Below are 144,179 nucleotides of genomic sequence, written 5' to 3' on the forward strand. Positions count from 1 at the left end.
TTTCAAGATGCCCAAATTAGGTTAGATATATATGGGTTAACTGGCCCAATGGTTGAACCTACCGTCGGCTCAGAGACAATAAAAATTGAATTGTGGGGTACAAAAAACAAACTTGTTACCTGAAAAGCACTTTTGGGCAGATCTAAAAGTCAGAGAATTCTGAAATGACAAGGGTCACAAAAAATCATGGCTTATGTTGACTTCATCAAGGCTCTACAACCAATCAACTGTGACTTCAATATCCAACTGCTGTGAGAAATCTGGGAACTTTTAATGCGTAGTTGGATCATTAAATTTGATTACATGTCAAGGAAAGTTAATTAATGTGCAGATTAGCTAATTCGTTAGGGACACCATCTTCTTCATAAAGCCGAACAGGCCTCCTAGAGAGTATAGGTCTTTATAAATTTCTGGTATTTGTAATGAGCTACATGAAATAAGCTAGACTTTTCCCTCACATGAGTTAATTGTGGCTTTTGTATTGACAAAATAAAAGGAAAGGGAAAAATAGAAAAGAAATGCATAAGCACACTAATTCAATGCTTGCGACTGGTGTAGACTAACATTAGTATGACTCATCAATTGTTTAATTTCCTTTTGTCTTTATTCCGTTATTCCAAGTTTTTGATCCAAACTAGTTTGATTGCGGCTTACAAGCACTTCTTCGAAGAACATATATCCTATCAAAAATTTAATCGCTACTATATATAAAGGTTTCAATCTCGAAACCTTTGATTAAACTACTCTTAACCAATTTATTCAAACAATCCATAGGAATTGTTTAACTTCCGTTGAACCCTCTAATCAGCCACCAGCCAGCCCACCCACACAAAAAAAAAAAAACAAAAACAAAAAAAGAAGAGAGAGAGAGAGAGAAGCAAAACGAAAAAACACACCCATTTCACAGGACAAACCTTGGCCCATTAAATAAGAGCCAATCAAAAACAAAACGTAAATTGAAGTAAAACTGATATCAATGCCGCTTGGCACTCCAATTTTCTTTTTCGCTTTTGGTCATTGCCTGGTCAAACAGGAGTTTTCTTGTGATAGCCAAATTTCCACTGATTTGATCCAAAAAGTGGTGTTTTCCAGTATATGATGCACGCCAAAAAGAAAAACAAAAGAAACTTGCTGGTTCTTATTGCATTCACTCAACGACCATTGCCTTTTTAGATGAACTACCAATTTATACTATTTAATTATTGGATTTTTATTACAAACATAAATCCTGTAATGTTATATTAGGTGAGGAAGATCACCTCCCAGCAATAGTATATTATTCATAATCAAATGATGAAATAAGTGGACGCTGAATAAAGTAGCACTCATTCATGATCATATATACCAATAGTTTGACACAAGAGAACTCATTCATGGCTCCTCATCGGAAGATAATCCTCCCAGTAGCTGCGGTGGATACAGAAGTGCCGCCACCACGGCCGCCACCAAAAACACCTCTTATACCTCCAAGTTTCCCAAGATCAGAAAAGGGTAGTCATGTGCAGAATCATCATCCTCCTCTATTAGCACCACCAAAAAGAGGAACAAGCTGCTTCTGCAAGTGCATTTGTTGGGCCCTAAGCTTAGTTTTTCTTCTCCTCATTGTCTTGGGAGCAACTTTAGGAGCCCTTTACCTAATTTTCAAACCAAAGCTACCCAATTACTCGGTAGAAAGTCTAAGAATAAATGATCTGAGGCTGAACTTGGACATGACACTGTATGCAAAGTTTGATGTGAAGATCATAGCAAATAACCCCAACAAGAAGATTGGAATTTACTATGAGAAAGGAGGAAGGTTGAGTGTATGGTTCACAAAATCTCAGCTGTGTGAAGGGTCATTGCCCATATTCTACCAAGGCCATCAGAACAGAACAGTGCTTGATATGTCCTTAAGTGGACAAGCTGAATCAGGAAGCACATTGATGAGTGCACTGCAAGAGCAACAACAGAGAGGAATAGTTCCATTGGAGCTTATAGTGCATGCACCAGTAGCTATCAAACTTGGGAGTTTGAAGCTGAGGAAGGTCAGAATCTTGGGGAAATGCATGCTGGTGGTAGATAGCTTGTCTGCTAATAGTCTGATAAGCATCAAGGCTAGTAACTGTAAATTCGGACTGAAACTTTGATTTGTCATAATCTTGGTTCTGTCTCATTCTTTACGTAGATTTTTGCAGTTTTTCAGAATATCGCTTGTTTTTATAGTGAAAAATATTCTTTTCGGAATAATAAGTCTTCATTCTCTTTTATTTGGTACAACGCTATTGGCCTTCATTGGATTTGCCCTCTAGTTTCCCCTTTCAGTGGATACAGACTTTAGCTTAGATCTCAAATTATAATAGATGCACTAGAACTTCTTTGATGCCAATAATTTTCTTCTCATTTGAATGGCGCAAGACACATTTGATACTTTTGAGAGTTGAAGTAAAAAAAAAAAAAAACAAAGAAAGAAAGAAAGAAAGAAAGAAAATAAGCGTACAAGATTTATTATGCTTCTATTATCATCATTCGGTAATATTCACTAAGGTTGAGAATGAAAGTAAATTTATGATCATGCTATCAGTTTTAGCTACAGAACAAACTTTCCATTGTTCAATGTGAAAGAAAAAAGGAGCGAGACAGTTGAATCGAGAGAATCAAAGCAAAACAGCAAGATGAAAAGGGAATAAGACATGAGATGATAGCATATGCGGGAAATTGGAGAGGCATGATAAGGGAAGGGGAAGGGAAATCTTCAGTTTTGGGAATCTGCAAATGAAATCATTCCTTCCTGCTCATGTCAACTTCATCTTCATTTCCACACAATCACATACAAACTTTGATTTACCAAATTGAGCATTTGACTGGCTTTACTTTGAAATAAATAACAATAATATTATTTGGGCATCGGCAAGGAACCATCTTTTCCCTGAACCAGAGCAATAACATTATAGACACCACTCAAAGCTCTATTTTTTGGGCATTTTTCATATATTAAGGAGAGAAGAAAAAGGCCCAGGGAAAAGAGAAGCCAAGAAGAAACTAATTTTTCTATTGACAACGACTGAAAAATCACGCTTTTACCCTTTGAGTTGGAAACCTCTGTCATATCTTCAAAATCTGCAAATTTCCGAGGTTTTATCTACTGTCACCCTTGAGATTGTTGGGGCCAGTTTGTCCTGCTTTTATGTTCTCCCCTTTCCAGGAGGGATCCACCTGAGGAAGTTGAAATTCATCTGGTTTCAAGGCCAATGCAAAATCGGGCAATGTCGGTGCTGTCTCCATGATTCTGTAATACAAATTAACAGATATTATTATGACTTGGTCATCATACTTCCATTCATCAAGCCCAAGCATGATAATCAAGAAGCATTAAGCAACAATTTATTAATGCAATCCAGAAAAGCTTACCTCTCATGAGAGTACAGATCTCGGTTTATTCGAACCTTGCTCGAAGTATCCTTGGGAATTTTCTCTGAGAGATACTTCATGGTCCCCCAAACTGGTGGATTTCTGCAACAAGACTTCTAGTTAGGTGGGCTGTACAATAAGTGCATGAACTGCTAATCTAGAGTACTATGCTCTTCACGAGATGCCAACTAATCAAAAGCATGGTTATCAGAGAACCTAGATTAACTAAGCACATAAAGAGAACGATGGCCAATGTGAATGATGCTCACGTGATGCTTTTTTAAAATCTTCAATGATGCATGTCGAGGAATTGAGGTCGATAACCCCAATTATCCACCAATTTCTCCTAAACTAAGGAGGAAAATGAAGTGGGAATACACCTGGAAATGATATATTATAACAACAAATTCTGCAATCACCAGGCTTTCCAGCATTACTCATTGGAGGTTTAAAGGTGCTTAATTATATGAAAATGGATAACTTCTTTAAGACAAATGCTAACACTGGATCCACCCTAATGACAACTGAACCCACAAACAAAGAGACATTATGTGAATTCCTTTTTAATTATAAGATTCTTTTATTGCGCATTTTTTTACCCTGGGTGTGGCTGCAATGTGCATTCACTTGTGGCCACCAAGCATAAATGCTCTAGAGTTAACAGGAAAATAGCACATTCATTATTTCTTCTCAGAACCGATGCCATACGTAAGACTAATAATTTTAACTGTTGGTTTGGGAAGTGTAGACTATGGAGGAGAATAATGTATCAGCGCAGATAATAAACATTTGAACAGAAGAGACCTTGATAACGGAGGTGCTGCATTGAACGTCTCACACAGCCTCTTGCTTTCTTTGAAATACTCATCAGCCGCTTGTAAAGCAGCTACAGCCATCCCATGAGACTTCTCTGTATTTCCCTCATCAAGAATCAAGCCATGATAATAATATGCTGCAGCCTGGTGAAGAGATAAACCAAATATAAACAATTTAAAATCACTTATTTCTGTTGAATGCATCTTACATACTCATTCTCAAATAATTTACGGGTAGCAGTTCAGCTAATCATGCCACCTCTCTACATATAAAGCTCTAGTAAATAGACATTTGATCATTAGACGATCTGTTCATGTGAAAAAATATAGCTAGTTCCCCCCCCCCCCCCCTAAAAACACTGGTTTCTAAGTATGAATTTTTATTTTTCACCAAGAAAATAACGGCTGAATAGATTGTTCAAAAATAGTTTTCTTGGCCAGATAGCGGTTTAAAAATTGAAGGTTCAGTGTGGTAATGTGACAGTGAAGGTAACATGGACAAACTAAAAAGGCAAAAAGCTGACATTGAAATGATTTTCAAAGTTGAAGGGTTAATTCACAAAATTGAAAGTTGATGGCAATGATAAGCATTTTCCCATAAACAATCATAAAAACAAATTGTCTTTCACAATGCATCACTGCTATTATGGAAATAACTTGCCTCAGGTCCAAATTATCTTGAGTCTTGTCACAAGGAGAGAACGCAGTTAAAAAAACAATGGACCAAAATATGGTTAGTGTAATCAAGAAATAAAAAATAGTTAGTCTCTTAGTTGTACACATTAACAAGAAAGTTTCTGCCTAGTTAATGAAAGCGAAAAGTTGATATCAGCACCAGGGGGAAAAAAAAAAAAAACCCTAATCCTCAATGGATAAAAAGTAGACGACAACTATTTGATCCAATTTGTAACTTCAGCTGCACTTTTTTATTATTTACACTAGAATATCAATCAACTAGCAAATGTCTCCCTCTTTGTCTTATTTCTCTGATCTCTGAAGTTAGCTGCCTCTCACATATTACCATACAATAAGCCATAGTATTAAACGACAAGAAATAACCCTAAAATCAAATCAGTTTGACAGACAATAGTTCCAGTTCACCCCAAAAAATGGCCAGATTGAAAATAACCCAAAAGTAAAATAACAATCATATACCTTTGCTTCAACATACTTCCATTTGACAAATAGACGATGCTTTTCACCCCAACCATTAGCTAATGGAATATTCATAATGTTGTCTTGAGCCTGTACAATAAACAGGGCAAACAAGATAATGCATCCTGATTAAATGCACTCATTTTATAATACCAAAGAACAAACATGTACAGCAATGTATAATAAACAAATATTGTCTCAGAAAAAGAATGTTAAACAAGCAGAATCAAGGGGAAAAAGTGGATAATCCCATAAAAAATAAGGGATATTCATTAATTAAAGTATCAATTTACTAAGCAATTTGAAATATACTTATTCCAGTCCTATTTATAAATTATTTCTATTATATTTACTGAAATCAAAGGAAACTTTAAATCTTATTAACTCTATATAAAAATTCAACAAGTTTCCAACTCTACCTCTATTAAATATACATACTTTAAAAATAATACTCCAACATTTAATAACCTTCTCAGTGTTTAATAGGGGCAAAAGGGTAAAGATGGACACAAAAATCATTGAGGTTCCCTATAAATAGGACCAAAATACCAAATAAATATTTTCTTTGCGTTACAAAATAGGACCAGAAAAGTAGTAAACGGCAATATGAGAAAATTGGATATTTATCACATAAAGGATCACTTCCCCTGTGACTTAAAATACTAGAAAGTAGGGAGAGACTACTTTCAGGAAAACAGAAAATGCACCTATAGAACAGAGACCGGGTAAAAGAACCTGTGCAATGCAAAGCCAGGACAAATTGATTTAGAAGACCTAATGAAACTCCTGGCCTTTGAAGTATTAAATAATCAAGATACTTTCAAACAAAGTTATACAGGATCATAGAACTTGAAAGTTTGCATGCAAATAAAATTGAACAACCAATCCAGAAATGAAAGCAAACATAGGGATGCATAAGAAGCAGTAGAATGACAGTTCATATTAGATACCTAATAGATTAAAGCACTACTTTGAAAATTTCAGCCACGCATAGAAGTCAAAATCCAAAAGGCAAAATGATTAATACGTGCCTCAGATTGGGTATAGCTATATAGTAAGGGCTGTATGACAATGAAAAACTTGACATTTTTACCTGCTGCCAATACTTCACCATCTCACATGCAAGTCTGCGCTTCACAGCAAGAGTGGCTTTGGTACTATCAATTGCCATTCCAAGTTGGATATCAACGCCCTAAACAGATTGGGGAAGAAATAAACAAGTGTACACCCAACATAGATAGAAGATAAAGGAGGAGGAGGAAGGGAGAGGGGATTCTATATACTCAACATTCCGCCTTCTCCAGTGTTAAATTGAATATTGATACCATTTACAGAGGAAGAGTTTCCCACTGATGGGTGAGCTACCAATGTACAAAATCTTCTAATTTGAATAAACAAATTTTAAAAGGGAGACACTGCTCCTTTGATCAGATACTTTTGATCAGATCTGGCAACAGCATTAATCCGCTGAACAGTTTTCACTTTTCACTTCCAATTTCATTGTGAAATCACAAATATATCAGACTCTCATGATGAAGAAAAAATTGTATTCCAATTAACATGTCTTTGCATAACCATGATTCACGAGCATCATTACATAGTGATCCAGTACTCCAGGACTTCAGCATCAAACAAAATAAACAGTGATAAGAGGACAAGAATATTAGATTCACATGATTTTCATTCAACAAATGAGAGGGGGCGTTTGGTTCTTAATGTTCTAAATTTCAGAAAAATATATTCCAATTTGAGCATCTAGATGAATTTCATGAGATAATAATAATTGATTCAGTCATTCTAAAAGCATATGTTAATACCTGTCCTAATGCTTGTAGACAGAGTGCTCGAAGAACTCCTTCTGCAAGGTCTACTGGTAAGTTTCTCCTAAGATAAAAACCAACAGTTAGAATATTAATAAATATCACAATAGTAAATATGGTTGTTGAGATTATCAAAGTGTCACATAGTCAATTCATCACGATAGATCAGTACCAACCTGAACTCTGCAGGCAATTGGGGAAGAACATGTCTGACAGCACAATCCAGATATCCAGCTGCCTTTAAGAAAATATCAACAGAAGCTCGTCTGCTTTCTGCCAGTAAGAACCAAGAGTTAAATTTTCATTCTCAGACCAAGCGTTATGTATACTTGTAATAGATAAAATGCATTATTAAGAGATTATTTAATTGTTAGCCGTATGCTACTTTCAGATAGAGAAGTAACTTTTTTTTTCGCCAAGGAGAGAGAAGTAACTGAATCTCCATGTGCACTATAAATATGAAAGAGAGTTTAGGAAGAGTTGTTGAACTTGAATCATTTTCTAATAGAATTTTGTTTGAGCCAATCACCTGGAGTCTTGGTACCAAAATTTGTTTAGTTGGTTTGGTATCATAAAAAGCAATAAAGCAACAGAGAATTGTGTTGACTTGTACTGAAAATGTTACTGTATTTCCTTCCTTCTGATACTTTTGGTGGATCACCATCAGATGTTCTTGGAACAAGTAATAAATTAGCCCTTGATAGCAAAGTGGGAGATGGATGGTGAGGGAAGAAAGGGATTAGCTACTGGGGCCCAGAAAAGCATACTGAAGATCACAAATACACTCAACTCTTCAATATTTTAGTACAAGATGGTGAAAGTCAAGAACAGGTTCTAGAACGTCAAGTTAAGCAAGAAATGTGGCCAATAGCATATTTAAATGCAATGAATGGAAGAGCAGATTATTCCATTATGAAGATGAAAGGTTTAGTAGAGGGGCAACCGGTATTTTTACTTTCGGACCAAGGAAGTATGCACAGTTTCCTAAACTTTTCGCTAGTGAAGAAGGTGAAGTTAAAAATTCAGTAAACTCAGGGTATCTAGGGAGCAGCGGCTAATGATGAGAGAAATACAGTGACTGCTATATGTGTCTAGCTACCATGGAAGATGCAAGAAGATATATTCTTTGCCATGAAATCGAGAGAATAAGTTTTAGTCTGCATATCCAATGGTGAGCTACGCTCTGAAGTTCATAATAAATTTGCATGATCAGATGATAAATTTTTAATCTGAAAGGAAAGAAAGATGAGATTTATGGGGATAAGCAGTGGCATGATCAACTCACAGTCCCTTGTTATCAAAAGGTGTTTAGGTTGTTTGGTATCAATGAAAGCCATAAAAAGATAGTAGGATGAACTAACATATACTGGAAATTTTGATGTATTTCCCACCTTCTGATACTTTTGGCTGATAACCATCAGAAGATGTTCTCGGAAGAAGCAATAAATTAGCCTGTGATAATAACAGTGTTGCCATCAAGTGCAAAACCGACAACACTTCATACCAAGCATTAGACATGGCTGTTTCCTGCAAAGTATCAATCACACAAATCAGGGAAGGGAGAATTAAAAAGAATAGAAAAGAATCAGCAATCTTCAACTGAAAATCTTAACTCCCAAAACAAACTATATACTTCGTTCATTTATCTATTTGTTGAGAGTTACCTCTGATTCATCCTCCTGATTAATCCAAACATATTGTACTCTATATTGTAGGTGATTTCCTGCGAATAAACATCAGCAATAATGATAAGGACTTGTCTAAGAAAGAGCATACATCGAATACAAAAGGACTAACTTAAGTTTTACCATCTTTAACCAACCCCAAAAGAACAGGCAGATAGTCCTCAAGAGCCCGCTGAAGGTCCGACAACGTTGAACCTCCTGAAGATAAAATCTAGTGATGCGTCAATAAATTTGAGCAACGTATTTATCATGGAATGATTTCATTTCTTTTGCTAAAACTAACCATGTTGGGTGGCACTTTTTCTTTTTGTCCTCGTAATTGTAGGACCTTCTTGACCAGCCATTACAACTATACGAGTTCTAAGGGCTGATAGACGCTCAACTATATTCTTGGACAAATAATCACCAAGTGACTGGGCAAAATCAACAGGTTTAGGAATTCTTAGACCAGGAACATAAACTGAAACCTCCCCAATACTCCCAGGCCTTCTTCTATTTCCACCAGAATCCTTTGGAGTCGACACAAGGCAACCCATGTCTGAATGCTCACTATACCTGAAGCTACAATTGAAATAAACTGAATGACCACCAATAATCTTCTGTTCCAGTGTAAGCAATGAATACTTTTATGGGTTAGTTTCCAGAATCTAAAAGCACAACCTTGTGAGCAAAGTACAGGGGAAAACGCTCTTATGAATATATTCCAGTGACAAAGATGATGCTTAATCTTATTAAAGTTCAAAGAGTGTAGGGAATTGTTGCAAGAAAGCTGAGTGGTCAACAATAAGAAAGCCATAAACAAACTTAATGTCAACCAGAAAAGATGTGGTAGTAGTTTACTCACAAGCAGCATTACAGATAATTGGTACTAGAACTCTCCATACTATTATAATAGACACGCATATTTTAATCAGCAATTTGAATTAATAATTCTTTCTTCTTCGTCCACTTTTTCTGTAAGTGGAAAAGTTTCATAAGACTAACCCTTGATTGGAGATAAGCATTAAGCACCAAAGAATAATCAAGCTAACCTTGTCTTGCCCTGATGGCCGACTGATCTGGTCAAAGTTCTAGTAAGCTCTGCGCAAAAAAATCACAAGTAGAGACTTGAGCTTGAGAAGGAAATATATCTAAAAGCAACTATATCACAAGAAAGGCGTGAGACATGACAGGTGTTGTCTGTGTCAGAGCTTTATTGTGATTGCAAGAGAAAAGGTCTAAAAAGTTTCCATCAAGCTCAGAAAATCAAAAGGCTCGTGAAAGAATTCCCCGTGCACCCCATTACACTTGGAAACAAAAACCCCACTATCAATGGCGAGAAACCAGATTTCAACGTAACCCAGAACGAGAACATCCTCAAGGCAAAGTAGCTTCAAGTTAAAGTTATTAGATCATAAATTTCAAGAAGAAAGAAGCCTCAGCATAGACCAAGAATTGTGAGTAAAGGATCGCCAAATAGATGTCAACAAGCAACAATTGCAGAAACGCTAAGAAATATTTGCATTCTTTTATATATTTTTCTCACGTTCATAGATGAAGCGATCCGTAACTTTACAGCGTTAAACCACTCCAATTAATAAACGCACAATAAATCGGAAACAGGAATGGAGCAGCAAAGCAAACCAACTCTAAGAAAAGAGAAAAAGCTCCATTAAAGTGAAAAGAAAATATATATAATACTTTGAATTTTCAAAACTGGGATTAAAAGCCACAAATAGAAAAGAAAATCCCCTTTCCCCAGAACTCGTACTATTACATAGCTTGAACTGGGTTGAGCTAATTTTATAGCGTAATCCAAAAACGGACCCTCAAATAAACATGACTTTCAAAGAACTTTCTACACTTAAATCATTCTGTCCCGTTTCTCTTCTCAGCCTCTAATTTCTCACTTCCCAAACAGAAAAAGAAAACGGGTTAAAAACCCAAGCGAAGAAATTCATTCTTATGAGTCTTACCATCAACTTCAACAGCACAGTGGTAAGAATTCAGCAAGGTCAAGTGAGTCAATTGGAAAGCACAAAACTCCACACAAATTCGGTTCAAAATCAAAGAAAGATGAGAATTTGAGAGCAACCCAGAAGCACAGTCGCCCTGTTGCTGAAGATTGAAAAGGCAAAGTTCAAAAATGTGATTCTAATGCATTCCTTCGCACGAACAGGGAGATAGAGGAAGGCACAACACAAGAGTCTTCCGTAGAAACAAAAATGGAATTATATTTAATTATTAGAGAACATTAAGATATTGCTTTGTCCTTATATACAACACTAGCCTCCAACACATCTGCTAGAAATGGTCTTAGCCTTGTGTCGCTTTACATTAATATGATAGTAGCAATTGCGTTTAAATGGCGCCCAGTTCAACTCCTATCTCCACCCTTTTTTTTTATTTTTTTTTTGAACCTCCATTAAATATGATTTATTTTCTTTATCTTCTTTTACTTTAATTTTTATCTGATTAAACTAGTAAACTGTTAAATTAATATCTTAATTATTTTAATAAAATATTTTATACATAATCTTTTTATCATAATTTAATTATGATTTTAACATTTAACTTTTAAATTAATACTTTAATCAATTTAATAATCAATTCAATTTCAATAATGTCGTACTTTGCCAAGAATATTATTTCGCCACGCCCCTGAGTGCTTTATGACTACATTGCCTTGTAGTGAGCTTTGAAAAAAAAATAATAAGCCTCGAATTAATTAAAAAAAAACTATTGCAAGTGGGTGTTAGCAAGATATATTATTTATATTAAATCTGCAGAAATTGTAATTCTATGAGTTGAAGCCAAAATAGTTGTTCGTGAATCCTAGGGCTGATCCACAGAAGATCGTACAAACTTGTATGTAGTGTAGCTGGAATGTGAAAAGTGAGTGTGTGTGTGTGTGTGTGTTTTTTTTTTTTTTTTTTGTGGCATAAGTGTGTGTGAATATTTTGCTGGTGGAGAAAAATAAGAACATGAGATATTCATGAAGATTTGCGTAACAAGCACACATTCATTGAACCTATTCATATGAGATTGTTGAGATGTCGTGAATTGTGAAATCATAAGCAACACTTTAATTTTATTTCTTTTTCTTTTTTTTTTGTCTCCCAAAAATCATGTTTCCTTGATGAGGGGTAATCATAAAAATGATTGCCCTTTTGCTCTATATTTTGAATTTGAATCTGAACATATCAAATTAAAATATCGAGTTCTCAATCATTGGATGAGCCTATTTTTATTTATTTATCAAATTTATAATCTATTATTGATTATTGACACCAAAAGAAAAGCATATAATTAATATGAACATAAGTTTAATTGAAAAGTAGTCATTGATATACATAGATGGAGAGATTTAGAAGTTATATTAATAATTAACTTTGTTGTGCCTAAAATTGAAATAATTTATTACAAGTGGAGAAAAATAAATATTGTTTAATAAAATTTATAGTTGTTTATTGGCATTGATTAATAATGTAATTGATAATCATAATATTATAGAATTGCTAAATATAATATTTTACAAGGAAAAACTTGGTTCTAAGTTCCAACATTATTAGAGGGTCACGCTAAGTCGCTAACACGTGTCAAGTCTTCTTCCAAAAAAGCCATGTACGTATTATACATGTCTATATTACACAAAAAAAATCGGATAGTAATGATATAGTAGCAATTAGTGATCTTAATTAAACCCTTTCCTCTAGAGCTTTAGTATTTTTATTGATATAGCATTTTTCTTTTGGCCGGAAAAAAAAAAATAAACCCAAATCATCATTAATTATCAATAACAATAAAACTATAGCGTGTTTTTATGAGAATAGATTAACCAATAATAGTTAATTAATTCACATGGTTCATCTTTGTAAATTTTTAAGTGCTCATTCCATTCAAAAATATAAGATATTTTTATTTTTTAATGTATACTTAATAAGTTTTTTAAAAAAAAATCCTTATTGAATAAAACATACAACTCTTTACCATGAGATATGATATAAAAGCAGGCATAAAAAGATTATAATAATTTAAATACAATTAACTAAATCAATATTGAGGGTATAATCTGGTTAAAAATATTTTATATTTTTCTAATAGAATATTCCTATACTTCCTCCCTGTGATCTAATTTATAGATTACTTTTGATATGTCTCATTGAAACTAATGAATACTTTAAACTCATTAGCTCTTTCTAAAAATTTGACAATATTACAAATTTGTCTCAATTAAAATATACTCTATTTGTTTAAAAATATAAGGTATTTTAACCGAATCTCACCTTTTAATAAAATAGTTATTTATTTTTAAACTAACCCTATCTTTTCATATTTATCCCTATTAAATACCTTACAATAAATATAAAATCATTATCAATAAAAATATTTTTTAAAAAAAATAATAATTACACTTCAAAAAATTAAAAATGCCTCATATTTTTTAGCATCTAACTTCTAAAAAAATTATATTTTTAAATGGAGGGAGTACTATATTTGAATAATATATCTTCTTTTACCAATATTTAATTGGATAAAAGAAAACATTTGTGATAAAAAGTTGATAATTTGTCTTATAAATAGTTAGAAAAAACTTCCTTTCTACCTTATAAACAGGACTAGAATCAACGCAATTGCAATTATAATTGGTGTCTAACGTATTAATTATATTCCTAAAAATAAGTGGGCATATATGACGAAAACAAAAGCAAATGAATCGAATACTTCGAGCCTTGAAGATATATGGAGGAAATATAAATGCATCGTGTTGACGACGTATTGGACTAAAATTAGCTAGGAGGTAATCAGAAGAAAACGAACAATAAAGACGACAAAATGATATGAATTGAGTTTGAACAAGTTTGAACTTGGGATACTCGTGAGGTGGCTTTCAGCACTTATATGAAGGATTATGACGAGACCCACTAACGAAATGATGTGCGACGTATACATATATATATATATATATATATATAGAGAGAGAGAGAGAGAGAGAGAGAGTTTTATTTCATTGCATTAATTTCTCTACATTATTATGAACAGTGTATACATGGATATATATGGGTTTAGTTTTATAACGTGCCTTGATCAAATTGATATCTTACTAGCTATGTAGCTTATCCTTTCCTCAGCAAACCCTACCATGCATGCACTTTGTGTCCACTTAATTAATTTTTTTTTAAAAAATATAAGACATTTTTAATTAAATTTTACCTCTTAATAAAATATTTACTTGTCTTTAAACTAACATCATATTTTCATACTTATCCTTATTTAATAAGGTGTTTTGCTCTAAAATAAATATAAAATAATTTATTCATTAAAAACACTTTTAAAAAAATAAACATAATAATTATACCTTAAAATATAAAAAAATATTTTAATTTTTAAATATTCAACCTTTCAAAATGGAAGAGTAGCTAGCACTCCCTCCGTTTATTTAACGAAAATTTTCATACTTTTTATTATGCTTACATGATGCTATTTTACTTTTTGGATATTTGCTTTTCTCTTCCTCTACATGAATAGATACTTAAAAATACAAACAATAAATTAGAGAGCACCATAACTCAGAAAAACCCCCAGGAAAAAAAAAAAACTTTTTTGTTCAAGTTTGTTGGGATATATAGAAAGCCATGTGCATTTCTCTTTCACTCGGATGATCCTATGGGATACGATAAAAGAGAAATTTTTTAATCCTTTTTATAGGACGTCTACCATATATAGCATATTTATTACATCTTTCTTATATATATTGTCTTTCTTCATATTAATAATGTTGGTCAATTCGTTCCTCCAAAATCACACCATATGGGTTTAAATGAGGGAAAAATAGAAACTTATTTAATTTCTAAATATAACTAATACTCCCTCCGGTCCTATTTATAAGTCATTTCTACCAACCTTATCAATATCAATACAATAAAAGTACAAGGAATAAAAGTAAGTAAAATTCCAAACATGCCCATATATAATAAATTTAAAAAGTAATGTCCTGTTACTTTTTCTCTTTCATAGAAGGTAATTTTAGAAATACCTCTCAAATATTACCTAAAAAGACGCACCGTGACTTATAAATGGGACCAAATACATCTTCTAAAATTGAACTTATAAATGAGACCGGAAGGAGTAAGTTTTAAGTTTTTCTTTCATGACAATGTTAGAAATATCTTATAAAAAAAATAAGATGAAATAACGCAAAAGAATTGATAAAATATATGCGCGCCATCCTTACGTAATGATCATGTTAATCTCTTTTGTATCGTTCTAATTTTATTGAAGGTTTTTGAAGGGACCTTTTTTTTAATTTTTTAAAATTTTTAGACTATAGTATCTTCCATATATAAAAAATCTGGGGGAAACAAAATCAATTACTCGTGCCGTATTTGTCAAAGCGATGAATTGACGGTTTGATCGCAGACCACTGACAGGAATATGGAAACATGACACTTGTAAGTCCTGCCCATTCTAGCTGGCCCTCGTTTTGTGGGTCAATAAAATCGGTTTCATTGGTTTTTTATAACCAACAAATACTCACCCACTTAAAAAATATAAAATATTTTTAATTAAATTTTATTTTAAATAAAATAATTATTTATTTTTTTAATTAACTTTATCTTTATATATTTATTCTTATTAAACATTCTATGATAAATATAAAATCATCATTAATATAGACACTTTTAGAAAAAAAAATAATAATTATACTTCAAAAGATTAAAAATATTTTACATTTTTAAACATTCAATTTCTTAAAAAATGTCTTATATTTTTAAATGGAGGGAGTAAGAATTAAAAACTATAAATTATGAAATTATTTGAAGAATCTAAATCTAATGAGTAAAAAATGTATTTCATTTAAAAATTAAGATATTTTATCACTAAAATTTTTCATTATAATTTTAAAATATACTAACAATATTTTTGGTTTCAAATGAAAAGATAGTAATAAAATATTATTAGTATATTTTCTAATTACTATAATATATATATATATATATATGAAATAGTATTTGATCTCAATGTTAGGAAAATGACAATTAGGAACCTTGTAAGAATATTAATTATAATTATAAATCTTGAATTACTTAAATCTTAATTATAGATTATGGTTCTTATTTGTAATTAAAAAAAAATGTAAATAATTAGTTGACAAATCAACAAAATATACTTAGAATTATTAATGTCAACTAAAAATTTATTAGAGTCAGTTGTAACTTGTGAATCTTAATTTTTGACTATCAATATATAGACAAATCACTTAAAAAAGCAATAAAATACAATTAAGATTATTTATAATGTTAGTTAAGAATTTATAAGAATTAATTATAAATCACAAGCTAATCACTTGTGACTTTTTGCTTCAATTATACAGATAAATTGTTTTGAAAAACCTACAAAATATATTTGAGATTATTTGTAATATCAGTTGAGAATTTATAAAAATTTATTGTGAATCATAAGTCAATTATTCGTGATTTTTATTATTAATATATAGATAAATTGCTTGAAAATTTAACAAAAAATATTTGAAATTTTTGTAATATTAGTTAAAAATTTACAATAGTCTGTTGTGAATTTCACGTTAATCAATAAAAAATATTTTATTATAAGTAAGAACCATGATATATTATTTTGATTTCAATAATATAAAATTCGTGATTGCAATTAATATTCTTGTGAGGTTTTCATTTGTCATTGCCCCCCTCAATGTTCTTTGATTCTTCTTCATTCACCCATGCATTAAGAAAATATTTCAACTACACAAAAAACCCCAACAATAAGCATAGATGGCTATAAGTAGGGCTGTTCACATCATCCAAAAAAGCTCAATTAGCCCAACCCTACACGAGCCATTTAGACACATAGAGCCTGGCATCAAACAAGGGTCAAATTTGTTTTTAACTTAATGTTATGTAAAATTAATTCACAATTGTTGATTATATGTAATTTTTAAAAATTACTTTTGATTCTAATGTTAGTTTTATAAATAATATATTTTAAATGATAATAATTATATTTTTTGAAAAAAATTATATATTTTTCAAAAAAATATTTGTAAAAATTTTTCAAGCTAAACTTGACTTAAACACTTGGGCATAATGTTGGCTTGAACTGCATATTTGGCTTGGCATTAGGGCAAGGGTAATACTCAACCCAACCCTACTCATGTGCAGGCACAAGGTAGAATATATACTCTCTCCTATTCTACTAATAAGGTAGAGAGATAATTTTTTTATAATATTTATAAGTTATGTTATTAAATTTTTAGTAAAAATTTCTCATTTTACCCTCTATTAAATATGAATTAAAAAAACAAAATATATATATATATATATATATATTTAATAAGGATAGAATTAGAAGGTTATTAAAAATTTTAAACAAAGGTAATAAATTTTAAAATTTTTTTATTTTAATAAAATATATTATAAATACAGACTTGTGAATAAAAAAAAGAGCACAAAGATATAATAGTCTAAAGCCTCAATAAATTAAGAGTCAAAGAATAACTTTTCTGGGTGCGATGGTAGGGCACCAATACTTGTTGTTCCCACCAAAATAATAAATATTCAGGGGCTGGCATGGCATTTGTCTTTTCATTGCTTTTACTGTACACCTTTGGTATATCCTGCACCAATTTTTTTGTGACATGTGTAAATACCACATGTTAACATATATGCATTTACGTATATGACTACGCCCGTTTAAAATTCAAGTCTTTTTTAATTTTTTAATTTTAATATATGCACACACACATATGTGTAGAAGTTTAAACTAGTTTAAAATAATATTACACCTTTATTTATTATAATAATTTTTATTTGTTAATTAAATTTTAAATATGTGCAATTAAACTTTAAAAGGTTTATATTTTGAGTAACTTTGATTTCTATAAAACATCATCATCATTAAAAATTAATCATGTGATTTTGTAATTAGCATTCATTTAAATGAAGTGATTATTTTTGTTTGATAATATTTGCATGTATGTATGTACTTTTGTGTGTGCGTGTGTGTGAATTAAGTACCCTACACAATCATATTAATCAATTAAAAATAATTATTTAGGTTAAAAATAAAGAAAATGCGCTGATTTGAGTTTTTAATATACGACATTACAATTTGTCTATGGGCGTGTGTTTAGTATTTCTTTTACCTATGCTTTTAATTTAGGTAGCAATGTAGTTTCTCTCCATTTCTTATGGGAAAGGGTTAGATTATAATGAAATTTAAAAACAAAAAAGTAAGCATATTTATTTTTAAAAAATAATTTTTGATAAAATAATGAATTATTTGAATAAAAAAGAAAATAATGAATCATGTGTTGAAATTAAAAATAATTTAACGTACACTTCTCCACTAATGGAAGTATTGAGCAAAATTTATTACATAGGGAAAAATTAGCAGTTAGGAACTTTGACAAATATATTATTTAGATATGTATACATAAGAGATCAAAATGATTTAAAGTTTATTTTCAAAAGACTGTACTAATTTTTTTAATATTAAATCTTTTATAAAACATGTGTGTATTAAATTGGAGCCTAGTGTGTGTGTGTATTAGAAGTTAGAACAACCATCCCTTAGTTGCTTTTGGTAGGTTATAACTTTAATTTTTTTTTAAGGTTAAAGTATATATTTAGTCCTTTAACTTTATAAACATTTTATTATAATCTCTTAATTTTATAAAGTATCTTTTTAGTCCTTTAACCTAACATTATTAATTTTATCTCAATAAATTTTTATATTGAACTTTCAAATATTGACAAAAACAATCTCAAATGTTGACATATTAAGTTTAATTTTTTTAAAATAAAAATAATTTATACATAAAATAATCATTTAAAATTAATGTTGTTAGGGTTAAAGGACTTAAAAGATACTTTATAAAATTAAAAAATTAAATTAAAATATTATATAAAATTAAAGGACTAAATGTATATACTTTGGCACTTTTTTTAGAAGAGGGAAAAACCTTTCACTTTTTATATATTATGCAAGTCTAGAGTGAGATACATAGTTATTGTCTCTCTCTCTCTCACAAACACACACACACACGTCTCTCTATCACGACAAATTCGCTAGCTAGGGGAGAGTTACAGAGAAATTGATATGAGATGGGAAGGGATCGAAAAGGGGAAGGAAGAGAGAAAAGAAAAAGAGAAAGACTGGAAAAATAGAAAATAATTATTCAATACTCAAAATCTGATTTCAATACAAATGAGAAATCTTGATTAACGTTTATCCCATATTCTATCAGAAATCCGAAGCTAAAAGAATTAATTAATAATAGGTCTCATATGTGTGCGTGCATATATATATATACATATACATACATATATGTTAATATGTGATATTTACTCATGTCATCAATCTGGTGACATTTTGCATAAAATAGACTTATTAGTAATTAAATTTCTTGAAAGAATGATAGTTAGGCGCCAAAAATATTGACGACAATTAGATCCCAAAAGTTTTAGCTAATGACATTAAGATTTTTAACAAAATTTTTTAAAAAATAAGTTACAAATATCAATTTAAATAGTTACAAAAATATATTCATGTTACAATATCTTAAGAATTACATTTGATGCTTAAATATATATTTGCAATTAAAACTCTTAAATTTACAATTATTGATATTTTTGACTTATTTTCTCAAAAAAATTGTTTGAAACTTAACTGTTATTAATTTAATATTTTTATACCTAACTATCACTTTTCCAAATTTCTTACCTATAACGCTTGTCTGTATATAATTTTCCTTTTGATAAACGTACGATACCAGTATGAGTAGTGTTTAGAAGGAGATGCATGCCTGCGATGTAGTGGGTTGAAAGATTAAACTAATATAATTAATTAATCATAGTGCTCAAGAAATTAAAAACCTGTATATGTCTGAGTTGAGAAAAAGGGATAAGGGAAAGTGACTCGCAATAATTAAGGTGGAGGCAACGTAGAAAATAGTTATATATATATATATATATATAGGTATGATGTATGTATGTGTATGTAAGAATATACATTAGAGGCATATGATAATATAGCAGCACTTTATGATGAGGGGGACAAATAAAGAGGGAGAAGTGTCATAGTCGAAGGACGAAAGGGACACGAAAGAATGTCAAAAACCCTAGCCAGCTGCTACATGATATGACATATATACATATACATATACATATATATATATATATATGTGTGCGCGCGCGCTTACCTTTCCTCACTATGTTATTACACGTAACATACACGGCCCTTCTTCCTCCCACACACCGCGGGTTCTCTCTTCTCTTCTCTTCTCTCTGCCTTTCTTTCAAAATATCCTTTCAACTTAACCATATGTATTACATACAGTGATGAAGTCAGGATCCTAGATCAGGTGGGGCAATGACGAAGTTAGAATTCTCAATAAAAGAAAAATATTTCTGTCTCTTTTCAATCAATTATTTCTCTTCTGTTTTTCTTTGTTCCCTATTTAACTTTCAATTGTAGATTTGTAAGTATAATAATAAGTTAGTGAAAAATATTTATCCAATTTATTCTTGAGTTTTGAATATTCATTATTTATCATTGCATTTTTTTTTAACTATTCTCTGAGTAGTATTTAGGACAAAGAGTGAGTCCATTTAATCATATTAAATTTTTTTTCTATTTTTTAAATAATTAATAAATAATATTGATAGTTAGGTATAATGAAATTGTAGGTTAATATTCATGAGGTTAAGTTAAAAATTAGAATAGATCTAAGCTAAAAAAGTAAGATTAAAATGGGTTTAAATTTTAAAATATAAAAATAAGGGGGGTGTAAAGTATAATAAGTAAAAGGTGTAAATTATAAAATATAAAAACCTATACTTCCAAACATATCATTTTTCTCAAGTGAGGCCCCCCTCTCAATTACATATTGCTCCACCACCAATGACATGCATATACATATATATATGTGTGTGTGTGTGTGTGTATGATATAATCAAAATAATAATACATTTTGTATGTAATATTTGTCTCGTGCGTGGTAGTCTTTTTGACGGATCAAATTTAAGCGGAGGTGAACATAGAGTTTCCATTGGATTGAATTGAACCTTGTTCTTATTAATTAATTACAAGACCATCCTTTCCCATTGTCTTATAGTATGATGAATGGCAAAAATTGAAGTAAATTTTTTCAAACCAAGGTTTCGATGCACATATATAAATGGTGGGAAAATCAAATGGCCAGCCATGCATTTTGCTTATACATAACATATGATAAACAAAATAAAATAATTACCTTTTATTCCCATGAGCGTGCTTTCATGTCATCTTATTTTAGATTAATCATCAGAACAACCTACCCAAAGAAGATTAACAGCAAACTTGTGTGTTTTGTGATACATACCGCGGAATCACACACACACAGAGAATTAACCAACAAAGTGTGGCACATATATATGATATGGCAGGTTGTTTGGGTTCTTTAAGCATGTGACCAAATTTTGATTCCTTTATATCTACAAGAGTGCTTTTCTTTATAAACACTTTCCTGTGGTTTAGCTTTCGAAGCAATTTATTTTAAAATCGCTCCATAAGTCTCTGCATCTTTGTTTTAAGAATTTTTTTTTTGTTTTTTTTTTTTTACTTAAGCACTCCAATACAGACATTTTTGTAAGTTATTTTTGAAGTAGTGTATGAGAAATTAATCTCCAGCACTTGCCCTTAGAAATATCCAAAAGAAATCCGAAAAAGGAGGGGTGGAGAAAGCTTGTGTTTGGAGAAAATATTCGCCATGGGAATCAGATATCATTGTTACGTTGTCACACAGACAATATCTCGTGGAGGTAGCATAGCATCAACATGCTGGCAACAACGTGCCATGGAATGCGCGCCAAGTCCTCACTTTTTCCAAATACTATATTAATATCAACAATAATTATATTAATATTATTAATAATTCATAATATATTTGAGTTTTGTTGTGGTATTAATTATTTGGACTCATGATTGGGGTTGATTACGATGGAACAGTAACATTAGCTTCGATGGCTTTGCTGGTTCGAGCATGGATCAGATTGACAAATCCCACCGTCCAAGGATGCTTCTACGTCCACGTGCCCCTGACACGTGTCTTTCACACCCTCTCCCGACCTCCCCTCTTCATCTCCTCTCACACCTACATTGACACAAACAGCTATACAAAGCTAGAGGGACGGTGAACGTACATATGAACACCTAATAATTTCATATTTTAATTATACAATTTTTTCAAATTTTCGTTGAAAATATATCTTGGTTCTTTTATACGCAGAAAATATCCATAACATTCTTGTACTATAATCTGCTAAGAGCCTAACTAATCAGAATCTATTAGTGACAAGGTCTTATTGCATTGAACCATCTTCAATGGATACCTATAGGTTATAGCCCTTCTTTAAAGTTTAATCTTAATTTTTTATTTAAAATATATATTTTGAAATTATAAAAAAGCTTTTAATTGTGAGTAGAAATTGAATTCTTCTATTAAATGTAAGATATTTTTAATTAAATTTCATCACAATAAATAATTAATTATCTTTAAATTAATACTATTTTTTATATTTACTTTTATTTAATAGGGTGTTTTACTTTAAAATAAATATAAATTTATTTATTTATTATAAACACTTCTAGTAGAACATATTAGCTTGAGACCTTAAAATATTAAAAATATTTAACATTTTTGAATTAAGGGGGTAATACTTGTATCGTTTCTATAAAAAACCATGGGGCCTTAATAAATTGCAATCTTTTTTAATTTCTGAAAAAATTCCATGCGTCTAACAACCTTTTAATAAAAAATAGAACATATATTATACATTTATTTTTACTATTTTTTGTTATTATTATTGTCAAAAGGACATTAACGTAATTTAAATTATTTCTTTATCATTTTTATTTTTTTAAAACAAAAGCGAAAAACAAAACAAAGCTAACCTAAAGCATGAGCAGAAATGAAATTTAAAATGATAATTTAGAAATCGTTATGCATTGTATTTATAATATTTAAAACAATAATAAAACAAGACATGCACAATTCACAAAAAAAACCTCGAGTTATATTTAAAATGAATTATTTTTTAATCTATTATCACATATAAAAAATGTATAATTTTTCATAAAATTTTAAAAAGCTACATACTTGTGTTTCCATTTATTTAAAATTTAAGAATTAACTTATCAAATTAAAATAATAATTAATAAAGGAAGGAAAAAAAAGTGGGTTGGGGTGGAGGACGTGGCAGTAGTTGAAAATCACGTGATGTTGACAAAGAGAGGAAGAGCTTTCCGTTGCTTGGCCGCAAAACGACGTAAGCGTGTGAGCTCCGAATAAAAGGGAAGGCCAGTGGGCGGTGGACGCGTGGAGGGAATGACGCGATGCACAGTTGAAAAGTGGGCCACAGAGACCAGGGACGAGTGGTAGGCGAGGGTGCCACGTAGATCTCATCATTTCGGAGGGACCCACATCTGTTCGTTCGTTATTTTTATTTATTTGTCATAGTTGTGCGTGTTGCCTGGAAAAATGAAAATGGAGAAGAGATGCAATGCACTGAGGATTGCGTTGGGTGATGATTAATGAGGCGAGAGGTCAGATTAGTTATTGGTCGCCACTACACTCCCTGTGATCTGACCAACTTGGGAATCTGATTTGAGGCTGAGATAGCAAACTTGGGTAATGCAGCAGTCATACATGAACCCATCCGGGCAGGAGCATGTGTTTGTTTGTCGTGATATGTATGCTCCCACGTCCTTGCAAGTCATTGCTCATATTCAAATCAGGGACAGAGCTAGAACCAACTTAATGGAGAGATCAAAATATAAATTACATTATAGTGGGGACCTAAAGTTAATTTTACCATTTTGGACAAACAAAAGCAAAGTAATTTTAACAATTTTTGGGGGAGCAAACCGGTCTCTTGATTCAAATTGAATTTTTTTTTGATAACTACTCTCCCCATGTTAAACTATAAAACATTTTTAAATAAAAATTATATACATTAATATAACTCCTTAAATAAAATTTACAATTTTGTTCTCGTTTGGTAGGTAGAAAAAAATAGATTGAAAAATAAAAGTAAAAATGAAATGATCAAAATGTAAAAAAAAGATGGGTGAATAATATTTGTAAAGAAAAAGGGTAATTTGATTCATGAGGTTAGGAATCATAATTTATAAGGTTTTTGGAGGGTATGACGATTCTTACAATTTTTTTTATCTATGATAATTCTTACATTTATGGTATGTAATATGGAGTTTTATCATGTTTACTATGAAAAAAGAAAGTAATTTAATTCATCTTTATTTTAAATTTTTCAATCCATTTTTCCATCCTTTCCATTAACCAAACGGAACTTTTATTTTTTAAAATATAAATATAAATTTTTAAAAATATCCTTCATTTAATACTCTATTTATAAAAAAATATTAAAGAGAAATAGAATATAATGAGAATGATAATATTAAAAAAGCATCATTAATGAACTCTCATTTTTTTCAAGGTATCTTATATTTTGAGATGCTAAATCTACCCTCAAAAATATATTATAATTTGAGATGGAAGGAGTACTTCTTAGATATTAGGTTGTAATATTAACTATGAGATTGGAGTCAAAATATAATCCGTCTTCTTTAAAAAAAAATCATTTCATTTCATATTATAAATTATTTAAAGGACATGTACTCCCTTTAATTGCATATACTCCCTTTGATATTATTTATAGGATAGAGAAAAGTTAATTTTTTTGTCTTATTTATAAATTTTATTATTAAATTTTTATCACAACTTTGTTATTTTGCTCTCCATTAAATTTTGAAAAGAGAAAGTATGTTATTAAAGCATGTATAAATTAATAGAGACAAGATTGAGAACTTATGAATTTGTAGATAAAGTTAATGAATTTTATGGTATGATTGGATAAAAAAGAATTTAGATCTGGATCTGGACCAAGACCCTCATTTAGATATGCAAAAATTTATGAATTTAAATTTAATTCAAATTCAAATTCATTTCAAATTAAACTTTCTTTGTAATTTTAAATTCTTTTTACACTATAGTCATTTGAAGTTTTAATAACTTAAAATATCTCATTATGACTGTTGTATCTGTTCTCATCTCTTGACAATTAACAAATAAAAACAAACTTGACATTTTCAATTTTTGTTTTGAATCTCAATTCATCTCTATTCTTCATTTGAATTTTTCTAAGCTACCCAAATAAAAAAAATTAAATATATGGAATTTGAAATGTAAGATTTTAAATCTAAAATCCATCAATCCAAATTTACCTTAAGGTTTTTCCTAATTATGATGAAATGTAACATCCAAAAATTAATTTAAGGACTTAAATTAATTAATCAATTAAATTAATTAATCAATTAATTTAATTAATTAATTAATTGAATTAATTATAAGTTAATTATTGAGTTAAGATTGTCATTTAGGCACATTAGACCGTTTAAAGGGTTGAAAATAGGGCTTAAATGGCTGTTGGGCCAAATTGGGCCCAGAAATTGAGTTGTTCGCCATAGCAAACAACGTAGTTCAATGCAACAAGTATGTCAAAATTTTAAAAATTGCATTAAATGATTAGTTTTCATTTTTAGAGGAATTTTGAGAGTGAGACCAAGGGAAAACACATGGGTTTTGCTAAGGTTATGTCTTGATGGATCCTAAAAGTGTTTTTGAAGCATACAATGCCTTAGGTAAGCTTCCTAATTCCACAATCTCTCTTCTTCTTGCTATTTCTACACATTTTGGGGGGTTGTGATGGTAATATCCTAACTTAGGTTTGAGTTACAACAATTTCTATGACTTTAATGAGGTCAATGGATGCTAATAAATGCTTCTAACATTAAGTTTGAGTAGTTGGCAGCATTTAATGTCATTAATGAAGGGTTTAGAGGTAATCCTAATGTTATATAATCAAGTTAAGGCTAATAGAAGTGATTATTAGGCTCAATGAGAATTAAATAAACTAATTGAAGTTAGTTTTAGGGCTAGATATACTCAATCATATTTAGTAAGAGATTAGGTCTTAATCACGATTACTAGATAATTAATAATGATTAGTCATTAATACTGTTTTATGGCTTTATGTGTAGAGCATAGTATTCCAAAACTTACATTAGTGGCAAGCTTTGTTCGAAATCCAAATTTATACTATTGTGGTGGTAAGCTCCAAAAGTTGAGGTAATTAAAAATATTATAATTGCATATAATTATGTCTGCAATTGCATTTAAATTATTATGTGAATTTATGCCATTAAATACGTGGTATGGATTGGCTATGATACTATGAATATATGATCAATTTGGTTAAAACACTTTGTAATGTGAAGCATGAACGGTGAGCTTGGAGTGGCTGTGAATTATTGTTGTGTTTTATATGATAAAATGCATAGTTAGTGTGACTATATGGATTGTGAGGAGAAATGCTCTAAACTAATTATGAATCATTGTTGTTGCTTACGTGCTAGAATCCGTGCTTGAGATTGGATATGCAAATGTATTATATTGAAATAGGGAATGAAATTTTATGATGCCCACATTACCGTGTTGTTATGGTGGTGTTTACCACAACAAAAAATACATTTGGCCAAGAGGAGTATGTGTGTTTGTGTTGGTTGTGGTAAGGAGGTCTTTGTGCCACGAGCTATGGCATGAGTGTCAGTAATCGTAGTGAAAGTGTCAAAGTAAGGTTGGTCCTAGGAAAGGGAATATATGCTATAGTAAGTGAGTTAATGCATAGTTGCCTATGCATAGTAGTTCTTAGCAATGGTAAGCAAGCACGATTTTTTAAAAATGACAATTTTGCTCTTTATCAATTTCTTTTTGTGATTTTCTTTTTTCCATTTTTCCATATAGTTAAAAATACTATGATTTCTAATAGAAAATAGGGAAAATTGGTAATAAAGACCTGGTTGAAAAACAAATTATTTCCAAGGACTAAGCCAAATTTAAGGACCAAGTTTAATATTTTATTCATAAAACAATATATTCAAATGACCAAAATGCCCTTGTGGTTTTAGCTTTCTTACTCCACTCTCTCTTTTCTCTCTCCCCCTTCTCTATTGACGATGTTTTCCGTCTTCAACCACCAACCCATCTTGTAATAACCATAAACCTTGTCGGAGAAGCCTGTCATCGTCAATGCCTCACAGGAGAAGTTCATCGCTGTTGACATCCTTGAAGGTCCAAATCTACCATTTACATAGTTAAGAATCACATTTTGAATGTTTAGATGCCCTTCTCTAGAATATGTGAACTGATTTCTTATTCTAGTTGTTTATTTCTTTTTTCTTGTATTCTGAAAAATTTGTGGTTGGTTGCTGTAGAAGGTATAAAGAGAAAGTTAACTATAAATTATAAAGAATGATAAGATATAAGATATCAATGTCTTTGCAAGTTAAATTTTATTCATCATAGGGCTTAATTGGATCTACTTACTTCTTGTTAGTAGGAGAGATTTTAGGATTTCTCTTGTTTACTACTCCATGTTTCCTCATTGATAATCATTTCCTAAGGAGCCTTACAATATTGAAATATCCCCCTCTTCCCCAAGCTTGTGTCTTTGTGATTTTATGTTCTTCCTTTATTAAATTTTTGAAATTGCTCTACATGAAGTCTAATAATCATATCATTATAGTTTTGCTTAACATTTTTCCTTTTCTTTATGCCAGGAACACAAAATGATAGCATCCTTTTCTTACTAGGGTGCTTGTGTATGTTTTATACTATCCTAGCCTATCATCTTTCAGGATGTTGAAAATTATTTCATTTTTGGACTTGTTGCTTGGTTCGACCACATTTAGATATCATTAATGGATGTTATGTTCATGTGTTTGAAAATAAGGGAGCTCTTGTTTAATGAAGTGTGATTCTATTGACTCTTTGTTTGTCCTCCAACATCCATCTAGCTTTAGAAATTCTCACAATACTATCTCTAACTTGTAAAATGGCTTCTTCTGAAGTTTGAGACTTTAAAAAATAGAAGCAATAGTTACAACACAAAGTATATAAGCATCAATAGAAAGTGATTTTAGGATGGTATGATTGTGTTGTGATGTAATTTTTGGTTGCAACCTTTATTGCTAAATATGACCTACATCACTCACACTAAATCTAAAAAGTACATGACATTAGTTCCTTACTCTCTTACTTTTAATGTATTTCTCTCATTTGTGAAGCTTGTGGTTCTTCTTCTTTTTTTTTTCAATATCTTGCAGAGTTAAATGATTAGTGTGTAAGAGATTGAGATATATTGCTTCTTCCACATGGGTGAGAAGATTGTGACAGCTTCATAAAGATTTTTATATGATGGTGGGATAGCATGTGGATGAATGGTAAGAGAAGGAACTATAATTTTTGAGTTAAAGGGTATCATATCTTTATGCCTAGGTATTGAACTGGAATGATTTATTATTAAGTTTATACTTACAGACTTGGACAAACTGACTCTAGTAGATGTAAAAGGTGATGAAATTGTAAGAAAATTATAATAAAAATGTGCATACATGTACATACTACAAGAAGCATGTGACTTTAGACATGGAGGATAACCAAAAAGACATCACTTTATTATTAGGTGTTTGTTTAAAGTCTGTGTAAAATCTGAGGCATTTGCTACCTTATGTTATTTTTATTGTATTTTTGTAGATTTATGCAGTGTACATATTAATATTGAACCTAAATTACATGTTATTCGTTTGGTTGTATATGATCTATTCTGGCTCATAATTAGGTTGCAACTTACTCTATTTATGAATGATAGAAATGGTTTGGACATATTGCTGATATTTATGAATGATTTTGGAAAAAAATTACTCTGTCTCTACTTCATTTTTTTTTAATAAACTAAGTTAGTTTGATGTTGTTTTCAATTTACATGAAATCTGTTTGTATTTACTTGAAATTTCACTTTGGCATGTTTGATTTACATGGAATTCTTGGATCTTATATGTAATTGTGGCTTGGTCATGTTTGCTAATGTAGCTTATCTATTAATTTACATGTAATCAGGGGTCGTTTCCATAGAAATCATTAACCTTGATAGTAGTATGTTCTTTGTCAATTAAGTTCACATGAAATCTACTTGTATTTACATGTAATTTCACTCAAGCGTGTTTGATTTACATGAAATTCCTGAATCTTACATGTAATTGTGGATCTTATGTTTAAATGAAGCAAGCCGAGTAAAAGGGTTAAATCTTGGGTGTATAGGTGCAGGAAATATGGCTTGGGTGCAAGAGTTCTGGCTTGGGTTGCAAAAGTTCTGGCTTGGGTGTAAGGCTTCTGGTTTAGGGTGTAATGGTTTTGGCTTGAGATGCAAGGTTCTGGTTTAGGTGTAAGGCTTCTGGCTTAGGTGGAAGGGTTATGTATTGTGTTATGACAACATTAATTTACATGTAAATCTTAGACGTTTTAATGTAAATCTGGCCTTGGGTGCAATGCTTCTAATTTAGGGTGCAAGGGTTATATGTTATGTTATAAAAACATTGATTTACATATAAATTTTGAACATTTTCATGTAAATTTAGCCTTGGATGCAAGGGTCTGGCTTGGGTGCAAGGGTTATATATTGTGTTATGACAATATTGATTTACGTGTAAATCTTGGACATTTTTATGTAAATTTAGCCTTGGGTGCAAGGCTTTTGGCAGAGGGTGCAAGGCTTCTGGCTAGGATGAGAGGCTTTTAACTTAGAGTGTAAGGTTTTTGATTTGGGTGCAAAATTTTTGGCTTGCATGTAAGGGTTATGGCTTGGGTGTAAGGGTTCTAACTTTGGGTGCAAGAGTTCTGGCAAGGTTGCAAGGGTTCTGACTTTGAATGCAAGGCTTCTGGCTTATGGTGTAAGGGAACTGGCTTGGGTGTAAAGGATATGGCTTTATTAATTTACATGTAATCACATATAGTTTTCATGTAATTCTTGGGCACTCATAGGGATGTCCTCTTTATATGATTTGATTTACATGTAATCTGCCAAGGATTACATGTAAAATTGGCTATTAGTCATGCTCGCGACTTTCTTTACCTATTGATTCACATGTAAATCGTATCTGTTTTCATGTAATTATGGGCCACTCATAAGGGTGTGTTCTCTAAGTATTTAATTTACATGTAATCTACTAAGGATTACATGTAAAATTGACAATCAATTACGCTCAAAACTTTTTCCACCTATTAATTTACATGTAAATCGTATATGTTTTCATGTAATCCTAGACCACTCACAGGGGTTTGCTTTCTGTGTCTTTAATTTACATGTAATCTCCTAGAGATTACATGTAAATTATTTTTTAGGTATACTTGTGAATATTTTCCCATATCGATTATATGTAATAAGTAATTGTTTAGATTACATGTAAATTATTTTTTAGGCATGCTTGTAAATATTTTCCCATATCGATTACATGTAATGAGTAATTGTTTGCATATAATCTATTAGGGATTACATGTGCATTATTTCTCATGTATGCTTGCGAGTCTTTCCCCATATTGCTTTAAATGTAATACATGGTATTTTACATGAAAATTAATGGCATTGACAATAGAATTTACATATAATTATTCACTGTTATCATGGAATTTTTGAAGAGTCACATAGAAGGCAAATTGTATCCATACTTGGTATCATAAATATTAGAGTGTTAATGTAAAAGATGCAGATCCAATAATGTAACATGGTGACAACTAAATTCCATTAGGTTTGATTTATCTTTTTGTCAAGGATAATTAAAATGATAAACAAAGACCATAGGGCACCCTATATCAAAAGATATACCGTAGGGGTAAGAATAATATTATGTTCATGTTAAACTGCATCCTACCTTATAAAAAAAAAGGGGAATGGTCATAAATACACTTCAAAATACAATTACATTTTTATTCAATATTTTAAGAGAATCCCTTTATCAGCACTTCCTTGTAGCTCACTTTAGCTGTAGGATGCATGCAGAAACTTCTTGACTTGAACTATGTTTTCCCTCTTCAGACAAAACCTTATACTTTAGTGCATCTAAAACATTATGCGTGAAATAAAAATTAGTAGTCATCACAAGTGAGTCATTCAAGCATAATACACAACATTTCCAAAATTATAACTAGCTTCTTAGGCAATACAAGTTCAACACAAACTTTTTTTTAATGATCCTTTAAAAAGAGTTAGTAAAAGTTAATTTCTCAATAAAAGAATGGATGTCATACAAGAATTTTTTGGCTCATATTAACATAGATTTATAATAGAGCAAATTATGAACTTTAACCATATTAGAGAATCAACCATGAATTTGCAACATAATATAGGCTAAGACTATAACTTTTAATGGTAGAAGACTCAAAAGAATGGTCTAATAAAAAGGCAAGTGAAACACATGGTTAACAATCACTCTTGCAGCTACTTTGTGCCTTTATGGTTTACTACTCTATCTCAAACTTCAAAACACATGTTTGAGAGCTAGCATATGAAAACAATCAATCTTAAATGTTTGATTGCCTATTATTATTACTAGAAATTTCTGTCTACTATTCCCAATGATATCAAAAATTAAGTGTTAGAATTTTATACCTTTATCGGTTTTCCTACTAAACCCTCACAAAACATGAACGAAGAGACATTGCATGTAGTACTTAGATAATAGTCTAGTTTATGTGAACTATAAGTCTACAACATGTGCTTCATCCAAATCATGAAGAACTTCCTTCACCCTACAATTCTTTTCTCAACATGTGCAGAAAGTGATGCAAGGGACTGCACCATATGGTTTATAACTAAAATGTATAATAATCTTCACAACTTTAGGCTTATCAACCATTCAGCTTTAAAATATTTTAATAGCATAATATGAAATAAAACAGACTTAAAGTAGCTTTGCAAAGTTGTACTGCTTCTATGGCATCGAAGTAAATTAGTAAAATTAATATTTGAAGTTTCAAATTCTGAAAACAACTTAGGAAATGGAGACTTAAAGAGAAATGATCTCAAGCAATAATGATATCAAATGAACAAAAATATGATCTTCTACTTATCTACACAAGATTAAAAATTCAACAAAAGAACACATGAATGTCGGGAAACCATGGATACAGATTCCTTAAAGATCAAGACTTGCATGTTTGAACTATTCATTCTTTAGCCTTAGAAAGATCTCTATATCACAAGCAACAATCTGTGTATCACAAAATTAGTGTTCATCCCTTCTTTTTCTTTTTTCTCTTTTTACAATATTTACACTAATAGAGGATACAAATAACAAATCTATATCATACCAATATTAGTACTAAAAATGAAGTTGTTCAATTTTTGACTTATTCTTTTCAACAATTTTGTAGCATTCATAGGCTGGATGAGTATAGTGAAAAATCATCCTAACAAAACAGAAAAATATATTAATTATTGAATATTACAAATTGAACCTCTAGCATTATGAAAGATGATAGGCTAGGATAGTATAAAATATACATAAGCACTCTAGTAAAAAAAAGATCTTATCATTCTGTGTTCTTGGCATAAAGAAAATGAAAAATGTTAAGCAAAACTATAATGATATGATTATTAGACTTCATGTAGAGCAATTTCAAAAATTTAATAAAGGAAAGGAAGAACATAAAATCACAAAGACACAAGCTCAGGGAATAGGGGGATATTTCAGTATTGTAAGGCTCCTTAAGAAATGATTATCAATGAGGAAACATGGAATAGTAAATAAGAGAAATCCTAAAATCTCTCCTACTAATAGGAAGTAAGTAAATCCAATTGAGCCCTATGATGAATAAAATTTAACTTGCAAAGATATTGATATCTTATATCCGATCATTCTTTATAATTTATAGTTGATTTTCTCTTTATACCTTCTATAACAACCAACCACAGATTTTTCAGAACATAGGAAAAAAGAAATGAACAAATGGAACAAGAAATTAGTTCACATATTCTGGAGAAGGGCAACTGAACATTTAAAATGTAATTTTTATCGATGTAAATGGCAGATATGGACCTTCAAGGGTGTTAATAGCGATGAACTTCTACTGCAAGGTGTCGATGGCGATAGGCTTCTCCAACAAGGTCTATAGCTACTATGATGATGGGTTGGTGGTTGAAGATAGAGGACATCGTCAATGGAGAAGGGGGAGAGAGAAAAGAGAGAGTGGAGTGAGAAAGCTGAAACCACAAAGGTATTTTGGTTATTTGAATAGATTGTGTTATAAATAAAATATTAAATTTGGTCCTTAAATTTAGCTTGATTCTTAAGATCAATTTGTGTTTCAACCAGGTCTTTGTTACCAATTTTTTTTTAAAAAAATACTTCTTTATCTTTTCAAATATGTTGGGATCCTAGTTTCAAGGCTATGCTATTCTATTTTATTTTTGAACTTTAAGCCATAATTGATCCTTAAGGTTAATGATTAGTAGTGGGTTGAATTAAATGGGATTAATGACAAAGGTCATTGCATGAAACATGTTGGGAATACTTTATAAATAAAATCATAAAAATATTTTTTATTCTAATTATAGGGGAAAATTATAAGAATATTTCAAACTTCACATGACACATGGAACTACCAATTAATGTGAATTTAAATTAGTCTTAAATGCCAATTGGTCCCAAAAGAAAAGTTCCATTTCGGTGAAAAGCTCCCATAGGATTTTGTATTTTTTTAAAAAGCGGAAAAATATTGAACTTTCAGTTGGAAACTATTATTTAAAGGGTGTATTTGTTAATCTAATTATCATTGGTCATGCATAGTCATTTTTTAAATAGACCAAAAATATTTATATGCTAAAAGAGATTGTAAGCCTAATGACATCATGTATGACCTAGCAATGTCCTCTTGAAACCAAACCATGCCAATTGGCAACTGGGGTGTAGTGGGCTTGCTTCTGAAGATTTAGATTTGGTTTTAATTGCTGACAAAATAAAGACTGATTTTAATATGTCTCCTTTCACATGTAAAAAAGACATTTTTGAAAAAAAAAATTATGATTGTCAGAAGTTTGCATTCCATGCTATAAATCATATCTAATTTACAAAATGGTGGGTCCGGCAAGATGAAAGTATCCTCTATCAATATCATAGACTAATTTTTTTTGAGCACACCAAGAACAATACTAGATTTGTCCAAATTTTTAAACATAAATACTAAAATTTGAACCATTTAATAATTTGTTTAAAAGATGAGAGCCTATATTGCTCATGCAAAGCCAAGGATGCTATTGATTACTAGACTCTATCATCGTTGAAGATGTTAGATGCGTCATTCTATTGTTTCATCAAGACAACATGATAATTGTATTATTTTTTCACAATTCCATTCCGATTTTCATAATCTATTTATTTTTGGCCACACCCATTCTCATAAATTTCATTGCTCCCATTTTCCTTGAATTAAATTGAAATAATTTAAATAGGAGATAATATAATTCAAATAATTTAAATTGAATTTAAACCATCAAAAAGAAATAAACATCATAAAATCTACAGTCCAATACAAATCCAAGTAATTTGATCAGGAAAGACTTGGGCTTTCTTTTTAAAGATAAATATCAATTTTCACCGATAATGGGTCAGACTCAGGCCCATATTCGAGGAGCTCAATAAATCCTCAGTGTCTGGCCAATCCAATTTGGATTTTAACAAGGGGCCTAAATGAATCATCTCCCTCAAAAACAGTGCTTTGCCTGCAACGGTCAAATGCCCCGGAAGTTAAACGACGGCGTTTTTGTCTCCCACCACCAGCCTAAATGGTTTCGGAAAAATATAAATGATTTGATTATTTTCCCTCCCTCTCGTCTTCTTCATCAACTCCAAAACCTAGCGAGCCAGGCTTCTTGTCCAGTACTGCAAGTGCAAATTCAGGTAATGATTCTCCTTTTCCTCTTAGCGGAGAGTCATAGAAATGCAGACTTTTCGTGGACGATTGGAAATTTTCGCAATGCATAATGATTTTCTTCAATTTTTTCACGTCCTCCAGTTTTTCCTACACTGTGTTGCCGTTGGAGAATGGATCAGAAAACACTGGAAGAAGGTGGACAAAACGCTTTGAATTTTAAGTGTGTGAAGATCCTTCATGGAGCTGATAAATCTATTGCTTGTCAGACTCCAAAGAAGACTGGTGAGCCCTTACCTACCAAATCCAAGGAGGGATCCACCAAGCTTCCAGAAACGTGAGTGCCTAATTGGGGGTGAATTGGGTCCCTTGAAAAATTTTGCTTATAGGAAGTAGCTATTTGTTTTCTCTTTTCTTCCTCATCTGTGATTGAAGTGTATTTTTTGAGATTCTTTTTTCATTTTTGATTTTCTTTGAGATTTCAGACACAAGGCTCTAGCAGAGTTATTTGACCATATGAGTTGTTCATTGAGGTTGCTTCGACTGTGTAAAAAATCTGCTACCTTCCAAAATATTTGTTCCCAAGTTGAAGTTCTTGCTGCAAGGTAATTGAAACTTTTGCTGCTATTTCAGTTATATTTATCTTCTGCTTTTTCTGGTAAAAAAAAAAAAAATTCTTCTGCTTTGTTTTATTTTTCAATGTCCCTGATATAACTAATGGATCCATTGAAATGTTTTTGTATAGAATTGTGTGCTACTGCCATTTTCCCTTTGCAGAAAAGTCTCGTACACGGATCTTGCGCAGATAAAGTATATACTTCCTGAAGCCATACACATAGAGAAGGTGTTAGTACACGACAACAGAAGCTCGTGTATGAAGCCTGATTTGAAGATTACCTTGGTTTATGAGGCTGTGCTTGGACACTCGAGTGAAAATACTTACATGGCTCTCCGGCAACTTTTTAGTGCAAAGCTACTTGAGTTCTTCAATACTCATCCAGAGGTATCACTCCAATATTGTGTTATATTTTATTGTATCTGTTGTTTCTCAAGCTGTCACGACAACATTAGCAATAGTTTGTGAAAGGAAAAGGGAATTCTTTCCTATATTTTAACCAAATGGGGCGTAAGTTTTAAATATGACACTAGAGAGTTCTGTTCCTTTTGTTTTACCAAAGCTGTTCTTTTGGCACGTATATTATCTTTCTCTATATTGTTTTGGTGTGTTTTCCATCTGGTATATTTGTGATCCAAAATAAGTGAAGCAATAATCTTTTTTGATATTTTTCTTTGCTTCTTTTGTGGGCAAGAATACTGATATTCCCGAGGCTAAACTACCAGAACCTTTCCAACAAAGAACTCATAGCTTGATTTGTGAGGATTTTCCTGTAGATCCTTCAACAGTACTCTCATCACCAACTTCTGATCAAAATCAACAGCTACAAGAATGTCAGCCATATCCTTTTAAAAGGCATTTCTCAAAGAATAATGTTGTGGCAGAGACAGAAAATAATGTAGCAAGTCAAATTTCTCAGTTACATCATTTATCTGATTGCGTGGATAATGAAGGAGGTGAAGGGGACCGTAAAGGGCAGAACAAGTGTACTACTTCATGTTTGAAATCTGAGAGCACTAATAATCAGGATATGGAAAAAGGACAGCAGAATGAATCATGTTCTATGGGATTCCTATGTAGTGTTTTTAATACACCAGCACGTCTGATTTGCTCTCCACAGTCTATTACCCATGGTAGTTCCGAAAGCTCTTATCTCAAGATTGCCTCATCCACAGATATCGTAGTCACAGAGACGCCTGCTCAGTCAACACCTAGAAGATTGGTGCCCAATTCTGATGTTAAACTCAAGATTATGATCACCCAGAATTCAATTTCATGCACTAAGCAAGTAAAAAGAGTTCTCTTTTCTCAAGAAGGTGACTATGATGCTGACAAATTAGAATCAAGTAGAGATGCTTTCGACAACATTCCTGAAGTTAGTCAAGGATGCACCGAGGATTTTAATATTTCATGCACCAAGCAAGTAAAAAGAGTTCTTTTTTTGCAAGAAGGTGATTATGTTGCTGACAAATTAGAATCAAGCAGAGATGCTTTCGACAACATTCCTGAAGCTAGTCAAGGATGCACCGAGGATTTTAATATTTCTAATTCTGTTGTTCTATCCCAGAAGGTATGCCTTGTTGGCCATGCTTCTATTTTTTAATTCTTCAAGGCATGGTGTGCTTCTGAAAATTATTAGTAATTCCATGTCAATGCTTGCAATTTTATATACAACAGAAAACTTGTAAATAGAACTTTTTTTTATTTTTTATTTTTTGAAGACTTTACTCTTTAGGTGTTATTGAACAAGCATGTACTCGCTCCGGTCCTTTATATAAGTCACATTCTAGAATGTTGTTTTGGTCCTTTATATAAGTCACTTTCTCTTGGTTTTTGTAACTTTTGATGTACAATTCCAAAAATACCTTCCAGTAGATTCTGAAAAGAAGTGCAATATTTCATTTTCCAATAAAACTCTTTCCACATATTAAATCATTCTATTTTAAATGTAGGAATAAAATTGGAAAATGATTTGTTTTTAAGATAGTTTTATTATTCTAATTTTATTATTCTAATTAACTTACCTTGGTTTTGGTGAGTTAGAAGTGACTTATTCTTTTTTTGTGGTGTTTCTTGATGCTAGTATTTTGGATCTCGATCTTGGTTCATGTTAAACCCATTCTACCTTGGTCATTGCATATAAAGAATAAAATATAGTTGAGTATAGTTTGATTCGAACATCTTTGTATTATAACAAGAGAGAGGCACACACTAAACTTGCTAGCATAAAAAACAGATTTTTTTTGGGTTCTACAAATATATAGAAAATGGAGCAGTTGTATAATATAGTTTTTCAAAATAATTTGACATTTTCTTTTATAAAAATAGAATTATTTTTTTATATTATTCTATAAATTAGATACACTTTCCCATGCATTGTATGAAATTTGAAGAATGAGGTGCATTGTTTATGACTCATGAATAGCGTGGTTTCATAAAATTTTATTTTATATATTGATTGATAGGTGCCTTTTCTGGGGGATTTCTCAGTATCAAAAGGGCTCATGGAAAAGGAAAACAGCTCTTCATAGTAGAGAATAGAGATGATGCTATATGTTGTGATTGTTGGCTCCTTTTTATTGTAAATTGACATCAAGGGTTCTATTAACTGCCCTTTGTTTTAGTTCTTGCTCTTTCTTTATTTAACTTTTTGTTCTCATTTTTTGGCGCTGTATATGGTAGATTTTACCATGTATTAAACAGCAAAAAGTATTCTGTGCGCCTGTGGTAACACATATAACTGAACTCATCTTATAAGATTGCTGGGTATTGCACGTCCAAACTCATCAGCCTTTTTGGGGGAGGAATCCAGCCCCCATCCTCCCCCGGCAACCTTTTAAACTAATTACTAAAAGATACATGCATCTCCATTATATTCATCTTTAGTATGGATACATTTTGAAATTCGACTAATGTAGTGACTGGTGAGAGTTTGGAATTAACTTTGATGTATTGGCAATGAGGAAGCACGATACCAATCTGCTGAAAATTCTTGATGTACTAGTTGGCCAAGATTTGATCAAGTTTAGTGCTCTTGCCCCAATTTTTTTTTTCCTTTTGGTTTTCTGGTTAATTTTACATCTCTTTAATGAGTTATCTGTGGTATCATGTGCTATGCTTTTCGTATGCTTGTCATCTGGATTCAGGAACTTGGTTATATCGGATCTGGATTCTCATTACAGGTGGCACCTCGCCTTGATATTTCCCATGAAAATACGAATCAGACTCAAGGTGGTTCAACAACGTGGCAGCAGATTCCTTCACCGTTGCTTGGCCTTTTTGATGTGATATATTCTATATTTTGTGCTGTCAAATTCTCTCCAATCACGAAAGAGGAGCTCCTGCACAAGATAATAATGAATAGTTTAGATTTTGTTGAGATGAGTATGTATTGAATGTGACAATAAAACAAGTAGCTTCTAATTGCGTTTCAGTGTCTTAGCTATGAGTGATTAACTCGGTCGTCTCTACAGGAGAAGCTGAAGAACAGATTAATTTTCTTGAAAAGGTAGTGCCAGATTGGATCTATAGGAAGTTGGGCCCTAGTGGAGGTATTATGTACTGGTGAGTCTAATTTGCATGTACCAAACATGGAAGCGGAGTGGACTAAATCATTATCAGATGCCGAATTATGTTCCTTAACTTTGTGAATTTTCTTATCTTTGAAATTCGGTTTTGATTACATAAAACGATATATCTGTGTGTCGTTTTTGTTTAATCACATGCATACAAATTATTTTTCAATAGTAGTGACAGGACATGGGGCTGGGGGATATCGTTAGATTTGCATGTCTTGCATGAACGATAGGTGCTGGTGTCTTTTTTAGGTAACATCCTGAATCAGAGTTCTTCTGTTCCAAGTTTAAGTTGCGATAAACTGAAGATGACGGCGTTCATAAAAAAAATAAAAGGGAAAATGAGAACCTTTTCAAATTTTTTAGATGATTCAAACTACTATGCCATGCCATGCCCCCCAATTAGTCTACTTGTCCTGTCCACATGGCTCGTAGAGGAGGTGATTTTTAGGATCCATCCATAGCCTTAGCTTTAGCAGCACATTATGTTGCTATCAATTTTTTTTATTTTTGAAAAATTACACTACATTAAAATTGGTTTTCATTTTTAACTTAATTATTAATTTTTCTTTTGAACGTTTTATACTATTATATCTGGACAGTGGCCTGACTATGTGGACTTTGCAGTATTAAGGAGGTATCAGATTTGGAGTCTGTTCGTTCAAGGCTATCTAGCAATAGTATCAAGGCCTAGCGACTAGCGTGTGAAGGCTTCTGTTGGCTTATGGTCTCGAGTGCAAAATTGTCGCGTTCCTGGACTTCTGCAAAGAGTTACAACAGATTAAGAATTATTGCTCTTATTTAGGTAAAAAGAGGTTGTGAAAGAATTTGAATGGGAGAATGAAATTTCAGAAGCCATTCAAGGCATTTGCCCGTAAAACAATTTCAGTTTTTGGAATAGAATTATACAAGATCATGTGTGGCATTGCTTTCGTCATTTTTTTCCTTTGATAATAAGACAAAATATTAAGAGTAAAACGATTACATTGTAAACCCAACATTCATCCAAGTAAACCAGACGAGATTGGATAATATTCATTGTTAGGGCAGACACGCTGGTAAAAATTGGTGAAAAAATAAGACGATTATTAATTGGATTTTTTTAACTGACAATGAGATGGATCATTAATTTACTCTTTTGAGTTCAATGTATGATTATGACTGAATATTAACACTTAATTTAGATTTAGATTATGAAATATGAAATTTGTTACTGATATATTTTTTAATTTTTATGAAGTTTTTTAATATATAAAATTAATATATTGCTTTCGTTCCTATCCGCTTGACCTCGGTTTTTTTTGCCCTTGGTTGGACCGTAAGGTATAAATTACAATCTTAATTAGTTGAATTACTATCCATTTTGTGCTTACGGGCTTGGGTAAGGAATCAGGACCCAGCCCAGCCCCGCTTGATACATGACTGCTTTAATTTGTCGCACTGGTTTATATTCCGCCAATGAATAATTGAATATACACTGATCGAACGGTCAGATTTATAGGGCAAGTGACACCGAAGCGCGAGTGGGGGAGAAAATGAGTTCAAATCAGATAAAGTACGTGTGAGATTTCAAATCGATTTATTTTTGCCGTGTTCTAAGTGTTTTGCACTTTCGCGCTCTCTTTCTTCTACATCCTTAAAATCCAAAGGGAATACGACGCAGCTTCGTGGACGCGTGTTCGCTACTTCCTAGAATTGACGTTCAATCATGACCAACCTGCAGCCAAAAATAGGGAATCAACCTTCCATTCTTCCCCAGACTTGTGAAATCTCTTCTTGTTTAACTTTACGGGTCTTCATTTTCAGGCTTTCAGTCTAGTGAGAGATTACTTGCGCAAGGATCGCCGTTCAGATGAGGAGACCTTCAATTATTATTATCAGATCTCAGTCCAACCCTTTGCTCTTTCCTTTCCTGCGGTGAGATTTATTCTTGCTTAATTCTACGCATCTGCCATTTTTAAGCTTGGTCTGTGAACTGTAGCTACTTTACGACATCGATCTGAGTGGCTAAAGGCTAAGCACAACGCGGATCTCATGGCACAGCGATCGCTGTCTTCTTCCATCAACTACAGATGGACTTATGATGTGTTTCTTAGTTTTCGAGGTGAAGATACCCGTTTAGGTTTTGTTGGTCATCTCTATGATTCTCTGCGTCAGAGGGGAATCCAGGCCTTCATAGATGACGAATCCATCAGGATTGGCGAAGAAATCACAGAGTCTCTTTTCAAAGCCATACAAGAATCCAGGATAGCGATCATAGTTTTCTCCGAGAACTATGCATCCTCAACTTTTTGTCTCGATGAACTAGTCCAGATTCTTCAATGCTTCGAAGAACAAGGTCGATTGGTTTATCCAGTATTTTATTATGTGGATCCTTCGGATCTGCGAAATCAAAGAGGGAGTTATGGGAAATCATTGGATCTGCTTGAGAAAAGATTCAAGGATGACAAGCAAAAGCAAAAGGTGCAAAAATGGAGGTTGGCTGTGTCCAAAGCAGCTGATTTAAAAGGCTGGCATCTCAAACCTGGGTAACTATCTTCACTTGTTATTTGTTTGGGTATTGTTTTTCGTTCGCCGGGAGAGTGACAAGTATTGGTAAAAAAATTAATGTTAAATTAAAAATTTCAGTATTAAAATATGAGGAGAAAGAATGTTGAATTTAAGATGTTGAATTTAAGAATTGAGTGTTGAAAAAAATACTGACTTGATATTAACTACTGATTCTGACTTGTCATTCTTCCTATTTATATCCAACAATTAATGGGCAAAGGCAGACCTTATCATCATCGGGAATTTAGTATGTATGGTTGCCATGATCATTGGGCTTTTTTTTTTTTTTTTTGAAAGAATAGATATAACTGTTTCTCAAAAACAAAAAAAAATTACATATATGTCCCACGTAGGATACTCTGTACATAAAATGTCTTCTAATTTTTTTTTATTTCTAAATATAAAAGGTTGTCAACACTTTTTTTTTAATAAATAGATCATTATATCCTTATTACATTAAAAAGAAAAAAATATAATTACTCTCATTAATTTACTTTAAAAAAAGAGATTAATTTTTTATTTATAATAATTAGAAATAAAATTGAAATGTTACTGTGTTTTTAAGTAGATAATTATTTTTTATTGATTTACGTAATTCAATTAAAAACATGTTATGTATAGGGATGGAGGGAGTATTTACTAGCAACTAACAAGTCCATAAATTTGTTAAAATAGTCTCAAGTCCCTGAAAATTGAAAGTTGGTTGTGGTTAATTTCGCTGGTAAAGTGTCGCATGTCCTTGTCCTTAATTAATGTTGATCGGTGTTTACTGATTGTTGACAATCGTTGATAGTTTAAAAAAAAAAATGTTTTATCAAACTATTAATGCTTTAATATTTGTAAATCAAACATCATAAATTTGTGCATAAATTTTCAAAATTTACAAGTCAAAGCTATAAATAAAAGAATTTTTGTAGATGTAATCCATGCTATAAGATCAAACTTCTTACAATTAATATTAATATTAATTGTAAATATCTTACAATTAATTTGAATTTTATTCATAAATTTGCAATAGTTGACTTGCAAATATTAAAGTATTAATATTTCAATAAAAATATTTTAAAAATTCTAAAAAAAATTGTTTGTGATTGGTCAATGGCCACCTGTCAATCATAGGCTGGTGGCAGTTGGTCAATGCCAGTAAACTTTAGTCAAAGGAGGATAATCTAAGGGCAATTGTGTCATTTTATAAGAACAATTAATTACATCAAAGCCACAAGAAACTTGAAAGTATTTTAACAAATTTGTAGGTCTTATTTAACATCTTCAGGAGACATTACTCCATACTTTAGTCATGGGAAAGGATCTTAAATTAGGTGATTTTCATGAGGTAATATTGATAATAAAATGTAGGCTTGACCAGAAGAAAATTCTTTTGATTCTTGCTGATGTTGATGAATTGAAACGGTTAAAAGCACTAGCTAGAAGTTGTGATTGGTTTGGTCCTGAAAGTAGAATTGTCATTACAAGGAATAAACAGTTATTAGTGACTCATGATGTTAACAGCATTTATAATGTCAGGGAAACTTTTTCTGTCAGTAGTAATAGAAAGTTAAAGCACTTGCATATTTAATTATTGAAGTGAAGAATGAAACTTTTTCTGTTAGTAGTAATAGAAAATTAAAGCTGACGAAGTTTCATTTTCTAAAATTCTCATTATAATTTTTTGTTTGACTAAAAGTGAACTTCTTATGAATTGGTCAGGATTGCAAATGAACGAGAATGTATTACAAAGATTATTAGCGAAGTTTTTTCTAGGGTTAATCATGATCCCTTAGACATTACTCGTTATCTAGTTGGACTTGTGCCTCGAGTGAAAGAAGTGATCTCACTTTTAGAGCTTTGGTCTACTAAGAAAACTAAAATGGTAGGGATTTGGGGAGTTAGTGGAATTGGTAAATCAACAATTGTAAGAGCCTTGTGTAATTTGATAGCTAATAATTTTGAAGGAGTATGCTTCCTTTCTAATGTAAGAAAAGAGTCCCAAATGCCAAATGGTTTGGCACATCTTCAAGAGAAATTACTCCTTAAATTAGTCATGGAAAAGGATCTCAAATTGGGTGATTTTCATGAAGGAATACCAATAATAAAACGTAGGCTTTGCCAGAAGAAAATTCTTTTGATTCTTGATGATGTTGATGGATTGAAACAGTTAGAAGCACTAGCTGGAAATTGCGATTGGTTTGGTCTTGGAAGTAGAATTGTCATAACAACAAGGAATAAACAGTTGTTAGTAGCTCATGATGTTAATAGAATTTATAATGTTCGAGAATTAAATGATGAGGACTCTCTTCAATTGCTTAGTTGGTATGCCTTTAAAAAGGAGAATGTGGAGTCTGACTTCTTAAAGGTTTCCAATCGTGCAATACAATATTGTTGTGGCCTTCCATTAGCTATAGAAGTGTTGATTTCTAACTTGCGAGGTAAAGGAGTCAATGAATGGCACTGTGCATTAGATCAATGTGAAAGAAGTCAAGGAGGACCAGTTTTGGAATCCTTTAGATCAAGCTATGATGCTTTAGGAGAAATTGAGAAAAACATTTTCTTGGACTTGGCATGTTTCTTCAAAGGTGAAAATTTAAGAAAAGTCAAGGGTATGTTGCATTGTTTACATGAAATCCAACCAGACTACATTATTGGAGTCTTGATTGATAAAGCCCTCATCAACATTGAAGGAGATCGAGTGGGAATGCAAGGTTTGATAGAAGATATGGGTAAAATGATTGTTCGACAGCAATCACCTGGTGAACCTAGTGAACGAAGTAGGTTATGGTACTACCAAGATATTCTTCATGTTTTAAAACGAAACACGGTAAGATCCAACAATATGTGAATTATGTTTTTTCTTCTTTAAAACTTACAATATGATTTTTACGTGTCTAAATTCAAAATTTATTGTGTGCTATTCATGTTGAAAGGGAACTAATAAAGTTGAAGTCATAATTCTAAACCTACCAGAAGGTAGTGAAGTTCAAATAAAATGGAGCAGAAAGGCATTCATGAAGATGGAGAATCTTAAAATGCTTGTGATAAAAAATGTAAGCTTTTCTAAATGCCCCAAATATCTCCCAAATGGCTTAAGGTGGTTGGAATGGAAGGGCTATCCTTTCAAGGTTTTGCCATATAATATTTGCTCCACAGAACTTGTTTATCTTGACTTGTCTTACAGTAATTTTGAATCACTCCAACCATTTACAAAGGTATACACGTATAACTAATACTTGTTATATTTCACCATGGTTTATTTGCCTAACTTTCTAAAGAATTTTTCATTTTTTAATTTTGCAGAAGTTCCACAGTTTAAGTTGTATGAACTTTAGAAATTGCAAATTTCTACAACAAACACCAAATTTTTCTGGAGTTTCTAATTTAAGAGAGTTGTGGCTTGATGATTGTACAAATTTAATTGAAATACATCATTCAGTTGGAGGTTTAAATAAATTGAAGGAATTGAGTGTCATGCGATGCAATAACTTGAAGATTATGCCACATGACCTTAGGTTGACATCTCTTGAGCGTCTCAGTCTCTTTGGTTGTTCAAGCCTTCAAAGTTTCCCAGAGATATCAGTCAATATGAAAAATATGCACACACTTGATTTAGAGAGGACTTCTATTACTGAGTTGCCACCTTCAATTTGCAATCTCATTGGACTTGAAACCTTGATCATAGAGGAATGTCCTAATCTTGAGCAACTGCCAGCTGGCATTTGTTTGTTGCCAAAGCTTTGGACACTAAACGCAAATTCTTGTAAAAGAATGAGGCATTTCAAGATGTATGATGTAGGAGAAGAAGCAGACTTATATTGCTATACATTGTCTTTGAAATTGAAACGTGTTTGTTTCTCAAATTGCAATTTGTCAGAGGACTCCCTTGCTCTTTGCCTATCTTACTTTACTAATATGACATATTTGGATCTAAGTTCCAATTATTTTACAACCCTTCCAGCATGCATCAAAGAATGTCACCATTTGAGATATCTTTTACTAAATAATTGCAAGCGACTTCAACATATTGAGGACATGCCACCAAACTTGGAAAGATTCAGTGCCGTATGTTGCATGTTATTGACTAGGTCATCTAAAAGCAAATTATTGTATCAGGTCTCTCTGTTACTTCCCTCCCGCTGCATATATAAAATTATCTCCTTTTTTTTTCATACATCTTATTTATCATTTTTCTTGTATGCAATTGCTAGGCACTCAGCTTGCAACCTGGGAAAAGAAACTTTATTTTGCCTGGAGGAAAATTGCCAGAAAATCTTGACAAATATGGTAGGGAAAGCTCTGTGTCTTTTTGGGTTCGTGATGTGTTACCGACAGTTTTTCCGTGGATCCTTGTTAAAGATCATGATGATTTTCTCTCCAATTGTGCATTCCTAGTGCACATCAATAACACCAAGGTAGATATATCTTATGAGTGGCTTTTGTTATCAACAATGAAAATGGGTCATTTACATATATGTGATCTACAAAGCATGATTGGAAAGGCTAAACTCAGCCATGCATATAAATGGAATCATGTGAAGATTTCCATTAAGAGAAAGACACAAAATATAAAAAGTAAAAGTGAAATTCATTTTGCGCTTCATGTCTACAAGCTACAAAATAACTCAAACACCATCCGATTCATGGACCCTAGAACATATGATGATTGCAACCCATGGAAAAGAGTACAAAAACCACAGAATTGTGAAGAACTTGAGGATGGCATGCCTCACCTAGGTTTGGTCTCTCCTTTCCCTTCGTCTTGTTTTATATTTTTTTTTACATATATTAAAATATACTCTCTTTGATCTTATTTAAAAGTTATTTCCAACATTAAAGATGATTTGAACAAGGAATACGAACATTTTTGTCATTTGGCAACACCTCTCTTTGCAACAATTCTAAAACTGTTATTTAGTGTGAATAAGTAACAATTTTTCATGTGTTGCTATTGATTTTTACTTGAAACAATAAATATTTTGCAACAAATAAAAATTATTTCCTAAAGTGGAATTGAAAATAGTTTTCAATTGTTGAATTAAAAATTTCAAATAATCAATATAAAAATTAGGATAAATGAATAAATTATTCTTTTAATTGTAGGTCCAGTAGTACTATTGACCCTAAATTTATTTATTATGTAAATTGTTCCATCAATTTGAAAACGTTGCAATTTGGCTCTTGCCGTTAATAAAAGTTAACTTTTATTTTTAGTTAACTAAAAACATGATAGAGAAGGACATAAAAAATGATAGAAATGATGATCAAAATTTTTTTGGTATTTTTCATAAATTTTTGGATCATTGTTTGTAATTTTTGAGTCTTTGATTATAATTTTTCATCATTTTCTATAATTTTGAAATCTTTTTGTCATTTTTTGGTTAATTAATGATAAAAATAAAATTTTGTTAACAACATGGGCAAGATTATATTGTTTTTAAAAGTTGAAAGAAAAATTTGTATAATAAATAAGTTCAGGTCTTTGATATCACTAGAGTTAAAGTTTGCAAAGTAATTTGTCATTTACCCTAAAAGTTATTGCCTACAAAAATAAATTTATTGCAACATTTGAAAATTATTTTCTATTACAGAAGTTTTTTTTTTTGGCAACAAAGAACTATGACCTATTGTTTCCCCATAGAAGAAACATTCGCCATCTTTTTTTTTTTGGATGATTTTTATACATTTTTATTAAATTTATTTATTACTTAGAGTACTTTAGGAATTACTTTCAAAATTATCTGTATATATAATGGCTACTACATGATAGAGACGTTGATAGGGTGGTTTGAGTTATCTATTTCTTTTACAAGAGGCCTAAGGTTTGAATCGGAGGTGTGGAAGGAATATTGAATTTTGTCTACCTAATGTTTACACCACAATTTTTAATTGTTACTTAGAATTTAAATCATTTAAATTGTAATTGGTAAATTTTTGTGAAGTTTTTTTTTTTAAAAAAAGAAAGAAAGAGAGAGAAGATTTTATTATATATTATAAAAGAATAATAAAATGAGTAAAAATACCAGAAAAGAACTTTAAGTTCACCAATTCTAACTTTAGAGGATTTAAATGTTTGTTACTTATTTCTATCAAAAAGCAATATTTTAAAATTGTTGCAATTGGTTGACGAGAAAACTATGTTTATTTTGATTCAACATACAATTTTTGCAGACTTGAGAGTTAGAAAAATAATTACCCTAGATAACAGGTAATATTGAAATATGCAATAGTTAAAAATATATTTGCACCAATTTTCATAACTATAACAGTTTTAAACTGTTTTTATAAAAAAAATATTGTAGTGAAGGATCCGAATTCAATCAAATCGACATAATCAAGATCACCACAAGCGATCAATTTTGTTTGCCCTTCCTCTTTTTACATGTATTATTATGCTGCCATTGAATTTAGTTAAATTCATGTGATTGTTTTTATCATTTTTAAACCAGATACTTTTTTCTTTTAAAACAAGTTATTTTGTGTTTTTATATTAAGTTTCAAATTTAATATTGAGTATTTTATATATTTATAGATCTTACAAATCTATACGTAACGACAATGTTCACAACGGTAAACAATGCACCTTGATATTTGGTCATCTAGTGAATCAAACTATATATTAAGTGTTCAACTTTGTAAAATTTTAAAATCATTTTTATTCGATAATTAACTATAATCTCTCCTATAGTGGCCAAGAAATAAAATTGGAGTCCCTCCTTACCACTTTTATCTTCACTTTATATATAAACATGCACAAATAAAAATAAAATTTTTTTAATTTTCTTTAAAATAAAAATTTTATTAATTATCATTGATCAAGTAATCATTGGATGATCCATGCCCTTTATCAAAACTGTGATGATTTTAAAATCTCTGCCTTCGATCACTCATGCAAGTTGACTTGTTTATATCTGTAAGTCAAAATTTCTAACACAAACATCTTGATGTACTTGTCAAGACATAGATACAAGGATGGCCAATCTCCATGAGCGAGCGTACCCATCCAGATGGACCTATGATGTGTTTTTGAGTTATGGAGATGATTATGGATCAAGCTTTGTTAGTCGTCTCTGCCATTGCATGTGTGCCAGAAGAATCCGTGTTTTGCCTAATGATGAATTCCTCACCCCTAGTGTGGAAGAATTCAATGCAATGGAAGAATCCAGGACAGCTATCATAATTATCTCCGAAAACTATGCATCCTCGACATCTTGTTTAAATAGCCTTGCAACCATTCTTGAGTGCTTCAGAAAAGAATGTCGATCCGTTTACATGATATTTTATAACATGGAGCCACCAAAGTTGCAATATCAAACAGGTAATTGTGAAGTAGTATTTGCTATGCTTGAGGAGAAATTAAAACACAACAAACAACAAGTGCAACAATGGAGGTTGGCTTTGTCCGAAGTAGTTTCAAGAGGCGGATACTATTGTTTCAATCCCAGGTATCTCCTCACCCTTTTCCATAGTTTTTCTCCTTTCTATTATTTGGCCATTACTTTACCTATTACTCATTACTTACTCAAGGGGCCCTTACCTCATCAATTGGATACATCACATAGAATTTGATAATATGACTTTTAAAATTTTGATATATTATATATAAATATAGATTATGTATACATATAGATTTTGATTCTAGCACTAAATAATTCTAATAAGCATTATTCTGCTTTAATTACGTGGGAATATAGATGCTTAGCTTGGTGGCAGTTATATAGTATTCTTGGTTGCTTTCAAAATGAGTTGAATGACAAACATAAAAACAGTAATTCTGTAAATGAAAAAGTCTTTTCATGTGTTTGAATAATATTTGATAAAAATTTAATTACAAATATATAATATAATATAATATAATATAATATAATAAATCAATATTATATGTCTTGTGTTGCACAAATCAAACCCTGGGCAGATTCCCAAAAGGAAATGGAGATTATAGTTGCAAGAAAAAAAAATAGAAAATGACTGTATTTAAAATATTTTTCAATGTTTATTCCCAAAAAAATGCAAAATTATTTTTTATATTTTTTATAATTTTAAAAAGTTTAGGCACAGATAACTGAACAATCACCGTATGCCCAATAACTATCGATTATGAAAACACCGGGCAAGGGAAAAAAAAAAAAAAGAACCCTTTTTCTTGCATGCTGCTGTTTTCTTATCATACGAATCAGATGCTAAATATAGACATCTTTTTCACATAGATTCAAATCTTGTTTTGTTCTGTGAGGATTAGCTTTTTCTGCTAGACTCAATCCTATTAGTAAAGCAACACACTTTGTTATGTAGTTTAATTAATAACTAAGGAAAATATATTTGTAAGTCTTTATAGTTTTCCTTAATTTTAAATTAGGCCCCTGCAATTTGTCTTGTTTTAATTGAACCTTTATAATTTAATCAATTAAATTTTTTAATCCTTAAGGGTTAAAATCCTTAAATTTTTCCAATTTTCCTTTTAAAAAAATAAAGTTAAGAAATTTTATATTTTTATTAGATGATTTTATAACTTTAGAATTAATTACATAATTTTTATTTATATAATTATTTTTTAAATATTTTTATATGTATAGAATTTTCATATAAAAATGTAAACAGTGTATTAATTTTTTTTTCAATTTTGGCTAAAAATATTAAATTAAATTTTCTATAAACTTTAAGAGTATTTTTGTTTTGGAAAATTTAATAATTTATTATTAACTTTAATTTTTAGGGGTTAATATATATAATAGATCAAATAATAAGGGTTTGATTAAAGTAAAATAAAATATAAGGACCTAATTTAAAATTGAGCAAAACTATATGGACCATCAGATTAATTTTTCCTAATAACTATACATGTCTATATTAAAAATTTATTTATCACTATAATGACTTTGGTATTTTTTTAATAAATGTAGCTGAATCCAAGATTGGGTTACTTTATACACACACACACATACAGTTTTACGAAAGTTCCCATTTTTTAATTTGTATGTCAACAGTGCAATTCATCCTTATTGGGAGAAATATTTTATTTTATTTTATTTTATTTTTTGGGTTGTGGGGGCGCATAGCTTTCTTTTCTAAAAGTACTATGTCATAAATTTTTGTTTGACTAAAAAGTGAATTTCTTAAAAATGGCTCAGGAATATGGCAGAAGATAAGTTTATTCAGGGGTTCATTAATGCAATCTCTTCAAGTATTAATGCATTTCCATTTCGCATTTGGGATAATTCAGTGGGACTTGAGTCTCGGGTACAGGAAATAATCTCGCTTCTGGATGTTGGGTCTAATGAGGAAGTCAAAATGGTAGGAATTTGTGGAATTTGCGGAATAGGTAAATCAACAATAGCAAGCGCTGTGTGTAATTTCATTGCTCATCATTTTGAAGATTTATGGTATTTTTCTCCTATATCAGAGGAGCACCGGTTTTTGAATGATTCGCCGTTTTCGGTTCGTCTTTATGAAAAAGCCAGGGGCAAACGTTTCAGTTTGGATGATTTCCATGGGATAATAAGACAACCTTGGTTTCGACAAAGGAAGGTTCTCGTAATTTTGGATGGTGTTGAAGGATTGGATCATTTACAAGCAGTTAATGAAGGATGTGATTGGTTTGGTTGCGGAAGCAGGATCATTATTACGACAAGGGATACACAGTTGTTAGTAAGTCATGGTATTGAAAAAATTTATGATGTCATGAATTTAAGTGATGATGAAGGCTTTTCAAATGCTTTCCTGGACTGCTTTTAAAAAGGACAATGTGGAATTTGATTGCATGGACGTTTCGAAACGTGCAATACTTTGTTCAGGTGGCATTCCGTTAGTTTTGAAGTTGATGGGCAATTACTTAGGTAATAAAAGAGCATGTGCATGGAATCGTGTAATGAATGAGATGGAAAAAGACCCAACGTGGGTGCTTCGGCTCTCCAGTGAATTCAGACTCAAGGAGGAGCAGCTAAAGGAGTTTACTGGCTTTATGAAGGGGAAAGAACCTCAATCAATTCACTCATCAACGGATAAGGGTACTAAAAGAAAGAGAGAGAGGGAAGGTACTGAAAGAGAAGAGACACAAGTTGAGGGGAAGAAGTGCCATGCTTGAAACATAACCCAATCAAATGTCAAAATTCAACGGTCAACATGGTCTGAAAAGCTTGTTGATCATGCAACTATTCCTTTTGTCTTGTTTATGCATGCTACTGTTCTTTCTTGTGTGATAATGAACAGTTCAGATTTTGTTGTGACCATAATGCAAGTAGCTTCTAATATTGCATTTTATTGTCGTAAGTATATTGAGTGACTCCTAAATTTAAGAAGCTTATAGAAAAATGTTTTTACTGAATAATACTCTTTATTGGATCCATTAAATCTGGCTACAAATAAACAAACACAAAATTTGTATAGCCCATAACCCAGAACAAACCAAGAAACATGCCGAATAGCAAGTTGGCCCAAATGCAAATGGCCTAAGCCTATGTAAAACTATACAAGACTAATCCAAATAATAAACAATATCCATTATATATATATATATATATATATATAACCAACATCCAGAGATACCGTGGCATTAATCAATACTTTCAACTGAGCTCAGGAGCGGATTGATTTTCTTGAAAAGGTGGTATTGCACAGATGGTAGCAATTTGCATCCCTTAAGTATTCTTTCAGGTTTTGATTTTTGAAACTATATATAAAAAAATATTACTTAAGAGAAGACAATCCTTTATATAATTTTCAAATTTTTAAAGGATTAGTTTTATAACTGCTGGCTACAGGCACTCCTTAGACCGAAAAAAAAAAAAAAAAGGTGCTGCTCCATTGGATTTACAGGAAGTTGCACCAGCGGAGTAACTCATGGTCATATGGCAAAGTATAATATTTCATAATTGCGTGAATATAAATTTGTAACTTTGAAATTGAGTTTTGATTAAAGAACATGTCAAATTTAATTAGTATGTTGGTTTTGTTGATTCAGTATATTCTTGCGCATGCATATTGTTATGCTTGGATGAACCACGACGCAACGGCCATGCAGCCTCAGGTTATATGGAAGACTTATTGTGGAAAAGAAAAATTTTTTGGTCAAAACTTGTGCAAATTAAGTGTTCATTTTTTTAATCACACTATTACAGAAATGAGATTTAGTAGCATGTATTTTGTAGCAATAAAAAATAAAATGCCACTAACATAAAAGTCCAAACAGAGAGGTGGCATTTCTTATTTCAAATGTCATCATTTATAAATTATTTTTTTACTTATAATTTTAGTAAATAATAAGAGGTGGCATTTTAAAAAGTGCAAAACGCCACCTCTCTTTTTTTTATTAAATTAATATTTTTTTCACAATCAAAGCTAAAGAGGTAGCATTTTTAATTGAAAACGCTACCTCTCTATTCTATTATTGATTTTAACATTTTATTTTATGATATTAAATAATTATTTTATTATAATTTATTTAATTAGTAATTTTAATTAATATATCTATTATTTAATAAGGAAAAAAGAGAGATGGCATTTCCAAACTTGAATATGCCACCTCTCCTCCTTTTTCAACATTTTATTATAAGCTAAAATATTTATTATAATTCATTTAATTAATATTATTTATTAATATGTATTATTATCTAATCATTAGAAAGCAGAGAGGTGGCATTTCTTCAACTTAAAATGCCACCTCTCTGCCCTGTTATTAATTTAATATTTTATTCTATCAAATTAAACAATTATTTATTATAATTTGTTAAAGAAATAATTTTAAATAGTATATCACATCATTTAACAAATAAAATAAGAGAGGTTATGTACTTAAAAATTTAATTCTCGATACTCACTTATTGATTTAAAAATTTATTTTATCATATTAAAAAATTATTTTGTTATAAGTCAGTTATTAAGTATTTATAATAAATATATAATTATATTTAAAAAATAATTGAAGAGAAGTGGCATTTCCAAACATGAAAATGCCACCTCTCTTCCTTTTTCAACATTTTATTATGAGATAAATTGTTATTCATTATAATTTATTTAATTAATATTAATTATTAATATGTATTATTATCTAATAATTAGAAAGTAAAGAGGTGACATTTTTTTAGTTTGAAAACACCACTTCTATACCCTATTATTGATTTAATATTTTATTCTATCAAAATAAATAATTATTTATTATACTTTGTTAAAGAAGTACTTTTAAATAGTATATTATATCATCTAATAAATAAAATAAGAAGGCCACGTGTGTGAAAATTTCATTTTTGATGCTCTCTTACTGATTTAAAAATTCCTTTTATCATATTAAAAAATTATTTTATTATAATTTAGTTATTAACTATTTATAACAAATATATAATAATATTTAAAAAATAATTGAAGAGAGATGGCATTTCCAAGTTATAATTTAATTATAATTTATTTAATTGATACTAATTATTAATATGTATTATTATCTAATAATTTAAAAGCAGAGAGGTGGCATTTCTTCAGCTTGGAAATGTCACCTCTCTGCCTTCTTATTGATTTAATATTTTATTCTATCAAATTAAATAATTATTTATTATAATTTTTTTAAAAAATAATTTTAAATAAAATATCACATTATTTAATAAATAAAATAAGAGAGACTACATTTGCTATGCTTGAAAATACCATTCTTTATGCTCTCTTACTAATTTAAAAATTTGTTTTATCATATTAAAAATTATTATATTATAATTTACTTATTAATTATTTATAACAAATATATAATAATATTTAAGAAAATAATTGAAGAGAGGTGGCATTTCAAATTTGAAAAGCCACCTCTCTTCCTTTTTCACTATTTTATAATTTTTACAAGTTAAAATTTTATTTTATTCTAATTTATTTATTTAATATTAATTATTAATATGTATTATTATCTAACAATTTAAAAGTAGAGAGGTGACGTTTCTTCAACTTGAAAACGCCACCTCTCTGCCCTATTATTAATATATTATTTTATTCTATCATATTAAATAATTATTTATTTTAATTTTTAAATAAATAATTTTAAATAGTATATCATATCATTTAATAAAAAAAATAAGAGAGGTTAAATTTATTGTACTTGAAAATTTCATTCTCGATACTTTCTTACTGATTTAAAATTTTTTATCATATTAAAAAATTATTACATTATAATTTATTTATTAAGTACTTATAACTAATATATAACAATATTTAAAAAATAATTGAAGAGAGGTGGCATTTCCAAACTTGAAAATGCCACCCATCTTCCTTTTTTAATATTTTATTATAAAATAAAATATTATTTTATTATAATTTATTTAATTAATATTAATTATTAATATGTGTTATTATCTAACAATTAAAAGCAGTGAGGTGACATTTCTTCAACTTAAAAGCACCACCTCTCTGCCCTGTTATTAATTTATTATTTTATTCTATCACATTAAATAATTATTTATTATAATTTGTTAAATAATAATTTTAAATAGTATATCATATCATTTAATAAATAAAATAAGAGAGGTTAAATTTATTGTACTTGAAAATTCCATTCTCGATACTTTCTTACTGATTTAAAATTTTTTATCATATTAAAAAATTATTTCATTATAATTTACTTATTAAATATTTATAACTAATATATAATAATATTTAAAAAATAATTGAAGAGGGGCGGCATTTCCAAACTTGGAAATGCCACCTCTCTTCCTTTTTCGTTATTTTATTTTTATATATATAAGTTTTAAATATTATTTATTTAATTTGAAATATTAAAAAATTATTTAAATGAGAGAGGTGGTGTTTCCATGTGATGGAAATGCCACCTCTCTCTTCAAAAATTTTTTATCAATGAGTTTAATTTTTAAAAAAATTAGAAAGATGGCGTTTCTTCCATTTAGAAATGCCACCACTATGAATTTTAATTTTTTTAAAAAAATTGTTGATAGTTTTTAACTCTTATTTAAATTTTGAAACCCTAAAGTTTTTCATCTTAATCATTCTCTTTGTCCAACTGCTCATTCTTCTCTCTCATAACCCACAAGTTATCTATTCTCTAATTGTTGAAGCTGCTCTCATCTTTTGCAGCTGAGGTCGCTTGTATGTATATACTAATAACAGGTTTTTTTTTTCATTTTTATTACCTCTTGTCTACCTATATATATATAAATGGATCTTTATGGTTTTGTTGTTGTTTATCTTAAGTTGACAATTTTTCTTTCCATTATTGAAGGGTTTTTATTTTAATTTGCTACTAAGCATATTTGTTGGTAAAATAATTCTCTAAGTATAAATCTTTATTCAAATCTAGGGAACAAACAGTAAGATTTTAATCTTTGTGCTTTCAATGATAAATGATTTGGTTTTATCAAATTTTAAACTTTTAAGAAGGTAATGATGATAATCTTTATTAATCATTAAGGAAGAAACTTGTTAAACATTAGTCATAATTTTTTTTTCAATTTTATTGTTTATTTATTTTTGTTGTAAATATTATTTTTTACAACTATATTATAAAAATTGATGATAAACCTTATTATATCTCTTAACTAATATTTAATTTATATTTTTATTTATCTTTAATTTTTATGACCTTGCTAAATTTATTGTAATTTATATAATATGAAATTGATTATTTATTTTTGTTAATTATATGATTAAAATTTATTGTATAAATTAATTGTGTATTTATTAAAAAAATTATGTATATGAATTGATAGGTATATAAAAATTATATATATATATATATATTAAAAAAGTGATATTTTTTAATTTTTTAAAAAAATAAAAGGAGATAGATGACATTTTTTATGCAGGAACACCACCTATCCCCTTTTATTTTTTAAAAAATTAAGTATTAAGCAAAGAGGTGGCATTTCCTCGCAAGAAACGCCACCTCTCTTACTTTTTATTTTTTAAAAAGTAAGTAGAGAGGTGCATTTTTTGTAAGAAACGCTACCTCTCTTCTCTTTTATTTTTAAAAGTAAGTAAAGATGTGACATTTTTTTTAGAACGCCACCATGTTGCTAGCTTCTTATGGCATTTTATTAATTAATAAAACGCACCTAAAATTTAAGATAGCATTGAATTTTATAGCATTTATAAACATTACAAAATTAAAATTTTAAACGTCACTAAAACCCATTTCTATAGCAGTGTCATCATTTTTCAGTTTACTAGTTCTGTAGCAGAGTTTTATATAAGAAATGATTAATCAAATATCTCCTACATATTTGGTTTTGACTTTTAACATAGTTATTTTGAAGTCAATAAAATTAACATAGTTATTTGGATATTTTTTGTTTTAAATTTTGGGTAAAATATATGTCGCCAATGAGGATTTTGTAGTATATATTAAAAAATTGCACGTCAAATTTGGTATGCATTCAATCAAGTATGTGTAATGGCTATGCATCTTGGTGGCATTTGCATTTGAGGTTCATCATTGTGAGTACTGAACCATCTTAATCCAAACTAATTCCTACGGTCTATTTAAATTAATTTTTAAATATTTTTAATATTATATTTATTAAAATAAAAAATATGAAATAAATTTAGACTGTTTGAAGTACATTTAAATGATTAATTTATAAAATTTATAAATTTTTTAATATTAAATTAGATCATCTAAATTATATTCGAACTATTTAGAGTTTATCTAGATAGTCAAATTGTAAAATTATAAAATTTTTTAATATTAAATTGAACTGCTAAATTAAATCTATACTGGCCATATTAAATTGAATTGCGAATGAATATATTTATTAAATTTTTAAATTTTTATATTTGTATATTAATAAATATAATATTTAAAATATTTAAAATAATTTAAATGGATGGAGGAGGGGGAGGGGGCGGCAAGGGAAGGGACGAGGGGAAGGGGGCGGGCAAGGGGGAGGGCGACGAGAGGGAGGAAGGGAAGGTAATGAGAGATATTGAAGCAGAGCAAATGAAGCAGGAAGGAGACTATATGAATCGAGGGTAATTTAAAAAAAATTTCTACACCGGGTGATCCTTCACCCGGTGTAGAAAACAAACTTTTTACAAATAATTAAAAAATATTTTGTAATGGCTTTTGGCGGCAACATTTTGTCACACCAAAAGTATTTTCATAAAAAAATAATTAAAAAATTAAAAATAATTTATATAATTACTTTTTAGCAATGACAAAATGTCACTACCAAAAGTATTTTCATAAAAAATAATTAAAAAATAAAAAAATAATTCATGTAATTATTTTTTAGTGGCAAAAAACTATCGTCGCCAAAAGTATTTTCTTAAAAATAATTAAAAAATTTAAAATAATTTATATGATTACTTTTAGTATTGACAAACAGTAGCTACCAAAAGTATTTTCATAAAAAAATAATTAAAAAATAAAAAATAATTTATGTAATTACTTTTTATGGTCACAGTTTGTCACCACCAAAAGTATTTTTATAAAGATAATTAAAAAACTAAAAAAATATTTTATAAATACTTTTAGTGACAAAATTTATTGCCACTAAAGGTATTTATATATAGACTAAGAAATAAATAATATTAAAATGTTAAAGTTATATATAAACATTAGAATATTAAAGTTATATGAATGTTGTAAGATGTAAATGGCATTACAGACTACTCCCTTTGTCCCAAATTATAAAATACTTTTAAATAAAATCTCACATATCAATAAAGCTTATTAAATACACTTTACAACCTTATTTTTTCAAGACAAAAATATAAACTTTTAAAAATACTTTTCATTTAATACTCCAGTGATGAAATAATATTGAAAAGAGAGAATATAGAAAAAGGGTAATATTGAAAAAAGTATTATTAATAAAATTTTATTTTTATCAAAGTATCTTATATTTTAGGGTGCTAAATCTTTCCTAAAAGTATCTTATAAATTGAGATGGAAGAAGTACTTGACATATTACGCACTTGATACTTGGCTTAGTATACAAGTAGTGTATACTTCATTTGCTGAGCTTTACTTTTCATTACCATAGGATTATTTAAATAAGATGCTCCATATTTGATGGTTATTTGAAATAAGCAACAAATAAAATAGGTCAAGAATACTTGATGGTTTTTTAAATTATGAATGAAATTATGTATAAAATTATTAAAGTTTGTTTATTTTAAATTGAAAAGTTATTAGGAAGTATTTCCTATTAACTTTAAATTGGCTCTATTAAAGAGACTTTAATGAAAGTTTAAACTAATTTAGATCGAGTCAAAATAAGATTTCTTCTATTTTGATTATGAAATATCCACTTAGATTTTTAACTTAGAGTTTTTAATGTTTAGCATCTACTTTGAGTTTATCACATGTCCATCCATCTCCTATTTGAAAGATAATAAAGAATAATTTTTCAAAATGACAATTAACAAAATTTATATAATTAAAATAATTTTTTATTAAAATATTTTTAAGATAATTGAATTGTAGATAAAATTTATTTTTAATAAAAGAAGGGGAAGCATTTAACTTGGGATAAGATAAAAGTTTAATAATTTATTTATTAATTTTTGAGAAAAATATGAAAAAAAGTAAAAGATATTTAATGTAAAAAAATAATATATACTTATAGATAAATTATATACTTAATTATTTTCATTTAAAAAATAAAAATAAAATTTAAAAATTGATAAAAATGTTTATAAGAAAATTATTTAATATTTAAAAATTATTTTTATTTTAAGTTCATTTTCCTAACAAAAATAATATTTTATTAAAAATATAATATATATATATATATATACACTTATAGAAATTATTTTAACATATCAATAAATGAAAATAAAACAAAATATATATGTATATATTTTTAATAATATATTATTTGATATATGTGTATGTAGTTAAATAATATATATTTAATTTTGTATATAATAACTGCAAGTGCATTTCAACTTAACTAAGAACAAAGGAAGACTTAAGGCTTGAAAGGTGGAGGTCAAAGACTCAAATCCTAACTTGGGCATATTTCACAATAAATATATGATGTGGCATGTAGTGGTAACATGGTGTGATGTGGCACAAGTTGTCATGTGACGTGGCGCACACATGGTAGGGTGACATGGTACGTGCCATGGCACGAGGAGGTGTAGATGTGGTAGTTGATATGGCATAAGGTGTCAGATGATGTGGCACAAGGAAGTGCTGATGTGGTATGAGATGGCTTTTTAATTTTTTTAAAAAGTTGACTTTTGATTGCTACAAAAAGTCACCGCTAAAGGTTTTTAGTGATGACTTTTCTCCACCAAAAGTCTTATCGTTAGTAGTTTTTTGTGACGACAAATATGGTCGCCTCCAAAAGTATACTTTTAGCTACAAAAAACTTTTGGTGGCTACAATTATCGCCGTTAAAGGATACTTTTGGCAGTGACCATGTTTGTAGTGTGTGATTTCTTTTTTCTTTGTATTTTAATTACTTGAGCCTACAGAAGAGGATTCGACGACGTCGCCATCAACGGTGGTCCTACAGTCAGTGCTAGCAATAGTGTGATTTCTTTTTTCTTTGTTTTTTTAATTACTTGAGGGGTAATTTTGTCATTTTACTTATGAAATTAATATCAAAAAAGGACTAGAGGACTGCAACATAAATAGAAAATTGTTTGGTCCTTATGTAATCTAAATATCACATAGTGGTCCTTAGATGCTATTTTTCCTTTTTTTTTATTGAGTTTAGCTATTAATTTTTTAATTGATGCCCTTATATTGAAATGCAGAGTGACACTAACTAAAGTCAATAAGTCAGACAAGCTGAACTTATTCAAATAGAGTTCAAAGTATCTTGTCTTTTAAAAAAACTCATATAGTCAAGTTTGGCTTTAACTTTTTCATTGGATTCAGGCTGATCCGTTGAGTTTAACCTAAATTACTTGCTCTATATGATAGAGTCGGTAATTTCGATGGCTAGGCTTCAAATATTTTATTTTTTTAAAAAAAACTCATATAGTCAAACTCAATCCTAATATTTCTTGGGCTCATTTGGGTTAGTCTGTTGGGCTTGGCTTAAATTATCCATTTTAACATTGACATAGGGTTTAAATGCTGGTTTTATGAATGTTGATTTGCTCTGAGCTGATATGTGTATGCTTGACTGGCTGTTGTTTTTTTTTTCCTATTAACACCTTGGGGGGATCAGAATATTTTCCTGCCCATTGGGCTCACTCTTCTTCCTCCTTTAGGCTTGTCCCTTGCATTTTTCGTGCCAACATGCAAGTAATAAATATATTTAATAAATTATCAACAAAGGTGGATCCAATTCACCTAACTTTTTTTCATAAAAAAAATATAATTGATAAATCAAGTGAAGTTTATATTAATTAATCAATTAATTAATAGAAACATATTTAGTATTATCTTGACTAATATTAAAGTGCACAAATGTGTAGTCCATAATTTTTATTTATAAGCCTCCAAAGAATGCTAGAGTAACAACAACAAAACAAATAAGAGAATTAACTTACATAATTTCATAATACATAGCTATTGAAAGTTATGCTCCCTCCCATTCTTCTGATAGCACATCTTCTATAAGAATGCTGTTGTTCTTAATATAAGGTATTTTGGATAATATTAATTATATTTTGTCAATATTATTTCTTATTTAAATTCATTAACTATGAGAGAATATAACATAAATTTTAAAATGTTTTATTTGAATATAAGTAAAATTAAAATTTTATTATATTCTCAATCAACAATTTGTTCCTCTGATTAAAGACTTGCAGATCTCTATTGCTAAGGATTTTGTTCAACAATCATTGGAACTTCAAGTTCACCTATGATCACATGGAAGATCCAAAGTAAAAAGTTCAAGAAAAGGGGGTAAAAAAATAGCTTACCCTCTCTATTAAAAAATATAAAGCATTTTTTGAGAAGTTGGATGTTAAAAAATATAAGGCATTTTTAATCTTTCGAGGTGTAATCATTATTTTTTTTTCAAAAGTGCCCCTATTGATAATGACTTTATATTTATTATAGGATATTTAATAGGGATAAATATAAAAAGATAGGATTAGTTTGAAAGTAGATAACTAATTTATTGGGGGTGAGATTTAGTTTAAAATACTTTATATTTTTGAATGAGGGGAATATTGTTTTGTGAAAATCTCTTTCAATAGTGAAGACATTTGCCCTGTGTTCCACTAGAATTCTTTGCAATGGTATGCATTTGAAGCTTGCTTTATTGGATATGTAACTTGTAGGCGAATCAGTGTGTGTTTGGTTTTCAATTTGCTGAAAGTCAGTTTGATAAAAATTTATTTGACAAAGTCAGTTTGATGAAAGCCAATTGTTGTAACGAAATTTGTATTTGGATACATTTTTTTAAAAGTCAGTTTGACAAACTAAAAGTTATTTGGATTAACAAAAATTTGTTCTTTTGAAATGTACTTTTTAATATGTAATGACCAAAAAGGACATTAATTTTTGATAATTTATAATTTTTAATATACAAATATAATATATTAGTAATGTTTAAAAAATGTGAAACAAATTTAAAATAACATAAAATTTAAAATGTTAAATAATAAGAAAAAATATAAAATTTAATTTTGGAAAAAATTATGTAATAAATAGTTAAACATTCATTAATGTTGAATAGTTATATGATTAATAGTTTGATCTATAATATATAATCTGATCTCTAATAGAATCTCGAACCCTATCCATTTCTCTATCAGAAGCCGCCAGCGTTAACACAAACCCCAACACATATTGCTTAGTAGACTCGCCTCAGGGGCAATCTCCAGATGAATGAAGAGCCAGTATACTAGTTCCAATGGTGAGCAAGATGACGGCATTTATGGAGAAAGGGGTGAACTTTTGCCTAATGAGAAGGAAGGCGAAGGCGACGATGAAAGCTAGCTAGGTGGCAATGATCAAAGCAAACGTGGAGATGGGGAGGCAAGCTAAGCTATAAGCATAGAGGTAATCGTTGAGGCCAGTGAGAACATTGATGATGATGGTTAAAAGGAATAGGGGAAGGAGGCAAACAGGGAGTCTGTTGGTTTCAAGCCAGCTAGAGAGCCAGACACGTTTGTTGCCATGGAGGAAGTGGAGGCAACTTATAAGAGGGCCACCGCTGGTGCCCGGATGCTAGAGATGAAGAGCTCGGGATCTATGACTAGACGATGGAGGAGAGACGGAGGAGCAATGGATGAGCGACGGACGAGTGAGGGACGAGCGAGTGAGAAAATGCAGAATGAGAGAGGCCAGTGTTGGTTGCATTTGAAGAAGGAGAAATATGAGGGTATCATGGTCTGTTATAATATTAGGTACCAATCATTAATGCTCACATTGTTTGATTTGCATTTCAAAAGCTCCCAAAAGTTGCTTCCTATTTTTTTAGTTTCAATCCCGTTTAAAAGTATTTTTGAAAAGCACATTTCATCTAAAAATTAAAATATATCCCAAACAATATCTCACATCCCAAAAGTTAAAAATCACATTTGGGATGTGAAACGTGAACTTACCAAACGTAAGTATAGTTCTACAATGCACTTGGAAAAGCCATCATTTAGTTTCTTTTAATTTTCCTAATCTGACTTTAATATTGTGACTTTTTTTATTAATATATTTGATTTTTTTATAATTGAGAAACTAACTTATAAATTTAATTAAAATACATGACATGAGCCTTCCCTTCCTCCCTCGTGCTTTCTCTCTCGCCTTGAGAGTAATTGGTTGTCTTTCTTCTATCTTCTCAACATCAAAAAGTTTTGTTGAGTTCTCATTTTAGGAGCTATTTGATTATTGAAAAAGATAGAAATAGAATGAATTAAAAATAAAATAAAAATCAAAATGAACCAAATTACTCTCTTCTTATGATAAACATATTAAAAATTAATACTATATATACCACAAATATAAAAATTTCATGAATCATAATTTTTAATTTTATTATGAATTAGATTAATCTTCCATCTTGGTGAACATGGCTAACTTATCTTCCATTCATATTTTAATTATGCTATTTTTAATTTACTTTTATTTTTTTAATACATTCCAATCTCCATATTTCTTATCAACAAATAAACCAGAACGTAATCATGGTATTTAAATCTAGAATACTTATCCTCATGATGCCAATTTATCAGCATAGAGATTACACAACTAACATATCAGAACTCAGGCATTAAACTTTGTAACATCATCCATGCCATTAACCTTCTATTCGTTCGTCATATATAACAAAATAATTTAGAAAATTTTTTGTTTTCCCAAAATGAAAGGGAAATGTGAACTTTTATGTTTTAAATGTTTCTAAGATATTCTGATATTGTATTCATGAATTTGATTTTCTGCCCAATTAAAATGATTCATGCCATTGAAATATATCTTTTCCTCACTTTGCTTTCTCCATTTCACTTATCCCCTCTTCTAAATTGTATCTTTCTGCATCGCCGTTGAAATTGAGGGAATAGGACTAATTAAGCTTCCTGGATTTATCAATTAACTTGTCTTCTTTAATCTTTATTTTAGACATAGACATAGTATTTTATCGCCAAGATCATTAAATTTACAATCATTGAAGAGATCGCACAACAAAATGGAATATCTATAATCAAATATTGAATTGGTATAATAGTCATTGACATATTCCTCGATCGGATGACGTGTTATCAGTGTCAATATGAATTAATAAAATTAACATTGCTTTCCTTCAAAAATAATAAATAATACATGTCACCTTGGGATGTACCTTTATCTTGTTGAGCCAACAAGATTTAATTCACCTGATCTTTTTTTTTTTTAATGAAATCCACCAGAATTTTTAATGAAAGAAAAAATTACACATGCCTTATAAGTAGTTTCTTTTATGGCTGTTTTCACATCTTGATTCATCGATGAATCATTTTGTATTCGAATCACATTTCGTACAAATTTAAGGATATATTGCTAAACCTACATTGAGATGTTAGCTCTGCTAGAGAAACATTTCAATGAAAAAAACTGCTTATATTTTGATTTTAAGGGAATAGTAATGTATTCAAAAATTTTAAATAAAGTTAACAACTCTAAAACAATTTTCATTTTTTGCTAAAAAAACAATTTTCATTTAATACAAATGACGCTTATGCTTATCAACTGTAGGGTCCACTTTCTGTACTTAAACTAAAAAAAATGAGCACTATGAAGTTTTATTTTATGAATCCTATGGCAATCAATTCGGGGCCTTCTTTTTTGTTTTTGTTTTTATTTTTTTATTTTTGTTTTATTTTGGGTGAGGGGGTAAGGCTGCGTAGTTGTATATTGGCGAGAACTTCAATGGTTAAGCTGCCATTCTTAACATTCCTGTGAGATCTCTCTTCTTGCTTTATTCTGCGCTCTCATGGCTCGACGAGCAACATCCTCTTCTATCTCTTACAAATGGGCTTATGATGTGTTCCTCAGTTTTCATGGTGAAGATACTCGCTTAGGTTTCATCAGCTATCCCTATGAAGCTCTGTGCCAAAGAGGAATTCATGCCTTTATTGATGATGAAGGAATCAAGACAGGGGAAGAAATCACACCAGCACTTTTCAAAGCCATACAAGAATCAACAATAGCCATTGTGGTTTTTTCTGAAAACTATGCAAACTCAACATTTTGTTTGGAGGAACTAGTGAAGATTATGGAGTGCTTCAAGGAAGAAGGTCAGTTGATATATCCAATATTTTATTATGTGGATCCATCGGAGCTTCGACGTCTGAGAGGAAGCTATGAGGAGGCATTGGCGAGACTGGAGGAAGGATTCAAAGACAACAAGCAGAAGGTGCAAAAATGGAGGCTGGCTTTGTCTCAAGCTGCTGAGCTCAAAGGCTATCATTTCAAACCAAAGTATATCTTCTTACCCTTTCCCCCCCATTCTTTTGCTATAGTCAGTTAGAATTTTAGGCCCCAATCTTTTAGATGCAGCTCCTTGTAAAACAAATGTTTACTTTTATAGATGAGGGATTTGGATCCTTTCCATACCCTTTCTCAATATATTTCTCTATACTTAATCTCATTCATTCGTTTTAATTATTTATTTGATTTAATGATGTAAAATTACTTATTTTAGGCATTAAAATAAATATATTAGTCATTCAATAACTACCATGAAGAAGTATTATGATCTTATTTTCTAAAGCATTTATGTAATAATAAGAAATACTATATTTATTTTAATGTCATAATTAACAATCTTGCACCATTAAACTAAATAAATAATTAAAACGAATAAATCATATAAAGTATGAAGAGATTAATTGAAAGAGAGTATGGAGAGTATCCATTTCTAATAGTTTGAGCTAATTTAGAAATCAGAACCAAACAGGTGCATCTCTTTACAACTAGTGCTATAAATAATTCACGAACAATAATATTAATTTGTGCAATAAAGATTTTTAATGATAACCATAGATATATATACTAACAATATATTTAAGACAATATTGATTTAAATATTTTCCATTAATTTTGATTAAGTTACCAAGTACATTATTTTAAATTTCTTATAATCTAACAACAAATCTATGATTAAATATTTGCGTGGGAATGTGATTGTTTCTTAATGTGAGGAATGTGGAGGGTAAGGAAGCTTCCCACCAAAAGAAAAAAAAAATCCGACATCATTTTTTTTAGTTTGACTAAAGGTGAATTTCTCCTGAATTGACTAAGATTGCAAAAGAGTCTAAGTTTATTAGAAGGATCATCAATGAAGTCTCTGCCATGATTAATCGTACTTCATTACATGTCACTGATTATCCAATTGGTCTTGTCCCTTGAGTGCAACAAGTAACATTACTTTTAGATCTTCAATCTAATGAGGATGTCAAAATGGTAGGAATTTGTGCAACTGGTGGAATAGGTAAATCGACAATTGCTAGAGCTATGTATAACTTGATTGCTGATCATTTTACAAAACTATGCTTTCTTTCTAATTTTAGAGAACTCTCTATCAAGCATGGTCTGTCACATCTTCAAGAGAGATTGCTTTATGAATTAGTAAGGGAGAAGGATCTTAGGTTGGAAGATGTTTGTAAAGGAATTTCAATCATAGCACATAGGCTCCAACAAAAGAAGATTCTTTTAATTCTTGATGATGTTAATGAATTGGAGTAGTTACGAGCACTAATTGGACGATGTGATTGGTTTGTCTTTGGGAGTAGAAACATCATTATAGCTAGGAATAAATAGTTGTTAGTAAGTTATGGGATTGAAATAATTTATGAAGTTAGTAAATCAAATGATGAGGAAGCTCTCCAGTTGCTTAGTTGGAATGCTTTTCACGAAGACAATGTTGATTTGGATTACATTGAAGTTACTCGTCATGTAATACATTATTCATGTGGGCTTCCATTAACCTTGGAAGTGATTGGCTCCAACTTATGTGGTAAGAGAGTTGATGAGTGGGTTTCTGCATTAGATAAATATGAAAGAAATCCAATTCAAAAAATTTTCAAAGTCCTCAAACTAAGCTATGATGCTTTAGAAGAAAGCCACAAGGAAATTTTTCTTGACTTTGCTTGTTTTTTTCAATGGTGAGAAGTTAGATGTTATAAATAAGTTGCTGAGTTTTCGAGGGGTCCAACCAACATATGTTATTGGAGTGTTGATAGTTAAATCTCTCATAAAGATTAAAGAAGATTATGTAATAATGCATGATTTGATAGAAGACATGAGAAAAGAAATTGTTAGACAACAATCACCAAAAGAGCTTGGTAAATGTTTTAGGCTATGGCATTATGGTGACATTCTTCATGTCTTAGAAAAAAACACAGTAAGACCTTTATATACTTTATACTTTACTCTCTTTAAATTTTTTTTTCCTTATATGCCTTTTGCATACCTAAAATATGACATTTATTATGTGCTTTTCATTTCGAAAGGAAACAGATGCAATCGACGTCATAATTCTAGACAGGCCCAATGATAAAGAAATTCCATGGAGTGGAAAGGCATTTTTGAAGATGAAGAACCTCAAAGTACTTGTGATAAAAAATTCAAGCTTTTCTAAAGGCCCCAAATATCTCCCAAATAGTTTATATATATTGGAATGGAAGGGGTACCCTTTCAAATTCTTGCCATATAATTTTCGTCCAACTAACCTTCTCATACTAAACCATGAGATATGAAGGTTTATTTTTTTAGTTTTTCCTCTCTCTTTGTGCGTTATGACTTTTTGTTAAAATTATATGATTATTTGTATTATTTTTAGGGAGAATTTCAACTAAAGATTAGGAATGTGACTTAATTGTTAATTGCAACTAATGGAAATTACAATTGATGTAAGTAAATTAATAACTGATATTAGTACTTGTCTGACAAACTGATGGTCAAGTCTTGTGTGCTTATTGAAATGTTAAGTTATATAATTTACAACTCATATTAATAAATTAATAAGTGAAGTAAGAAAATTAATAATTAATAATTCTACATTTTGGATAAAATTAATTAACAAGTGAATGGTACTTTGATCTTTTTATTATTAAAATTATTTTCTTTTCATTCCTCCTAGATTGAACTAAATTAACAATTAAGCCATATCCCCGGTCTTTAGTTGAAAATCTCCCTATTTTTTTTATTACATTTGATGGATTAAATCCTTTACTTTTATTTACAACTCATTTCACCCCTACGACTTTAGTCATTATTTATATTCATGTTTATATTTAACTGTGTCCTTAAATTTTTTTTTATTGACATATCTTAGGCTAGTATTTGAGTATATACTCTCTTCATTTCAAATTATAAGATATCTTTAAATAAAATTTTACATATCAATAAATATCATTAAATACACATAACAATCATATCTTTTTAAAATAAAAATACAAAATTTCAAAAATATCTATTATTTAATATATTAAAAAGAGAAGGGATGAAAATTAATTATAGAGAGAGATGGTGATATTGAAATTAATGTATTTAATGAAATCTTAATCTATTCAAAATTCTTATATTTTGAGATAGAAAAATTCTTTTAAAAATATCATATAATTTGGGACAGAGCCAATGTTAAGTTTTTCTCCTAAAATTTTAAAATTTTGTTATTTGATAACTCTTTACTCTCGTGTCATTTTTGTCGTCATATCATCCTCCTTTGTAATTTGCATCGAATTGGCACTGGATTTCTACTGTGCCATATAAAGCAAATATTTTTTTAATTTTTTTATAAATTAAAACTACTTTAAAAAATTAATTTTTAGTTAGATAAATTAAAATTAAAATTATATTTTATGTTTTAGATTTTTAAAATTTAAATTGTATTTTCTCATTTAAAAATATAAGATATTTTTTAAAAGGATTAGAAGTTGAATGTAGAATGTTAAAAAATGTAAAAATTTTTTAGTTTTCTAAGATGTAATTAATATTTTTTCAAATTTTCATAATAAATAAATTATTTTATATTTATTTTAAAAAATATTCTATTAAATAAGGATAAATATGAAAAGATGGTATTGGTTTGAAGATAATTAACTACTACATTGAGGACAAAATTTGGTTAAAAATATCTTACATTTTTAAAATAAAACATTAGAAATATTTCTTGTATATTATATGAAAATAACATAATCAGTATTTATACTTATATGTTCTAATAAAGAAAAAAAATTCTAATATTAGATTGGGAATAAAAAATATAATTAATAGAAGTTATTAAAAAAATAAAAAGCTATAGTAGTTTTTTCATGTCTTTTTTAAAAAAATTGATAAAATTTTACTTTCATTATTCTGTTCCATTTCTCTTAAACAATTTGGATTTGCACGGGTATGAAATCTAGTTATATCTAAAGACTTGCATAATATTCAAAAGTAATTTCTTTTTTAAAGTTGATTAACTTTAGGAATAATGGAACTTATAAGGGCATGTTTGGTTTCTATTCTCATTTTTTTATTTTTAAAAACTATGTTACAATACCTTTTTAAAATTATTTTTCAAAAAAAAAATGAAAAACCATTTAGTTATATTAATTTTAAAACCAATTTTGAAATTAAAAAATAAACTAATAGAAATAGTTATAGGCGGTTAATAATAGTAATTTATGATAAAAATTAATCAAGAGAACTATAATTTTTAATAATCAAATATAATGTATTTAAAAAATAAAAAAATAAAATCAAACAATTTGAAATAATTTATTTATTTTTTTTGAAAACAAAAAATGAAAATAATTTTGGAAACAATTAAACTAAAAACAATTTTCCAAACAAGTTTTCAATTTTGTTATTTTCAAAAACAAAAAACAAACAGACCCTTAATCTTTTAAGTTTATTTCAATTATTGATTTAGTTTTTTAAGTATCATTTATATTAATTTGGTCATTTAAATTTGTTTCATACTCTCATTTATTGATTTGGTTCTTATTGTTTAAATAAGAAGTAACACAATTAAAATCACTTGACATAAATAACAAAATATTGATGATAATCATGTACTTTCTCTAGACGTATTTATATGTTATTCTTAGCATATTTACTAGAAAAAAAACTGTAAATTTTTTATCTTTTCTCTTAAAATTTAATAAGTTTTCATCTCTATCCCCAATAAGAAAAAAAAATTATTTTTAATATTTTTCTATCATTTAAGAAGGGCTAAAAGGTAAAGATGAACATAAAAAATAGTGAATTATTCTAAAAATAGGACCAAGATTAATCTTCTTTCTCTGCTAGATAAATAGGACCAAAGGAGTAGATTAATAAAAAAAGTATAATTATTTAGGTAAAAAAAATCATATTTAGAAATTAAAAAACAAAAAGAGCAAAATATAGCCTAATATTGATAAAATTTAAAATGATTTAAGTGATAAGTTCTCACATTTAACTAAACATACATGCTAAGTCATTAATACACTTTATATATTAGATTAATTTAAGAGTCAATTTGTATTTTAAAATTTAAAGAAAGAATGTGATAATTTAAGAAAATATAAAGAGATTAAGTTGATAAAAATTAAACTTGGGGGACTAAATTGATCACTAAAGCAACTTTAAGGGACAAAAAATCTTGGTATCCCTTAACTTTAAAAATAAATATTACATAGTATAATTTAGGGTAAATGAGCAAATTACTTGCTAAACTTTAGATCTAATAGCACTATAGATCTTAAACTCATTTATTATAAAAATATTTTTTAACTTTTAAAAATGGTACAATTCAGCTTTTACAGTTAATAAAAATTAACTTTGATCATTAATTAGCCAAAAAATGACCTAGAAGGACTTCAAAAATTATGGAAATGGACTCAAAAATTAGAAATTACAAAAAACGACTCAAAAAATTATAGAAAAGAACAAAAAAAATTTTGTCATTTTTTTAATAATTTTTAAAGTCATTTTATGATTATTTAATAGTTAAAGTTAATTTTTATTAATAGTATGGACTAAATTGTACTATTTTCAAAAGTTAAGAGAATAGTGTGTCCAATAAACAAGTTTAGAATCAATGATGCCACTGGACTTAACATTTAGGGAGTAATTTGATCATTCGCCCTGTAATTTATCATCCAATAATTTGTGTGACACTTGCCCTTTATTGAAAATATGATGATTTGAAGGCGATGCACAACTAATGTATAGATACTGATATGTGTATTGGATACAACATATATTCAATACGATGATAATTTCATTTTAAAAATTATAGGATATAATACATTTTCAATATGTGCATTTATGTTTATAAAAATCATAAGAAACATTAAAAATATAATTTTAATTCAAAAATATTCAAACTAACACATATATATATATATATAGTCTTTTATAGTAATGAGAAGCAAAATATAACTATTAATTATATTTTTATTATTATATTTAATTGCCTACTACCTAATTTCCATTAAGAGATACTATTAATATTTTTTTTCTCAATTATCATAAGATTATCTTTTCATATTTGTATAATTTAAAAAAAAATGTAATTCTCCAAACTTGTTATACTTAGCTGAGAATCTTTCGTACATAGCTCAGAAGCAGATCAGTATTCACGTTGATAAAGTTTTGCAGTTTGTGGCTTGCTCCAACTGAATAGATGCCACCATGAATATAAAGCTAAATGACATTTAAAATATCGAAGTATTGCCCAAAAGGTCAAAAAGTCTTTCAGAAATGCTGAAGAAACTGAAGAGTCTCCATGGAGTCAACACATACGCAAATGGCCCACCGTTTTTGCAGAAAAGGAAATGCCCTTGGTATGATTGTACTCACGTGGGCTGAAGAAGGCAACATTGTAATTACTACATCACACACTTCTGCAACTTCATAAGGTGTTTTCATAGTGGGAAGTCCCGTCTAAGAGAACTTGTCGGTATCATCAGACTTTCTGCAATAGTTTCAAATTTGATGAACATCATATAAAAATATTCTCTATAGATCAAAAAGGATTGAATAGCCTACTTAAATGAACAGAAATCTATTCTTTTATTATATTTAAAATTTAATTTTTTTTAAAAATATAATCTTTGACTCTAAAAGTAAATAAAAAAAGATATTAATAACAAAAAGTGTAATATCACAATCTTTCTTTTAAATTTAATTTTAAAAAAAATTGAAGCATTAATTTTAAAGTATCGATTCACAATTTAAAAGTATAAATACGTCAAAAAAATTTTAAATTAAAAAGTAATATTCTAGTGCTTTACAAATATGTATCGAATAAGTATTGGTAAATATACAGATATGTGAAGTAATTTGAAATATTAAGGATTTGTAGTTGCACAACGTCCACCTGATCATGTCACAGCATCACGCTGCACTATCCTCTCATTTAAATATCTATATATTAATGCGGATATTTACCAATTGTTTTATGTAGCAGCTAGATTGCCATGCCCTATGTAAAATTTGAGATGAGTGGTAATGTTCTTAAAAGTTGCCATCTTTAAATTTCTTGGTTTTTTTATTTATTAAAAGGTCAACTGCAGCAGAAAACTAAACAGGCAAATGAATAGAACCTAAATTACTAGTAATACTATCGGTCTGCTTTCACCAGTTTCTCCATCTTTCTGGCATCTCCTCTGGCCGCTGAAATTTAAATAAGCAGAATAACTGCTCACCATCCTTGCTTCGGGACTTCCATCAGCATTCACTTTTACATTTCATTAATATGCTTTCACCTCTATCATTTTAAAATCGTGTTATTTAATGACATTAATATGCGTTCACCTCTATCATTTTATTGTCGCTGTACTACATATGAAACGTACAAAATAAAAATGAAATTATTTTAATTTACTTTAATTTAGACATGAATTAATTATCATTGATCGGGTAATAATTTTTATTTGTGTGACGCATGCCCTTCATGAAAAATGTTTCTTTTTTATCACTTAACTATGCAAGTCAAAATTTCTATTGCTAAACTATCCCAAAAAAAAAAAAAAAAATCAAACTCTGAATAACGTTCTGATGTTCTTGTCCTACCCAAGGCATAAATTTCGGGCATGGGGTGTCTAATGTGGCTTTTGTGCTGCCCCTTCTGATGCCTCTCATCTTAGCCATTAACTTCATCCTACGTTCATGAACAATTCATTAATCAAAGCTACATCGTTTAGCAGGTTAAATCTAGACAGTTCATTTCAGCCCTTAATTCTAGCCATTCATGGCTTAATTTAAAACCACCATCTTCCTTATCACATTGGCAGAGAAGCTGATCACAGAAACAGAGTCTCAAGCACGGGAAACTTCTGCATAGGTATGTGGATCTTATCAAGCATGATTTTTGATGCTTTTTTTTATGATTATTAGTGTGAAAATGATGCAAAAAGGCTATAATATGATAAAAAACCTACCTTTCAAAGTTTTTATTGAGAATGTTGAAAGGGGCAAAAACTTCAAGAGATGCTTGAGACTGCTCTGTACATTGTTAGAATTAAAAATATGATGCTGATTGTATTCTCATTTCAATATTTACTATAGGTTATATTTATCATGTTGGTGTTCTATTTAGTTAAGTTTCTTAAGTCTACATTTTTTACGCCTCCTTTATCCGCGTTTCCTTAGATATAGCTTATAAGGAATGCTATGAAGAACTAAGCTATTCTAATGCTCATGGTTTGAGGTTGGTCATTGCTTCACGTGGAAGATAGATAAAAAATAATTTTTTGTATGATTCCTATGTGCTATACCAAGGTTTTTAAGAAGGAAACAACATCTATCTTTCTTAAAGCATATTAAAAAAAATTCATAATCAAACTCACGCTTTAGTTAATTTTCAAAAGTGGTTTATGTATGGAAGACACATTTTCTTTATAATTTAAAAGTCATTTTTCTTTTCATTCTCTCCTACTGTATTCCTGTTAAACTTTTTCCTACTTAATTGGGTGTTTTGGCTAAATGTTTGGATATGTAACTTTATGGCAATATGTTTTTTGAACTTTATTCTTTTTTTAACCATGAATTTTGATTTTTTATGTAGATTTAATTGGATGGATTTTGAATTTACACCCAGAATAGGCCTTGAGTTTGAAAGTTTAGATGATGCATATCAATTTTGGATCAATTATGGAGGTAAAATGGGCTTCAATGTTAGGAAGCATAATTTCACCTATAGTAAGAGAGACAAGTCTATCATTACTTGTTATAGATATGTTTGTAGTAAGGAAGGAGTGAGAAGGCCAGACAAACGAGATTATAAAATGAAACATACTCATGCAGAGACTAGAACTGATTGTAGAGCAAATATGATTGTAAAACTTGTGGATGGAAAATGGAGAGTTAGTGAATTTGTTAGTGAGCATAATCATTCTTTGCATCCTCCAAATTCAGTGCATCTTTTACGATCTCAACATAAAATAGGTGCAGCTCAAGGCAGTGAAATAGAAACTACAAATGATGTTGGGCTTCAACAAAAAGCTACATTTAATTTGATGAGTAAGCAAGTTAGAGGTAGAGCTAATTTGGGGTTTAAAAGGGAGGATATCAAAAGTTATTTAAGGTCTAAGAAGCAATGAGAAATGAAGTATGGAGAAGCTGGATCTTTATTAAAATATTTTCAACTATAAGTGGTAGAGAATCCATCTTTTTTTCCATGCTTATCAGATGGATTTTGATGAGCAAATAATAATGTGTTTTGGGTTGATCCTCAAATGCTAATAGATTATGCTTGTTTTGGTGATGTTGTTTCATTTGATACAACTTATTGCACTAATCGTCAAAACAGACCCCTTGCTATTTTTTCAGGCTTTAACCATTATAGAACAAGGGTAATATTTGGTGTTGCGTTGTTGTATGATGAGACAATAGAGTCATTTAAATGGATTTTTGAAACATTCTTGCAGGCTCACAAGCAAAAGCAACCACGTACTTTCTTTACTAATCAAGATCAAGCAATGGCTAGGGCATTAGAGGATGTAATGCCTGAGGTTAAACATGGCTTGTGCGTCTTCCATTTATATAGAAATGGTGTGAAACATTTAGGAAACTTAATGAAAGATGGCTCCCATTTCTTGACTGATCTTAACAAGTGCTTGTATGACTACCATGAAGAATTTGAGTTTGAGGATGCTTACAGGAAGCTACAGTTGACTTACAATTTGGAAGAAAACTCTTAGTTGTGCTCCATATATGAGGTAAAAGAAAAATGGGTAGCTTGTTATATGAAATATGCCTTCACAATTGGTATGCGGAGCACTCAACTAAGTGAGAGCATTAATTCATCTTTGAAGGATTGCATGAAGCCTGAACTTGATATCAATACATTCTTCAAGATCTTTGAATTGGTAGTTAATGATAAGCGATATACTGAGTTACGACATGACTTTGACACATGTCAGAAGCTGCCTAGATTAATTGTGCGAAGTGCACCGATGCTCCAACAAGTCTCTCAAATCTACACTCCTACTATGCTTGATGTCTTTCAATGTGAGTGGGATTATAGTTGTGCATGCCGTATAAAAGAAAGAGATGAAGAAGGTGATGTAAAGCAATATGTGGCTAGAATGATTACTAAACCAGGAGAGTGGAGAGTTTCTTATTATACTACTAGTGGTTTAACCAATTGTAGTTGTATGAAGTTTCAGCAATATGGAACAATTTGTTGTCATGCATTGAGGATATATACACACTTAGAAGTTGATGAACTTCCAAAACAATATATAATGAGAAGGTGGACAAGGGAAGCAAGATGTGGAGTTGTTCAATATATTTTAAGTAATGAGATTCAAGTTGATCCTAAGATGGAAAGTTCAATGCATTATAAGCAATTATGTCCTATGTTTGTAAGGTTAGTATCTGAGGCTTCAACATGTCAAGAGACTTTTGATGTTGTGCAACAAGGGATCATAGAACTTAATAAAAAAGTTAGTGATATTCTTGCCATGCGTGAATCTTCTGAAGATGATACATCCTCCAAAATTTGTACAAAGTGTGCTATAACTGCAGTTTTGAAAAAGAAAGAGGGGAAGAAGCATAAAAGGTGATATATGACTTGGGTTGATAATCAATCTAATAAAAAAAGAAAAGTGCAACCTAAATATAAACCCAAGGTAAAAATATCATTTTATCATATATGTCATTTTTATTTTAAATTTGATCAATAGTAATTATTTTTTACTGTAGGTTGCTAAAACGTCACAAGGAAAGTCTAACTTAGTCATTAAGAAGCAAAGCAATAAAAGAAAAAAATATCCAATCCTCACAAAAACTTGAAGTAAAACATAATTTTTGTTATTTCCTATCGTCTTCTTTTTAACTTTGATCATCACCAATATTTACTTGCTTTTATTATAGGATGTTCAAGTGCCACAAGATACCTCTAACTTAGCTTCACAAAGGCAGAAAAAGAAAAGAAAAACCAAATTTCTTGGCTCATTGGGTGCATTAGAACATGGTATAATTTTATTTAAAATTTGGTACAATACATGTGTTCTAATACACTAGAACTTTCAATTCAATTATTTACAAGCAGTACATTTGTAAAACTTTAACAATGCTGTCTCTAACATAGGTTCTCAATCTAGCACCATTAGTCACACGTGAAGATATATCCCATGATCTTGGCCACTACTCCAGCTTTAGCTTCATTTTGGTTCAAGAAGACATTTTGGTGCAATCATTTAGCCAGTACAAGGTAGCTACTTCAGTATTTTTGTTTCATTTTAGTCCAGTCATTTTGACAGTATAAGGTAGCTCCTTCAGTATTTTTGATTCATTCCGGCTCTGCAAATTATTCGGCAACAACATAACATAACTAGCAATTGTATATTTTGCCAATGTACTGTGATTTTCACTCTGCAATTCAGACAAATATTCAATGTAGAGTTTGTTCATTCAATGAAATTTCAAATTTTCATTTGGTGAATCTCTGCTATCATAACCAGCATAGCCTGCATAAACACAACAATAGAACTTACTTGTTTTTCATATAATCAGTAAAGAAGACATATACATGTTAATAAGACAAAATATACCCAAGTCAAATGTATAGGGAAGCACTAAAATTCCAACCACGTATGATTTAAGTTATAAATGCTCAATATCAAATGGAAGTTAAAGTCATAAAATAGATTATAGATGTGTTCAGGTCAGCGTGGAAGGGGAAAAAATTATTTTTCTTCTCTTCAATGACAATTTATAAACCATGCCAAATAAGACTAACTTGCCAAGTCTTCGCAGCACATTCAATTTCACTCAAAAAGCTGAAATATTCCATGTCTTCCTAGCTTGAGTAAAATCCCAACTTTAACCGTGCTTCCTGTTGAAGTACAAATGAATGTTAGGCACAACTAAATATCAGTGAATACAAAACCAAGAAGGGAAAGAAACTCAAAATTCAGGAGGAAGAAGAAGGAGAAATACAGGAAGAAGTCAGACAACGTACAAAGAAGAATAATCAACAAAATTCACATCCCCGTCTCACGTGAGTCATCATTGGTAATTGTTACAAAAAAGCAATTCAAGCTTCGACTTGGGGCAACTCGTCGAATCTTAAAATAGGAATCTGGTCGTGAAAGCCAGTGGGCATAATGGAGGAAGACGTGAGGAAGCTAGAGTTGTCGGACGGAAAGATCTGCATCTTCGTTAAACTTGTACTCTACCGTTCGAAGTCAGAAAGCTGGGGATGAAGCCGTTGCCGAAAGGTAACGTGGAACGAGAAATGGCTGAATCGGTGAGTCTAACATTGCTGGTCACAAAAATCGATGAGTTAAACATTAAAAGAGATCAACGACTTGGATTTGTTCAGTGGATAAGCGGTCAAGATTTGCTCCTTCAAAACGACGTCATTTCAATTAATGAAATGTTGCTACCCAGTGGATCAATTGAAGGGATGATATTAGGCGCATCAGGCAAGGCAGCAGAGATTGGGCAGCAGACACCCTTCGCCTGTAAATTTCAGGACACATGGAGCAGTAGGGCCGTCCCTCTTTCGTTCCCACATGGACTTCTTATGTGCGTCTTGGTCTTGGTGTTGGTCTTGGTCTTTATAACGATGATTCATCTTTATATTATTTTGTGTCGAGTCTTGCCCTTCGTCTGTCTGAACTGGGATTCCATGTATGCGGAAGCGTGGAAAAATCAAGGATGGCTATCGTAGTTTTATCGAAAGGGCATGTGTGCTCACCATCTTAACTGGATGAAGTTGCAACCATTCTTGAGTGGTCCAACAAAGAAGAAGGACGATTGGTGCTTCCCATATTTTATGATGTGCATCCATCCGAGCTGCGATGTCAAACAGAATCATTTGATTGGCTTGAGAAGAGATGCAACGCCACCCAAGAAACGGTGAGAAGAGGGAGGTGGGCTTTATCCGAAGCATCTAAATTAGAAGGCTTGCCTTTCGATCCCAAGTAATTCGTCATCCTTCTACAGTTTACTTATTTATATTTGGGCATTTCTTTCATATTCGTATCTATGCATAACTACTCACATAGCGCACCCCCTATTTTTGACTTGTTTTTAAAATGAAAATAACAAAAATGATTTTGCAAATTAATCTTTCATTTTTTTTATACTTTATAATAAAAATTTATTGTGATTAAATAATGATAATATAATAAATATTATATATCTCCATTTGTGTGCTCGAACCGAATCCCAGTAAATGCTTAAATGTTGAAATGAAGATTAAAGAAAGTGAAAATTATAAGCTGGTTGTTTCATTTTTCCTGTATTTAATAATTTTTAATAACTGTAATCAAAGTTAATACTAATTCACTTTTTTGTGATTTACAACAATTCCATTTTTAATTATTTATGTTAAGAATGAGCTTATTTCTTCTTGTGAGGAACGTGAAGGGCATCATAACTTTTATTTCTAAAATTGGCATATCATAATTTTATTTGTTTGACTAAAAATGAGTTTCTTATAAATTGTTTAGGATTGCAATTGAACTGTTAAAGGATCGTTTCTTCTTGTCTTATGAGCTTATTAGAGGGATCATTTATGAAGATGGCAGAAGAATTGATGGGTTTCCTTTACATGTCGCCAATTATCCAGCTGGAGTTCGTTACCAAATGAATAGAGTAGTCAAACTTCTAGAGGTTCAATCTAAAGAGGAAGTGAAAGTGGTAGAAATTTGTGGAACTCATGGAATAGGTAAATCAACCATTGCAAGAGGTCAATGTAACTTCATTGCTCATGAATTTAAAGATTTATGGTTTCTTTCTGACGCTAGCCAACTTCCTCACAACAATGGTTCGTCACGTCCTATAGAGAAATCGCTCCATGACAGTCAGGGGAAAGTATTTTACATTGAGTGATTTCCATAGTTCAATAGCACAACAGAAAAAGATTCTTATAATTCTTGATGATGTTGATGAATCAGAGCAATTACAAGAACTTGTTGGAAGATGTGATTGGTATGGTTGTGGAAGTAGAGAAATCATCACCGCAAGGAATATACAGTTGTTATATAGCCATGGGATTCAAACAATTTATGATGTTGAGAAATTAAAAACTTTAGAAGCTCGTGACTTGTTAAGCTGGAGTAACTTTAAGAATTACATGTTGGAGGTTGGTTACTTTGACGTTTCGAGACGTGCACTACATTATTCAAGTGGCATTCCATTTGCTTTGGAAGTGATTGGCTCCTACTTATGTGGTAAAACTATGGATGAATGGAATTCTGCATTACATGAGATGGAAAAATACCCAATAGAGACGCTTTTATGCAACAATAGGCATTTCATGAATGTTGAGGAGCAGCTCAAGGAGCTAGCCATTTTGGAAGAGAAAGAACCCCAATCTTGTTACAGAGGAAAAAGTTTGTTAAACATGCATGTATGCATTTTTTTTTATTTCAATTATTCATTCTATTCTACTGTTAATTTTGGATCCTACTATTGATTCATCTTAACTGAGTCAAATTTTGTACTTATTTGATTAGAAACAATGAAACACAATTTCTTCGAGTATTGCTTGACTTTTTCATCTTTTCATGTAGTGGACGCAAAAATACATGTTGAACTTCTTAGAAAAATAGGGGAAACAGAGAGTGGAAAAGGATTCAAAAATGTTTAGGAGCGTAAGAAACATGAGGCAGGGGCGTGATTTAATTTTTGTCGTTTTCTTTTACAACCTTAGAATTATTTTCTGTGTACTTAACTAAATATTCAATCCACACCTAATTCTTGATGTATTAAATCATTGTCTGTGATTTGATCAAGTTTGAATATGTTGCCTAGAAGTATTTTTCCTTTTGGTTTTGTTTTGTATGTTACATCTCTTTAAAGAGTTATATGTGGTATAATGTGCTATGCTATCCTTATTCTTGTTATCTAGATTTTTTTACCTTAATTTTCTTGAATCATGTTTCTCCATACAGGTGGAAGAGCAGCTCAATATAGTGTTTCCATGAAAAAACAAATAGGAATTAAGGTGGTTCAGCAACATGGCAGCATATGTGTTCATCATCGATTGTCTTGGTTGATGTGATATATCCTATATTTTGTTCTATCAAATACTCTCCAATCACAAAAGAGGAGCTTTTTGCACAAGAGCTGTTTGCACAAGATAATATATCTCGCAAGTAAATCATATCGCCCTTGTAAGTCATGCGGAGATGTGATCTTCTGGTGCATGGTTATTAACAAAAGCAGAGTGCATGACAAGGATATAGATTGTGTACTATAACTCACTCATGCATGCCATCCTTGCACAGAGCTCATGTTAATTTTCTCTGTATCTGTCATGGTCAAGGCCAATTCTAAAGCGACCACAAGCATGGAAACATCTGGGCTAAAAATAGGTGAAGCCCAAGGATTTCGTCGCAGCCTAAGGGTTCCCAAACCCATGGGGAAGGCTAGGACCAATACGGGCGTTTAGAGGATGTCAAAGCGTAGGAGAAGGCAAGGATGATTTGGTGTAACTTTTCCCTCTGAAACTCTCTGTCCTTTCTGATATTCCTTTCTTGCTTGTTTTTCCATTATTCGTATCAGTACCTTTTGCAGCTCATTATTCACAGAATCTTGTAGCTGTGGTGTACTGCTGTGATTGTGATTAAATAATACTGAGCTGCGTATTTCCATCATTATTTTTGTTATTACTATACGAATATAACATTTGGTGCTCTTGTTCTCCTCCTGCACCCATTCATGGCAGAGGGCACGAGACTTCAAATCCAAGCCAATGAGCTCCAACATCTCTTTGAACGTATTAATGAGCGAGATCAACAAGAAAGAGAGCACAATGCCTTTACAGATTCTCGCCTGGAAAGGTTGGAAATGAATATGCGCTCTTTCACAGTGCAAATGGAATCTTTTAATCAACGCTTCGATCAACTTTTAGAGTCACCACGGACGTCGTTGTGTAGCGTGGGGCAATCGTCTGGACAACCTCCACCTATTCACCCACTCTAACAATGACAAGTGAAGCTGGATTTTCCTCGGTTTGATAGTTTCGACCTCTTAACTGGATTTTTAAAGCTGAGCAATTTTTTCATTATTATGAAACTTCTTATGCGCATCATTTAGTTATTTCATCTATTCACTTCGATGGCCCAGTTATTCCTTAGTTTCAGATGATGGAGAAAACTCGGCAAATCCATGATTGGTCCTTTACAGGATCATTTTGGTCCTTCTAAATTTGAATATGTCCCAGCTAAATTTTTAAGCTGGTGCAAATAGGTACTTTTGACTTATATTTTCAGGAATTTATGGCCTTAGCTAATCGAGTGGAAGGGGCCTATGACGCCGCCTTATTAGATTGTTTCATTAGCGATCTCAAACCTGAATTGCGAAGGGAGGTTTTAGCAAAGGAGCTTGATAATTTGGTACGAACTGCTGTTTAGCTTGACTGTTTGCTGAGAAAGATACCATGTTCATTATGACGACTTGTGCCTCATGGTCTTCTCCTGCATTAGGGGTATCAGGTACGAAATCAATCACACCCAATTCGTCTACTGCTCATACCAAACTTGCCAGCTCATCGTTTGTTGGGTCTACACCCAAAACGACGAATCCCCCACTACTCGCCACTCCAACCTCTAAACTCCAACGACCAATCCGATAAATATCTCTAGCTGAAATGTAATTATGTAGAGAGAAGGGTCTCTGTTATAATTGCAACGAAAAATTTACGTGGAACCATAAATGTCTTAATAAGCAATTGTTAATGTTGATTACAAATGATGAGGATACAGAATTTACTATGAACTTACCAGATGACGCTGAAACTCCTGTTAAAGAAGAGGCTGACACGGCCACTTTACACCATCTGTCCCTTCAGACTTTTTAGGGCAGTGGCGGTCGTTGCACTATACGTTTCTCAGGTAGCATTAATGGCAAGACAACGCAAATCTTATTAGATGGAGGAGCCTCGAATAATTTCATTCATTCTTGCATAGTACAACACTTAACATTGCCTATTGAGCAACTTTAATGTCCACTCCGCGTTCTAATTGTTGATAGAATCTGTATGACTGGGGAAGGGTATGAGTCACATTCCGGTTTCTATACAGGGCCAACCCTTAAATATAGGAGCATACGTGCTTCCCATCGTAGGATCTAACTTGGTTCTTGGCTCGGGTTGGTTGGCCACTTTGGGTGACCACATTGTAAATTATCACACAGCTACTCTGAAATGTGTGATTAATGATAGCTTTGTGGCATTACAGGGGTATCATTTGGCCTCACCTTAACTGGTTCAGTTATAACATTTACGTCGAATGTCTTCTACAAATGCCATTGCTGAGTTTTTTGTGCTCACCACCACTGTCGAATCCGAGACGCCAACATCATGTCCAATGGAGCTTGCCGCATGAATTGCGAGCTCTGCTGCAGCGATTCGACACTGTCTTTCAGGTTCCTCACAGATTACCACCTTTTAGAGTTCATGATCATCAGATACCTCTCATTAGTAATACTTCACCTATGAAAGCAGACTGTATAGATATTCGATCGTTCAGAAGTCTGAAATAAAACGCCAAGTTGATGGGATGCTGTGTGATGGGTTGATTCAACCAAGTCAAAGCCCTTTTTCTGCCCCTATTATCTTGGTTAAGAAGAAGGATGGAACTCGGCGATTTTGTATAGATTATTGAGCTCTCAATGTAGTTACTGTTAAAGACGCATGCCAATACCCACTGTGGATGAATTGTTAGATGAACTATATCATTCCCAATAATTTTCTAAGCTTGATCAAATTCTGGTGTAACCTTCAGATTGTTTTAAAACGGTATTCTGTACGCATCACGATCATTATGAATGGATTGTTGTGCCATTCCGTTTAACAAATACACTGGCAACTTTTCAAGCACTCATCAACAATATATTTTGGCCATTCTTGAGAAAATTCATCTTAGTTTTCTTTGATGATGTTCTCGTTTACAGTAGGTCCTGGGATTTACATATGGAACACCTTGAACAGACTTTGTCATTGCTTATTGAGCACAAATTCTTTGACAAGCTTTCAAAGTGTATTTTTGGACAGTCCAAGATTGAGTATTTGGGTCATTTTGTTTCAACCCAGGGTGTTGAGGCGGATGGCCGAAAGATTAAAGCTGTTACTAAGTGGCCCGAACCCAAAACAATGTCACAATTGAGAGCATTTTTGGGCCTCACAGGGCACTATAGGCATTTTATTCACCATTATGTCCAAATCACAGGTCCACTTACTCAATTACCGCGGCGTGATGCGTTTAATTGGACCACCGAAGCCCAAACGACTTTTGATGCCTTAAAGAAAGCTTTATCAACTGCCCCTGTTTTATCTCTGCCAAATTTTCAGAAGACCTTTGTATTAGAGACCGACGCCTCTAGATGCGGTATTAGGGTCGTATTGAGTCAAGAGGCGCATCCCATAGCCTTCTTAAAAAAATTATCACCTCGAGCCCAAGCCAAGTCTGCCTATATGAGAGAACTGACAGCAATTACACAGGCAGTAAGGAAGTTCTGTCATTATTTATATGGGCGTCATTTTATCATTAGAACAGATCATCATAGCTTGCGGCATCTTTCTTCAAATTCATGTCAGACTCCTGAACAACAAGAATGTTTACCTAAGCTTCTTGGGTATGATTTTTCTATTGAATTTCGTTCGAGTCAATCTAATGTAGCTGCTTATGTCCTTTCGCGTGTGTCCTTCATTGCCATGTCAGTTGTTAGTCCTGACTCTTTTCAACAATTATTACAAACAGTTAGTGACTCCCCTGAGATTCAACAACGAATTCAACAATTTGAAGTTAATCCTTCTTTGATGCCTGGATATAGTGTTCAAAATGGGCTATTATTCTGGAAAGACAAGGTGGTTTTGCCATCTAATGCCACTTAGTTGATAGATGTGATATTGCAGGAGTTACATTCTTCACCAATAGGGGGTCATGCTGGGTTCTCGCGCACTTTTGCCCGAGTAGCCACATATTTCTTTTGGCCCAAAATGCGACAAGATATTCGCAGGTATATTGCAACTTATGTACCTTGCCAGGGTTAGGTAATCTAGTTTACATCCTGCGGGGTTACTATGCCCACTTCCTATTCCTTCACCGGTATGGGATGAAGTTGCTATGGATTTTATTACAGGACTGCTGGTGGTCAAAAGTTGTTCTGTCATTATGGTAATTGTAGACTGCCTCTCCAAATTTGCTCATTTCAATCCATTAAAAGCTTCATTCATGGCAATTTAAGTGACAGCAGCGTTTATTTCCATTATTGTTAAGCTTCATGGGATGCTATTAGCGATTGTGTCTGATAGAGATCCTGTTTTCACTAGCAATTTTTGGCAACATCTCTTTAAGGCGCAAGGAAACCAGCTACGTATGAGTTCATCATACCACCCGCAGACAGACGAGCAATCGGAGGCGCAGAATCGGTGTCTTGAAGTGCATCTCTGTTGCTTTGTTTTAGATAATCCTAAATCATGGCTAGAATTTTTACCCTGGGCTGAATTTTCATATAACAATGCTTTTCATACTTCTATTGGTATGTCACCATTTAAAGCATTATATGGCCGTGATCCGCCATCCTTATTTAAGGTGGAGAATACTGATGGAACACCATGGGAGGTGCAATGTCAGCTAGCATTGTGAGATGATATGTCAGCAAAACTTAAGCAGCATCTCGATCAAGCCCAAGCTAGAATGAAACGAGCAACTGATAAACATAGAAGAGAGGTTGAATTTGCTGTAAGAGATAGAGTTTGGGTTAAATTGCAACCTTATCGACAGTCATCTTTGAAGCTTAACAGATCTAAAAAATTAGCCTCGTTGGTTTGGACCCTTTGAGATTCTCCAACGTGTTGGGCCAGTTGCTTATAAGTTGGCCTTACCATCTTTTGCTTAGATTCTTCCTGTGTTCCACGTCTCTTTACTTAAGAAATTCGAAGAAGGGTCTTCCTCTGTTATGCCATTACCATCTTTTCCTTCTACTGATGGTTTGCTGTTACAACCTATTGATGTCTTGGATGTCTATCGTGTAAAGATAGGCGATACCTGGGTCACTCAATTATTAATTCGCTAGGATGGTGATGCTATACCTACATGGGAAGATATGGACCAACTGCTACGTGATTATCCCACATTCGACCTTGCAGCCAAAGTCACTTTCGATAGGAGTGGCAATGTAATGGCCAATTCTGAAGCGACCGCAAACATGGAAACATCTGGGCTGAAAATAGGTGAAGCCCAAGGCCTTCGCCGCAGCCTAAGGGTTCCCAAACTCACGTGGAAGGCTCGTGCCAATACAGGTATTTAGAGGGTGTCAGGGTGTAGTAGAGGGCAAGGATGATTTGGTGTAACGTTTCCCTCTGATATTCTCTGTCCTTTCTGATATTCCTTTCTTGCTTATTTTTTTGTTATTCGAATCAGTGCCTTTTGTGGCTCATTATTCACAGAATCTTGTAGCTGTGGTGTACTGCCGTGATTTTGATTAAATAACACCGAGTTGCATATTTAATTAAGGTTGTCGCTAGCAAAATAATACTAAGTTACACTAATATAATATTAGTATGAACCTAAGTCGATCTTTATGAGGAGGCTTAATTGAAAATTTAAGTTTGAAGTGTACTACAAGTTAAAAGTGATTCAGGATAGAATTAACCTCAAAACTAAATGAACTAATTAACCTAATTATAAGGTGAATAAAGTGGGTATGTGAAAACCTATTAAAAATAAGAACTCCTATGTGAATTCAGTCACCTATCCTTGTTTGATTATGGCCTACCTAGTATGGTCTCCTTTTTCTTCTCTTTAGTTTTAGTGACTTAGTTATATTAAACAAGACTTAGGTAATACCTTAACCAACCCCAATTCAAGATTATGGTCTTAGAGTGAGCCAAAGCAAAACTAGCATTGAGTCTAACTAAAGTGTTACAAGCATAAGTTAATTAGGTTAAGTACATTTAATGAAATTAACATGTTCAAAATTATGATATATGAAGATATTCACATGCATTCAAGTTGGCAAGATTATGACAAGAAAGAAGACATATTAATATCATCAAGCAAGCCAAGATTATGAACAAGCTAGAAGAGGCTGAATTCATGCACTCCAAATAGCAAAACTCAAATTGCAACAAGCTTCTCTCAATCATATGAATCATCACTTAAGATTACAAGTTCAAAAAGTCATACAAATTTGTAATTGTAGAGAGAGAGAAATAGAGAGAAGAAATTCAAAACTAGTTAAAAAATAATACAAACTCAAGGTTTTCTCCTCCTCATAATAGCTCCTCCAAGAATCTAGTCTTGTATCTTCAAGTGTTCTTCAAGATGAAGCTTCAACTTCATGGCTAAATTTCACCTCAAATTCACCCAATGATAGCTTGATTTGATCCTTAATAAAGGAGGAAGAAAGGAGGAAGAGAATGGTGGTGATTTTGCGAAATTTGAGTAGCTAGATTGAGAGATATGGAGGAGAGAGAGTAGAAGTGTAAAGAAAAAAGTGAGAGAACTTGAAGAACTTAAAGATGAATTGTGTAAAAGTGAGTGAATGATCTGAAAAACTGATCATAATCCTCTCTAAAACCTATTTTGGATGAAATTGAAGTAGTCACCTACTAAATAAGTTGCCACAAAACTCAAAAAAAAAAAGTCAGTGGATCAAGTAAGGTTAAGAGTAGTCTAAGTTACAAGTCAAGTTGGGTGATACTTCCAATGTTGATCTTCTAATTCCATCTGTGCATGGACATTATAAGCTCTCATGTTCCCTTAATTGCCTTGGAATTCACTCCTAATATCATTCAAATTCAGATCTGAAATTTGCTTCCAAACTTCTCAAACACATTGCAACTATCTTGAGTTTTGATAAGTCAACTTGATCCCTTATGTGCAAGTGCATAGAAACTTCATGTGTGCCTCATTAGCCTTGATAAATCACATCATTTTGAAGCCCATTTAGGTCTAAAATTTCGTGCTCCTTACTTCCCTATGTGCCAAACCAAGTTTTGAACCAAGTCTCTTCCATGCAAAGTGTCATTTAAAACAACAATATGAAATTTGACTAAGTTATTTTACACATGTGATAAATATGAAAATATTCAAACCGTAATATCTTTTTGCATGTTTTTTCAAAATCCATCTAAAAATTCACAAACACACATGAAAAATATAAAGTAGCCATGCATACATGCAAATTAGCCAAATTGAAAAATCAACTCAAAATGTTGACTTTTTAACTTAGGTTCAAATGTAACTTTTAAGACCAAATATTGCAACCCTAATGGACCTAAAACTAATGCACACATCAAATTTTAAATTTTTTCTTGAATTCCCAACAAATTACAAAATGATCAAAATACCCCTAATATGCACACTTTCTCATTAGGGTCTAAAACCCTAATTTAACACCAATAATACACATTTTAAGGTTTCCTGTCATGAAATGTGGTCCTAAATGCCTAAGAAAAGTGTGTAACAAATATAACCTATCAGCATTTCCATCATTATTTTCGTTACTACTATACGAATATAACAATATCATTCTAATTTTATCTGATGTCCTTGAAGGGATTTTTTTATATGATTTTGCTTCACTTCCAATTTTGTCATGGACATATTGTTATATGATTTTGCTTCACTAAAAGGAACTGATGATCTAAAATGGAAGAAATTGAATTTGTAGCCTAATAAAAGGCGTTAAAATCAATCAGGCATTAGTTTTGATCTAGTCTCTTAATACATGAAAAATTATGGTTTGAATTATCTTTCAAAAGAATCGCCTACATTTAGGTCTCATTTGGTTATTAAAAATGATGAAAATAAAATGGATTGAAAAAATTAAAATAAAAAATAAATTAAATCATCATTTCCTCTCATGATAAATATAATAAAAGTTAATATTATATACCACATATGTGAGAATTATCACACCTTTAAAAAACTTCATAAATATCACTTCTAACTTCATGAATTAAATTACTCCTTTTTCTTTATGAATATGGTTCAACTGTCTCCGTCCACATTTTGATCATCTTATTTTTATATTTATTTTTTAATTTATTCAATTCTATTATTTTCTAGCAATCAAACAAGACTTTAATGTTTGACTGTAACTTAAATAGTATCACTTCTAATAGAATTGTCAATAACAACTAGTTTTGGGCTTGACTCTTATAAACTTAGCCTTTAAGAGTTCAAGCTCCTAAGCATGCATAAGCTAAATTGATCATATTTTTCAAGTTTGACTGCATTGACAAGGTTTAAGGCCAAACTCAAAAGGTTGCATAATTTTTTTTTTAAAAAAAATTGTAATTATGTCAATAATTAGGTGACTAAGGGTTATGGGATCAAACATTTCCTTGACTACTTAAACCAATCATCGCTTGAATAAAAACGTCGCTGGCACCGGAGCTCTAATAATCTTGCCATCAATAGGGGTTTGACGGTGGTCCTGTAGCTTGAGAGGCAGTTTGATCTTTTGACCTTACAAATTAATATCGATCAAGGATTAATGGACTGTATTGTAATTGTAAAGTTAATTAGTATTTAATTGGTATTAATTTATTATTGAGATCCTTGGTTGCCATTTTCCCAAAAGCTTTTTATCATCATGTTCTAGTACTATCTAGCTCGGAACATTCCTAGAAAGATTCTTAAAAGTTCACATGAATAATGATTCTTGTGCCATGCGCACAATAAAGAAAAATTAATTCTCATCCCATCCAACAAAACTTATAAAACAGATTGCACATCTCAATGGAATATTTTACAAATTTATTTTTAAGATAAAATTATAAAGTTTTAAAATTTTTCTACAAACTTAATCATTACTCCCTTCATTTTATATATAAGAGAAAATAAATATATCACACAGTTTAAAAAAATTGATTAACAATAATAATTATATCTCAAATTAAAAAAATTATCTAGAAATAAAAAATTTGACTCAAATACCCTTGTAGTTAATCAAAATGAGGCTACATTAATTGTTTCTTATGAATGAAAATTATGAATTTATGAGGGTAATTTAAAAAAATTGTAATAAATGCCTATTGAGATATGTAAATTTTACTTATATATAAAAACAAAACAACAAGTTATAGTTTTCTTATATATAGAAACAGGGAGAGTAAGGCCTGCAATATCATTTTAATTTTCTTTTCATTTAAAGGTTAATATTGAAAATTATTATTAATGAAACTTTATTTTTCTCAAATTTTTTTATAATTTGAGATAAAAGGAATATCAAATCTAAATTATCTAAAATACATATAGATAATTAACTTATAAAAATTATTAAAAAATTTAAAATTAAATTGAATCACCTAAATTATATTTGTATTCTCTAGGTTATATCTAGATAATCAATTTGTAAAATTAAAAAAATTGTATTAAATTATATAGTCTAAAGATTAAATCTGTACATGCCATATTGATGATGAAGATTTATTAAAATTTTTTATAATCTTTATTTTGATAAATAGAAAATAAAAAAAAATTTAAGTTTGAATAGTCCAGATCTCACTTGTTGTGATGAGTAACATTGTGATATGCAGTAAAGACACTCCAAATTTGATATTAAATTTTTACATAATTTTTATTTTAATAAAATATAATATTTAGAATATCTAAAAATTAATTCAAAATCAATCGCAAGAGATATTTTGATATTAATTTTTATATGTCAGTTCTGTTTGTTATAGATGTTTGCATGTCGGTCATCTTCCTTCATCCCATTCCCACATAATGTGGTCCTCTTTGTTGGGTTGGTATAATTCTCAGATCTCCTTCTCAGGTCGCTCCAAGTTTGTGGCAATGACTTCTTCTGGGCCAAGTTTTAAGTTGAGCGCAACATTGCATTTGGATTTCTTCAAAGCCCAATTATTCAGATATGTGGCAAATGTCTAACTCGAAGTCTCTTGCTTTGACATCCTCTGCATGTTTCTTTACTTGAGTCTCTTAGGCTGTTAAGTTGTAACATTGCCATGATGAAGCAAAAGAGGAGTGATTTAAAACAGTAATGGCTCTCACGCTCCCAGCAAGAAAAACATCTCTTCACCTAAGCCCTCCTCATTCAGAGGAAGAAGATGATCTACTTGCCAGAAGCTCAAAAAAGATAAAAAAACACAGAAGCAGCTAAGTTTAATTTGCTTAAGGTCACTGGCTAAAGCTCGGTTCAAATGAAACAGGGGGTACTTCAAACAGACAAACCTTTGCTAAAAAACTGAAGGGTATCAGTAAAGAAGATGCTATGTCTGAAGATGAAGCTGATAAACAAGTGATGAGCTAGAGGATGATCAGAATGCAAATAACATGGATGAAGAAAACGAAGAAGCTTTCTCAATCATTGAAGATCCAAAATGAAACTTTCCAACTTTCGTTTTCTCTTCAAAGGAGAGGAAAAGGCTATATCGTGCCTGGAAGAAGGCGGTAATAGTAAAGCTCTTGGACAAAACTATTGGGTTTAAAGCCTTGGAAACCATATTACAAGCAATGTGGGCAAAAAAAGGTGTGATCAGACTTATCAATATAGGTCATGTCTATTTTATGCTTAAACTCTCAAATAAGGAGGATTACTTCACAGCACTTACTAGAGGTCCATGGATGATATATGATCATTATCTCACTGTGAGACCTTAGGAGCCACGATTCAAACCTCAGGAAGCTACCATCGACAAGGTAGCATGCTGGGTTAGGGTGCCAAAGGTGTTTCTTGATTATTATGATAATGAAGCCCTTACAGTTATTGGTGATAGGATTGGCAAAACTCTGAAAGTGGATATTCACACTTCCTGCCAACTACGGGGCCATTTTGCAAGAATTTGTGTTTTAGTGGACCTTGGTAAACAATTAATAGCAAGTTTTCATTTAGATGGAGAGGACTACCACTTGGAGTATGAAGGATTACACATGCTATGCACAAGCTGTGGCATATACGGTCACAGATAGGAAGTTTGCACTACAAAACAAGCTACAGCCCCTGGTGATGGAAAAACAGAGCAACATGTAGAAGCAATAGTAACAGTTCCAGAAGGTCTCCAACAAGGGATATTGGCATAAGATCAATGGTCAGTGGTGCAAAAAAATCGATGACCAAGGAAAATGCAAGAAAAGACGATGAAAAATCAGCGACGGGATCCCTCTGGTTCAAGGTTCGGAGTTCTTGCCAATGACGGAGAAATGCATGAAACTGAAGTAAATGGTACAGTGCTTTTCATGCAGGAGGAGACACAATCTGACATCAACATCCCACTATGCAAATACAAACAAAAAAAGGACAAAAAGGCAAGGAAAGGGAAGAGCATAGAGGATGACACTGACTTGGAATTAATTGCAAAGCATAATGCAGTGGTGCAGCAGATGGTGCTCCCTCATGAGTCAAACGGAAATATGCAGCAACAGCAAAGGGACTATGTTCAAAATATGGCTTCAAAGCAAAAAGAAGAAAATTTCTGTGTACGGCATACGAGTGCAAGTAAATGGGTAGAAAAGAGAACAAGGGAAATAGTGGGATAACACACTAGAAATAATGAAATTTTGATGCTGACCTAGGAGGAGAATGACAATGGTTCGATCAAGGCCATAAATATAGGACTTACGTGCAACAAACTCTCGATGATATGGCTATTTGTCCCAAGCCTTATGATTCATGAGAGAACCACAAAGCAAAACTGGACCCAGGAGATCAAATTGGGCCTCATAGCTAAATGACGAGCTCTAGCGAGATGTCTCTGGACTCCTTTGTGCCAGAGACCCACTTGTCATCTGGACCATAATCCTCTCTAGGGCCTTATGTCTATTCCCTATTTCTATGATTAATAAACTATTTTATTGGAATTCTAGGGGGTCTTGTGGACCTGGACTTCTTAGGAATTTAAGAACTATACTTTCAGGAACCAAGCCCAGCGTACTAGTCTTATCTGACACCAGATGCAATGATGAAGCATGCTTGCACTGCATTTTCTCATTAGGTTTTGACAGAGTTAAATTATACCCAGTGTTGGTCGTTCAGGTGGAATAATGGTGGCCTGGAACACTGAAAAAAGCCATATTCAGATCTTGGAAGAAGATAGGCAATTTTTTCATCTCCGCTGCTGCCTTAATGGAGCGCCATCATTCTTTATCATAGCTGGGTATGCTCTCTCCCATTCTGGGTTTGGGGAAATTCTCTGGAACAAATTATTGGAACTCTTAAAAAAAAATTTTGAACTTTGGATTGTCTATGGAGATTTTAATGATATAGCATATTCATCGGAGAGGATTGGAGGCAAGTTTGGAAATAAGCCTCACATCGACTGGTTCAACGCTAGAATAAATGAATGCAAGCTTATTGATTTGGGCTTCGAAGGATCCAAATTCACATGGAAAGGACTTCGACTTCCTGGTTGTGGTCGTCTTCTTGGGAGATTAGATCGAGCGATAGCTAACACCGCCTTCTTATCATCCTTTCCAAATTGCTCTGTTAAGGTAATACCCTGAATATCCTTTTCAGACCATAATCCTTTATCTATTCTGCTTAATAGTGCATCTGATTTGAAGAAAAATTTAAAGCCTTTTCGATTTGAAGCCATATGGATGTCTCACGAGAAGTTTTTAAATTTCCTCAAAGACACTTGGATTGCTAGAAATCACTTTGAGGATAATTTGAATATCTTTCGTGGCTCTGTGCAAATTTGGAACAAGGAAGTTTTTGGTATGGTTGAGGCTAAGAAAAAACTGATTTTAGCAAGACTTAATGGTATCCAAAGATCTCATGCTTATCCTTACTCTAAATTCTTACACAATCTGGAAACCTCCCTCCAGTCGGAGTTGGAAGAAATTTTGATATGGGAAGAAACAAAGTGGTTTCAAAAGACTAGAACAGAATGGATAAATAGCGGAGATAGGAATACCAAATATTACCACATGAAAACAACTTTGAGAAGAAAGAGGAACAGAGTTTTATCTCTAAAAAATGAGGAAGGAAATTTGATTGAAGGTGACCAAGAACTTCATCTGCTTGTCTCTCAATTTTTAAGAATTAGTATAGTGCTGAAGACACTGACATGACGTTGTTGTCTACTAAATCGTCTTTCCCTGCTATCAACCTAACTGTTGTTGAGAGTTTGACTACTATCCCTTCCAAAGACGAAATCGGAAAGGAAGTGTTCTCCATGGGTCCCTATAAAGCTCCAGGATTTGATGGTTTTCCTCCAATTTTCTTTAGATCTAATTGGGAAATTATAGGGGAATCGCTTTGTAGATTTATCACAGAATTTTTCCAAGGTACTAAGTCTGTAGAAGAGGCTAACAAGACTTTAATCTCACTAATTCCTAAAAAAGACAATCCTTTTTTGGTGAGCCACTTTAGACCAATCTCCCTGTGCACGGTCCACTATAAGTGTATTGCAAAAATCATCAATCAACGGTTGAAAGTCTGTTTGGATTCAATCATATCCCCCTTTCAAGCTAGTTTTGTTCTGGGAAGACAGATTCAAGACAATATAATCATAAGGCAGGAAATCATGCACATTATGAAAAAAACAAGGAGAAAGCCTGGTTTTTTCGCTATGAAGATTGATATTGAAAAGGCATATGGTCGCATAAGGTGGGAATTTCTTAAACAAGTTTTGATTGAAGCTGGCATGAGTTCAGATTTTATATCATTAATAATGAATTGTATCTCAACAGTCTCTTATAATGTTCTATGGAATGGGAACCAATCTGAGTTCTTTTCTCCCCAGAGAGGCCTTAGGCAAGGAGACCCCTTGTCTCCCTTCTTATTTGTAATGTGCATGGATAGGCTTTCCCACCTTATAAATGATGCTGTCGATTCTGGTCAGTGGAAGCCAATTCATGTTACCAAACAGGGTCCTTTGATCGCGCACTTAATGTTCGTAGATGATTTACTTCTCTTTAGTGAGGCTTCATAAAAACAAGCCTTAGTAATGATGAAGTGTTTAAAGAATTTTTGTTTTGCTTCAGGAGAAAAAGTGCATTTTTCAAAGTCCTCTCTCTTTTTCTCTAAAAATGTAAGTGCTGAAATGAAAGGTATTATTAAGAGAATAGCAGGCATGAAAATTTTAGCTAAGATAGGCAAATATCTTGGTTTTCCTTTCGTGGAGGATAGACGACCAAGAAATAAAATTAATTATATTGTGGATAGGGTGAAGTCGAAATTAGCAGGATGGAAAACTAACTGTCTCTCTATGGCAGGGAAGGTAATTCTAGCTAAATTTGTCTTAAGTGCTATTCCCTTATATCCTATGCAAGTGGCAAAAGTGCCTGTTTCTGTTTGTAATGGGATTGAGAAAATTCAGAAAAAATTTATTTAGGGAAGCTCTTCTTCAAAGGGTTTTCACGCAATCAGCTGGGGCAAAATCACCCTCCCTAAAGTTTATGGTGGCCTAGGCTTCAAAAAACTTTCTTCAGTCAACGAAGCTTGTGGGGCAAAGCTTGCTTGGAAGCTTGTTACTAGTAATAAAGATCTTTGGGCTGAATTGTTGCTAAATAAATATATGCTCAGATTTGAGGAGAATTTATTAAATAGTGCTCAAGGAGATTCAGCTCTGTAGAAGTTCATTTGTCAACAAAAAAATCTAGTGGAAGAGGGAACTAGATGGCAACTTAGAAATGGGGAATCCATTAATTTCTTTGAGGATCTGTGGCTATTTTTAGATAAAAAAATTAAGGATCTGGTTATTAGACCACTTTCTACCGAGGAAACTAACTCCAAAGTTGTACAGTGGACTCGCTTTGGAACTTGGGACTTCTCTTCTTTATCCCTCATTATGAGTAATCAGGTTATTTCTATACTCATCTCTATAATGCCTCCTTATCATGCTGCTAGCTGTGATATTATGCTATGGAATGGCACCTTTAATGGATCTTTCACTCTGAAAAGTGCCTATTTTATGATTGAAAAACCCCCTCCAATTTTGTTTGATCCTAATTTCAAATTAATTTGGAAATGGAAAGGGGCTGAGAGAATTTGCTTCTTCATTTGGATGTCTTATCATAATAGAATCCCTACAAATAAGTAGCGAAACTCTTGGGCAGGTTGCTCCCCTTTATGTTCTTGGTGTCTCATAGAAGAGGAAGATGTTATGCATATTGTTAGGGACTGTTGTTATACACGTCAGATCTGGTGCAATTTGTTACCTAGTGTAAATCATGCTGCTTTTTTCAATTTGGATTTGAAAAACTGGTTTGAACACAATCTTAAGGGTTCTTTCTCTAGAGTCTCCCCTAGTTGGAACCTTATTTGGGGTGTAACAATTTGGAATCTGTGGAAGTGGCGAAATTGCTTTACCTTTCAGGAAGGATTTCAAAAGCCTGCTGATCCTATAGCAAATATCCTCCAGAACTGGAAATATTTTGTCATGAGTGAGGATGCTATTTCCAAGGATCATGAGATTGCCAGGTTATCTATCAAATGGAACCCCCCACAAGTGTAGGTGAAATTCAATACTGATGGTGCTGTCAACCTAACCTCCAAAAAAGCTGGCTGTGGGGGAGTGCTCAGACACTACAATGGTGTTTGGATTGCGGGTTTTTCAGAGATCCTTGGTCAGTGCAACCCGTTTGAAGCAGAGGAATGGGCGGTTATGAAAAGTCTTCAATTAGCTTGGGATATGGGATTTAAAAACATCATAGTTGAATCTGACTCAAAAACTTTGGTGGAATCAATTAATGATTATCCAAAACCCCAGGCTAGAGGAAGCTTAGTCCTTTTGGAAATCAAGAATCTACTCAAGTTTAGCTGGAATGTAGTGGTCAATTTTGTCCCGCGTGAACAAAATATGGTGGCAGATTCTTTAGCAAAAGCTGAAATTTCTAACTCATCTCTATTTGATTCAGTTCCTTTGTTTCTAAGGGACTTGCTCTTAAAGGATTGTATGGGATTTAAATCCCCTGACTTAGTCTAATTTTATTTACTTGGGCTTTGCCCCCACTTTTATCAAAAAAAAAAAAAAAGAGGAGTGATTTAGAGTTACTAATTTAAGCCAAATTAGATGGGTCAATCTGAACTCACTCAAAAGATTTAGGATTAAGTTCGAAAAAAATTAGTTTTTTAATATTCAGGCCTCTTGAATAGGCTTGAGAAAATTCTGGCCAAACCTGATCTGATTCAGGCTTGGCCTAAATACTTGAATAAAAAAATAAATTTTTTAAAAATATATAAAATATAATAATTATTAATTAATTTTTAAAGTTTTATATCATTTTATATCAAAATACTATATATTTGAGTGTATTATTATAGTTATTTTTTAAAATAAATTAAAAAATAGTTATATTTTCATATTTTTATTATTTTTAATTAATAAAATATTTCAAAATAATATTTAAAATATATTTTAATATTGATTTTTATATTTTAAGACCCAATTTTTTTAAAAAATTTTTTGAGTCTTATACATCATTTGAGTATAAAAAATTAATTTTATATTTTTTTATAAAATAAGATAATGAATTTTAAAATAAAATTAAAATTAAAAATAAGTTTGAAAATAAAATTCAGACATGTACGAATTTCTAACTTTACTACTAGATAAACATAATAAATAGAATAATATTCTTGAATAATTACTTGGTTATTGTCCATGCTAGACTTAATTAAAAATTAAAAATAAACTAGAGCAAAAACCCCTTACATGTAAGGGTTAAGCAATATAAAAAGTTAAAGAAAAATGATTTCAAAAAAATAATATTTTATTTTTCTTTATATAATATAATGATGGCTATTTTTTTATATTCATAAAAATAAAAAGTATAATTCACCCAAAAGTTATTAAAAATTTTGAATTAATTGAGACAATAATTTAAAATTAGTAATCTAACCGTGATTGAATTGAGATCAATTTAATTATAATTAAAATAATATAATTTAATTAAAATATATAAAACATTTATATATGACTATGATAAAACATTCATGAATAAATTACATATAATACAATAAAACAATAACAAAACTACTTAAGTATAAAGTTGATAAGTTATTTTTTATTTTATTCTTTTAAAGTTAAAATAATATTTTATGTTTAATAGAATTATTTAAAAATTAAAATTGATTTAAAAAATAAAAAATATTTTTAAAAAGTTTCAGGTATTCAGGCCGGCCCCAATAAGCTTGAAGCCTGAAGCCTGAAGGCTTTAGGGTTGAGCTTGGCTATATGAGCTTTTTTAGAAGGGGTAGGATGTTTTAAGCCCAATCCGAATAAGTCCATCCCGAATTGAGCTCGGCTCGCCCAAATTACTGATTCTAGAGTGATTATGCTACCTCTTTTTTTTCCCCAATGATGATGCTACCTCTTTTGATGACTCTAACTTGTCAATTAATTTTTAATTATGTCTAAATTTAAACATATTTAATTAAAATTGATTAAAATTTATTTAATAAATTTGTATTTTAACTTTTCGTTATTTTTGGACTTTTTTAAATAATTAAACCCTCAACAGAGTTTTTAATTAAAAATATATTAGTTAAGAGTTATGGCGACAGGTCAATGCAGAACTTGTCTCCATAAATAAGTAATTAATTAAAACATATAAATATAAATGTATTAAAATAAAATTAATTAATAATTTAATTTAACTTAACTTAATATTTAAATTTCTTTTAATGTGTCTGAATTAATATGTCTGAAATTAGACATAATTGAAAATATAATTAACAATTTATTTTTTTTAGTTAATTTAATTAATTTATTGAAATTCATTTATTGTTTCTAATTAATTAATAAATTTATTAAAGGATAAATTGGCCCATTGTCCCAAAAAAATTTTGTGCCCAATAACATATGAACTAAACTTTTAAAAATTTGAGACTGTGGCTAGTTTACATTGATATGCAAGAAATTTATCATTGATATATAAAATATTTATTAATGATATACAAATAATTTTTTATTGAAAATTTATAAGAGGATTATCATTGATATACAATGGTATACTCCCTCCGTTTCTGTTTGTAAGAAAAACTATCACTTTTTACTTTTTTTTATATAAGAAAAATTACTTATTTCAATAAACATTTATCACACATTTTCTAAATTACCTCTCATAATTTACATTAATAAGAAATAATTAATACATATTTATATTGATTAATATAGGATATTTTAGTTTATTTTTTTATTTTCAGACATAATCATTATAATTAACTAATTTTTTTAAACTATGTAATACATTTTTTTTATATATAAAAATGAAGGGAATATCATTGACAAATATAATAAATCAACTATAATACAAGGTATAATAAAAATTAAATTATTTTATTAGTTTGGTATTATAATATAAACTATATTTGTAAAATTTCCTTTGTTAAATTTCATTTAACGTCTCTCAATTAATTAAATCAAACACATTTATGACGATAGACACCCAACAAGCTTGTTCGCCATAAATGTGTTTGATTTCAAATATAAGTAATAAACACAATCAAAAATGTAATTAATATTTTAATTTAATTAATAATTAAATAACATTTAATATATGAAGTTTTAGATATTTTATTTCTGGCAACAAGCTCCCCATAGGCCTGTCACCATAAATGTATCTGATTTCAATCAATGTAATGTGAGTGAATGAGACACAATTAAGAATTAAATTAATGATATATTTTAATTGATTTATTTATTTAATTTCATCTAATGTTTTACACAAACATTCATTGAGATAGTTTGTTTTTAAGTCTGTCACTATAAAGGCTATATTTTTCAAATTATTTACATATTTGTCACTAAATCTAATATTATTATAGTTTTTGGACAATCCGTAGCAAAAAATGTATAATCAAAATTATATTTATGTACTGTAAAACGATAGATGAATAGAAATCTACATTTGATAGGATGGAAAAAGACCCAATGTAGATGCTTTCTCACTTCAAAAGTTTGAATATTGGAGATCTTCTCAAGGAGTTGGCTTTCTTTGAAGGAGAAAGAAGCTCAGTCAATTCCTTCGTTGACGAAGAACGTTAATTACCAAGAGATAAAGAGAGAAGACACTGAAAGGTCAGAGACACGAGTTGAGGGAAAGAAGTGCCATACTTAAAACATAAATGGTCAACATTGGCAGAATAGTTTGTTGAAAATGAAAATATTCCTGTCCTTTTTTTTTTTGTCATGTTTATTCATGCAATTGTTCTCTTCATGTTAATCCATGCTGTTATTTTCTTTTTTGTTTGTTTTTTAGATTTTGCTTTGCATATTCCATCTCTTTTATGAGTTGTTTGTGGTAGAGCTCCTTGACTGTTCTCATGAAAATTAAAATGAGCAACATGGCAACTAGTGATATGAAATTCAGACCGGATCAAACGGTCTGACCAGCTTGGCCACCACCCACTAAATAAAATGACTTAATCTAATTAATTAAATCAATTTGATAACTGAATTGGATTGATTCGAATTGAACCGTCAAATTTTAAGAGAATTTTAAAAGAATCGAATTTAACCTGAAACTTAAAGCGGTTTAATCCCGATCAAACTTAAAATAGGAAAAATGGGGCTTTCATTTTTCACTTCACGCCTTCACGCTCACGGTCTCACCTCGTGGTCTGAGAGTCACGCTTATGTCTCTCACCGTCGCGGATTCACCTCCCCCACTCTCGCCTCTCGCCTCTCGCCATTCTCATCTCCCTCAACTCTCAATCCTTGATTCTCTCCTCCAGTCTCGCTTGAACTCTGTCTGATTCTGGTGCCCCAGCTCCAGCATTTCGCGTCGCAGGCGGGAAGGGAAGACAGCTCCAGAGTCCAAAGCTTCACGTCGCTGTCGAGATCGTGAGGTCGTGTCTCTGCATCCAGTCGAGTTGCTTGCCCTCCAGCTCCACCCAGCTCCAGAGTCTAGAGCTTCGCGTCGCCGTCGAGATCGCGAGCTTGTTCCTCTGCCTTTGCCTCCAGTCGAGTTGCCTCCAGCTCCACCTAGCTCCAGCTCGCTGTCGAGATTTGCTCGGTTCAGTGCTCACTCAGCCTTTTTCACCGTGAGTCGTGCTCTGCTCTAAAAATCTCCAAAATATCACCGAGGGTAAAGTCTTAAATCCAATTTTCTCCAGGCTTCAATTTTCTATGTATTTGACTCTGCTCTCCTAAATTCTGAATTCAGGAAGCTTGAGCTTAGAAATCGATGAATAAATAAAATTGCAGCCACATAGATTAATTAGTTTCTATTTTTGAATCCACGCCTATTCACTTTGGCAAACATAGTTGTGATGTACTGATGTATATAATGGACAGTTATGGACAACAAAAAGAAAGCAGTCTATATGCACTATTCGTTCAGCCATTTATCTATGCATTCTTGTTTGCTTTATCTTCCCTTGCTTTAAAGTATTTGTTGATTGTTGATTAAGTACAATCCTGCACGAAATGCTGACTGGAATTCTTTGTAGTCTCCCTTCCCACACATGCATGTCAATCTGCAGCAATTTTATTGTGGAGAATTTGATCTAGATATGAGAATTAAAACTGATGTTATGGATTTGTTAACTTTGCAATGATATGTTAGTTTGTTGACATTTTTATGTATTTTGGATTTGTGGTGTTGTTGTTTGGGCAATTAGAACATATTATGCAATGTGCATTTGTGGTGTTGCTTGATATATTATTTTTTTTGACAAATAAATGTTTTATTTATATATATGTGTATATAAATATTGTTTTTATTTAATTTTTATATCACCGCGGTCAAACCAGTTGAACCATGAGAACCATGACCCGTTACTCTTTTCGATTCAACATTTGGTTTGGGTTTCACAACGTTGATAGCAACAGTGATCTTGTCTATTGCTTAGCCTAGATGATGTGATATGTCCTGTTTATGGTTCTGTCAAGTGCTCTTCAATCACAATAGGAAGAGCCTCTACACAAGGTAACAATGAATAGTCAGGATTTTGTTGAGACAAGTATATATGTACTTCGTGTGACCCTAACACAATTAGTTCCTAATAGTTCATCATAGTGTTACAAGTATGACCATTGGACCAACAAGAACTTGGGCCCTAGTGGAGATATGAGTCTCTTGATTTGCATCTAGCAACTGTCTAAGCTGAGTGGATTAGATCATGGCCACACTCACATGTCAAAGTATAATATTTTTTCTTTTAAATCTAAACAATGAAAACTCGATTGTCAAAACTCCACCCTTGTAATTTTTGTTGGCCTAAAGAAAAACCCATGTAGTTTGTGAAATGACAAGTCACAGAGTTAAAAACCCTCACCATATAGGTTAGAATTTCAATGGAGCTCAATGTTGATGCAATGAAAACTCGATTGTCAAAATTTGATTTGGATAGTTTGGGTTTAAAATTTTATTTTACATTTTTAAAATAATAAATTTATTTTTAATAGAGTTTCAGAATATTATCTTTTTTAAAAAGAAAATCGGTTAGAATATTATCTTTATTTTAGAGTTTAGATTATGAGTCTATCAAGATAAAACTATCAAAAATATATGACTAAATAGGGGTTTTTGCAGATATAGCTTATATTATTGGACCAAACCACACTAACAACCTACCATTTATTATATTTTGCATTATGATCATTTTATTATATTTGTCAATGATATACCATTGTATATCAATGATAAACCCATGGTAAATTTTTAAATTTTCAATAATAAACTTTTTATATATTAATATGAACCGGCTATATTTTGAAATTTTAAAAAATTTGGTCCATATTTTCAGGGTACAATATTTTTCTCGACTAGTGAGCCAATTTATCCATCTAAAATAATATTAAACTTAGCTATTGGTGGGAAAAATAATCTCAAATTTGAACCATCCAATTTTATAATTGAAATTTGTCCTAATTAAATGTTCAACTTAATTTTCCATCAGGATTCAGTTTTCAATTTCCGTGCTTAAGGCCAGCCGAAACTACAGAATTAGCTTCCATATGCTTATACCTTTAATGATTATCTTTTTTTTTTTTTGGGTAAGTATAAAGAGAAGATTATGCTAATAACAGAAAATATCTTCCCCACTTGCTTAAGTGAAGAGCTTCTACTATGGCATGTTATGATTGAATTGTCATCAAACCTGTAATAATTAATTTAAAATTTTTTTAATTGGGTTAATATGTAATTTAGACCTTGCACTATAAGTTTAGAGGCAATTTGAAACCTAAACTCTTATTTGAACTCTAAATAATTAAACTTGAGGCAATTATCCTACCGTTAAATTAAAATAAATGTCCATTCCTTTTTTAAAAAAAAAAAAAAACATAGAGAGCCAAAGGTACAATTTTTCCCAAATATCATTCTCCTCCTCTCTCCTACCCTCCTTTGAGGGAAATCCTAGAGGAAGGCACAGGGGCTCTGCTAGGGTTTATATTGGAGGCTGCTTTGAGCTTGTTCAAAGGTGCTAATCTCTTGGGTAAGCTTCTTCTTCATGTCTTCTCCCTCTACTTTACGTTTTATTTCCTTCATGTCTCCTGTAGAAGGAGATGTTGTCCAAACCTAGGACCAATTTTTTGCCACTCTAATGACTTCAATTAAGTCTAATAAGAGTTGCTTATGTTTCTTACCTCTAGTTTGAGTGGTTGGCAGCATTAAATATTATTAATGAGAGGTTTAAGGTTAATTTTAATGTTAAATAATATAGTTTAAGCTGATGAGATTAGCTAGTACTGTTCATTAGGGTTAATGGGAGTTAAATAAGTTACATGGTTAGTTATTTATTAAATCGCAGTTCAAGTCAATCAATATTACGAGGCTCTAGCAGACTTATTTGACTATATGAGTTGTTCATTGAGGCTGCTTCGTGTGTGTGAAAAATCTACTACCTTCCAAAATATTTGTTCCCAAGGTGAAGTTCTCGCTAAAAGGTAACTGAAACTTTTGCTGCTATTTTAGTTTTATTTATCTTCTGCTTTTTCTGGTAAAAAAAAAAAAAAATCTTCTGCTTTGTTTTATTTATCAATGTCCCTGAGATAACTAATGGATCCGTTGAAATGTTTGGGTTTTATCCTTTCTTGAATTTCTCACTTTCGTTGGATGGAATTGTGTTCCACTGCTATTTTCCCTTTGCAAAAAATTCTCGTACACAGATCTTGCGCAGATAAAGTATATACTTCCTGAATCCATGCATATAGGGAAGGTATTAGTACACGACAACAGAAGCTTGTGTATGAAGTCTGATTTGAAGGTTACATTGGTATATGAGGCTGTACTAGGACACTCGAGTGAAGATACTTACGTGGCTCTCCAGCAACTTTTTAGTTCAAAGCAACTTGAGTTCTTCAATACGCATCCAGATGTATTACTCCAATATTGTGTTTTATTTTATTGTATTTGTTTCTAAAGCTATTATGACAACCTTAGCAATAGTTTGTGAAAGGAAAAGGGATTAAGGGAAGTCTTTACTATATTTTAACCAAATGGAGCGTAAATTTTAAATATAAACCTAGAGAGTTATGTTCCTTCTGTTTTACCAAAACTATAATAGCTCTTCTGGTACGTATGTTATCTTTCTCTATTGTTTTGGGTGTGATTTCCATCTGCTATGTTTATGATTCAAAATAAGTGAATCAATATTTTTTGATATTTTTCTTTACTTCTTTTGTGAATGAGAATATTGATATTCCAGAAGCTACACTACCAGAACCTTCCCAACAACGAACTCATAGCTTGATTTATGAAGATTTGCCTGTAGATCCTTCAACAGTACTCTCATCAACAACTTCTGATCAAAATCAACAGCTACAGGAATGTTAGCCATATCCTTTTAAAAGCATTTCTCAAAGAATAATGTTGTGGCAGAGATAGAAAATAATGTTGTAGCAAGTCAAATTTCTCAATCACATCATTTGTCTGATTGCATGGATAATGGAGGTGGCGAAGGTGACTGTGAAGGGCAGAAAAAATGTACTACTTCATGTTTGAAATCTGACAGCACTAGTAATCAGGATATGGAAAAGGGACAACAGAATGAATCGTGTTCTATGGGATTCCAATCAAGCATTGTTAATACACCAGCACGTCTGATTTGCTCTCCATAGTCTGTTACTTATGGTAGCTATGAAAGCCCTTATCTCAAGATTGCCTCATCCACAGATATCTTAATCACAGATACCTGCTTAGTCAACATCTAGAAGATTGGTGCCCAATTCTGATGTTAAACTTAAGATTATGATCGCCCAGAATTCAATTTCATGCAATAAGCAAGTAAAAAGAGTTCTTTTTTCTCAAGAAGGTGATTATGATGCTGACAAATTAGAATCAAGTGGAGATGCTTGTGATAACATCCCTGAAGCTAGTCAAGGATGCACCGAGGATTTTAATGTTTCTAATTCTGTTGTTCTATCCAATAAGGTATGCCTTTTGGTCATGCTTCTATTCTTGAATTCTTCGATGCACGGTATGCTTGCATTTTTATATACAAAAGAAAACTTGTAAATAAAACTTTTTTTATTGTTTTTGGAAGACTTTACTTTTTAGGTGTTATTGAACGGGCATATATTCCTTTTTCGTGGTGTTTCTTGATGCTAGTATTTTGGATCTTGATCTTGGTTCATCTTAAGCCCATTCTACCTTGGTCATTGAATATAAAGAATAAAATATATAGTTGAGTATTGTTTGATTCGAACATCCTTGTATTATAACAAGAGAGAGGCACACACTAAACTTGCTAGCGTCAAAAAGACACAGACTTTTTTTTTTTTTTGGGGCTCTAAAAATATTTAGAAAATGGAGCAGTTGCATAATATAGTTTTTTTTTTTTTGACATTTTCTTTTATAAAAATGGAATTATTTTTTATATTATTCTATAAATTAGACGCATTTTCCCATGCATTTTATGAAATTTGAAGAATGAGGTGCATTGTTCATGACTTATGAATAGTGTGGCTTGATAAAAATTTTATTTTATATATTGATTGATATTGATATTCAAATTGAATAATGGCCTTTTCTGGGGGAAATTCTCAATATCAAAAGGGCTCGTGGAAAAGGAAAACAGTTCTTCATAGTAGAGAGTAGAGATGATGCTATCACATGTGATTGTTGGCTCCTTTTTATTCTATATTGACAACAAGGGTTTTATTAACTGCCCTTTGTTTTAGTTCTTTCTTTATACATTTGTCAACAAGGGTTTTATTAACTGCCCTTTGTTTTAGTTCTTTCTTTATACATTTGTCTTTTTGTTCTCATTTTTTGCCACCGTAATGGTAAAATTTACCATGTATTAAACAGAGCAAAAAGTATTCTGTGTGCCTGTGCTAACAACTATAACTGAAGTCATCTTTATAAATTGCTGGATTTTGCATGTCCAAACTCAACAACGTTTTAATTTGGGGGAGGAAACCCAACCCCCCCCCACCAAAAAAAAAAAAAAAAAACTCCCCAGGCAACCTTTTAAACTAATTACTAAAAGATACATGCATCTCTATTATATTCATCTTTAGTATGGGTACATCTTGGAGTTTGACTAATGTAGTGAGAGTTTAGAATTAACTTTGATGAATTGGCAATGAGGAAGCATGGTATCAATCTGCTGAAAATTCTTGATGTACTAGTTGGCCAATATTTGATCAATTTTTTTTTCCTTTTAGTTTCCTGGTGAATGTTGCATCTCTTTTATGAGTTATTTGTGAAATCATGTGCTATCTCATATTCTTGTCATCTGGATTTAGGACCTTAGTTATATCGGATCTGGATTCTCATTACAGGTGGCAGAGTGCCTTGGCTGTTCCAATGAAAATGCAAATCAGACTCAAGGTGGTTCAACAACCTGGCAGCAGATTCCTTCATCGTTGCATAGCCTTGTTGATGTGATATATTCTATATTTTGTTCTATCAAATGCTCTCCAATCACAAAAGAGGAGCTCCTGCACAAGATAATAATGAATAGTTTAGATTTTGTTGAGATGAATATGTATTGAATGTGACTGTAAAACAAGTAGTTTCTAATTGCGTTTCAGTGTCTTAACTATAAGTGACTAACATGGTCTTCTCTACAGGAGAAGCTGAAGAACAGATTAATTTTCTTGGAAAGGTAGTGCCAGATTGGATCTACAGGAAGTTAGGCCCTAGTGGAGGTATCATGTGCTGGTGGGTCTAATTTGCATCTACCAAACATGGAAGCCGGGTGGACTAAATCATTATCAGATGCCAAATTATTATGTTTCTTAACTTTGTGAATTTTTTTATCTATGAAATTCAGTTTTGATTGCATAAAATGGGTGTTGTTTTTGTTTATTCTCATGCATACAAATTATTGTTCGATAGTAGTGACAGGACATGGGGGGTGAATTTCATTAGATTTGCTGTAACATCCTGAATCGAAGTTCTTCTGTTTTAAGTTGTAATAAACTGAAAATGAAGGCGTTCATAAGAAAAATAATAGGGAAATGAGAACCTTCCCAAATTTTTGATAATTCAAATTTCTACGGGATGCCATGCCACACAAGATGGACTACTTGGTCTACACACTTGTACATGGATCAGAGTAGCTGTTTTGGACCCATCCAATACTTTAGCTTTAGCACATGATGATGATGATGATTATTATTATTATTATTTTGAAAAATTACACTTCTAGACAGTGTCCTGACTCTTGAGGATTTTGCAGTATTAATGAAATGTCAGATTTGGAGTCTGTTCGATCAAGGCTATCTAGCAATAGCATCAAGGCCTAGTGAGTGAGGGCTTCTATTGGCATGGCATGGCTCATGGTCTCATGCAAAATGCAAAATTGTCGCAGTCATGGACTTCTGCTAAGTGTTGCAACTTATGATGAATTATTATTATTTAGGTGAAAAGAGGTCATGAGGAGTGCTAGAGAATTTGAAAGCACAAGTGAGAATACTCAACCGATGTAATTTTATATTGGCCAAAAGGAAAACCCATGCAATTTGTCAAATCACATCACCTTTGCTGCAAGTTATCATTTGTAACTTGTTCAATAACAGACCATTTGGTATTAGGCGAACGAGAGAATGAAATATTAGAAGCCATTCAGGCATTTGCCTATAAAACAATCAGTTTTCGTATTGAATTATATACTTTCGCCATTTTTACTATATCATAATATTCATTGTCTAAGCCAGACCTTAGCAAAACTTGCTGAATCGGTGCCAGAAATGATTGAAAATTTTGCAGAACTGGTCATTAACCAGCTAAAAACTTTGGGAAAAAATTTAACTGGTTCAATTTTTATCTCCCCCCCCCCCCCTCAAATTTCTGTTTATAAATTTTTTAGTCGATTGTACACAATAGCTTTACATTTCAGGATAATTTTTTATCCTATAATCTACCATTACATAAGCATTATTCTCTAATGTAACTATTAATACTTACAGATTTAATGAATAACCTATGACAACTGATTTTTTTTTATCTGACAATGAGATGGAATATTAATTATCAAACTTATAATTACTAATATTTAATAGCCTATGACAACTGATTTTTTTATGTGACAATGAGATGGAATATTAATTATCAAACTTATTATTACTAATGTTTTTTAATTTATAAGGAATTTTAATATATAAAATTAATATATTACTTTCATTACTATCCATTTGACCGTGGTTGCACCATTAGCTTTAAATTATAATCTTAATCAGTTGAATTATTGTCCATTTGGGGCTTACGGGCTTGGGTGCGAATGTGATCGAGTTAGTGTCCCTTCCGGGACTGCTTAAAGGATCAGAAGACAGGACCCAGCCCAGAACCCGCTTGATACATGACTGCTTTAAGTTATCACGGTGATAAATGATTCAAGGACAATGACAGTTGAGTTTTAAAAAATAATAATAACAATTAAATCCTCAATAAGTGTTTTTAAAAAATTAATTATAAATATTAATTTAAATAATTAAAAATTTAAAAGTTTCAATTGCGAATATAATATTTAAATTCTGAATATAATAATTAGTTTAGTATTTAAATTATTGGTCATAATTGTTTGAATTATTATTTATAATTTATTTTACAGAAAAATTTTATGAAGGATTTAACTCTTATTAATTTATTTTTTACGACTTTATCTTTATTTTCCTAATAATTTATTGGTCAAGTGATATCAAAGCGGAGTGGGAGAACGGGAGAGATCATGTGTATGTTTTTTCTAACAGAGGAAGTGTAGAGATCATGTGTATGTTTTTTCTAACAGAGGAAGTGTAGCAGTGTAGGCGTTTGTTTGAGATCTCAAATCAATTTATTTCGCCGTGTTTCAAGTGTTGTGCACTTTCCGTTTCTCTTTCTTCAGCGCCCTTAAAATTCGAAGGAAATACGACGCAGCTTCGTGGAAAGTGTGTTCGCTGCTTCGTAGAATGGACTTTCAATCATGACTAACCTGCGGTCATAAGTCATAAGTAGAGGTGGGTATCAGGACAAGCCTCGATCTTTAAAAGCTCAAATTTTAAACTTTAGTCATTCAAAATTTAACTTATTTCTAAGATCTGGCTTTTATTTATAAAGTTCGGATCTAGCTCTTAAGCCTTTTTTTTTTTAAATCTAATATCTTAATTTAAATAAAATATTTTAAAATTTAATATAAAATAAATTAAAGTTTTATATAAAATTCAACATAAAATTTGACAATGATTTATAATTTTAAATTTAAGATGAAAATTAAAATCTTCATCAATGTAAATTAAAATCCTTCTCATCATCATTTAAAAATAAAATATTAAATCCCTTAGTGTAGGTTCAATTGTTGAAGATATAGGTGCAAATTTAATGTCAATTATTCCCGCAACTTCTTCTTTATCACCTATAATAAATATTAACTAAATTATGCCATTATCAGCCAAATATATGTATGTGTATATATATATATAAATATATATAAAATAACCTGGCTTATCAAGGTTTGAAAGGTTATTTAAGATCAAACCCTTTTTTACAAGGTTTATCAAAGTCAAATTTTAAAATTCAATTATTTTAAAAAAATTTATTTTTTTAAATTTAAAATTTTTATTCAAACATGATCTTTAAATTTAATTTTTTAAATTTGATCTTTATTTCTGACTCTAGACAAAAATAGCGAGTCAACCTTCCAGTCTCCTCAGACCTGCGAAATCTCATCTTGTTTCACGCTCCAGCCTGTGGCTCTAGGCGTCTTCATTTTCAGGCTCAGTCTTGTGAGAGATTACATGGACATTTGACTCAGCAATTACTACGCGTCTTCTTGTGGGTTGGGGTTTCCCACTTTTTTAAAAAAGAAATTATATGGTACAAATATATGGACTTCCGAAACACACACACACACACATATATAAAATTGTGGAGTTGTTATATTTTCTCTTTTGATCAAATGTCAAAACATTGAAAACTGGAGCTCTGCATGAGCTCTCTATATATAGTGTCATTTTTTTTTTTTTGACAATACATAATGTCATACAGTTAAACAATACTTAAGGGGAGAAAAAAGGCAATTGGTGAAATAAAAAGTCACAATTTATACTTATGATTCCAACTTCCAAGAGTCTATTTTTATCTCACGTATATGTCCAGTTTCAAGAGAAAATTAATTATCTAATCATTATAGTTTGCATTTGGTTATAAATCAATCCCAGAACTTAAACTTGATACAACCCAATTTATATAATTTTGATTTAGTTGAAACACAATTCTTAAGTATTAATCCTTATAATTTTTTTAAAATATAAATTTTAATATTTCAAATGATTAAAATTATAGGTATTAAATTGTGTTGAGCAAAAATTAAGTGGCTTAGTTTCAATCCAATCAAGGGCATGTTTGTTTAAAATTAAAAATTAAGTGATTTTTAATTATTTTAGAGATTCTATAAAAAAAGATTTATTTTATAAAGATTTTATACAAAGCAGATATTATTGTTTGGTTACAATAATGAAAAAGTAGTTATTAATTAGTTATTTGAAAATTTTGTAATATCTTCTTATTTTTTTATAAAATGACTTGTTATTATATCATTTTAATATTTTATGATATTTTTGTGTATCTTATTTCTTTGAAATATTCTCTCTCATCTACTGCCTTGGGTTATTTTCAGCTTCTTAAAATTATTGAAAATCTGTTTTTATTTTTTTTAAATTTTGATTATTTTTAAAAGTTTAAACAAGCATAATAAAAACTCACAAAATAGATTTAAAAAAAATAAATGATTTTTTCTTGAAATAAGTTAAAATAAATGGACCCCAAAACTATATAAATTAAGTTTTATTCTATAACAAGATTGACTTTGTCGGTAAGCTTGCCAACTAAACCAAACTTTACTGGGTAGATTAAGTTTTAAATGAGTTAAAATTAGACAGATCAAATAATTCTCTCTCTTGTTTTTTAATAGTATACAAAACCTTTTTTAATTTTTAAAATACATTTTGTTTTTCACCTAAAAAAATGTTTGTTTTCCTCTTTTATTTTTCTTCGTAATCCGTCTGAAAAGGATCATGAGGAAGCTTCGTGGAGGTTTCTCATCGCCTTCCTCTTCAATTATTAAGCTGTACTTTTTCTCACCAGCATTATTGAACAGCGCTTCATCCCTTCATTCTTTGCTTTACTCAGCCTGTGAGTCCGCCAAAATCAGCCGCGCATGACGCTGCTACCATGGCACAACTAGCACTTTGCTCTTCTATCAATGACAAGTGGGACTACGATGTGTTCCTTAGTTTCCATGGAGAAGATACTCGATTATGTTTCGTTAGCATTCTCCGTGAATCTCTGCGTCAAAGAGGAATTCGTGTCTTTATTGATGACGAGTTCATCAGAACCGGAGAAGAAATCACGCCAGCACTTCTCAAAGCCATACAAGAATCCAGGATAGCCATCATAGTTTTCTCCGAGAACTATGCGAGCTCGACGTTCTGTCTGGAAGAACTTGAAAAGATTCTCGAGTGCTTTAAAGAGGAAGGTCGGTTAATATATCCAGTGTCTTATTATGTGGATCCATCAGAGCTGCGACGTCCAAGAGGAAGCTATGCGAAAGCGTTGGCCGGATTGGAGAAAAGATTTGAAGACAACATTCAAAAAGTACAAAAATGGAGGTTGGCTTTATTCCAAGCGGCTAACTTGAAAGGCTGTCATCTCAAATCCAAGTATGCTATCCGCCTTTTTCGGTTGTTATTTTTCTTCTTAATTATTTAGGTATTATTTTTCAACTATTTGAATATTATTTTTCCGACTTGCTTCTAACAAAATGGCCGAATCGGTTAGGCATGATTATACTTATATATATTATTTATATTATAAATTTTTTTTGTGGTTGTGATCAACGGGATTGGGATTTTATTTTCCTTTACCAAAATAAGTCGGGGTTCGGTTTCAGAGCACTTGCATAGTTACTTTGATGAGGAATGGAACTTTTTCTGTACAAGGAGGAACAAGGGAGACGACAAAAGTTAATTTAGGCTTGTCATATAATTTTTAGTTTGAAAATTAACATTGAACTTTTCTTCAATTGCTCAAGATTGCAAATGAACAAGAATATACTACAAAAATCATCGATGAAGTATCAACTAGGATTAATCATACTCCTTTACATGTAAATCATTATTCTGTTGGACTAGTGAAAGAAGTAGTCTCACTTTTAGATCTTTGGTCCACTGAGGAAAATAAAATGATAGGAATTATGGGAGTTGATGGGATAGGTAATTCAACGATCGCAAATGAGGAATTATGTTTGCTAGTTTGATAGCTAATCAATTTAAACGGTTCTGCTTTCTTTTTAATGTCAGAAAAGAGTCCCCAATGCCAAATGGTTTGGCACATCTTCAAGAGACATTACTCCGTACATTAGTCATAGAAAAGGATCTAAACTTGGGTGATTTTCATGAAGAAATACCAATAATAAAATGTAGGCTTGACTAGAAGAACATTCTTTTGATTCTTGATGATGCTGATGAATTGAAATAGTTAGAAGCACTAGTTGGAAGTTGTGATTGGTTTGGTCTTGGAAATAGAATTGTCATAACAAGGAATAAACAGTTATTAGTAACTCATGATGGGGCTAGAGGCCTCTAATGTGCATTTCTCTAATGCCCCAATGTTCCAATTTTGTTTTTTTATTTTTCTTTGGATCATTGGCTTCTACATAAAATAAGAGACATTTGGATATCTTGATGTCCTAAAATGGTGAAGATTTATATTTTTTATGATTTTTTCAAAAATAAAAGGGTGTATTTGTGATATTTTTCTTTAAAAAATCATAAAAAATACAAATCTTTACAATTTTGAGACATCAAGATATCCAAATGTCTCTTATTTTATGTAGAGAAAAATAAAAAATGAAATTGAAAAGTTGGGACATTACAAGATGCATTAGAGAAGGGCACATTAGAGGCCCCTAGCCCTGATGTTAACAGCATTTATAATGTTAGGGAAACTTTTTCTGTTATTAGTAATAGGAAACTAAAGCACTTGCATATTTAATTATTGAGATGAGAGGAATGAAACTTTTTCTATTAGTAGTAATAGGAAATTAAAGTTGATGAAGTTTCATTTTCTAAAATTCTTGTATTATAATTTTTCATTTGACTAAAAGTGAACTTCTTATGAATTGATCAGGATTGCAAATGAACAAGAATGTATTACAAAGATCATTAGCGAAGTCTCTACTAAGATTAATCATGATCTTGTTGACATTACTCGTCATCCAGTTGGACTCATGTCTCGAGTGAAAGAAGTGATCTCACTTTTAGAGCTTTGGTCTACTGAGAAAACTAAAATGGTAGGGATTTGGGGAGCTGGTGGAATTGGCAAATCAACAATTGCAAGAGCATTATTTAATTCGATAGCTGATAATTTTGAAGGAGTATGCTTCCTTTCTAATGTAAAAAAAGACTCCCAAATGCCAAATGGTTTGGTACATTTTCAAGAGACATTACTCCTTAAATTAGTCATGGAAAAGGATCTTAAACTGGGTGATTTTCATGAAGGAATACCAATAATAAAACATAGGCTTTGCCAAAAGAAAATTCTTTTGATTCTTGATGATGTTGATAGATTGAAACAGTTAGAAGCACTAGTTAGAAATTGCAATTGGTTTGGTCCTGGAAGTAGAGTTGTCATAACAAGGAATAAACAGTTGTTAGTAACTCATAATGTTAACAAAATTTATAATGTCCAAGAATTAAATGATGAGGAATCTCTTCAATTGCTCAGTTGGTATGCCTTTAAAAAGGAGAATATGAAGTTTGACTTCCTAAAGGTTTCCAATCATGCAATACAATATTGTTGCGGCCTTCCATTAGCTATAGAAGTGATTGGTTCTAACTTGCGAGGTAAAGGAGTCAATGAATGGTATTGTGCATTGGATCAATATAAAAGAAGTCAAGAAGGACCAATTTTGGAACCCCTTAGATCAAGCTATGATGCTTTAGGAGAAATTGAGAAAAATATTTTCCTAGACTTGGCATGTTTCTTTAAAGATGAAGATTTAAGAGAAGTCAAGGGTATGTTGCATTGTTTACATGAAACCCAACCAGACTATATTATTGAAGTTTTGATTGATAAAGCCCTCATCAAGATTGAAGGAGATCAAGTGGGAATGCATGGTTTGATAGAAGATATGGGTAAAATGATTGTTAAGCAAGAATCACCTAGTGAGCCTGGTAAACGGAGTAGGTTATGGTACTACCAAGATATTCTTCATGTTTTAAAACGAAACACAGTAAGATTCAAGAATATGTGAATTATGTTTTTTCTTCTTTAAAACTTACAATATGATTTTTGCATGTCTAAATTTTGAATTTTATTGTGTGCTATTCATGTTGAAAGGGAACTAATAAAGTTGAAGTCATAATTCTAGACATCCCTAAAGGTAGTAAAGTTCAAATACAATAGAGCGGAAAGGCATTCATGAAGATGAAGAATCTTAAAATGCTTGTGATAAAAAATGCAAGCTTTTCTAAATGCCCCAAATATCTCCCAAATGGTTTAAGGTGGTTGAAATGGAAGGGCTATCCTTTTAAAGTTTTGCCCTATAATATTTGCTCCACAGAACTTATTTATCTTGACTTGTCTTACAGTTATTTTGAATCACTCCAACCATTTACAAAGGTGAGCATACAAGTATAGCTAATACTTGCTATGTTTGATCATGGTTTATTTGCCTAACTTTCTAAAGAATTTATCATTGTTTAATTTTGTAGAAGTTCCACAGTTTAAGTTGTATGAACTTCAAAAATTGCAAATTTCTACAACAAACACCATATTTTTCTGGAGTTTCTAATTTAAGAGAGTTGTGGCTTGATGATTGTACAAATTTAATTGAAATACATCATTTAGTTGGAGGTTTAAATAAACTGAAAGAATTGAGTGCCATGCGATGCAATAACTTGAAGATTATGCCACCTGACCTTAGGTTGACATCTCTTGAGCGTCTCAGCCTCTTTGGTTGTTCAAGCCTTCAAAGTTTCCTAAAGATATCAATTAAGATGAAAAATATGCACACACTTGATTTAGAAAGAACATCTATTACTGAGTTGCCACCTTCTACTTGCAATCTCACTGGACTTGAAACCTTGAACATGGAGGAATGTCCTAATCTTAAGCAATTGCCAGCTGGCATTTGTTTGTTGCCAAAGCTTTGGACATTAAATGCAAATTCTTGTAAAAGAATGAGGCATTTTAAGATATGTGATGTAGGAGAAGAAGCAGACTTAGATTGCTATGCACTGTCTTTGAAATTGAAATGTTTTTGTTTATCAAATTGTAATTTATCAGATGACTCCCTTGCTCATTACCTACCTTACTTCACTAATATGACACATTTGGATCTAAGTTTCAATTATTTTACAATCCTTCCTGCATGCATCAAAGAATGTCACCATCTGAGATCTCTTTTACTAGATAATTGCAAGCATCTTCAACATATTAAGGACATGCCACCAAACTTGGAAAATTCAGTGCCATATGTTGCATGTTATTGACTAGGTCATCTAAAAGCAAAGTATTGTATCAGGTCTCTTTGCTGCTTCCCTCCCTTTACATATATATAATTACATCCTTTTTTTCTTATATTTTATTAATCATTTTTCTTATATGCAATTGGTAGGCACTCAACTTACAACCTGGGAAAAGAAACTTTATTTTTCCTGGAGGGAAATTCCCAGAAAATCTTGACAATTATGGTAAGCGAAGCTCTGTGTCTTTTTAGGTTCGTGATGTGTTACCGATAGTTTTTCTGTGGATCCTTGTTGAAGATGATGAGGATTTTCTCTCCAATTTGTGCATTCCTAGTGCATATCAATGACACCAAGGTAGATATATCTTACGAGTGGCTTTTGTTATCAACAATGAAGAGGGGTCATTTACATATATGTGATTTGCAAAGCATGATTGGAAAGGCTAAACTCAGCCATGTATATAAATGGAATCACGTAAAGGTTTCCATTAAGAGAAAGACACAAGATATAAAAAGTGAAAGTGAGATTCATTTTGCACTTCATGTCTACAAGCTACAAAGTAACTCAAACACCATCCGATTCACAGACCCTAGAACAAATGATGATTGTAGCTCGTGGCAAAGAGTACAAAAATCACAAAATTGTGAAGAACTTGAAGATGACGTGCCTTACCTAGGTTTGGTCTCTCCTTTCCTTTTGTCTTATTTTATTTTTTTTAACATATATTAAAGTATACTCCTTTTGGTTCTACTTAAAAGTCATTTCCAACACAGTTAACTAGAATTAAAAAAAAAATCCTTAAAACTCATTAACCAGTCTTAATTTAGTAAGTTTTTAACCTTACTCCTATTAAATATATATACTATTTTAACAATGTATTTTACCTCACCAATATTTAATGAGGGATAAAAAGAAAAACTTGCGATAAAATTTTTTGATAACATGACTTATAACTATGATTAAAAAAATCATTTTCTCTTTGCATTCTACCATATAAATAGGACTAGGTGAGTATACCTTGATCACTAGGCGTGGCAACAAGTCCAACAATCCCAAGATAGAAAAGTGCTTGAAGATGATTTAAATAAGGAAGAATCTCATCTAGGGTCTTTAAAGGAGAAAAAATTACACTGAGAGCCAATGCATTTTGAAATTATTCTATAGGTCTTAGAGCTCTTTTTGAAAATATGTTTTAGGGAGAAAAGACACAATTGCCTTTAGTGAGAAAGATAGAACTTTAGGTTTATTACCAATTGATAATTACTTGTTAACATGTAAACCTAAAGTTATGAATTTATCTACATCTGGTTGTAAAAATTTGAACATGCTGTCATGATAAACTTTAGCTTTAAATATATAAAATTATAAATTCTGTACTTTAACTTGTGAGTTGATGAACCTATACTTATGAATATTTAAACTTTAAGTTGTAAATTTATTAAATTGGCCAAATGAACTTGTCAACCTTGAACAAGAATCTTACTACCAATGGATAATTAGTTGTTAATATATGAACCTAACATTGTGAATTCGTGAACATGTTGTAAAAATATGAACTTATTGCCTTGTCTCACTAAGGGCACTTATGTCTTTTCTCCCTAAAATATATTTGCCAAGAAGATTTTTGAACCTGCAGAGTAATTTTAGAATGTATTGGGCCTTAAGTGCAGTTTTTCTCTCTCTTAGGGAACCATATGAGATTCTCCATTTGAATAGGGAATGCAACATATTTGGCATTTGCCACACTTCTCTTCACAACAATTTTAAAAGTGTTATTTAGTTTGAATAAGTAACAATTTTTCATGTGTTGCTATTAATTTCTACTTTAAACAATAATTGTTTTGCAACAAATAAAAATTGTTTCCTAAAGTGGAATTGGAAATAGTTTTCAATTGTTGAATTAAAAATTTCAGATAATCAACATAAAAATTAGGATAAATGAATAAATTACTTTATGAACTTTAGGCCCAGTAACATTATAGACTCTAAATTTATTTATTATGTAATTTGTTCCATCAACTTAAAAATGTTGTAATTTGACCCTTGCCATTAATAAAAGTTAACTTTGATCGTTAGTTGATTAAAAAAATGATAGAGAAGGACATAAAAAAATGACAGAAAATGATCAAGATTTTTTTGGGTCATTTTCCATAATTTTTGGGTCATTATTTATAATTTTTGAGTCATTCATTATAATTTTTATCCTTTTCTATCATTTTTGAAGTTATTTTCTATCATTTTCTGGTTAATTAATGATAAAAGTTAAATTTTGTTAATGGCATGGGCAAATTATATCATTTTTAAAAGTTGAGAAAATAATTTATATAATAAACAAGTTTAGAGTTTTTGGTGTTACTAGAGTTAAAGTTTATAAGGTTTACCCTAAAAGTTATTGCCAACAAAACTATGTTTATTGCAACATTCGAAAAATATTTCCTATTATGGAAGCAACTGCAAATAATGTTGCCTTTAAAATTTTCTTTTTGCAACAAAGAACTATTTCCTATTGTTTCCCTGTACAAGAAACATTCGCCATCTTTTTTTTTTTGGTTTGGATGATTTTTATACATTTTTATTAAATTTATTTATTACTTAGATTATTTCAGAAATTACTTTAAAAATCATCTCTATATATATAATGGCTACTACATGATAGAGATGTTGAAAGGGTAGTTGGAGTTATCTATTTCTTTCACAAGAGGTGTAGGGTTTGAATCCTAGATGTCGAAGAAATATTGAATTTTGTCTATTTTATATTTAGGCAGCAATTTTTAATTGTTACTTAGGATTTAAATCATTTAAAGTTGTAATTGGTAAATTTTTGTGAAGTTTTTTTTAAGAGAGAGAGAGAGAAGATTTGATATATTATAAAAGAATAATAAAATGAGTAAAAATACTTGAAAAGAAAACTTCATCAAAGTTTACCAGTTCTAACTTCTGAGGATTCAAATGTTTGTTACTTATTCCTATCAAAAAGCAATATTTTAGAATTGTTACAATTGGGTGACAAGAAAACTATTGTTTATTTCGATTCAATACACACAATTTTTCAGACTTGATAGTTAGAAAAATAATTACCCTAGATAACAGGTAATATTGAAATATGCAATAGTTGAAACCATATATGCACCAGTTTTCACAACTGTAACAGTTTTAAACTGTTGTTATAAAAAAATATTGTAGTGAAGGATACGAATTCAGTCAAATCGACATAATCAAGATCTCAACAAGTGATCAATTTTGTTTGCCCTTCATCTTTTTACATGTATTATTATGCTGCCATTGAATTTAGTTAAAGTCATGTGATTGTTTTTATCATTTTTAAACTAGATACTTTTTTCTTTTTTTCAAATTTAATATTGAGTATTTTATATATTTATAAATCTACCAAATCCATACGTAACAACAATGTTCACAACGGTAAACAATGCACCTTGATATTTGGTCATCTAGTGAATCCAACTATATATTAAGTGTTCAAATTTGTAAAATTTTAAAATCATTTTTATTCGATAATTAACTATACTCTCTTCTATAGTGGCCAAGAAATAAAAATGGAGTCCCTCCTGTACCAATTTTATCTTCATTTTATATATAAACATGCACAAATAAAAATAAAAGAATTTTCTTAATTTTCTTTAAAATAAAAAATTTATTAATTATCATTGATCAAGTAATCATTGGATGATCCATGCCCTTTATTAAAACTGTGATTTGATTTTAAAGTCTCTCTCTTCGATCACTCATGCAAGTTGACTTGTTTATAACTAATAGCTGTAAGTCAAAATTTCTAACTCAAACATCTTGATGTACTTGTCAAGACATAGATACAAGGATGGCCAATCTCTATGAGCGAGCATACCCATCCAGATGGATCTATGATGTGTTTTTGAGTTATGGAGGTGATTATGGATGTTCAAGCTTTGTTAGTCGTCTCTGTAATTCCATGTGTGCCAAAAGAATCCGTATTTTGCCTAATGATGAATTCCTCACCCCTAGTGTGGAAGAATTCAATGCAATGGAAGAATCCAGGATAGCTATCATAATTATCTCCGAAAACTATGGATCCTCGACATCTTGTTTAAATAGCCTTGCAACCATTCTTGAGTGCTTCAGAAAAGAATGTCGATCCGTTTACACAATATTTTATAATGTGGAGCCATCAAAGTTGCAATATCAAACAGGTAATTGTGAAGAATTATTTGCTATGCTTGAGAAGAAATTAAAACACAGCAAACAACAAGTGCAACAATGGAGGTTGGCTTTGTCTGAAGTAGTTTCAAGAGGCAGATACTATTATTTCAATCGCAATCCCAATCTTAGGTATCTCCTCACCCTTTTCCATAGTTTTTCTCCTTTCTATTATTTGGCCATTACTTTACCTATTCCTCATTACTTCTCAAGTGGCCCTTACCTCATCAATTGAATACATCACATAGAATTTGATAATATGACTTTTAAAATTTTGATATATTATATATAAATATAGATTATGTATACATATAGATGTTGATTCTAGCACTAAATAATTCTAATAAGCATTATTCTGCTTTAATTATGTGGGAATATAGATGCTTGGCTTGGTGGCAGTTATATAGTATTCTTGGTCGCTTTCAAAATGAGTTGAATGACAAACATAAAAAACAGTAATTCTGTGAATGAAAAATTTTTTTCATGTATTTGAATAATATTTGATAAAAATTTAATTACAAATATATATTATAATATAATATAATAAATTAAATCAATATTATATATCTTATGTTGCACAAATCAAACCCTAGGTAGATTCCAAAAGAAAATGGAGATTATACTTGCAAGAAAAAAAAATGACTGTATTTACAATAATTTTAAATATTTATTCCAAAAAATGAAAAATTAGTTTTCATATTTTTTATAATTTTAAAAAGTATAGGAACAGATAATTGAACAATAGCTATATGCCTTATACTATCGATTATCAAAACACTGGGCAGGAAAAAAAAAAAGAACATTTTCTTGTGTGCTGCTGTTTTCTTGTTGGAGAGATCATACTAAATGTAGGCATCTTTTTATATAGATTCAAACCTTATTTTGTCATGTGAGAGACTAGCTTTTTTGGCTAGGTTCGATTGTTACTTTGTTATGTAGTTTAATTAATAACTAAAGAAATTCTATTTGCAAGTTTTTACTTTTTATAGTTTTTCTTAATTTTAAATTAAATCCCTGCAATTTATCATGTTTTAACTGAGCTTTTACAATTTAATTAATTTAATTTTTTAATCCTTAAGGTTTAAAATCCTTAAATTTTCCCTTAAAAAAATTTAGAAAATTTATATTTTTATTAGATGATATTATAAATTTAGAATTAATCACATAATTTTTATTATTCAAAATTTATATAATTACGTTTTTTAATATTTTTAAATGTATAGAATTTTCCTAAAAATTTCCAACAGTGTATTAAATAATTTTTTTAAATTTTGGCTAAAAGTATTAAATTAAATTTTTTATAAACCTTAAGAGTATTTTTGTGTTGGGAAATTTAATAATTCATTATTAATTTTAATTTTTAGGGTTTAACATATATAATAGGTCAAATAATAAGGGCTTAATACAGGGACCTAATTCAAAATTGAGCAAAACTATATGGACCTCTAGATTAATTTTCCCTAATAACTATACCTGTCTATTTAAAAATTTATTTATCACTGTAATAGCTTAGTATTTTTTTTAATAAATGTAGCTAAATCCAAGGTTAGTTTACTTATATATATATATATATATATATAGTTCTATGAAAATCCCATTTTTAATCATGTATGTCAAGAGTGCAATTCATCCTTATTGCGAGAAATTTTTTTTTTGGGGGTGGGGCCCTGCTTCCATTTTCTAAAAGTACTATATCATAATTTTTGTTTGACTAAAAGGTGAAATTCTTTAAAATTGCTCAGGAATGCAAAAGAGGACAAGTTTATTCAGGGGTTCATTTATGCAATCTCTTCAAGTATTAATGCATTTCCATTTCGCATTCGGGATGATTCAGTGGGACTTGAGTCTCGGGTACAGGAAATAATCTCACTTCTAGATGTTGGATCTAATGAGGAAGTCAAAATGGTAGGAATTTGTGGAATTTTCGGAATAGGTAAATCAGCATTAGCACGTGCTGTGTGTAATTTCATTGCCCATCATTTTGAAGATTTATGGTATTTTTCTCCTATATCAGAGGAGTACCGAACTTTGGGTAATTTTCTGTATCCGCTCTGTCTTACTGAAAAAGCCAGGGGCAACTATTCTAGTTTGGATAATTTCCTTAGGATAATAAGACAACCCTGGTTCCCGCAAAGGAAGAATCTTGTAATTCTGGATGGTGTTGAAGAATTGGATCATTTGTGAGCAGTTAATGAAGGATGTGGCCGGTTAGGTCAAGGAAGCAGGATCATTATCACGACAAGGGATAAGCAGTTATTAGTAAGTCATGGTATTAAAAAAATTTATGATGTCAAGAAATTAAGTGATGATGAGGCTCTTCAAATGCTTTCTCGAATTGGTTTTAAAAAGGATAATGTGAAATCTAGTTACATGGACGTTTCAAAACGTGCAATACTTTGTTCAGGTGGCATTTCGTTAGTTTTGAAGGTGATGGGAAATTACTTATTTGGTAAAACAGTAAATGCATGGAACTGTGTAATGGATGAGATGGAAAAAGACCCAATGAAGATGCTTCGGCGCTTCAGTGAATTCAGACTCAATGAGGAGCAGCTAAAGGAGTTTATTACTTTTATGAAGGAGAAAGAGCCTAAGTCAATTGATTCATCAACGGAGAAGGGTACTAATAGAAAGAGAGAGAGGGAAGACCCCAAAAGAGAAGAGACACAAGTTGAGGGGAAGAAGTGCCATGCTTGAAACATAACCTAATCAAATATCAAAATTCAACAGTCAGCATGGTTTGAAAAGCATGTTAAACATGCACCTATTCCTTTTTGGTCTTGTACATGCATGCTACTGTTCTTTCTTGTGTGATAATGAACAATTCTGATTTTGTTGCGACCATAATGCAAGCAGCTTCTAATATTACATTTTATTGTCGTAAGTATAATGAGTGGCTCTAAAATTTAAGAAGCTTATAGAAAAATGTTTTTACTGAATAATACTCTTCATTGGATCCATTGGGTCTGGGAACAAATATACAAAAACAAAAATATGTATACCCCAGAACTCAGAGATACTATTCAGCAGCATTAATCAATACTTTCGACTAAGCTCAAGAGCGGATTGATTTTCTTGAAAAGGTGGTATTAGACAGATGGTAGCAATTTGCACCCCTTAAGCATTATTTCATGTTTTGAGTCCTGAAAAAGAATATATAAAAAAATATTACTTAAAAAAGACAATCCCTTAAATAATTCTCAAATTTTTCAGAGGATTAGTCTCATAGTTACTGGTTATGGACATACCTTGGACAAAAAAAAAAAAAAAGGTGGTGCTAGATTGGATTTACAGGAAGCTGCACCAGCGGAGTAAATCATGGTAATATGGCAAAGTATAATATTTCATAATTGCGTGAATATAAATTTGTAACTTTGAAATTGAGTTTTGATTAAAGAACACATCAAATTTAATAAGTATGTTGGTTTTGTTGATTCAGTATGTTCTTGCGCATGCATATTGTTATGCTTGGATGAACCACGACGCAACGGCCATGGAGCCTCAGGTTATATGGAAGACTTATTGTGGGAAAAAAAAATATTTGGTCAAAACTTGTGCAAATTAAGTGTTCATTTTTTTTAATCACCATTTTTCAGTTTACTAGTTCTGTAGCAGAGTTTTATCTAAGAAATGATTAATCAAGTATCTCCCAGATATTTGGTTTTGACTTTTAACATTGCTATTTTGAATTCAATAAAATTAACATGGTTATTTGAATTTTTTTCCTTTTGAATTTTGGGTAAAATATATGCAGCCGATATTGTCCTGACTGTCTCTGAGGATTTTGCAGTATATATTAAAAAAATGCATGTCAGATTTGGAATGCATTCAATCAAGGATATGTAATGGCTATACATGTAGATGCCACTGTTGGTGGCGTTTGCATTTGGGATTCATCACCGTGAGTACCGAACCATTTTAATCCAAATTGATTCTTGCTGTCCATTTAAATTAATTTTTAAATATTTTTAGTATTATATTTATTAAAATATAAAATATAAAAAATTTAATATTAAATCTAGACTATTTAAAGTACATTTAAATAGTTAATTTATAAAATTTATAAATTTTTAATATTAAATTAGGTCATCTAAATTATATCTGAACTGTCCAAGTCTATCTGGATATTCAAATTATAAAATTATAAAATTTTTTAATATTAAATTGAACTGTTAAATTAAATTTGTATTGGCCATATTGCGAATGAACATATTTATCAAAATTTTAAATTTTTTAAATTTTTATATTAATAAATATAATATTAAAAATAAATTTAAATGAATGGTAGGAATTAATTTGGACTAAAATGAAGGGTGAAGATTGTTCCTAACCCTGATGAGCATGCAGTGATGAGCACAGAATGCAAATTGACTGTCAGTGTAGGTTTTCATCTGTGATTTCTTTAGTAACATTGGCAGAAGCAAGGGAGAGGAGTCTCTCCTTTTCTTTCTCTCCTTTTTCCTCCACTTCCCCAATCTTTTCCCTCCATTCATTCTATAATTTAAAATTTTTTTATAATAAAATTTGGCATAGGAAAAATAACTTCTCTTACTCTATAATGGAAAGGTGTCTCAAGCAAATAACTCATTCAAGAAATTAAAAAGTTAAAATTTTTGAAAATTGCATGCAACAAGAATTTCAATAAACAATTTGTCCCTCTGATTAAAGACTTGCAGATCTCTATTGCTGAGGATTTTGTTCAACAATCATTGGAACTTCAAGTTCATTTATTCACATGGAAGATCCAAACTCGTAGATTCAAGGAAAGGGGGGGAGGGGAAAGCTTATTGTTTTGTGGAATTCTCTTTCAATAGTGAAGACATTTGCCCTCTCTTCCACTAGAATTCTTTGCAATGGTATGCATTCAAAGCTTGCTTTGTTGGATAGGTAACTTCTAGGCGAATCAGTACAGTTCTACAATGGAAAAGCCACCATTTAGTTTCTTTTAATTTTCCTTGTCTGACTTTAATTTTATGACTTTTTTTTTGGTTAATATATTTTATTTTTTAATAAATGAGAAACTAACTTTTAAATTTAATTAAAACACATGACATGAGCTTTTCTTCCCTCCCTCTCTTGTGTTTTCTCTCTCACCTTGAGAGTAATTGGTTGTCTTTTTTCTATCTTCTCAACTTCAGAAAATTTTGTTGTGTTTCTCATTTTAGGAACTGTTTGATTATTGAAAAAGATGAAAAGCCACCATTTAGTTTCTTTTAATTTTCCTTTATGACTTTCTTTGTTAATATATTTGATTTTTTTTATAAATGACAAACTAACTTATAAATTTAATGAGAAATGATAATAAAATCTCTTTAAATTATGTAAATGATAATTTAATCTCTCAAAATGTAATAATACTAATGAAGTACTTATGGACCTCTTTGTTAATAACTTTTTTAAAAAGAAGACCATTTTACCCTTATTGAAAGTAACAAGACCCAATCACAACTTTTGCTTTGTAAATTGTAAGAGTTGAACAAAAAATCACAACTTGTCAAATGTAATTTCTATTATTAAAAAATAAGCCCTGATCACAACTTTTGTTTAAGGAATAATAATTTTTATTTTGTGAATTGCAAGAGTTGAATAAAAAATCACAATTTGTTAAGTATAATTTCTAATATTGAAAAACAAGTTCATAAAATAACAAACTCCATCTATAACACTTATTTAAAGAATCACAATAATTGAACAAGAAATTATAATTTGTCAATACGGGTAAAATGGTCTTTTTAAAAAAAATTATTGATAAGAAGGTTTCTAGAGACATCATTGATATTATGGCATTTTAAAAGATTAAATTATTATTTATATAATTCAGAGCAATTTTATTATCATTGTTCCTAAATTTAATTAAAACACATGACATGAGCCTTCCCTTCCTCCCTCGTGTATTCTCTCTCGCCTTGAGAGTGACTAGTTGTCTTTCTTCTATCTTCTCAACGTCAGCAAATTTAGAGAATTAAAATGATTACTTTGTTGAATTTCTCATTTTAGGAGCTGTTTGATTGAAAAAGATGAATTAAAAATAAACTAAAAAATAAATTAAATCACTCTCTTCTTATCATAAACATATTAAAAATTAATACTATATATACTACAAATAAAAAAATTTCATGAATCAAAATTCTCAATTTTATTATGAACTAAATTAATCTTCCATCTTGGTGGACATGCATGATTAACTTATTTATTTTTAGTTTACTTTTTTTTAAATCCATTCCAATCTCCATATTTCCTATCAACAAACCACCTCTAGGTGCCTTTCCTGCCTCCAATTTCGGCAGAGAAGTGACTGGATGAGGTGTGCCTCAAGTCAATTGAGAGACTAAACCACAACGTAATCATGGTATTTAAATCTAGATTACTTATCATCATGCCAATTTATCAGCATAGAGATGACATAACTAACATATCAGAACTCAAGCATTAAACTTTGTAACATCATCCATGCCATTAACCTTCTATTCCTTCGTCATATATAACAAAATAATTTTAAAAAACTCTCTGTTTTCCCAAAATGAAAGGGAAATGTGAACTTTTATGTTTTAAATGTTTCTAAGATATTCTGATATTGTATTTAATTTGATTTTCTGCCCAATTAAAATGATTCATTCCCATGAAATATATCTTTTCCTCACTTTGCTTTCTCCGGTTCACTTATCCCCCCTTCTAAATTGTATCTTTCTGCATCGTCGTTGAAATTGAGGGAATATAACTAATTAAGCTTCCTGGATTTGTCAATTAACTTGTCTTCTTTAATCTTTATTTTGGACATAGACATAGTATTTTGTCGCCATGATTATTAAATTTACAATCATTGAAGAGATCGCACAATAAAATGGAATATATATCTATAATCAAATATTGAATTCGTATAATAGTCGTTGATATATTCCTCAATCGGATGACGTGTTATCAGTGTCAATATGAATTAATAAAATTGATAATGCTTTTCTTCAAAAGTAATAAATAATATATGTCACTTTGGGATGTACCTTTATCTTGTTGAGCCAACAAGATTTAATTCACCTAATCTTTTTTTTAATGAAAATCCAACAGAATTTTTAATGAAAGAAAAAATAGATATGCCTTATAAGTAGTTTCTTTTATGGCTGTTTTCACATCTTAATTCGTCAATGAATCATTTTGTATTCGAATCACAGTTCTTATAAATTTAAGGATATATTATATTACTAAACCGAGATGTTAGATCTGCCAGAGAAATATTTTAATGAAAAAATTGCTTATATTTTGATTTTAAGGGAGGACAGTAATGTATTTAAAAATTTTAAATAAATTTAATAACTCTAAAACAATTTTAATTTAATACAAATGAGCATTTTATTTTATGAATCCTAAGGCAGTCAATTCGGGGCCTTTTTTTTTTTTTGGGTGGGAAGAGGCTTTGTAGTTCGTATATTGGCAAGAACTTCAACGGTTAAGCTGCCATTCTTAACATTCCTGTGAGATCTCTCTTCTTGCTTTAATCTACGCTCTCATGGCACAGCCAGTAACATCCTCTTCTATCTCTTACAAATTGGTTTGTCATGTGTTCCTTAGTTTTCACGGTAAAGATACTCGCTTAGGTTTCATCAACAATCTCTATGAATCTCAACATCAAAAAGGAATTCATGCCTTTATTGATGATGAAGGAATCAAGACAGGGGAAGAAATATCACCTGCACTTTTCAAAGCCATACAAGAATCAAGAATAGCCATCATGGTTTTTTCTGAAAACTACGCAAAGTCAACATTTTGTTTGGAAGAACTAGTGAACATTCTAGAGTGCTTCAAGGAAGAAGGTCGGTTGATATATCCAATATTTTATTATGTGGAACCATCGGAGCTTCGACATCCAAGAGGAAGCTATAAGGAGGCATTGGCGAGATTGGAGGAATGATGCAAAGACAACAAGCAGAAGGTGCAAAAATGGAGGCTGGCTTTGTCTCAAGCTACTGATCTTAAAGGCTGTCATCTCAAACTAAAGTATATCTTCTTAACCTTTGCCCTACATTTTTTTTGTTATAGTCAATTAGAATTTTAGGCCCCAATCTTTTGTTGGCGGCACCAACAGCAGACGTGAACGGCGAAGGACAAACTGCTTGAGTTGTGCCCAGAAGGACACTGTCCTTAAAAACTATTCCGGCACACCGGAACGACGAACCGGCAGTTCCCCAAGATTAAACAAGCACTTCCTGCGGAGCAAGGGAACAAAACAACAGAGACCAAAAAGCAAACATAGATGAACACGAGAGCAGAAGGCAGAGGGAGGAGAGAATTGCCCCGAAAACTCAAGAGGTTGGTGCTCTGTTCTGTCCACACCCATAGCTATATATAGCCCGAAGATGGAGACATGAACGTTGGCTCATAATCATCAGATTAAAGCTTCGGTTACACTCTCATAAATCACGTTTAAACACTTGTCTAGGGGGTTATGCAGACGTAAATCACAGTTAAGCCTCTGTCTAGAAATGTTGGCAGACAAAATGTTTAAGATATTAACTTTACAAAATTGATTAATCTGGAGACGTTGGCAGACAAAAATGTTTAGGACATTAACTCACAAAATCGGTTTTTAGAAGAGGTTGAATGCTAAAAAAACTGCCAAGGCTTCAAGTTCAAATTTGAAACAGCAAAACCAAAGGGTTTTTGGGTAAGCTAAAAATAATTATTTATTTAATTATTTTTGTAAAAATAACCCGGTAAAAGGAACCCATTGCCTCTTGAACTCGCGCGCAGGGAAGGGCGAATCGGCTGATTTCAACTGCGATTGCCTTGTGTTGGCTTGTCTCATGTGCGAGAGGCTACTTCTCCTCCAAGCCCATTTTACTACCCCACTTCATTCCTTAGTATATACACACTAGGAAAGTCCTTCTTTTGGTCAATGTGGGACTTTGACACACACACACACTTTTGATACATATACAATAATCCCCCACATGTGTTAAAAGGATCTATGTTCATCTGTGTCATTCACACGGAGGATAATCACTTCAAATTTGGTGTCTATCGAATTGAACCAAACTTAGACTAATAAAACTTAGCATACAAAAAAGTCAGTGTAACTTTGTTATTGAACCAACAGATCTTAAGCGTGTACTAGAGGTCTTATTAATCAAATTATACCCCCACAGTCTCTGCTATTAACGATGGTTTTGCACGTTATTGGCCATGCGCGCGCCTGGTTTTAACAAATGCTCTAGAGATTTCGCCACGATCTCATAGGAGCAGCCCCACTCCATATTTGTATAAGTGTTTTCATCAAGTGTATCTGCAATGAATACACCATCCATAAGGACTATGAAAACATTAAGAGCTTTCGCTCAACCTCCATTCAATGCATTCTAGCACTTTCTCAAGCCATAGGAAGGGACAAAATTTAGTGCTAGCAAAACTAACAAGTGACTTGTTCTTACCCATTGAACCTTCTTCATGGGATCTCCAATCACAAAGGTTGGGTTACCATCACCGTTAATTTCAAACGGGCTTAAGTCCCATTTACCTCGACATTTTAATAATAAATTTTTTCCCTAGGGGTTTAGTTAACGGATCCGCCAAATTTAACTATGATCTCACATAATTGATTGAGATGACCCCATCTTTGAGCAGCTACCTTATAATATTGTGTCTCAATCGAATATGTCTACTTTTACCATTGAAGGTCTTATTTTTAGCCGTTGCTATTGCAAACTGGCTATCACAATGTAAAGACACTGATGGTGTGGGCTTTTCACCTATTGAAATACTCGCTAAGAAGTTTTTCAACCACTCAGCCTCAGTCCTAGCCAACTCCATGGCAATGAACTCAGAATCCCTTGAGGATTTTGTGTTGATTGTCTGTTTTGTAGACTTTTAGGTTATTGCACCACCACCAAGAGTGAATATATAACCACTAGTGGATTTTGTCTCTTCTGAATCCGAAATCCAGTTAGCATAATTGTATCCTTCCAATACAGCAAGAAATCCACTATACAATATATCATAATTCATGGTACCTCTCAAATATCTCAAGACTATCACCAGAGCCTCCCAATGTTTACTGCCTGGACAGTGGGCATATCTGCTTAATCTGCCTACAACATAAGCTATATCAGGCCTAGTAAAATTTATCAAATGCAACAGACTCCCAATAATCTGTGCATACTCAGATTGAGCAACTGGGTCACCCTTGTGCTTTTTTAATTGCACACTCAAATCATAAGGAGTACTCAGAGGAGCATCTTCAAGATGTCCAAACTTTTTGAGAATTTTCTCAACATAATGTTCTTGGGAAAGAAAAATTCTATTTTCATTCCTTATAATTTTTACACCCAAGATTACCTTGGCTTCACCCATATCTTTCATATCAAAATTTGAAGAAAGAAATTTTTTTGTTTCATTAACAACACACATACTAGAGCCAAAAATTAGCATATCATCCACATACAAGCATATAATCACACAATCATTATTCACTAGTTTTGTATAAACACATCTTTCTACTTCAACAGTAGAAAATCCACCAGTTGTCAAAACTTGATCAAATTTCTCATGTCATTGCTTAGGCGCTTGTTTTAAGCCATACAAAAACTTGACAAGTTTACAAACTTTATTTTCTTGCCCAAAAATCACACATCCCTCAGGTTGTACCATGTAAATTTTTTCTTCCAAATCACCATTTAAAAAAGTGGTTTTAACATCCATTTGGTGAACAAAAAGCTTGTAAATTGAAGCCAAAGCAATAAGAACTCTTATAGAAGAGATTCTAGTCACAGGAGAAAATGTGTCAAAATAATCTATATTTTCTTTTTGAGTAAAACCCTTAGCCACAAGTCTTACTTTATATTTATCAATTGAATTGTCTGGAAAATATTTTTTCTTAAAAATCCATTTACACCTAATAGCCTTAGCTCCTTGGGGTAAATCTGCTAAAATCCAAGTTTTATTTTTTCTTAAAGAATTAATTTTAATTTCAATTGCTTTTTTCTAAAATTTGGCATCAGGTGAAGAAATAGCTTCATAAACATTGAATGGTTTATCTTGTATTAAATAAATGTAAAAATCATCTCCAAAACTTGTTTCTTTCCTTTGCCTTTTACTTCTCCTTAAAACCAAATCCTCATTTAAATTTTGTTCAAACTCCAAATTTTCAACAGGTTTAGAAACATGCTTAATTTTCAAGGGAAAAATATGTTCAAAAAATTCAGCATCCTTAGTCTCTACAATTGTGTTTTGGTCTAAAATATCACTTTTTAAAGCTAAAAAATGATATGCTGCACTTTGTTCAACATACCCAATAAACATACAATCAGAAGTTTTAGAACCAATTTTTCTCTTTTTAGGGTCAGGAAATAAAACTTTTATAAGACACCTCCACACTTTCAAATATTTTAAATTTGGGGTAAACCCTTTCCATAACTCATAAGGTGTTTTCTTTGTTTTCTTATGAGGTATCCTATTTTGTAAAAAACATGCAGACAAAATAGCTTCACCCCACAAGTTATCAGGTGCAGAAGAACTCACAAGCAAAGCATTCATCATTTCTTTTAATGTTCTATTTTTTCTTTCTACAACACCATTAGACTCGGGAGAATAATGAGATGTTATCTCATGTATAATTCCTTCTTTTTCAAAAAAATTATTTAACAAAACATATTCTCCACCTCTATTAGATCTAACCCTTTTAATCCTTTTGTTTAACTAATTCTCAACTTTTGCTTTATATAAAAGAAATTTTTCAAAAGTCTCATCTTTGTTTCTTAACAAGTATACCGTAGTATATCTTGAAAAATCATCAATAAAAGTGATATAATATTTTTTTCCTCCTCTAGTCATGGTTTGTTTTAAATCACCTAAATCTGTGTGAATTAAAGATAGTAATTCATATTCTCTTTGACTAGAAAAGTGAGGTTTTTTACTTTGTTTAATTTCTGCACATACTTCACATTTTTCAAAATCATTGTTTTTAATTTCAAAAAGTAGTTCAAGTTGTCGCATCCTATTTATATAACCTTTACTAGCATGACCTAGTCAGCATGCCACAGATCAAATGAATCAACCATATAAACATGCATATACTCAGAAGATTTAATCTTATTCATTTCATCAACATTCAAAACAAACAGTCCTTGATTACAATACCCTTTGCCCACAAACACATTATTTTTTGTCATTACAATCTTGTCAGATTCAAATGACACTTTAACCCCAGCTTTCCCTAAAAGAGCAACTGACACTAAGTTAGCTCTAACTTCAGGCACATGCAGAACATCGTTCAGAGCCAGAGTGTTTCCTGATGTGAGCTTTAAGACCACTTTACCTTTTCCTTGAACTTTGGCAGTTCGGGAATCAGCAAGGTAAACATGGTCTTCCCCTTCCTTTGCAGGATTATAGGAGGTAAACATCTCCTGGCTAGCACATATGTGCCTGGTAGCCCTAGAGTCTACCACCCATTTCTTCACATCAGAAATCAAGAGAGCTTATGAAACCACTGTAGCAATGATGTCATCATCACTGTTACCATCTCATTGTACCAAATTTACATTTGGCTTTCGAGGCTTATCACGATTTGCTCTCTTCCTATGCTGTGCTGCATAGTGTCCTAGTTTACCACAGATAAAACAGTCTCCTTTCTTCTTGAAAGAGGGGTTAGAAGCATTGGGTTTGTAATCAGATTTTCTATTCTTCTTGTCTTTAGTTTTAGGATCATACCTCTTGTTATGAGGCTTTGTCTCTACCAGGTTGGCTTTAGATGTCATTTCTCTGGTTCGAGCTGTACGTATTACCTTGCGGTTGGTGTCTTCGATGATGATGTGAGTGATCAGGTTAGTTAAGAACAGCTGCTTCTATTTGTGTTTCAGCTGCTGTTTGTAATCAAACCATGATTCTGGCAGCTTCTTAATCAGGATCCCAACAATAAACTCGTCTGGAAGGTTGATGTTTTTAGTACGAAGCTCCTCTAACAGCTTATGATATTCATTGATTTGCTCTTTCACATCCTTGTTCTCGATCATCTCCCATTTGTAATAGTTTCTTACAGCGAACTTTTATTTGCCGGTATACTTAGCAGTGTACTTTGTCACCAAAGACTCCCATATCTTACAAGCTTCCTTGTAGACATCGAACAGATCATTAGATAAAGTGCTAATGATAGTGTGTCGGCATACCTTGTTTGCATGAGTCCATGCAACTCTCTGGGCTTGACCAGTATCAGCAGGAGGCTCGGATTGAGCAAGAGTAGCAGCCACACCATGCATGTCAAGAACGGTGAAGACTCGTTCCTACCTTTAAAGACTTCTATCTTCGATATGTCTGGGACCAGCCTGGGTAGGGGGATGGCAATAGCGGCAAGGATATACTGAGCTCCAGCCGAACCACTGGGCACACCTTCGGGAGTGACATTCTCAGCACTGTTGGTTGCCATTGGGTTGAATAGTTCTTAAGATTATTGGCGGCACCGGTGGCAGACGTGAACAGCGAAGGACAAACTGCTTGAGTCGTGCCCAAAATGACACTGTCCTTAAGAACTATTTCGGCACACCAGAACGACGAACTGACAGTTTTCTAAGATTAAACAAGCACTTTCTGTAGAGTAAGGGAACAAAACAATAGAGACTAAAAAGAAAACACAGACAAACACGAGAACAGAAGGCAGAGGGAGGAGAGAATTGCCCCGAAAACTCAAGAGGCTGGTGCTCTATTCTGTCCGCACCCATAGCTATATATAGCCCGAAGATGGAGACATGAACGTTGGCTCATAATTACCGGATTAAAGCTTCAGTTACACTCTCATAAATCACGTTTAAACACTTGTCTGGGGGGTTACATAGACGTAAATCATAGTTAAGCCTCTGTCTAGAAACATTGGTAGACAAAACTTTTAAGATATTAACTTTACAAAATCGGTTAATCTGGAGACCTTGGCAGACAAAAACATTTAGGACATTAACTCACAAAATTGGTTTTCAGAAGAGGTTTTGATGCTGAAAAAACTGCCAAGACTTCAAGTTCAAATTCAAAATAGCAAAACCAAAGGTTTTGCGGGTAAGCTAAAAATAATTATTTATTTAATTATTTTTGTAAAAATAACCCGATAAAGGGAACCCATTGCCTCTTGAACTCGCGCGCAGGGGGGGCGAATCAGCTAATTTCAACTGCGATTGCCCTGTGTTGGCTTGTCTTATGTGCACGAGGCCACTTCTCCTCCAAGCCCATTTTACTATCCCACTTCATTCCTTAGTATATATACACCAGGAGAGTCTTTCTTTTAGTCAATATGAGACTTTAACACACACACACACTTTTGACATACATACAACATCTTTTAGATGCAGCTCCTTATAATGCCTCAATCTTTCAATTTTTTTTCATTATTCTTTTGGTCATTAGCTTCTTCACATAAAAAAAAAAGCATTATGATGTCTTGTTTTTTTTTTTACAATTTTTCAAAAAAAATTCATGTAATCACTTCAATTTGTTTTTTAAATATCTTATATAACCCTTCCCCATGGAAAAGAGCATCCCACACACATGCATTTTACACACACACACACACACAAAAGATTTTGGTGCTCCTTTAACCACAAGGGGTTCAATCCTTTAATCTTTTATTAATTATTTATATTATAAAATTAAATTTTTTTGATAAACGAGATTGAGTTTTTATTTTCTTTGCAAAAATAGTTAAGGTCCAGTTTCACAATACTGGCATATTTACCTTGATAAGGAGTAGGGAAGACGAGAAAGGTTAATCTAGGCATGTCATATAATTTTTAGTTTGATAATATATTGACAATGAATTTTTCATCAATTGCTTAGGATTACAAATGAACAAGAATATACTGCAAATATCATCAAGGAAGTATTGGCAAGGATTAATTATTATCCTTTACATGTCACTCATTATCCCGTTGGACTTGTGTCTCGAGTGAAAGAAACAATCTCACTTTCAGATCTTTGGTCCACTAAGGAAAATAAAATGGTGGGAATTGTGGGAGTTGGTGGGATAGGTAAATCAATTGTTGCTAGAGCTGTATATAATTTGATCGCTGATCATTTTGAAAGCCTATGTTTTCTTTCTAACATAAGAAAAGAGTCTAAAATGCCAAATGGTATGGAACATCTCCAAGAGACAATACTTCGCAAGTTACTCATGGAGCAAGATCTCAAATTGGATGATTTTATGAAGGAATACCAATAATAAAACATAGGCTTGGCCAGAAGAAAATTCTTTTGATTCTTGATGATGTTGATGAATTGAAACAGTTAGAAGCATTGGCTAGAAGTTGTGATTGGTTTGGTTTTGGAAGTAGAATTGTCATAACAAGAAGGAATAATCAGCTGTTAGTAACACATGATGTTAAAGGAATTTACAATGTTAGGGAATTAAATGAGGAGGAGTCTCTTCAATTGCTTAGTTGGTATGCCTTTAAAAAGGAGAATGGGAAGTCCAACTTCATGAAAGTTTCCAATCATGCAATACTTTATTCTTGTGGCTTTCCATTAGCTATAGAAGTGATTAGTTCTAACTTATGAGGTAAAGGAGTGAATGAATGGCACTTTACATTAGATCAATTTAAAAGAATTCCAGAAGGATGAGTTTTGAAAGTCCTTAGATTAAGCTATGACGCTTTAGCAAAAATTGAGAAAAAAAGTTTTCCTAGACATGGCATGTTTCTTTAAAGGTGAAGATTTAGGAGAAGTCAAGAATATGTTGTATTGTTTACATGAAATCCCATCAGACTATGTTATTGAAGTTTTGATTGATAAATCCCCCATAAAGATTGAAGGAGATCGAGTGGTAATGCATGATTTGATGGAAGATATGGATAAAAAGATTGTTTGACAGGAATCACCAACTGAACTTGGTGAATGGAGTAGGCTATGGTTCTACCAAGATATTCTTCATGTTTTAAAACAAAACACTATAAGATCACCAATATGAATTACATTTTTTATTCTTTAAAATTACATTATGATTTTTACATGTCTAGGTTTTGAAGTTTATTGTGTGCTATTCATTTTGAAAGGGAACTAATAAAGTTAAAGTCATAATTCTTGACCTACTTAAAGACTCACCTACAGTTAATGAGGTTCAAATACAATGGAGTGGAAAGGCATTCATGAAGATGAAGAATCTCAAAATGCTTGTGATAAAAAATGCAAGCATTTATAAATGCCCCAGTCATCTCCCAAATAGTTTAAGGTGGTTGAAATGGGAAGGGTATCCTTTCAAGTATTTTCCATATAATATTTGCTCAATAGAACTTGTTTATCTTGACTTGTCATACAGTTATTTGGAATCACTCCAACCATTTACAAAGGTGAGTATTTACTTATAGCTAATACTTGCTATATTTCTGTATGGTTTATTTGCCTCGCTTAAAGAATTCATTTTTGTTTAGTAGAAGTTCTACAATTTAAATCGCATGAACTTTAGAAATTGCAAACTTGTATAATAGATCCCTGATTTATCTAGTGTTTCTAATTTAAGAGAATTGTGGCTTGATGGTTGTGTAAATTTAATTGAAATTCATCATTCAGTTGGATGTTTGAATAAGCTAAGGAATTAAGTGCCATGTGATGCAATAACTTGAAAATTTTGCTACCAAACCTTTGGTTGACATCTCTTGAGCATCTCAGCCTTTTTGGTTGTTCAAGCCTTTAAAGTTTCCTAGAGATATTAGTCGAGATGAAAAATATGCACACGCTTGATTTAGATAGGATGTCTATTACTGAGTTGCCATCTTCAATTTGCAATCTCATTGGACTTGAAATCTTAAACATGGAGCAATGTCCTAATCTTAATCAACTACCAGCTAGCATTTGTTTGTTGCCAAATGTTTGGGCACTAAATGAAAATTTTTGTAAAAGAATGAGGCATTTCAAGATGTGCAACGCACAAGAAGAAGCAAATTTGGATTGCTATGGACTATCTTTGAAATGGAAAAATTTTTATTTCTCAAATTGCAATTTATCAGATAACTCTCTTGTTCTTTGCCTCTCTTACTTCACTAAGATGATACATTTGGATTTAAGTTTCAATTATTTTACAACCCTTCCAGCATGCATCAAAGCATGCCACCATTTGAGATATCTTTTACTAGCTAGATAATTGCAAACAACTTCAACATATTGGGGACATGCCACTTAACTTGGAAAAATTCAGTGCCGTATGTTGCATGTTATTGATTAGGTCATCTAAAAGCAAAGTATTGTATCAGGTCTCTCTCTGCTTCTTCCCTCCTTCTATATATATATATATATATATAATTTTCTCCTTTTTTCTTACATTTTATTTATCATTTTTATGTAATATATGAAATTGATAGACACTCAACTTGCAACCTAGGAAAAGAAAGTTTATTTTTCCTGGAAGAAAATTCCCAAAAAATCTTGACAATTATGGTAAGAGAAGCTTTGTGTCTTTTTGGATTCGTGATGTGTTTCCAATAGTTTTTATATAGATTCTTGTTAAAGATGATGAGGATTTTCTCTCTAATTGTGCATACCTAGTGCACATCAATGAAACCAAGGTAGATATTTCTTCTGAGTGGCTTTTGTTATCAACAATGAAGATGGGTCATTTACATATATGTGATTTGCAAAGCATGATTGAAAAGGCTGAACTTAGCTTTGGATATAAATGGAATCATGTGAAGGTTTCCATCAAGAGAAAGACACTAGATATAGAAAGTGAAAGTGAAATTCATTTTGCACTTCATGCCTACAAGCTACAAATAACTCAAACACCATCCGATTTATGGACCCTAGAATAGACATTAATGATTGCAACTCGTGGCTAAGAGTACAATAATCACAAATTTGGGAAGAACTTGAAGACATGCCTTATCCTGGTTTGGTTTTCTCCTTTTCTTTTGTGTTACATTTAATATCTTTCTCATATGTTAAAACACATACCTTGATTACTAGCAAGTAAAGGTGCTTTTTTTGCCATTGAAATATTCTCTAAGGAATGCCTAACATCCTAAACTATTTGTTTGAGCAATTTTATCCTTAAAGTAATTAAAATAGAACATTTTTGCCCTTGTCGTTAAATTTTTAACGTTGACCTTTAAAAATATTAACTAGGACTCAACATTGACCCTCAGGAAATTTAACAGAAAGGGCAAAAATGCTCCGTTTTAATTAACTAAAGGGCAAAATTACTTTAACAAATAGTTCAGGATGCTAGATGTTCCTCGAAAAATATTTTAAGGGCAAAAATATACCTTTACCCATTACTAGTCGTGGCAACAAGTCCAATAATCACAAGATAGAAAAGAACTTGAAGATGATATGAATAAGTAATACAACATTTTTTCTCTTGGCAACACTTCTCTTTCCAACCATTTTTAAAGCATTGTTTAGTGTGTGAATAAGCAACAATTTTTCGTGTGTTACTATTTATTTCTACTTCAATTTACAAATATTTGGTAACACGTAAAAATTGTTTCCTGAAGTGAAATATGCAATAGTTTTCAAATGTTCAATTTAAAATTTCAAAAATAAAAATTATTGCCTATACAATTACTATTATCGTAATATTTAAAAACTATTCCTTATTATAATAGGCAACAAAGATGTTGTTTTTAATATTTTTTTAACATTTAAGAACAGGTTCTTGTTGTTTCCTATACATAAAAAAATTTACTTTGAATTTCTTTATAATTTTTATATATCTGTATCAAATTTATTCATTAATTAGATAAATTAAAAAATTACGTTAAAAGTTATCTCTATATGTTATGTTTTGCAATCTACATGTTGATTAGTAGCATTGGAAGTGTGGTTGAAGTTATCTCTTACTTTCAAGAGATGTGAAGTTTGAATTCTATGTGAGGAAGAAACATTGAATTTTGTCTATTTCAGGTTCATGCAACAATTCATAATTGTTATTTTTCCTTAAAAAAGATAATATTTCAAAATTTTGGTAATAATTTGGGCATAAAAACTATTGTTTATTCAATAGGAACCAATTTTGACAGAGTGTCACATAACAACTAGAAAAACATACCTTAGATAATAATTAACATTAAAATATGCAAGGGAGGTTATTTTTGCCCCAAAACTTTTTTCCTTGGGGTTTGTAGGTATCCTAAACTCGATTGTGGGTCATTTTTATCTATGAGCATTTGAAACCTGTTACCTCATCACCTTGATATTAACGTGCTTAACAGTCATTATGTAGGTCCTATTATTTATAATTTTTTCAATATTTTTTACAAGGGTTGAGGGTCATTTCGCCCCCAACTTTTCTTTTATGATTTATGGGTGCCCTAAATTCAATTTTGAATCATTTTTATTCCTAAATGTTTGAAATCCTTTGTCTTGTCACCTGACTATCCATGCGCCTAACAATTCTATTAATGAGCTCATGATTTGTTGAGCTGAAACTTTTTAATACTTTTTTATAATAAAATATTGCACATGAGTCCCTGTCTTTTCTCCCTCCCTTGTTCTCTCTCCTCCAATCTTCCAGTCTTCTTCTCCACACTTAGCAACCTAGTTTTGTAGTAGGTTTGAAATCATGGAGAAGAAAACTGAAGGAATGGAGGAGAGAGATTGTGGGGGGAGAAAGGGGAGAAATAAGACATGCTAGCTCAACATAGCATGGGGCCCACTAATGGAATTGTTAGGCTCATCTATGGTAGGGTGTTCAGATTTCACATATTTAGGGATAAAAATGACAAAAAAAAATCAAGTTTAGAGCACCTGTAAATTCATAGGGAAAAGTTCCGAGGGGGGGAATACCTTTATCTCTTGCAAGAAAATACTTAAAAAATGAGAATAGTGGGACCTATATAATAGCTGTTAAAAGCATTAATGTTAGGGTGACAAGGCAGCATATTTCTGACTAGTTTATAACTAATAACTGTAAATCAAAATTACTAACTGCAAATGAAATTTTGATGTATCAAGACTTAGCTCCAAGCTTCTCAATGAGCGAGCGGTATATCCATCCAAATGGACTCATGATGTGTTTTGGAGTTATGGAGGTGATCATGACTGTTCAATTTTTATGAGTCATCTTTGCCATTCCATGTGTGCAAGAAGAGTCCTTGTTTTGGCTAATGATGAATTCCTCAACCCTAGTGTGGAAGAATTCAAGGCAATAGAAGAATCCAGGACAACTATCTTAGTTATCTCTGAAAACTATGTATCCTTGACATCTTGTTCGAATAGCCTTGCAACCATTCTTGAGTGCTGTAAGAAAAAATATCGAGTTGTTTACACAATATTTTATGATATAGAGCCATCAGAGTGGCTATATCAAACAGGAAGTTATGAAAGAGCATATACTAGGCTTAATAAGATATTAAAACATGACAAACAACAGGTGCAACAATGGAGGTTGTCTTTGTCCGAAGCAGCGTCAAGAGGCAGATGGTATTATTTCAATCCCAGGTATCTCCTCACACTTTTACTTAAATTTTCTCCTTTCTATGATTTGGTCATTACTTTAGCTATTACTTATTAGATACTCAAGGGACCCTTACCTCATCAATTGGATACGTTACATAGAATTTGAGAAATAATTGATATCATTTACAACTTATAAATATAATTTTTAATTTTTGATAAATTATACATAAATATAGACCATGTATAAGTATAGATTTTTTTTATTCTAGCACTAAATAATTCAAATAAGCATTATTCTGATTTACAAGAATTAACATGGAATTATAATTAAATAACAAGCACGCATGCATGGGCTTGGTTTAAATTTTCACAAATGTTGGTTTTGTTGCAACAAGTATGTATGCATATACTGACAAATAACCATAAGTAATTAACAATCAATAATTTGATAATGAACAATTTAAAATTTTTGATAGACTTGATTTAATTTTTCGCAATTGTTAGTTCTGTTACAACAAGCATGCATTCACATATTGAAAAGTAACTATAAGTAATTAACAAGCGCCAATTAGAGTTCCTCTCAATATGGCTATTTTCATCCTTTTTCCTTAAATTTTATTTTCATTTAGGTCCTTTGGGTGAGCAGAGAGAATTCATAATCTTGGGATCCTTTTTCGCTTAATAGGCTTCAAGGGTTCTTGAGTGAGGTTTTCCCTATATGTTATTCTTGGTCGCTTTCAAAATGTGTAGAATGAAAAAAAAATAAAAACAGCAATTCTGCAAGTGAAAAGTAGTTTTCATGTATTTGAATAATAATTGATAAAAATTTAATTACAAATATATATTATAATATAATAAAGGGATAATGTAATTTTTAACCCCTTAAGTTTCTCTCGATTATTAATTTAGTCCCTCAAATTTACTTTTTATCAACTTTGACCTTTAAATTTACCTCATTATCAATTAGTTAATTATTATTTAAAGAGAAAATAACACTATTCAAATTTATAAATATGGATAATATAATATTGATGACAGCTATGTAGATTGTTGAAAAAAATGAAATTATTTAATCAGGAAAAAACATATTCTAAAATTTTATGAAACAAAAGAACAAAATATAGTATAAGAGATTATAATGTTAAAAGTTAAATTGATTTGACAACTAATTTGTTCTTATTTAATTACATATATAAATGCAAAGTCATCAATATATTTTACACTTTAATTTGTGTCAATTTGTAAATTGAGAGTCAATTTGTATTTTAAAACTTAAAAGGCTCAAATGATAATTTAATTATAATTTATTAAAATTTAAAGTTAAGGGATTAAATTAATAAGTGAAACAAACTTGAGGGATTATGTCCTTATTCCTTTTATTTATATATCTTGTGTTGCACAAATTAAACCCTAGGTAGATTCCCAAATGGAAATAGAGATTATACTTGCAAGGGAAAAAAATAGAAAATGACTGCATTTACAATAATTTTGATTTGAATATTTATTCCAAGAAAAGTTGCAAGACTAGTTTTTATGATCTTTTTTAATTTTAAAAATTTTAGAAGAAAAATATATATGAAAATCCTAATATTTTTGTTAATTTTAAATTAAGTCTCTGCAATTTATTTTTTTTTAATTGAGATTTTATAGCTTGATCCATTAGATTTTCTAATCCCTAAAGGCTAAAATATTTGACTTTTTCCTTTTTTAAATTTATACTTTATTAAAAGATTATATAACTATAAACTTAATTAAATAATTTGTATAAATCAAAATTTATAGAATTAGGTTCTCTTCTGAATAATTTTTAAACATATAGAATTTCTTAAAAAATTAATAAAAATGTACACAATGTAGTATAAGTACTAAATCAAATTTTTTTATAAACTTCAAAAGAAATTTTGTTTTGAAAAAATATTTAATTTATTATTAATTTTAACCTTCAAGAATTAACATATGTAATAGATGAAACTATAAGGACTTGATTTTAAAAAAAAAGTATTGTGACCTAATTCAAAAATAAGAAAAACTATAAGGAATTCAAGTTTAGAAACAAATAACTGAAAAATCGCTATAGGAATAAATAAATGAGTACTATCAATTATGAAAATATGAGGCAGAAAAAAGAAAGAAAAAGGAAAATACTTTTTTTTAATCATTTATTGGTGTTTTTCTATTTGAGGCCATTTTGTTTGAGGTTAGATTGGGCATTAAATATGGATAATTTTATTTTAACCTTGGTTCATCAAATTTATGAGAAACTAATCCCTTTCATTAAACTTAATTCTTGTTAATAAAGGAGCATACTTTATTTATGTAGTTTAATTAATAACTATACATGTCTATATTAAAAATTTATTTATCACTATAATATAATGACTTTATTATTATTTTTTTAATAAATGTGGCTAAATTCAAAATTATTTTACCTTTTCCATATAGTTTTACGACATTTCCATTTTTAATTATGCATGTCAAGGATGCTATTCATTCTTATTGCGAGAAATTTGTTCTTTTTTTTTTTTGGGGGGGGGATACATTTCATTTCTAAAAGTGCAATATCATAATTCTTGTTTGACTAAAAACTGAATTTCTTCAAAATTGACCAGGAATGCGAAAAAAGACGAGTTTATTCAGAGGATCATTAATGTAATCTCTTCAAGTAATATTAATGCATTTCCTTTTCGTGTTCTGAATGACTCAGCGGGGCTTGAGTCTCGGGTACAAGAAATAATCACCATGATATTGAAATCCGGACCAGACCGATCGGGTCAATCTAAAAATCGGTGATCCGGTCTCTTGTCCGGTCTGAGTTTACTCTTAAACCGGTAACGAAATAAACCGGTGTAACCCGATCAACCCGGGTTCAACCCGGTATAACCCGGTTAAGCCGATGGGTTGACTGGGTTAACCGGGTTATTTTTTTTTTGAAATTTTTTTTTCATTTTTTATTTTTCAGAGTGCTGAATTTAGAAAAAAGATAATAAAAAAAAAGTAAAACTAAAGTCAAAAAATAAAAAATTAGAGATAGAGCACGCTAACTCCAATTCAGATTTTCAGACAGTATTGATTTCGGCCTTTCATCTGTGTCTCTCCTCTCTCACCCTAACCTAATCAGTGTCTCTTCTCTAGCTTAGTCTCCATCTCTTCTTCTGGCTCTAGCTCTATCTCCATCTCTTTTCCAATTCTATCTCTGTCTTTGCTATCTTCATCTCTTCTCCAGCTTAATCTCTGACTCTTCTCCAACTCTATTTCCATCTCTTCTCTAGACTTTTGAGATTGAAGAGTTGTAAGTGTAATGAATCATGATAGATATTTAAAATATTGTATTTTATTACTGTTAGACTTTTGAGTGATTGAATTTAGTTGAATATTTTTATAATTAATGTCTTTTTATTTAAATTGTATTATTTTAATCATGACCGGTTTGCCACCGGTTCAACCCCCGGTTCAACCCTAATTGAACCACTAACCCGTGACCCAATGCCATAACCGGTTCAATGACCGATCTGGTTTTACGTACCTTGGTAATCACAGTTCTAGATGTTGGGTCTAATGAGGAAGTCAAAATGGTAGGAATTTGTGGAATTTTCAAAATAGGTAAATCAGCATTAGCACGTGCTGTGTGTAATCTCATTGCTCACCATTTTGAAGATTTATGGTACTTTTTTGATTCCTTCTGTAATGATCAAAAAAAATAATAATAATAAAATACTAATAATAAAATAAAATTAATTAATTAAATTATTAAAAAGTGTTTAAAGTTTATTTTTAATATTTTTTTTATTTTTAAATTAAATATATTGTGGTTTATACATTATTAATAGGTCTTAAATTTAAATTTTCATGAGGCAAAATTACTAAAATGCCTTTCTGTTAATTAAATAAATAAAGGGAGAAGAGCAGAGCACGTTCGGAGAAAGAGATAAAGAGCAGAGCATGTTCTCCTCATTTCCATCGGATTCAAGAACCATCGAGAGAGAGAGAGAGAGAGAGAGAGAGAGAGAGAGAGTCAGAGAGCAGCTGAACCACATATGACCGGTGGTGTGCGTGCTGCAATCGTTCACTGCTACTGTCCGCCTAGCCTGCAGCAGCTTCTTCCTCCTCTGTTTCTCGTCATCGGATCTTGTCTTTCCTTCTCCATTCTGTCCAATCGAAGTTAGTCGCCGGTCAATGTTTGCTGTGGGTTCACCACTGTTGAGGTTTGATTCGCGATGTTCGTGCTTCCCTGCACTTCCACCCATCCTTTCTTGGTTCTATTTCTCATCGCCGACGTTCACCTCTTCCGTCGCTGTGCTTTCTGTGGTGTGGGCATCGGACGTTTTTCTTCTTCCTCCTCCATTTTTGCTCAAGCAACTCCTCTTGTTTCTGATTTTGATAACTTGAGGTGAGGATTTTTAGGTTCTCTTTCATGCTGATTCTGTGGGTCTATTTAGAAAGCTATAACAGTGATCTCTCTGCCTAACGATGCTCCCATCTGTGACTTTGTTTAGAGTAGGATTTGAGTAAATTAAAATTTAAAGGTTAAGTGAATATTTCCATTGAGTAATCTGTATATGGTTGTTTTGGGTTCTTGTCAGTGGAGATGAATGTGAATTTGGTTCTTCATTTGAAGTCAAAACTGATTTTGCTCTAGAGTAAATCTAAATATTGGTATTGAGAAA

At 31.2% G+C, this 144,179-nt stretch overlaps 9 protein-coding genes, 1 long non-coding RNA gene and 1 pseudogene across 27 annotated transcripts in view; 10 read left to right on the forward strand and 1 right to left on the reverse strand.

The window, feature by feature from the left end:
* Positions 1–1,267: 1,267 nt before the first annotated feature.
* On the forward strand, positions 1,268–2,256 carry LOC129315166 (NDR1/HIN1-like protein 6). Its single transcript, XM_054958725.1, has one exon. It carries the CDS (start codon positions 1,332–1,334, stop codon positions 2,124–2,126), a length of 795 nt encoding a protein of 264 aa, XP_054814700.1. The 5' UTR covers positions 1,268–1,331; the 3' UTR covers positions 2,127–2,256.
* A 396-nt stretch (positions 2,257–2,652) lies between these two features.
* On the reverse strand, positions 2,653–11,137 carry LOC129315148 (uncharacterized). Of its 2 annotated transcripts, none has more exons than XM_054958718.1 (13): positions 10,818–11,137; positions 9,894–9,942; positions 9,146–9,417; positions 8,986–9,060; positions 8,842–8,900; positions 8,569–8,704; positions 7,354–7,450; positions 7,175–7,241; positions 6,451–6,549; positions 5,358–5,447; positions 4,192–4,346; positions 3,388–3,489; positions 2,653–3,265 (listed from the first exon to the last, which is right to left on the reverse strand). In XM_054958718.1, the coding sequence occupies exons 3-13, from the start codon at positions 9,396–9,398 to the stop codon at positions 3,115–3,117; spliced, it is 1,284 nt and encodes a 427-aa protein (XP_054814693.1). In that variant the 5' UTR covers positions 9,399–9,417; positions 9,894–9,942; positions 10,818–11,137; the 3' UTR covers positions 2,653–3,114. The 2 variants fall into 2 exon arrangements, with proteins under 2 accessions (XP_054814693.1, XP_054814688.1); XM_054958713.1 differs by having other exon boundaries at positions 9,146–9,423; positions 10,818–11,136.
* Positions 11,138–34,631: 23,494 nt separating this feature from the next.
* On the forward strand, positions 34,632–39,785 carry LOC129309751 (CDT1-like protein a, chloroplastic). The gene is made up of 8 exons (XM_054951455.1): positions 34,632–34,707; positions 34,823–35,015; positions 35,164–35,283; positions 35,456–35,681; positions 35,989–36,864; positions 38,477–38,678; positions 38,768–38,858; positions 39,497–39,785. Exons 2-8 carry the CDS (start codon positions 34,852–34,854, stop codon positions 39,561–39,563), a joined length of 1,746 nt encoding a protein of 581 aa, XP_054807430.1. The 5' UTR covers positions 34,632–34,707; positions 34,823–34,851; the 3' UTR covers positions 39,564–39,785.
* Positions 39,786–40,415: 630 nt separating this feature from the next.
* LOC129311747 (TMV resistance protein N-like) lies at positions 40,416–51,673 on the forward strand. Of its 3 annotated transcripts, XM_054954188.1 has the most exons (8): positions 40,417–40,786; positions 40,966–41,397; positions 43,127–44,234; positions 44,341–44,622; positions 44,711–45,523; positions 45,619–46,144; positions 48,366–48,852; positions 50,536–51,673. In XM_054954188.1, the coding sequence occupies exons 1-8, from the start codon at positions 40,722–40,724 to the stop codon at positions 51,137–51,139; spliced, it is 4,317 nt and encodes a 1,438-aa protein (XP_054810163.1). In that variant the 5' UTR covers positions 40,417–40,721; the 3' UTR covers positions 51,140–51,673. The 3 variants fall into 3 exon arrangements, with proteins under 3 accessions (XP_054810181.1, XP_054810163.1, XP_054810172.1); XM_054954206.1 differs by lacking the exon at positions 44,341–44,622 and having other exon boundaries at positions 40,416–40,786; XM_054954197.1 differs by having other exon boundaries at positions 40,420–41,397.
* A 5,536-nt stretch (positions 51,674–57,209) lies between these two features.
* Positions 57,210–65,250, forward strand: LOC129291724 (disease resistance protein RUN1-like). The gene is made up of 3 exons (XM_054929269.1): positions 57,210–57,299; positions 62,361–62,639; positions 64,684–65,250. The coding sequence occupies exons 1-3, from the start codon at positions 57,210–57,212 to the stop codon at positions 65,248–65,250; spliced, it is 936 nt and encodes a 311-aa protein (XP_054785244.1).
* Positions 65,251–66,182: 932 nt separating this feature from the next.
* LOC129291810 (disease resistance protein RPV1-like) lies at positions 66,183–74,899 on the forward strand (annotated as a pseudogene).
* Positions 74,900–77,924: 3,025 nt separating this feature from the next.
* LOC129311787 (disease resistance protein Roq1-like) lies at positions 77,925–80,666 on the forward strand. The gene is made up of 3 exons (XM_054954251.1): positions 77,925–78,133; positions 78,665–79,566; positions 80,111–80,666. Exons 2-3 carry the CDS (start codon positions 79,012–79,014, stop codon positions 80,141–80,143), a joined length of 588 nt encoding a protein of 195 aa, XP_054810226.1. The 5' UTR covers positions 77,925–78,133; positions 78,665–79,011; the 3' UTR covers positions 80,144–80,666.
* Positions 80,667–92,104: 11,438 nt separating this feature from the next.
* LOC129311792 (CDT1-like protein b) lies at positions 92,105–107,009 on the forward strand. Of its 9 annotated transcripts, none has more exons than XR_008593395.1 (4): positions 92,105–92,623; positions 98,997–104,458; positions 105,814–105,862; positions 106,105–107,009. XR_008593395.1 is itself a non-coding variant. In XM_054954261.1 (4 exons), the coding sequence occupies exons 1-4, from the start codon at positions 104,276–104,278 to the stop codon at positions 106,780–106,782; spliced, it is 390 nt and encodes a 129-aa protein (XP_054810236.1). In that variant the 5' UTR covers positions 99,674–104,275; the 3' UTR covers positions 106,783–107,009. The 9 variants fall into 9 exon arrangements, 1 of the variants encoding a protein (XP_054810236.1); XR_008593400.1 differs by having other exon boundaries at positions 98,997–103,403; positions 103,734–104,458; positions 105,814–107,009; XR_008593396.1 differs by having other exon boundaries at positions 98,997–102,521; positions 102,837–104,458; positions 105,814–107,009.
* A 3,571-nt stretch (positions 107,010–110,580) lies between these two features.
* On the forward strand, positions 110,581–122,037 carry LOC129311761 (TMV resistance protein N-like). 4 transcript variants are annotated; one of them, XM_054954216.1, is made up of 6 exons: positions 110,581–111,171; positions 112,640–113,744; positions 115,131–115,206; positions 115,316–115,657; positions 118,803–119,304; positions 120,915–122,037. In XM_054954216.1, the coding sequence occupies exons 1-6, from the start codon at positions 110,684–110,686 to the stop codon at positions 121,354–121,356; spliced, it is 2,955 nt and encodes a 984-aa protein (XP_054810191.1). In that variant the 5' UTR covers positions 110,581–110,683; the 3' UTR covers positions 121,357–122,037. The 4 variants fall into 4 exon arrangements, with proteins under 4 accessions (XP_054810191.1, XP_054810199.1, XP_054810208.1 ...); XM_054954224.1 differs by having other exon boundaries at positions 115,568–115,657; XM_054954233.1 differs by having other exon boundaries at positions 110,583–111,171; positions 112,640–112,802.
* A 4,633-nt stretch (positions 122,038–126,670) lies between these two features.
* Positions 126,671–127,072, forward strand: LOC129291889 (disease resistance protein RPV1-like). Its single transcript, XM_054929449.1, has one exon. The coding sequence runs from the start codon at positions 126,671–126,673 to the stop codon at positions 127,070–127,072; it is 402 nt and encodes a 133-aa protein (XP_054785424.1).
* A 16,374-nt stretch (positions 127,073–143,446) lies between these two features.
* The window catches only part of LOC129311839 (uncharacterized), a 5,784-nt gene continuing 5,051 nt past the window's right edge, over positions 143,447–144,179 (forward strand). For all 4 annotated transcript variants that reach the window (XR_008593409.1, XR_008593408.1, XR_008593407.1 and 1 more), the window contains exon 1: positions 143,447–143,902. This is a non-coding gene — a long non-coding RNA (uncharacterized LOC129311839). The remainder of the gene's footprint in view (positions 143,903–144,179) is intronic.

Source organism: Prosopis cineraria, unplaced genomic scaffold (assembly GCF_029017545.1).
Source record: "Prosopis cineraria cultivar Desert tree isolate PC_DT_omini unplaced genomic scaffold, ASM2901754v1 PC1, whole genome shotgun sequence".
In the NCBI taxonomy this organism is placed as follows: domain Eukaryota; kingdom Viridiplantae; phylum Streptophyta; class Magnoliopsida; order Fabales; family Fabaceae; genus Prosopis; species Prosopis cineraria.

Excerpts from the sequence above, each read along its gene's own strand:
- LOC129291724 (XM_054929269.1), top strand. The coding sequence starts at position 57,210 with ATGGATGGAGGAGGGGGAGGGGGCGGCAAGGGAAGGGACGAGGGGAAG. Across the intron at positions 57,300-62,360 it reads ACGAGAGGGAGGAAGGGAAG|GGGAAGGAGGCAAACAGGGA; the intron begins GTAATGAGAGAT and ends TAAAAGGAATAG. Across the intron at positions 62,640-64,683 it reads AGAAATATGAGGGTATCATG|ATCTCTCTTCTTGCTTTATT; the intron begins GTCTGTTATAAT and ends CATTCCTGTGAG.
- LOC129315148 (XM_054958718.1), bottom strand. The coding sequence starts at position 9,398 with ATGGGTTGCCTTGTGTCGACTCCAAAGGATTCTGGTGGAAATAGAAGA. Across the intron at positions 5,448-6,450 it reads TGGTGAAGTATTGGCAGCAG|GCTCAAGACAACATTATGAA; the intron begins GTAAAAATGTCA and ends TTTATTGTACAG. Across the intron at positions 3,490-4,191 it reads GCAGCACCTCCGTTATCAAG|AAATCCACCAGTTTGGGGGA; the intron begins GTCTCTTCTGTT and ends GTCTTGTTGCAG.
- LOC129291889 (XM_054929449.1), top strand. The coding sequence starts at position 126,671 with ATGGCACAGCCAGTAACATCCTCTTCTATCTCTTACAAATTGGTTTGT.
- LOC129311747 (XM_054954188.1), top strand. The coding sequence starts at position 40,722 with ATGAGGAGACCTTCAATTATTATTATCAGATCTCAGTCCAACCCTTTG. Across the intron at positions 40,787-40,965 it reads TTGCTCTTTCCTTTCCTGCG|TTTTCGAGGTGAAGATACCC; the intron begins GTGAGATTTATT and ends TGTGTTTCTTAG. Across the intron at positions 48,853-50,535 it reads TACTATTGTTTCAATCCCAG|GAATATGGCAGAAGATAAGT; the intron begins GTATCTCCTCAC and ends AAAATGGCTCAG.
- LOC129311792 (XM_054954261.1), top strand. The coding sequence starts at position 104,276 with ATGATCGCCCAGAATTCAATTTCATGCAATAAGCAAGTAAAAAGAGTT. Across the intron at positions 104,459-105,813 it reads CTGTTGTTCTATCCAATAAG|GTGGCAGAGTGCCTTGGCTG; the intron begins GTATGCCTTTTG and ends TTCTCATTACAG. Across the intron at positions 105,863-106,104 it reads AAATGCAAATCAGACTCAAG|GAGAAGCTGAAGAACAGATT; the intron begins GTGGTTCAACAA and ends TCTTCTCTACAG.
- LOC129311787 (XM_054954251.1), top strand. The coding sequence starts at position 79,012 with ATGACAGTCAGGGGAAAGTATTTTACATTGAGTGATTTCCATAGTTCA. Across the intron at positions 79,567-80,110 it reads AAAGTTTGTTAAACATGCAT|GTGGAAGAGCAGCTCAATAT; the intron begins GTATGCATTTTT and ends TTCTCCATACAG.
- LOC129309751 (XM_054951455.1), top strand. The coding sequence starts at position 34,852 with ATGGATCAGAAAACACTGGAAGAAGGTGGACAAAACGCTTTGAATTTT. Across the intron at positions 35,016-35,163 it reads TCCACCAAGCTTCCAGAAAC|ACACAAGGCTCTAGCAGAGT; the intron begins GTGAGTGCCTAA and ends TTGAGATTTCAG. Across the intron at positions 38,859-39,496 it reads AGTGGAGGTATTATGTACTG|TATTAAGGAGGTATCAGATT; the intron begins GTGAGTCTAATT and ends TGGACTTTGCAG.
- LOC129315166 (XM_054958725.1), top strand. The coding sequence starts at position 1,332 with ATGATCATATATACCAATAGTTTGACACAAGAGAACTCATTCATGGCT.
- LOC129311761 (XM_054954216.1), top strand. The coding sequence starts at position 110,684 with ATGGCACAACTAGCACTTTGCTCTTCTATCAATGACAAGTGGGACTAC. Across the intron at positions 111,172-112,639 it reads GGCTGTCATCTCAAATCCAA|GATTGCAAATGAACAAGAAT; the intron begins GTATGCTATCCG and ends TGAATTGATCAG. Across the intron at positions 113,745-115,130 it reads ATGTTTTAAAACGAAACACA|GCACTCAACTTACAACCTGG; the intron begins GTAAGATTCAAG and ends TGCAATTGGTAG.